Raw genomic sequence first — 123,325 nt, 5'->3', positions numbered from 1 at the left:
TCTGTGTATCTCGGTGTATCTCTGTGTATCTCGGTGTATCTCTGTGTATCTGTGTGTATCTGTGTGTATCTCTGTGTATCTCTGTGTATCTGTGTGTATCTTGGTGTATCTGTGTGTATCTCTGTGTATCTGTGTGTATCTCCGTGTATCTCTGTGTATCTTGGTGTGTCTCGGTGTATCTCGGTGTGTCTCGGTGTATCTCTGTGTATCTGTGTGTATCTCTGTGTATCTGTGTGTATCTCTGTGTATCTGTGTGTATCTCTGTGTATCTCTGTGTATCTCAGTGTATCTGTGTGTATCTTGGTGTGTCTCGGTGTATCTGTGTGTATCTCTGTGTACCTGTGTGTATCTTGGTGTACCTGTGTGTATCTTGGTGTACCTGTGTGTATCTTGGTGTACCTGTGTGTATCTTGGTGTATCTCTGTGTATCTTGGTGTGTCTCGGTGTAGCTGTGTGTATCTCGGTGTATCTCGGTGTATCTTGGTGTGTCTCTGTGTGTCTCTGTGTATCTGTGTGTATCTCTGTGTATCTGTGTGTATCTTGGTGTGTCTCGGTGTATCTCTGTGTATCTGTGTGTATCTCTGTGTATCTGTGTGTATCTCTGTGTATCTCTGTGTAGCTTGGTGTGTCTCGGTGTATCTTGGTGTATCTCGGTGTATCTCTGTGTATCTGTGTGTATCTTGGTGTATCTGTGTGTATCTGTGTGTATCTCGGTGTATCTGTGTGTATCTTGGTGTGTCTCGGTGTATCTTGGTGTGTCTCGGTGTATCTGTGTGTGTATCTCGGTGTATCTGTGTGTGTCTCGGTGTATCTGTGTGTGTCTCTGTGTATCTGTGTGTGTCTCTGTGTATCTGTGTGTGTCTCTGTGTATCTGTGTGTGTCTCTGTGTATCTTGGTGTATCTGTGTGTGTCTGTGTGTATCTGTGTCTGTGTCTCTGTGTGTGTGTGTCTGTGTGTGTCTCTCTGTGTCTGTGTGTGTGCCTGTGTGTGATCACTGATCGCCTGCTCTGAGGGGCTCCCTCAGGGAGCTCAGGGGTGCCCCCCGCTGTGATGGAAAGCAGCCCCCCACCACGTACAGCAACCACCTCCAAGGAGCTGAGGAAGCCAGATACCATTTGTAAATTAAGTGTTTTCTCTTTTTTATTTAAATTGATTGCTGGAAAGCATTTTTATTGTGGTGTGATGGGTAATGACTTCTGGCTCTTTTTACAATATAAAGAAGCTAATGTCCCACCAAGCCAGGCTGTAAGAAAACGGCAGCACGTGCAACGTGGAAACAAAATAAAAAGAGGGGTGGAGGGAGAGAAAGAGAAAAGTACCACATGTGATTGCTGTTCACAACTGTACAAGTCACAGGAGGTCACCCCCAGGAGTTACCATCATCTCATTCACAGTAGTAAAAACTCTACCCATTGTTTGTTTTTAACCTGAAGCCCCCAGCATCCCTCCCCCTCCTCTGGGAACGCACAGGTATCCGTCTCGTGGTCCACGGCAGGCCAGAATGTGCAACTACATCCACCTCTGTAACAAGGCTTGAGAAAGGAACAAGAACAAAGCTGACCCTATGAACAAAAAATACCCCCCCCACCCCAAATGTGTATCCATCAGTCTGTCGTACAGGGGAAGGAGGGAGCGAGGCCTGGGACCCTCCATCCCACCAAGGCGCACGCTGCTCCTCTTCTTCTCTTTATAAATCAAAACATCTAACGGGAAAAGAAACCCCCAAAAAGCACAAACCCCGACCAACCGAAGGACAAACCAACCTCTGCAGGGCTGGAGCACAGGCAGAGTCTGTTCTGGGGGTGTGCTCAAAGGGAAGAGGGCAGCCCCTGGCCGCCTGTGCCGTACCATCCACACTGACGTAAACAAGGACCGGAACTCACGTAGTTTCACTTAATATTTTTCTCTTTTTTTATCTTTTGTCTTTTTGTCTGTCTTTGGTATTGTTTTAAAAGTTGCTAGAGATGCATAGACACCTGAATGAGGAACTGAGTACAGTTTCCAGGGAGGAGGAGATACTGGGAAGGTTGTTGCTTTCGGTTTTGATGGGTTTTTGGGGGGGTGGGTTGGTTTTTTTTGCTCAGGGGTGCTGAGTACCATTTGGGGGAGCAGCGCCCGGTCCCCTTCGCTGCTGGGGGTCACTCCCAGAAGTTCCTGAAAGCCATGTTTCTTTGAAGGCAAAGAAGAGTGTTCATTCCCTGGCCACAGCTCCATCCTTCCTGGTGCCAAAGGGAATGGGAATGCTGCTGCCATCCTCCAGAACCATTTTCTTTCTCTTGTGTTGTCTCAGTACATCTTTGGATAGTTTTTCTTCCCTTTTTACAGTTTTTTTAGAACTTCCATGGGTTGATATTATTTTTTTTTCTTCTTTTTTTTTTAATTCTATTTTTTTAACCAAAAAAGCGCAAACGCATCCCAAAAAAATTTTAAAAACCCCCCTTTAACTCCCTCCTTTTCCTCACGCTGCTGAGGGAGGAGGCGCTCCTGGTGTCTCACAATGCATCACACACCTTCAGTCTTGTCCAACTGCCCCCTCAGGTCCAGAAGCAGTCCCCTGCAGTTAGGAGGGCGGTTTGGGGGTGTCGTTGAGCCCAGCGATGAGCGCGGGGTTCCCGTTCTCCTGCTTTGGTGAGACGCGGCTGGCGGAGGGGAGGCCGCTGCTGAAGGGAGAGGCCACGCTGCCCGTGGAGGACGGTCGCAGATCGGCCTGGGGCAGGTCCCGCTCCGGGGGCCGTAACCCAGGGGGCTGCAGGGGGAAGGCCATGGGGAAGCCTGCCATGTACAGCACTCTGCCCACGCGCTTGGCGACCTAGTGGAAAGGAGAAGAAAGGAGGGAATCAGTGTGGGGGGTGGAGGGGGGAAAGGGATGAGGATGGGCAGAGGCTGAAGGCCACAGACGCTGGGGTTTCATGCCCAGGTTTGGAATACCAAGGTGAACTGCAGAGCTACTGTTCCCAATCCACCAAAATCCCCACCCTAAATGGTTGGAGACTTACCCAAGGCACCCAGGGGAGGTTTCCTCCCGTCTCCTCTCCTAAAGGCCCCCCTTGTCCTGCAGCAGTGCTCCCCATCGCACTCAAACCGGGCAGTGGGGTGTGGCCCTGTGGTGCAGCTGGGGCTGGCAGGTCCAGCCCAGGTGAGGGCCTGGGGGGGGGGGTTTAGGTGTCCCTGGTTTTGGGCCAGATGGAGACCAGGGGGTTCTGGAAACCTGCAGTGAGGTGAGGCTGCAGGAACAGCTACGACAGCACTTGTCATCTGTCGTGCACCCTGGCTCATCCCCTTCCTGGGTGACACGTGGTGGTGAGGAGCAGGTCCCAGCTCATTGCTGCTCCATGAGGCTTTGGGCAGAGGACTCAGTCCCAGCTTTCAGGTGAAGAGGTTGACTGATCCCTGATGCTTCTGCTCATTACCAGGCTCTGCTGGACAGACAGTTGGACAGACCCTGTCTGCTAACCCAGCCCAGGGTCCATGCAGCAGGACAGCGTTCCATGTCTGCTTCCAAAGGGCAGGAATTGCTCTTGAAGGGGGGGGGACTGGCACAACACAGGGTGGGGGGAATAAATCTGGCTACGTGGTGACTGCTGTTAACTGCACAGGAAGCTCTACGCCTGCAGCGCCGAGGAACCCTCCCGCAGCCGGCCTGGCCTCCCAGGCAGGGCCCACAGCCCCACAGCCTCCCTGCACCTAGACAGCTGCTTCACATTTAAACTTAAACAAAAACACAGGCTGCCCTTCAGCTCAGACAACCAGGGCATTATGCAGTTAGCAGCATCGGGGCTTTGCTCCCCCCTTACCACCCCCCCAGCCTTATTAACGAGCTCTAAACACTACTGATTAAATGGAAGTGGGGCTGGGTGGGGTGTTTTTAACCTTTCAGCCCATCTCTCCCCTTTTCCCCACCGAAGCTGCTCTGAGACTGGCTCTGAGCTGCGCTGAGTTCTCTGGTTTGTAAGAAACGTCAGAGTTTTATTTCCTCCTGAATTGACCCGCGGGGAACAATTGCCCACAGAACCTTTTTATTAGACCCCTCGTAAACAGCGAGGGCTGTAGGGAAAGTAGTAAAGTTACTCATTGTTTTTAACGTTGTGTAACAAATGTGGAGCTTGTGGCTTAGGGAAACCACGCTGGAGTAGTGACTGCGTGTGCAACCCCTGTACCCACTGACTGGAAACCATCTAACTGGCCTCACCTGTTTACAGGTTTCCTTCTTTCCTGACTAGTACTTGTGAGATCAGCCCAACACGTCTTCTCTAGGAAGAGCTGGTCAGCTTGGGGTGTTTCCTCCTGCATCTCTCTTATTCCCTCCACCACTTTTCCAGAGCTATTGGCTTCTGCCCCTGGCCACTACATACTGTCTGTGTTTTCTTCCCAAAAGCCTTAGGTGACTCCTAAGGTACTTCAGATGAGGACATGGAATGTTTTGGAGGGCAGATCAAACTTGCTTCAAATAAATACACATAAACAAACCTTGCTTGATAAATTATCTTCCTGTCCTTACTCCAGCTGGGGACAACTTTAAGGTGTGCCACATAGGAATTTTCCTACCTGTGACCGTATCTTCAGAGCAGGTCCGAGTTTCAGCCCCATGTTGTTCAGTAAGTGCTCTTCTGTCAGGAGGGGCAGGGTCTCGCCGTCAATAGCCTGCTCACGGAATACCTGCAGAAACCAGAACAGGGGCTTAGCAACGGCGCGGCGCTCGCCTGGCTGCTGGAGGGAACCCAGACTCTACAAGCCCCCGTGGTGCAGCAGGTCCATAATGGCACATGAGTGGGTTCCCCTTGGATGTCACAGAATCACAGACTAGTCTGGGTTGGAAGGGACCCCAAGGGTCCCAGAGCTCCAACCCCCTGCCACAGGCAGGGACACCAACCTCCAGACCTGGAGCTACACAAGGTTGCCCAGGGCCCCATCCAACCTGGCCTTGAACACCCCCAGGGATGGGGCACCCACCCCCTCTCTGGGCAGCCCCTTCCAGCCCCTCACCACTCTCTCTGTAAAGAACTTCCCCCTAATATCTCCTCTAACCCTTCCCTCAAAGGCAGGTTTCCCTTACCACACCTCCACTCCACAGCATTTTTCACACCCTGGCTCGTGCCAGGTGCTCACCCCAGCACTGTCTGTGGGGCCTGATCCTGCTCTCCGTGCAGCAGCTCCCACACAGCGTTATTCCTACTAAACAGAGTGAGGGCTGGGGGTTCAACTCACCCTGACAGCTTCTTTCTCATCCCAGAGCCATCCCTCCGGAGAGCAGCAGTGGTGGCTGCTGGAGCCAAAGCAACTGAAGCTGCTGCAAGTGTTTTTCATTGCTGGACTCCATCAGCAGAGCAGCTCATGACTGCAGCATGTGTTTCTGCTCTCTGACCTAGCAAAACTTGCTATACTGATTTCTTTTCCTTCCTCTGAAGCCAGCGTGGCTGGGAGCCAGCAGCTTCCCTTCGCTCAGCACTAAAACCCTCCACAAAAAAGCCTTCACCAACTTGAGAAAAAGCATCTCCCTTGGGTGTCCCACAGGTCCTGATCCTCTGTGGGGACAGAGCTGAATGTTGCCAAGGCCTGGACTCAGGAATGGCAACTTTTGCCTTTGCTCAAGTTCTCTTGTTTGTCTGAACTGTGATTCTGAATGCACAGCATACCACCAAGCTCTAGCTGGGTTTTCCTGGCAGGAGAAGCCTGCAGCCCGGTGCCAGACCTCCCCAGCAGCTGTGGTTTTGGAGAAGAGAACACAAGACAGCTCTGCAGTGAGGAGCCGCCGAGCTGGGTCGCCCCTGAACGCTGGCATCCTCCCCTAGCAGAAAACCTGTTCAGCATGTAACCGCGGCGCGTAAAGCCGCAGCGTCCCTCACGCTACGCAGCCATCCCACCCCCCAGGAACACAGCACAGCAAGGCCAGGACAGGAGGCTGTTTACTGCAGCTCCCATTATCGTAAAACATTTTGTTTGCAGTGCAGTGAGAAGATTGCAGAACCTTTGTCTCCACCAGCTATTGATCCTTCCCCGCCGGCGGACCGGGCGCTGGCACGGGAAGGTGTAAATGGATGATCTTGTGGTAAAGATTTCTGTGCATTTCCTGCTGGCCTCATTCAGAAGCTTCCAGGCAGCTCCTGTCCTCGTTCCCTAACAGAGGAATGTGGACAACCAGCCATGCCACAAGCACAGGAGTCCAGTCTGGGGTGGGGGCAGCGATGGTGAGCAGCTGGGCATTTTGCTGCAGCCCACGTGTGTACACTCTGAACCCATCACCCACCTCACATCAGCCTCACAAACCCACCCCCAGAACTCCCCTCTGCACACACAGACCTGCTGCTTCCCCTCGGCAACACCCATCCAGCCCTCATCTCTTTAACCAGGGTCCTCTCCCTCCCTCTCCCTCAGCAGACACTTCTCCCCCCACACCCCCATCACCCTGATCCAGTCTCAAGCTCAGCCATTCCTCTCAGGAACGTCACACGCAGCCCATCGCCGTAACAAACATTCCCCTCCCTGCTCCCTGTGCAGCCACTTGCTCCAGAGCAGCTCTGGTGAGGGCTTTTTTTGGGTGGTTTTAACAAAGCAGGTTGGGATGGGATCAACATCACAGTCCAGGAGCAAGGACAGCCAGCCAGCCTTTGGATTGGAAGCACACACTGCTGTCCTAAGATGCTGCCCCAGTGGGAGTGGGGGGCTGAGCTCTACCCTTCCCAAACTGGCTGGGGACAGGCACAGGCTCTGGGAGAGGGCACTGCCTAACACGAGTGACAGAGGGAGAGGCAGCGGGGGCCACACAGAGGGAGGAGGCAGTTTTCAGCAGCCTGGATGTCAAAGCCCAGCTCAGCTCCTCTCTATCTGGAAAGCTTGGCCCCTGCTCTCCTTCCTCCCTTCAAGACCCGTTCTCAGCCTGGGATGTCTCCCTGCTGAAAGGCTGGATTGTCCTGAACTCTGGCCCTTTACCGCTCTATCTCTGCTGCCTTCAGTCCCTCCCATCCAGGCACACGGATTCCTCTTCACAAGGCTGCCCAGCCAGCTCAGGAATCTCTCTCTGCCTTCGCAGTTGGCGTGTTCTCTCAATGGGGCATTTATAATGGGCTCCAGCAGATGCAGAAGCCAAAAGCACAGGGCAGGTTTTTGTGTTGCACCTCACGACCTCACACTGAGCGGGCTTTAGGAAGCCCCAGTACTGATGGGTATTTCAACTCTGCTGGGATGAGCTTAAAAATCACAGCCACTGTCACCCAGAGCACGAGGAGGCTGCTCTAATGCTTGCACAGGCAGGTGGGTCACCCACAGCCCCGCTCTGCCCCCTCCAGTGCTCTGGGTGCACCTTTGGCCCGGCTGGCCGACACCGTGGGCTGCCCACGCTGACCCAGAGACCACACGACTGCCCATCCAATGGTACAGCTGCTCCACACAACCCACCGCTGAGGCCAGCTCCATGGCAGAGCACAGGGAAGCTTCTAGAAGCCCCAGCTGGGTGGTGAGAGCCAAGTGACACTAAGAGCTGCTATCCATGATCAACCCTGCAACGCTCCCTCCCAACCTCACCCCGGCTCCCATCCTCTCCCACTAGACTCTCCTTACTGCAACGTCCATCACACACACACCCCTTCCTGGGGTCTATTTAGCAATTTCAGTAGGAAAAAAACCCCCACAAAAGCTTTAGGCCCCGCAGGGCTGCGAGATACACCTTCTCCTGTGAGGGACAGCGCAGGTAAAACAGGCAAAGACCAGGGGAGAGAGTGGGGGGTGCTTGCAGGGAGGATGATTCCCCCCCTGTGACGTTCCTGAGGCTGTTTGTTCAGAGAGTTACCTGAGTGTACTCGGTGCAGCCAGACAAGTTGGACACGAAGCTGCACACATCCTCCACCGTCCATTTGCTGATGTCTTCCAGCGCAGGGCTTTCCTCGCCATCCAGAAACAGACCTCCCATGGTGCCTGGATTGTTTGCAGTTTGGGGGGGTAGGAAGGAGGGGAGGAGAAAGAAACATAAATCATTAAAATCCCACATGGACAACAACTAGCCTGCAATCTGAATATTTCTCTCTAGCCACACATTCATCTTTAATGACCTGTCAATTAAAGCGCTGGGCAGGGTCAATTCATAGGCCTCTTCCTCCTGGAGGTCCCCAGCTTAGAAAGGGGGGGGGGGGCAGGGGAAAGGAAAAATCCCAGCTAATGCATTTCATGTGTTTAATGTTCTTCAGCTGCAGGGGAAGAAACAGGGGGAGGGGAAAGAAAAGGAGAAAAAAAAAAAAACCCCAAGCCCTGAAGGAGTGTTTCTCCACACACGCTGCAAAGCGGAAAACTCCGGCTGCCCTGTGGGTTTCTCCCCCCCACCCCTCTCCTGGCTACGTGCTCCGCATGGTAACCGGCCCCGGCACCTCTCCCTCGTGGCCCGCTGCCTTGCTGGAGTGTGCAGCACCAGAGAACATCCTGCTCCTTCAAAGGGCTCCCTTTCCATCCCTCCCCAATCCGAAACATCCATGGGATCGGCCCTCCCTCCCCAGCACGCTGCCCTCCCGCCTCCACGCAGGAGCTGGGCATCCACGCCGGGCCAGCGGCTGACGGGTGACGGGGTGACCCCTGCCAGCCCCTGTGACACCCTGAAGACAGCACAGAGCAGGTCAAAGCCGATATGTCAATTCTCCGAAACGCAACAGCGCTTCAGGTCTCAGCCCTGTCAGCAGAGACGGAGCTGATGGGTTCCAAAAGGGTGGCAGCCACCCCCCCTCCCCGCCGGCGCCTGACAGCAAGGGACGTGCATGTGGGGAGGAAACCAGACTGGAGAGGAGCTGGAGGAGAGGCACAGAGCACAGGTATCTCCCACCTACTGCAGCGTGCGAAAGGAGAAACGCAGGGACAAGTGATGAAGCAGCCCAGTTCCAGGGAACACCACTTTGAGGAAAGGGGAAGAAAAGCCCTATTGACCTGTGGAACTCACTGCTGCACGACACCATTCAGGCCAAGAGACGTTCAGGGGTGTGAACATCCGTGATTACAGCAGGGAGAGAGCTGATGAGGGGTATAAACGGTTACACTTCAGGGCACGAAGCAACAAATTACCAGAAAACATCTTTTTCCCCTTTCTCCCAGGGGTCTATCGCGACAAAACGGTCCGTTCCTCAGGCTTAAGGTTTTTCCTGAGGCATCTGATCAGCACCAGGGAGATAACCCCTTGCTACTCCTCCTTCCTCCTGCCTGCAGCAGCACCTCTGCAAGTCCTGACCAGGTGAAGTGGTGGGGTGCAAGGAAATCACGGTGGGGAGCACGAGCCCAGAGGAGCGGCTGGTTCTTGGGAGAACACAGCAGGACAGAGGCAAGAGGCACGGAAAGAGGCGCAGACAGGGCACACGGCAAAGCCACACACTGAGTGTCCCCTCTGTGGGTGGCAAACCTGCAGCATGGTCCTAGGCAACGGGCAAGGGGCCGAATTTGCAGAGGAAGTTATCATGCCAGTACGATGCTTCAGAAACAACAGCCGTCTGCACAAGCAGCAGGCAGACACGATGTAATCGTTTCCCTGACATTTCCGCTCCCAGCTTCCTGCTCCCCTTCCCAGCACTGCTCCCCTCCCACCTCTCCTCAGGGAAGGACACACAAATGGCCTGCCTGTGGTGCTGGGAAGTCCAGGCGCATCTTCTCCACCCAGCAGCAGCCACACAAGGACCACCAGCCTCCCATGCAGGGGCCGGCTGTGACCTCCCTGCTCTCCTTACAGACACGGGCCAGCGTCAACAGCCGAGTGCCAGCTCCAGCGCCAGGAGGTCTTGGCAGGAGCCCTGCAAGGCTCACTCCTCTGCCAGCTCATCCTGTCCCTCTGGAGTGGGGATGGGGCTGTCCCTCTCTCCCCATGCCTTGGGGACACAGGCCTGTCTTTGCCCCAGGACCCTAAGGGTGCTCACTTTGGGCATCACCCAGACCTTTCACACCCCCTTCACCTCCGTACTCCCTACACCTCATCCCCGCTCCAGGCAGGCACAGAGCCCTCTCCTCTCTAAGCATCAGAGTTGCAAGATGCCGCTGTGCCACACTGAGCATGGACACCCCATCACCCCCCACCTCACCGGGGCACCATGCAGCCCCTGGCTCTCTTCACACCCCTTCTCCCCCCAGCTAGAAAAACCTCCCAACACTTCGTGGTGCCTGACAGAGCAGCTGCAGGGAGCGAGATCGGCGTCCCCACAAGCCAGGCGCCCGTCGGCACGGGAGGCGGAGGCAGAAGCCGCTGCCAAAGAGCCAGCGAGCGCTTCCCTTCCCCTCGCCACCCCCAGCTACCAGACAGACAGATGGACACGAGCCCTCATTCTCATTCCTGCTGCATTCCGCTTGCCAGGAGACAAACCCGCAGCTGCTGATGTTAAAATTCACCCAACACCCAAAGGGCTGAGGGCTTTCTTTTCCCTGATTTGTTTTGTTTTGGGGGTTGTTTTTTTTGCCCTTGCAGGGGAGGGATTTTTCTTCCTCAGGGGTGGGGTGGGGGGGGGGGGGAAATTCTCTTTCTCCTTTTTGGAAAGGCGGCTGCAGCTCAGTAACTAGAGGAAGTGAAACCCAACTCAATTATTCTAGGCACAGTCAATGCTCGGGCGAGACACCTCCATCTGCAGCCAGAGCGAGCGTCTCGGAGGGGATCTGGCTGTAACAGCCAACTGCTTTAAAATTAGGTACTTCCTTATTCCCAAAGCAAGCCAAGGATTGAATTGCAGCAACACAGGGCTTGGGAATGAATTCTCCAGTCACCAGCCAGCCAGACCCATCCTCAGGGTTTAACCTCAGCCTGGTCCATCCCTTCCAGCTACACACACTCGCCAGGTCCCCACCGGTGCGGGCAGAGATTTAGCCCAGATGTTGCACTCACAGCTGGCAGGGAGATGGGGGGGAAAGGTGTGAGGCTTCCCAGCTTCCCCACAGTCCCTCTCCTGCGCACGTGCTTGTGATCCTGGAATCGGACGGAACGCGGGATCACGTGCAGGGTTATGGACATCACCAGCAGAGCTGGGCTACCAGCTGCTTCTCCATCGGAAACCACTTGCTGTGGCTTTTCTTTCCTTTGTCTCTTTGTCCCCCTCCTCCCCCCCCCCCCCCAAAAACCAGGAAGGGAGAGGTCAATGCGCACACAGATGCACACACAGTGTGCCTGCTGTGTCCAAGAGCGAGGGCAAGACAGCCCCGCCGTACCAGGAGGAGAAATATTTTCCACATACCCACACACAGAGAAACAGAACTTGGCCAAAATATTTATCTCAGGGAGTTTGTTTTCCCCTTCCCATTTATTCCAGGGGAACAGGGACTGACTGGTGGAAATATCCTTAGGAGGGGGAAGGTCAATGCTGATACTCTGGGTTCTGGCCCATTTGCAGTTTCTGGAGGGCTGGAGGGTGGAAGCCTATCTCTGTGGAAGTTAGTGGCAAAGCACCCCCACTCCCTGCAGAAAAACCCTCTGAAAATCTCAGAGACCACAGAATTGCTCATCCCTCACAGCTCCCAACACACAGATGCTACCCTGTGTACCCAGCACCCCTGAAGCCAGGGCTGAGGACCCTGGTGTTTGGGTGTCCCCCTCTCCCTTCTGCTCCCAGCTCAGCAATATCGCCCGTCTTGAAGTCACCAGATGCAGGAATAACACCAACAATCACATAATCACAGAACTGTAGGGGTTGGAAGGGACCTCCAGAGCCCATCAGATCCAAGCCCCTGCCAAAGCAGGGTCCCCAGGACAGGGCACACAGGTCAGTGTCCAGATGGAGCTGGAATCTCTCCAGAGAAGGAGACTCCACACCCCCTGGGCAGCCTGTCCCAGGGCTCCCTCACCCTCACTGTGCAAAAGAACTTCTGCAGGAGGACACAGCAGCTGATTGCAGCAGTCCCTCTGCCCTCAGCATGCATCTAAATCTGCACCTGGCACAGGACCAGCCCTCAGCACACAGCATCCCAGTCACCATCTCTTTCTAATTCTGAAGTCCCTAGAGCAGGAGGACCCTCATCCTTCCCCCTGCTCCTCCTCAGGAAGATACCACAGCGTCTGCTCCACCGCCGTGCTCGGCTGCACCCCCTCCCCGCTGCTCTGGCAGTCTGGGGAATGATAACAAATAGGGGCCAAGCTGCTGGAGGGGACGCACCTTCTATTACAATAATGACATGTCACCGGATGCTGCCGGACCGCGCGGATGCGTAAAGGGCAGCATCTCTTCCCTGCCAGGCCCCCCCTGTCGTGCTCCATGATAAATGATGGGCCCAGAGACTGGGAATGGATTACAGAGCGTTTCACCAGATGGGGCCCAGCCTGCACGGACGGAGAAGAATCCATCGTCCCAGGCCAGCGTCTTGGGGACAGGTGTCCAGCTAACAGCCCTCACCACCCGTGCCACAATCCAGTTATAATTTCCCTCCCTCCTCCTGATATCCAGCTGCTTCAGAAGAGGAGCCAAAGGCTGAATGGGTCAGGGCGAGCATCCCTCCCAGCCACCCCAGTGAGGGGAACCTCTGCTGCATGGAGACACATAGGATTTTGGTCCTGGTGTCGCAGGAGACAATCCAGGTGCCAACTGGGAGACCAGAGCGCAAAGCAAACCCACTCAGAAGTCAGATTATGGGTTTAATCAGTTTTGCCACCACTCTCACCCCTCACCCATTCCTCCCCATACAGGCACCTCCTCCTTCCCACACACCGGAGCGGGCGCGGGTCACGGAGCGGCACTGGAAGGCTTGCGTTAATTGCTCTCCAGACTACAGATCGATAGAAGGATTTTAGCCTCCTGCACACTCCATCCTTCACCTTTTCCAAAGGACGGGGCTGGAGGGGGGTGGTGGGAGGAGGAGGGGAGCAAGGCTGCTGAAACCTTGACGAGATGAGGTCATCGAGCAGCCGCCACATCCCCAGAAGGCAGCTCAGGGAATCGACCCAGCTCTGGCTGCCTCATCGATATTCTTCCCAGTAGGGATAGAAAACAGCTCTCTGCCTCCAAAGGAGGAGCCTCCCCTTGCTGGAAGACCAGAGGAGCTGCCTGAACCTCGGTGGTTGTTCTCAGCTGGCCGCTTCTCTCCTCCCTCTGGCTCTTCCTCTCACCCTGACATGTTACCTGCCTTCTTTCAGTGCCCACTTTATAACACCAGCCTCCAGCACAACCTCACATCACAGCCAGCCAGGCTGAAAGAGCAGCAGTCGTGCAGGAAAGGATCACGGGAATTATCCGGTGCTGGGGGGAGAGGTGGGTACGCCTCTGTCTGTCTGCCTGTCTTCAGGTGGTTTGTACTCCCCAAGGGCCAAAGTGGCAGAGTTTCCAGTGACAGGTGTTACCCCAGCACACCCCAGGATCTCAGTCAGTGACCTCCCAGCCCTGCTGAGCTGTGCTGAAGAAGATGCTCTGCCTTCCCACGGCTGCTGCAGGTGAGAGCCCTCACTACTCTGGAGTTGCACAACAGGGGCTAAACCAGTGCCTGAAACTGGCAGCGTTAACAGGCACGTCAAGCTACCTGCAAGCCAAGGAGCCCTCAGGAAAAAGACCTGCAAGCTCTGGGAACAGGTTCCACAAATCAGCAGTGCCTGGAAAGTGGGCAGTGAAACACAGCCCCGGTCTTCGCCGGGGCCTCGAGACACACGGTCGTGATATAAATTCGAAGTGATGATAATAAATGGCCTATTACAGTAACTGGCGCGTTGCTGGGGGAGGGAGGGAAGCCATCCACAACCCCGGGCTCCCTGCAGAGCCTCACACAAGCCAGGAGCACCACACAGCCCTGCGCTTCCCTTTTGAATGGCGGGGAGAAAAAGGCTCCTGCGAGGAAGCCTCAGCAGCCCAAGGCAGCAGGAATATTTATCAAGTTGGCCACCTGCCTGTCACAGAAAAATCGCTTCCTCCTTCCTGGTTGGAGGGCAGCTCTAATGAGCGATGGGCAGCCGCCTTCACAACCACAGCACCTCTTTGCATAGAAAACAGGCAGCCTCAGCGACCCACATGCCATGCTCCCCACCCCCCTTTCCCTTTTCTCTCTCCTCTACGTGGCAGGAGGTCCTACCTCCTGCTAATTTCTCAGCCAAGTAATTAGCTGAGGCAGATTTTGCCTCTTGGCTAGGCTAGCAGGGCTGCCACCCTGCTCTACCCACAGCAGACCCCTGGGCAGAGCAGCTCCCAGGGTGGGAAACTGGCTTTGCACCACTGGTACCCTCTGCTCCCTTCTGGCTCCAGCACTGCCTGCCTCTGCTACCCCTCTCCACAGCCTGAGGGACTGTGCCTTGGGGACCAGAGAGCTGGCACCAACTTCCCTGCCCGCCTGTCCCATCCCACAGGCACTCATCCAGCTACACCAGTGCCTGGGAGACTGAGAAGCCTGCCACAGGCAGCAGGAAGAGCCCAGCTCCCTGTGCTGGAAAAGGAGCGGTGGTGATTTCAACACCTTCCAAGGACACAGGGCAGCCAAGGTGGGCAATTCGACGCTGAGGAACTCTGACATCCCACCACAGATACTGTCACACATGCTGTCCTGGGAATGGCCCAGCTATGGGACACAGCAGGGAGGGAAAGGCTGAAGATTCAGCCCTTCGTGTCCCTCTCCTCGAGCCATGGCAATGCACAGAGGGAGAATTGAGCACGTGGGAACCAGCCAGCCACGCTCCAGCTCTTCCCCAGGGCCATCTGCACCTCTCCCTGCAAACAGCCTGCAGCCTCCGCCCACGCAGGGCAGATCCAAGTCACCTTGGGGAGCACTTTGTGTCTGGGTGTCCCTTTGCAACCTGGCCCCTCCTATCCTCACCGCCTGGAAATCACACAAGCTCAAGAGACTTCAGAGCCTTTCAGGCCACCCTTCCAGATACAACAATATTCTTGGCCCTTTATTTTGTGGGGCAACACCTCGTTTCCCTAAAGCCCTTGATAGCTCACTGGCTCCTGTCCTGAACCACAGCTTCCAAAGAGGGCCCAAGCAATTGGGAGATCCCATAGTCCATCCCCTTGGGATGTCCTCCTGTGCTTGGGACTCGCTTTGTTCCTGCTGGCCCTCTCCATGAGCCTTGATTCACTCCATTGCAAATGGACTCCTCTGTACAATTAAAAGCAGCAGCTTGGTTCCCCGCAGAGGAAAAAGAACTACAAGGACACAGCGGGAGTGGGAAGACTCTGAGCACGCTGCAAAGCACGTTGCGGTGGCCGCCAGCGACAGCCCCTCACACACTCACCTGCATGGAAGTACGGGCTCATCGTGTACGGGAATCCGAAGGGCAGCGGCTGCGGTGGCGGGATGGAGGCCGGCGGGAGGTATTTCACCTCGCTCTTGTTGATGCCTGGGCCGAGCAAGTGGCTGGGGGACTCGGCGCTGGAGGAGCTGCAGGGGGCATTCTGGCCAGCGGCCGCTTCACCCAGCTCCTTGGCCCCTTCACAGACTTTGCCCGGCTCTTTGCACTCCTTGAGCTCGGCGGCCGAGCTGCTGCTCTCAGCCTTCAGGCTCTCCGGCTTCTCATCGCTCACGTCCGCGTCGCTCTCAGAGTCCTTCATCTCCTCATCGTTACAGTCTGGCACCCCATCCCGCGCCCGCGGCTCCGCCAGCTCCTTGGCCTCGCTCAGCCCCTGCGGCTCAGCGCGGTGGTGTGCCGATTTCCGGCTGCCCCGCCGCGGCTGCTCCTTGGGCGGCGTGGCACTGCTGGGGACGCTGGGGTTGAGGGACAGCAGGGGAGTGTTATTGTGCCGCAGCACCAGCATGGCGTTCCGCCGGGAGAGCTCCTCCCGCAGCGGGTGGCCCTCGGGGATGTCGTGCACGTTGCGCAGGGCCGGGTGGTCGGGGGGCAGGCCAGGATGCAGGCTCAGCGGGTCACCGGCCAGTAGCCGTTGCCTGTGGAGGTTCTCCAGCTCCTTCTGGCGGATGATCTCAGCTGACATCTCCAACCTAAATTGGGAGGGACAGAATGTTGGGGTGGGGGGTTCTGTGAGTAACTTGCACAATGACCCCTGGCCACGCTGAACCTGAGCTTGCAGGATCAAGCTGTCACCTCCACAACTGCACAGAATCACACAGAATCACAGAGCTGTAGGGGTTGGAAGGGACCTCCAGAGCCCATGGGGTCCAACCCCCTGCCAAAGCAGGGTCCCTAGGACAGGGCACACAGGTCGGTGTCCAGATGGGGCTGGAATCTCTCCAGAGAAGGAGACTCCAGAGCCCCTGGGCAGCCTGTCCCAGGGCTCCCTCACCCTCACTGGGAAGAAGTTCTGCTGCAAATTGGTGCAGAACTTCTTGTGCACCTTGTTTCCATTGGGGTCACTTGGACACCACTCTGTTGCCTGCACACAGGTCCCAGCACAGCCCCCAACATCTCCCTCCCCACTGCCAGGGAAGGGAAGGGAACCTCCAACCCCAGCCCAGGCAGGCTGACCCTCTGCATCCTTTACCTTGCCAGGTTTTGCTTTCGTAGCATCTCTTGCTGCCGCGCAAACATCTCTGCTTGTGCCGGCTGTAGGAACCCGTAACCTGGGGACAGGGAGAACAGTAACATGGGGTTATTAATCTCGGCGCTGCCTCTCTTCTAAGTCAGGGCCAGCTCTCCAGAGGGGTAACTGAGCAAGGAAGCACAGCCAAGAGCTGCCTTTCTCTTCTAGAGCCCATCCGTCCCCCCATTCCCTGATCTGGTGATGCCGAAACAGGGGATCAGGGAGGCTGGTGGGGATGAAAAGAGGAAGCAGCCAAGGCAACCTGCCCCTGTCACTGCAAAACAAGGGTGAAGCCAGCACAACCATAACAGAGAAACACAGAAAACATGTCTGGGCTGTTTGGCTCCCTGGCAGTTTGTCCCAGCCCACGTCTTTGCCCACTGACTGGAAGCGTTTCTTCTGCACTCACCTGGTGTCTGGCACAGAGCCGAAGGCACCCCAAGGAAAGGAGGTCTCAAGTGGGGCCCCAGGGCAATATGGGGCGCGTTCTGGGGTGAAAGCAGAGGCGGTGGGTGGGACATGTCCCTGCAGAGAGCAGAAAATAAATTCATGTTGACAATCTGGAGGCTCCATCCACAGTACCCAGAGGGTCCCAGGCACAGGGGAACATCCTTCCCACAGATGACCTGTGTTCTGCACCAGAGGCTGTTCTGAGACCAAAAGATGCCTGTTCACCCAGATGCAAAACCTTTAGAAGGGAGAGAAAAGGAGAAAAGAAGCAGAACTAGAAGGGGAAGAAAGTGGATGGGAATCCATAGGTCCCACATAATTCCCACCTTTCTAGGTTTGCTGCTGTGCCCTTTCAACTGGGATCTTCAGAGGGAGCCCAGGGCTGGCAGTGGCAAAGCTGAAGATGCTGCATTGGCCTGTCCTCTTCACAAGCCTGGGTTTCTATCTCTACTGCCTTCCAACTGAAAAGGTATTCTATGTTTTGGGAGCTGGAGAGTGGGCCTGGAACACTGGAAGGCATCACTGGCATGCCATGAGAAAAGTCACTGTCCTAACTGGGACAAGGGGTGATCTTTAATCCTGGAGAGAAAAGCTGGGAGTGAGGCAGGGAAAGACACGGGTGGGAGAGGCAGGGAGAGGGATGTGAGCAGCAAGTGCCACGGGGTCAGTGGAAAGGAGTACAAGTGGAAAATGGGTGGGAGATGCTGCCCAGAACAGGGAGAGCAGATGTAAGGTGGCCAGTGAGCTGGAAGTGGCAGGTCTGAGGGTGGGGAAGGGGACGATGCCTGGAAGCAAGGCAGGTAGTGCTTGCTTGTAGGGGGGAGAAGGGAATAAGAAACAAGAAAGAAGAGGTGGCAGGAAGGGAGTAAGAGCCAAGGTATCTTCCATTAGTCAAATCTGCCCCGGGAGCCTGCAAGCAAATCTCTGCTTTCCGGCTGCACGTCTCTTAATTCCTTTTGATGGCCACTTACAACATTATTACCTTCACCAGGGCATCCAGAGGCAGAGCCAAGTGCTGTGCCGTTTATTTTCATTTTACAGTATCTCCCTATAAAATCAGCTTCAGGAGAGACTGGGGGGCAGGAGAAAGGGGGTGAGAAAGTGCATGTGACTTTGCAACAAACGCACTATACTCAGAACCAGGCTCCCCCTCTCCGTGGGGGGATGATGTGAGAACCCCATTGAGAACCCCAGCCATCCCCATCCCAAAGAGTCAGGGAGGGATTACCACCATGGCTCAGGAAAAGCCAGATGAGGATTCTTTGGGGATGAGGTGGGCAAGGGCAAGGTTGCTGCCCTTTCTTCAATTCCTCCCAGTGTAGTTTTATCCTCATTCAACGCAACAGTCTACACAACACCACCACCATGCACCACCCCACGGCACAGACCCCCCTCCAAAACTCACCCTGCCCCTTACCCCATCTGCCCGTCTCTGCCTCCCATCCCCTCCCCGTCTGCCTCTGCTCCCCTTCCCCGTCTCTCCGCCTCCTCCTTCCTCCCCTAGCTCTCCTCTAAACTAATTGCACAGCTCGCTGTGTCTGGAGGAGAGCCACAGATCGATCCGTCGCTGTTGAAATGTTAATGCTAATCGTATAACCGCTCCGCCAGCACCTCGCACTTCAGTGGCAGCTCCAATTAATCTCAGGTAACGCAGCGCGTGACCTTCGGCTCAGAGCCGGGGCAGCAGCCAAGCGATGCTTATGTAATTACACCATGAAGTGTGTAATCACCTGCCCTAATCCCCGAGGCCTCACAATTAGCCGAGGCCTCGGTCGCTGGGCTGCCAAGTGCTTTGCCACCCCGGACAGCCTGCAGATGAATAACGGACAATTAAAGCGGCATGACGGGGGCTAGGAGGTGTCCGTTCGATCGTAATTAGCTGTAATCATGGGGAGACGAGCCTGGCAGACGTGCTGTTCGTTTTATAAGAAGCAATTTAGGAAGTCAAGTCGCTTTTAACCATTCCCTGGCCAGGCAGGCGGCGGCCATGCCCTCCCTGCCTCTTCCAAAGGCAGGAAGGGGGATGCTGTCCGAGCGGTAACAGTGCACACAAGTCCTGGGTGTGCGAAGTGGGCAAAGAGCTCAGAAAGAAACACTAAGAACAAAGAGAGAGCCTTGATATCAGCCAAGAAGCTGTGCCCAGGAAGCATGTGTTTGACAGGGATTTGGACTGGGCACTGGACAAGAAATTGTTCTCTCCCCCTCAGGTAGCCCAGAGACTATTTTACGCTTTGAGGTTGCACTGCAGGGCCCAACTTGGATCCCAGAGGAATTCACATCTGCTTGAGAGAGACCCTGCAGTTCATTCACTCTGTCCTCTCATCAGAGCTGTGCAGCATCCCTGCCTCTCAGGAACTGGGATCACTTGGGAATTCTCCTCGGGCTGGCTGGTGAGCCTTGGGGAGGGGGCACGGTGGGATGCGGCATGTGCTGCGGGACCCAATCTCACTGCCACGCACACGGCTGGGCCCAGCAGCCTGCTGTGGCTCTGAAGGGGCTGGAGGTAGCAGTAAGAAACACATCAAGAGTGACTTTGAGCCTAAGAGGCCAGTTGCTGCTTGATACACACACAACATACGCTGTGATGAGTCCACAGGTTTAGAAAATCCAGGGAGACACGTTCACACTTGCTGTCATCGTGCCTGCCTGGCACAGACCACACGTAACCCCAGAGCTGCTCTTGGTGACACTGGAGCTCTCCACCGAACACACACGTAGGGCAAAGCTGCTGGGTGAGGCCACAGGACCAGCCAAAGGTCCCACAACCTCCACAGGTACACCCACAGCTTCTGAAGTCAGAGAAGGATGCTGAACGTGAAGGAGTCATCACGCCCCTCCTGCCTGATGCTCAGCGTCAGTCCCCAGCAGTAAAGAACTTAGAAAGGAAGTGGGTATGCCCATAAATATTTGGGGGACAAGGGACTCCTCTCCCTGCAGGTAGATGGATGCTCCCCTGCCCATGCTGCAGAGCCCCTGAGGAGCAGTGCTTCAGACCACGAAGGACAGACACCTTCTCCCACCCCCTGGCCTGATCTGCTGGCTGTGGGGACACAGGGCCTGTCGTAGCCACTGTCACCTTCCAGCCCATCTGCCTGATCCTTGGCACAGAAACCTGGCACAGGAGGGGAGGAGTGTGACCTGATCTTGTCCTGGCACAGAGGTGGGAAGCCCTCCCAAGGCTGCCTAGGACAGATAGAGCCAATTGCTTCAAGCAAGCTTGGAAATGACCTGGAGTAAAAAGCCCCAGAGACCTCAAGAAAGGCTTTTAGATGGGGAGACACCAAAACACAAATCCATGCATCCTCTCTCAGGTACACATCAGCCTTCAGCCCTCCATTAATTTCCCTCTTCCCCCTCTCAGAGTAAGGGCTGAATTACAGTCCCACACTCCGAGAATGTGAGTTTAGCCCTTGGCAATTACATCTGATAAGCCTTGTCCTTACCTTGCAGAGAGCAATTCTGTGTTACTGCATATTCCTCCCCCCCCCAATATGCCAGCTGGAGGCTTGTGAGCAGGGTATTAGGGGATTTGCACTGCATGCTGCTAAATTTGATATGTCCTTTAACAGGAGACAAATGGTTCACAAGGCTTAAAAAGTATCGACTTTTCTTTAACAATAAGCACTAATGGCCTTCAAATAATCAATATTTAAAGTCATTATGGGGTTACACATTATACTGTTAAAACCAAGCCTTTCACTTTAACCCCATCCTATCCTCCCAAGCCCAGAGCTGTGTCCCCCCTTGACTGGCTCCACGCTCCAGAGGAAGGCTGGGAGCACAGGCTGTGACTGGAGATGTGAGAGGGTCAGGAAATGCAGATTGAAACCGGCAAGGCATGGAAATAAATTTAGAACGGATGGAAGAGGAGGGGGGGGAAAGGGAAAAGAATGCATGAAAGCTCTGCTTTCTTCTGCTCTGCATTTGATAGGAAGAGACACTTTAAACCTGAGGTAATAGGCAAGCGGCGCACAGCTCCTCGCTGGTTCCCCATCCACAGACACTGGCTGTGCCAGGAAGGGAAAAGAAAGAAAATGAAAGGGCTATCTGAAAACAGTGTTTGGGATCTCCAGGGAGACATGCATACTTCACTGTCCTTCTGGAGTAGCAGCTAGGCTTGGACACAGAGAGGGGCTGGTTTAGGCTGCCAGGGGAAATTGCTCCTTCAAAATCCACACTGGTGCTAAAACCAAATTAGTTAAATCAGGTCAAGCTCTTTGGCCTTTGCTCTGCACAACATTCAGCCAGCTGGGATCTGGAGAGGAATCTTCCCCATCAGAGAAAGAGGGATATGGCATTTGGAGCAGAGAAAGGGATGCCAGGCTGTGGTAGGTAAGAGTAGGAGATAGGAGATGCCCAGAGAGGACAGGAGAATGTGCCCAAGGAGCTAGGAGAGAACAGGAAATCCTCTGTGATGCTGGGGGGAGGAATTAGGTGCTGAAGGAAAATAATGGTAGCAAGAGCACATGGAAGGAAGCCAAACCAAAAATCCTTGCTGGGTATCTCAGGTACATCTCCACACAAAGGCCTCTGGCTGGGGCACAGTGTTTGCCAGCTTTCTGCAAGGGGAGGGCATCTTTGAGAGCTGGTGGTTCCCACTCCCAGAACACTCTAGCCAAAGGGCTTGGCCTCCCAGCTCCCCAGCACATGGGGATGCTGATGGCATCTCGCACAGGCAGTATTTCTTGATCCTTGGCGTTCCTCCTGTCCTCACCCCGTAACTGTCTATATGGTCCCAGAAGACAAATTGCACCCCTAATGCTTCTTATAGGCAGTACAAACGACAGCTGGATGCTACTGCCAAAGTATCTGCCTGTTCTTGCCCCTCCTCTGACTCTGATCTTCCTCCTCCATGCTCTGCAGCGTGTACGAGGAGATGAGCACCTTGGGTAAGCACATGCCAAGCTAAACGACCCCAGCAAAACCAAGCTTGCTGCCAACAAGTTCTGAAGACAAGCTCCAAGGAGTAGGATCCAAGCAGCTCTGCATGTCTGCAGGGCACAGCCACCTGCCATCCCTGCAAGAGACACAGCAGTTTGGAAATAGGAAGTACTCCAGGCTGGAGTAGTTACAATCACACCTTTTAGTCGTACCCTTTCCTCTTCCAAGTCTTTTTATAACACTGAACTTAATCTTTTCAAACAAACCACCAGGTCTGGGCACTCTATATCCAAGTCTGAATCGATCTAAAGAAGGATCTAGGAAACCAAAAGCTATGAAACCTAATGGATTCTCAAGCCTGCAGCTTGGTGGTGAGGAAACCGGAGCAAAGAGGTGAAGGGACCACTACTCTGCTGAAGGACCCTGGAAGCTGGTCCAAGACAATCCGTATCCAGTGTGTCTGTGGGCACACATGTGTGTATCGTCCCCTTCAGTATCAGTCAACCTACCAGCCTGTTCCTGCAAAGGTGGGTGTTAACTAGCTGACAAACACCTGAACAAGCTTCTCAAACGTTCAATACCCCCCTCTTCACAACTGGAAACCCAACAACTGTCTGCACACACTTCCCATGAGCAGGCAAAGGTCTCTGCATTCCCAGCTTTGCAAAACCAGCAGCACTGCCCTGGTAAATCAAAGTGGGTCACCAGTATGGGTTCTCCCCACTTGCTTTGCCAGATGTCCTGGCTGAAGTCTGGAGCAGCTAATTATCCCTGCCCACAAAGCCACCGCACTGTGGAGCTGACCCGATCCCTGCAGATCTCCCGATAGGAAGCTGAAATGGAATTTTAACACCATGCCAAACAGTCCACATCCCCCTGCATCACACATTATTACTTCTGCTCCTGGGAAAGGAGAGGTCATAAATCTACCTATGGTTTGCCTATGTATGTGGGGCAGCTTCCCCTTTACCTCTGTCGGTGCCTACCTGAGCCTTCTGAAATTCCTACACCTTCACAGTAAAGGTGCACAGGGGCTGCTGTGATTTACCCTGTTGACAAAGACTGTGGCAGCCAAGTACAAAACCCAAGGCTAACAGCACAGGGAGGACGGGAGGGAGAGGTTAACCCACGCAGTGCTGTGCTGCTTTACAACACACAGCCACAGCTTCTCCTCACATAACCAAAAATGCCTGAGGAGCTTTAGCAAAACAGCAAGGAACAGTTTGCACCTGACAGCTCCAACCAGGCCATTTCGGAGTGGGAGGAGAGTGATGGTGACCCTTAGTGACACTCAGGTGGCTGCAGACCTCTGGGGAGAAATAACCATCACGGGAGCTAATGACAAGCAGATTTAGGAAGTCGTGACTATGGGGCATAGCTGTAGCTTCCCCTTTCCCAGCAGGGCTCCCCAGCTCTGCTGGCTGAGGATTATCACACCTGAGAGCCTGGCCACAGAGGCAGGACACACAGGGCTTTCTCACAGCTTCCCTGTAGGAGTAGATGGCTGCAGAAAAAAAACAGGCAGCCTGGTCTGCTGTGCCTTGGTATGGTGGAAGGAGGCAGCATGGGGCGTGCTGAGCCAGGCCCACCACGGTGATGTTTCATGTGGTTCATCTCAAAGCTCCTCGGAAGACAACTCTGCCCAGGCACTCACAGCAGGTCCTGTACGTACAGTCCAAGGTGAGAGGAGTGTGGGAAAACAAAACCAGAGCTGGCAGCACACTATGAGCCTTGCTTCAGTCTGCAGACTTGGGGGGGGGGGGGGGGGATGGAACAAGACGACAGAGTACGTAGCCCAGAGAAAAATTTGCCAGCTTGTTTCATTCCCACCAACACAGCCACAGGCTGGTTGTGCTTACAGACAAATAACTAGACCTTTACAAGCAGGTGCAAATACCCTTACTCCATGCAACGTACCACGTTGTACTGCTCTGGCTTTCAAGATGAGAACCACTCTCACCGTGTGGCAAGGGAAACTGAGACTCAGAAACAACATCAAAGTCAGGCTGGGGCCCTACGTGTTCCCTTCCCCACCTCACCTTGGGGGGATTTCCCTCTCACTTGGGCCAACGTAACTGTTTGTTGGGCTAACTGGAGAACTGAATCAAGATGAAAAGCAGGGGTCTTTTCCACAGATAATTCCCTGATCTAGCAAGCATCTTCTCTCCCCCTCCCACAGCTGGGGAGGAACACCATCCCTAACTCCTGTCCTCTCCTTACACTGTTAGACAACACCCCCTTCCCAACGAACTTAACATTTCCTGGCTCCTGGAGCTACACCACCTGCCTGGCAGTAACGAGTACCTCTGGGTTTGATACAGATCTAATTCATTTTCAGCTTGCACCTCCCCACAAGCAACCTCCACCCTTCCGTACGTGCCTCCTCGCCTTTGCAGCCAGGCCCCCAGCTCCTGGCGCTTCTCCAGGCCACACAGAGACGGAGAAATTTTCCTGATGACTGGCTGCACTGAAACTCGTCTATCTCTGCATTCCTCACAGGTCTGCCTAACAATCCACACGGACTGGGCTGGATTTTATTAGTTGGGTTAGCCAAAGTACACCCTGTAAGGAGAGAGGTTCACCAGGCCTGCCCAGCCCCTGCGCTTTGCAAAGCCACCGGTCAGAAAGATGGGAAACCAGACGGGATCTCCAAGGCTGTACATGAGGAGGGGGCAACTAGGAACTCACCGTGGACATATGGATAGTACAGAATGAATATTGCAGCCTGCAGCCTGCCCCCACCCCAGACGAAAGCCCCCAACACCTAGATGCTCAGAGCCTTTCACGGCTTGTCCCGTGCTACCCAACGCTCCCGCGTCCCCGCGGCTGCCAGGCCCTCTCCCGCCTCTGTGGTGCTTGTCAGAAACGCACGCAGCTTTAATCTAATTTCCTTCTGAAGTTCTTGATTGCAGAGGGAATGGCTCATGGCGCAGAGCAAGATAAATGAGCTAGAATTTCCTGGGGTGGGAGCGGGGGGATCAGCTTTCCAGCACTTCTGTCAATGGCACAGGCAAGCCCCGTGCCTCCTTCCTCCTCAAGATAGAGAATTTCTTCTCTTTCTATTCTATTCTATTCTAGAGCATCTGTTCATTCATCCATTCTCACTCCTTACCCAGGGACACCTCAAAACAGAAACTTAAACACCTTAACTTGCTCTGTACTACAGAACAGACCAAACACTTGGATCTGCTCTGGAGACCCAAGGCAGGGTTGGGATTATTCAGTCACCAACCTGGCTGGGAATGTCCATATGCACAAGCAGAAATCACCCCTCCTTTCCCACGGACACCCCAGCGTGTGGCAGACACACACATACAACCACATTCGTGCCCCTGCGTAACACCCATGGGTGCCAATGCCTGGGGTAGAGGTGACTGCCTGCCCCATGCCACCCTCCCCTCACGCACCCCTCATCAGCCGTGCACAGGCCGCCCCACGCTGGGTCTGAGGGTGCACAACGGGCCGAGACCCCCCCTCCCGCCCCACCCCGCGCTGGGCAGGCTCGCGTGCCTCACCGCTCCCCCCAACCTCCCCTCCCCGTACCCCCCATGCGATGCTGGAGCAAACCCCGCCCCGGGGCGTGGGAGAGACGCGGCCGGCCCTTCCCCATCCCCCGGCGTAGCCGCCCCCGCGGTACCTCTCGGGGAAGTGGGTGTCCCTGTGCTGGGGGAGGCCCTGCTTCCTCCGCTGGCTGGAAGAGTTGCTGGCCGAGGGGATGTGCGCTTCCATCGCGCCGGGGTTGCGCGCCGCCGCCGCCACCTCTTGCCGCGCCCGGAGGAGATCTGGGGAGAGGGAAGGGATGAGCTGCTGCCCGGCACGGGCCCCGACGTTCCCCCCCACAATCCCCCCGCCAACACACCCCCCCCAGACCCACCGCCCGCCCTCCCTCCCTCCGCCGCGGGGCTGCTCCGGCTCCCCGCCTGCAGCCGCGCACCGCCGCAGCCCCCCGGGCGGCAGCGCTGCTCCGGGGCTGCTCCCGGCTCCCCGCGGGCGACAGGGCTGCCGCCGGGGTTGCAGCCGTCCCGTCCCGTCCCTCCCCGCAGCCCCCCGGGCGACAGCCTGCGCTTGTGCTCCTTACACACACACACACACATACCCTCTCCTTCCCACCCCTCGCCCCCCCGCCGCCCGTCTCCGCGGTGCGGGCAAGCTGTCAAGCGCCGGGGAGGCGGCAAAGGCGGGGGGGAAAGAGCGGCCGGTCCTGCGGCTCCCTGCCCCGGGCTGCCCCGGGTACTCACCCGGCTGAGCGGGCTCTTCGCGGGATCCGCCTCCGCCGCCAAGGGAGTTTGGCAGCGGAGGAAATTGTGCAACTACGGGAGGGGGTGGATTGCTGTTTAATTGCCTTCCTGTTGGAGGGAGGGAAGGAGGGAGGGAGGGAAAGAGGGAGGGAGGGAAGGAAGGATGGATGGGGGAAGACAAAAAGGAGAGGGGAGGCTTTCCCCGAGCCACCCGCCCGCTTCTGCTCTCCGCGGGCGCGCAGCCCGGCACCGCGCACCGGGGCCGGCGCCTCCGGCTGCCCGAGGGGAGTCGCGGCGGCACCTGCCCCGGCCCCGCCGTGCCCAGCGGGGCGGGGAGCTGAGCTGACCCGACCCGCTGCCGAGGAGCCAGCCGCGTCCTGCCGCCCGGCTGCTCAGCTCCCCGCCGAGGCGCACGGACAGCGATGCGCGGCGGCTCCGCGACCCGCGGGCCCCTCGCTGGGTACCGCCGAGTTCAGCCGGGCCGGTCCAGGGGGTCGCAAGGTTTGTCACGGGCTGCGCCCTGCACCCGAGACCCCAGGAACGACAAGGGTCCCCCCCGGAAAACCCCCAGCTGGAGAGGGCTGGTGAAAAGCGGGGAGAAGCCCTGCCTTCCCTCCCCCTGCACAGCCCGAATGGATGCAGGGGCTGGGGGGGCTGTTTCTCTGGGCAGCCCCTACCCCCATGGCCAGGGACCACTCCCCACTCACTAGGTCCAGCCCAGCAGTGGGGCCGCCCTGCTGCAGGGCACCACGGGCTGTGTTCCTAAGCACGCTGACACCCCAGGCAGCTGCCAGCACCTGGGACATGCTGCAGCCCTCAGGGGGCACGGGAGGAGAGCTGGCCCCAGCAGCTCTGCTGTATCCAAGTAACGGGCTGGGTCACAGCAATGATGAGGACGGGGTACAGAGAGGGGCCCCCTTCCAGCCTTAGGCACAGCCCTTCATCAGACCACAGGCTGCAGGGCAGAAAGAAATGCCCCCCACACACACCTTGTTGAACCTGCACTGCTGTGTTACCCCTGCAGAACCCTCTACCTGCCACCGTGGTGGGCTGTGCAATGACAGGTCACACACATTCATGGTCTTTCCAGGGTGGGTGCCAGTGTAGACAAGCTGCCCAGGTGAGTGCTGTGTGATGGACAATGCAGGGATTGCCAGATACACCACAAGCACACGTTAGTGGTGCTCACAACATACTCCAAGGAGCACTGTGCTCTCACAGTAAAGCATCAGGCATCTCTTAGTTCCTGTACCTGTTTGAAAACACCCTCTACACAACTTGCTTCTAACCTACCACAAAGCCTCTGCTGCCATCCACGTGACACACAGGAGATGCTAACACACTCAGGAAACCTCCTTCAGAGGCTCACTGTGTACCACTCCGTGAAAGGAAACCAAAGCACAGCTGGGGAGTGGAGGGGAGAAAGATTTCAAGATTTATCTTAATGAACACACCTTGGGCAGGCTCGACTTGCATATTTGAGATGTCAAAACACTCCACATCCAGCAGCACATCAGTCCTCTCCCCACAACTGATTCATAAAGCTAGGTTAAGATAAGAGCGTGGCATGACCCTGGTAATGACATGCATCCACCTCTCCTTGCCTTCCTTTATATCCCCATGCTGTTTCCCTTTGGTTCTGGAGATCCCAGCCACCCATATTCCTAAGGAAATCCCAGCCACCCATATTCCTATTAGCCACAAGATGTTCCTGGCTCAGCTTGAGCTTCACCAATCACTTCCTCAAATATTTTGGTGATGGCCAGGGCTGAAGCCTCATGGTGGGACTGCAATTTGAGGTGGAAATGCTCACATGGCTATTTTTGCTGGCAGTAGGGACAGCAGTACCTGAAGGTCTTGGCCACACTCATACACACACAATCCCTGTCCCCATGTCCCCATCTGAGGGGACAAACATTAAAATGACACAGAGTTTCAAGCAGCAGTAAGAACCAGCGAAACAACAAACCCCATCAGAGCCCATAAAAAGCCTGGAGAATTCTCTGAGCCCAGGCCCGTGCACCTTCAATGTTTATAAATTAATTATCTGAAAAACCCAGGTCACTCCTTATTGCCACAGCGCCTGTAATTTAGAAGTCTGGCATGCAGCCAGTTCCAGAAGCCGCATTGATCCTGAATGACCGCAACAACCCCCCCGCACACACCCCCTCTCCTCTCCTTTCTCTCCCTCCTTCCCTCCCCTGCGCCCCTACCCCCTCGCACAGCTCCCCCCACCCCCCCTGGAGGATCTGTTATTTACAATCCTGCACTCTGACAGTTGGGAAATCAGATTGATTGACAGTGGGACGCTGGCGGATGGAGGTTCCAGGCACGGAGACAGACTGAATTCAGAATGTGGGATGAATGCCACTGGGAGAATGGGGGTGGAGGAGGAGGAGGGGTGGGGAGGAGGGGGGGTTGAAAAGCAATTAAAAAAAAAGGATTTCTAAATTATTAACATTTTTTAAATTATTAATGTTATTGGTGCCTCCATGTGAGCCCGCAGATAAACTGCGCTTTGTACCGGCACTAATAATTTATAGCCCGACCAGAGCCTGTGGTGTGGAGACAATCCAAAATACACCCAGTGCTGTCTTGTCAACGTTACACGAGAGGCTCAGCCCCTGCAGACTCCTCTTCTCCCCCTGCCCACCCCAAAACCTCAGCGTGACCCCCTCAACCTAAGAAATGCTGATGGGACAATTCAATCCTAAGAACACGTCAGGCTGTGAAAGCAACGGGCTGTGTTGCTCATTACAGGGGGGAGTGGGGGGCGATACCCGCTGCTCTGCAGCACCATCTCCCCCTGGATGCACACGTTCCACATGTCCAGCAGCCATCCGGTGCCTGGGTTAAGTGGTCTGTGCTGATGGGCTGTTACAACACTGGTACATATAATTAGTAGTGTGCTGAGTACACACTGTTGTAGCCAACACGGTCTACGCAGACCTGGACACCAAGGCTGAGCATTCAGCACTTGCCCGTCTGCACGTGTGAGCCTTTTGTGCCTGATGCTAGATGAGGGGCCGTTACACACTGTCCTCTTGTGTTCTGCACTTGTGTTTCTCATGTGGGAACTCCAGCCCTATGGCATGTAATCACAGAATCATAGAATCACAGACTGGTCTGGGTTGTAAGGGACCCCAAGGGTCACAGAGCTCCAACCCCCTGCCACAGGCAGGGACACCAACCTCCAGGCCTGGAGCTACACAAGGTTGCCCAGGGCCCCATCCAACCTGGCCTTGAACACCCCCAGGGATGGGGCACCCACCCCCTCTCTGGGCAGCCTGTTCCAGCCCCTCACCACTCTCTCTGTAAAGAGCTTCCCCCTAATATCTCATCTAAACCTTCCCTCCTCCAGCTTCACTCCATCCCCCTTGTCCTGCCAGTCTCTGCCCTTTAACAAGCCAATTCCCCTCTTGTTTCTCTGCTCCCTTCAGGTACTGGAGGCTGCAATGAGGTCCCCCCACAGCCTTCTCTTCTCCAGGTTGACCCAGCCCAGCTCCCTCAGCCTCTCTCCATAGGAAAGTTGCTCCAGCCCTCTGATCATCTTTGTGGCTCCTCTGACCCCTCTCCAACAGTCCCACATCTTTCTTGTGTTGCGGGCCCCAGATCTGGACACAGGACTCCAGCTGGGGCCTCACAAGGGCAGAGTAGTGTAGCTTTGCCCCATCCCTAGGTACCAGGCTTGCAGGAGCTCTGCATCTCCCTAACACCACAAACAGAAGCATGTGCCATGTGCACTACGCTGTGCTGCAGCACAGGTTTATGCCATCCCTCTGCTGATAAGCAAATCCTTAACTCCACAGCAAAAGGAATCGCCTTCCTGCCCCCAGAGAAGCCAATCAAATCAAACAGAGTGGAAAAGACGACAGCTTCTTCATTAACCTAACAAGGAGCCCTGGGGATTTACACTCTAGACAGGAGATTCTCCTCCAGCTCTTGCTGGATGCTTCACCGGTGTCACTAGTGCTCCTTCCACAGATCACCAGGGCAGGTAGGTATGTGTCAGCCCTCTATGCCTGGGGTAGGGAGCAGCACAGAGACCACAAATTCTTGCTTAGTGCTGCTTTTCAGTGATGCTTCATCCCCTTGCTTCCAAGGCTGGAGCAGCATCAGCTCTTCCATCTCCCCAGCTTTGCCTGATCCAGAGAGACGAGTCACTTCCCGCACCCCTCGCTCCTGCAAGGGGGCTCGGGTACCACGCAAGGGGGCTCGGGTACCACGCAAGGGGGCTCGGGTACCACGCAAGGGGGCTCGGGTACCACGTACAGCTTTACTCCGGACGTGCCCATCCAGCGCCAGAGGCTTTGCTCGCCCCAGGGAAGGTGGAGGGTCCCCGCGGAGCCTTTGCCCTGCGGAGGGATGCTCGTGGCTCCTTCCTGCGCTCTGCCAAGCGTTCCCAAGGTGGAACCTGTAACTGCCGAGTGCCCCCTTTAGGCACGGCGCAGGATGCTGCAGCCGAGCTGGGTTTAGCCAGTTCCCCCCGCAGCCCTCGCAAATCCGGCCAGCAATCTCTCAGTTGGCGCAGGGACCACCAGATCCCGGTGCTGCAGGGGTGTTATCCCCCCACCTCGGCCACCGCTCCAGCCCCAGGACAAGGCAGCAGCGTTAGGCAATGGTATCTGATAATGAGGAGGCTGCTTCAGGACCACGTTTAGGATTTTCTCCTCCTTACAAGCGCCAGAGGAGCAGCCTGGCAGCACCTTCCCCTGAGCACAGAGAGATCCGTGCAGAACTAATCTCATGCTGCTAAAGCCTAGGAACAGCAGGCAGGCAGGTACAGGGGCACGACACACAGGGCACACAACAGCTCTTAAATAAAGGGGGGCTGAGGGGGTGTCCCTCAGCTATCCCTAGTGCCCATCTCAACCCCAGAGGAGCAGCCCATCCTGGGAAGGTCTGGGGACAATTTCTCAGCAACCTCCAGGGTCCCTGCAGCAATGCTCTGAGGAAGCCCTCACCAAGTGAGCACATGGTGGGCTGGAAGAAGTTCTCTGCCTTTCTGCATCCCTTCCCCTCACTTTTCCATGGCAGATCTGGTTTCAGCAGGTGAGGAACCAGAGCAGTCTTTGGTGATGTAAACCTAACTGCTTTCCATAGATGATACCATGGATGAAGCTGTCCCATGGACTTCAGCATTTGCCTGTTAAGCTGTCCTCACTGCAATGCAGCTTTATCTGCATATTTTAATTGTCTATAAAATTTGTAAGGCATCTAATTCTCATCAAGGTGAAAGGTCTTTAACACCAATTTATGTTATATCCATGTGCAGCAACTCCTCTACCACCTTTCTAAACCTCTCACTATCCATGCTAAACATCACCTTGCTGTTTAGGAACCCACTGCTGAATGGCAGGGGTACCTGGCACTGCCTGCATCTCACACTCCCCCCCGTGTTATCCCAGCACTCATTCCCCCAGCTCCACACTGTGACCCACACCCCACCACAGATTCTGAACACTCAAGACCAACACAAATTCTTGAAACAAAGGAAGAAAAGGACACCCCCCCCCCCCCCACTGACACTGCAAAACACACAGCAGAGATGCTGCAGCCAACCTGCTCCAGTAAACACACCCAGAGCACCCCAAGATAGCTACAGGAGGGAGCAGCATTCATCGATGGCTGAGGGTAGATGTTCCCTAACACAACACTGCAGCCCATAATTCACATCTTACAAGACCTGCACTGCCCAGCACAGCCAGCCCCTTCCTTCCCCCACTCGTACCTCCATGGCTGGGCACTGCCATGCTGTTGGCCAGCTGGTAGAGACGTTGTTGCTGTTGCTCTTCAAACGTGCCATGCTCATTCAGTGCTGACATCATGCGTCTGTAGTGCTCTTCTGGGGTCATCTGAGTCACCGAGTCCTCAAGCAGAGGCGTGTGGGAGTTTTCTGAGGAGCAGAAAGGTTTGGTCTGTTTTTTACCAAGAGAAATATCACACACGTAGGGCAAGGGGGGCAGAGGGATATTCGTAGCCTTTCCCACAGCTCTGTAGTGCACCCGCTGACCCTGAGGTACCAGCCTGCCAAATGCAGCTGTCCTTGTGCTCCAAGAGGGACCATTAAATGTGGTCAAGACACACCTACAATTTGCTAAACCTCCACACACAGGCACGGTTATACACAGAAAAGTCTGCAGCTTCAACTGCCACAGCATCCCAAAAAACCTCATGAACACATCTCCCCCACAGCTAAAAAAGCATTTTAAATTATAACAACACAAAATTACCAGCAAGGTCCCTACCCCCAAGGTGGCAAAGAGGTCAGGCAGGATGAAAGAGTTCACTGAGTTCTCACCCCTTCATCTTAGGGGACTTGAGTTCTTTATTTCAATTAACATATGATCAGACATGCATCCCTCTCCCCTCCCACCTTTCTGAACACCTGCAAGGCCACCATAACGTGAGAGATCACAGAATCATTAAGGTTGGAAAAGACCTCCCAGATCATCCGGTCCAACCACCCCCCTACCACCTATATCACTAGCACACATCCCTAAGTACCTCATCCAACCTCTCCTTGAACACCCCAAGGGACAGTGACTCCACCACCTCCCTGGGCAACCCGTTCTGATGCCCAACTGCTCTTTCTGAGAATAAACTTCTCCTAATTTCTAACTTTAACCTCCCCAGCACAACTTACAGCCATTCCCTCTTGTCCTGTCGCTGGTTATTTGCGAGAAGAGGCTGACCCCCAGCTCACCACAACCTCTGTTCAGGCAGTTGGAGAGAGCAATAAGGTCTTCCCTGAGCCTCCTCTTCTCCAGGCTAAGCAGCCCCAGTTCCTTCAGCTGCTCCTCATCAGACTGGTGCTCCAAAAACCAAGAAAAGATGTCCAAGCACCCAGTCCAGGCGATGCCGACGGCCACATAACAGACAGTGGTGACAGTGTGGTGACCTGCCCAGGTCATGGGGGGCAGTCACAAGAGCTGCTTGTGTCAGGTCTGTATGCACAGCAGCACCCGAGGCTGTTGTAACTGCACCCAACATGCCAACCCCTCCGCACAGCCCAGGAGGCAGATGCCCTGAGGAAGGGCTTGCCTGCTCCCTGGGCAGCCGAGATCCGGGTCTAACACCAGGGAGATGAAACCACAGAGGTTTTGTGTTTACTGTAAGCACAGCTCAGAGTAATTACCGTCCTCGCCTTGGTGGTGGCTGCTCTAACACTCCTTTATCTTGCATCTTCCCCACAGGCAAAACCTTTTCATTACTGAGAGAGGAACTCCCAGTAACAACCTGAACAGGCAGAAGGGAAGGGAGGGAGAGGGAAGGGCTCCCCCCATGCTGCAATCACAAGACCACCGCTGCGTTCAGTGAATGACAAGACCACCCTACCGTGCGCCCCAGACTGGGGCTCCTTCATCCACCTCATCCTGAAGGCAGAGTCAGTCCCTCGGGGGCTCGTGGCAGGGGGACTCTGCTGCCAGAGCAGCTTTAGAGCCAGGGTGGTGGCTCTGAGCACAGCCCGTTTACTTGATGACGGTGTCAGCGCCGTAATGAACGCGCAGGCACCGGACACCTTGCTGTGGATCTCTCTCAGGTGAAAGGCCCTGAGCTGTCAGAGAACACAGCCTGTGGCAAGCAAACGCAGTCCAAGAAACAGAGCAGCTGTACATGGTGATGCTGCCACAGGGCCTTGCCCAGAATCAGAGGCCATTAGCAGCAAGCACTGTCTGCCACCCAACGCCAGCATACAGGGGCTCAGACACTGGGGATGCAACATTCCCCTGTTGTAATGAGAGCACCTCGTCCTCCTAACATCAGAGAGGGGAATAACAATGAGCCTGAGCTGCCCAAAGTTTCACTGAAGGAGGGCTGCACCACTGGCTCCCAAAGCTCTCTTCCTCTGCAAAAGGGAAACGACCTCAGTCCCCTCCAACCCAGGTCAGTCATCCAGCTCAGCAAGGAGTCACAACCAGCACAGCAATTTGTGGCCGTATCTGCAACCACCGATCTCTACCCCAGTGCTGTGTATCTGCATCTCAGGGACCACAGGCTTCCCGTGTCAATCACAGGTTCATGGCCTGTTTCAAGCTAGCTTAGTATCAGGAGCTGGGTCCCCACCCCACACTGCGTGCATCACGCTTAGAAACTACACCCAAAAGGAGAAGGCTGCATAAAACAACAGCCGTACCACGTCTGCTCCCTCCCACTCCCTGCCACCGGTACCCAAACCTGCAAGACACCAGTGGAAGGAGCAGGAGAGCTGGGGGAAGAATTCCCTTCCACAGACCTTCCTGCCAGATCACTCCTCAAACGGATTCCCACATCCTCTTCTGCTCTCTTGCCGCTCCTGCCACCGCCCCCAGGAATGAAGAAGCTCACCAACTGTTTTCAGTTCCCTTCTGATGCTCTTAACCAGAGGTCTAAGGAGGAAAGCCACATGCCACAGACCTGATTTAGAAAAACACCGAATTTTTTTTCCACAGCTGTGTCATTAGAAAAAAAAGGGGGGGGGGGGAGGGAGGAGGAGGGAGGAGGGGATTTAATAACACTTAATTACCATAAACTCTATCCAATCAGCCACAGAGCAGATTTCAGGTGCAAGGGTGGAGTGGGGGGGACAGTGGGGGTGGCAAGGAGCAGCTCAGAGGAGGGAGTCGTCCAGGGAAAGGCTGGATTTCCACACTTAAAACTTGGAAGATTTCACATGACTGAGCCAGTGATAATTCCAGCTCTGCTGAAGCTTTGCTGTCTGCTTTTGTCATTACCGGGGTAATGCGGGAGGCTGATCGCGCCAAATCTCTTCCAGCTGCCAGGTGTGAAATGGACTCTGGCACGGTCACCAGGAAGGCGCCTGCTGGGTCTGCACGCTCTCTGGTATGGCCCCCTCTTCGCCCGAGCCAAGGGGAGCCCACCTCTCCCACCCACCACCCACATGACAGGGTCCTGATGGCAGCAGCCTCGGGGAATTCAGGCTTTTAGAGGACGCAGGTTTTCTGCCCAGCCTGGAGGACACGTCATCACCACACCACCTTTCCACCACACTGTATACAGCTCACCCTCCCCAGGCAATCCCAGAGAACATAGCAGCACCCAGCCTCTCTCCTCTCCTTCACCACAACAACCCCCTGTCAGGCTGGGGCTCCCTGCACTGACCCACAGGCAAAGCTCAAGGACTCTGCAGAAGCACCTCAGCCCAAGTTCAAGGCCAGTCTCAGGCAGGAGCTGTAGGGTCTTCGCTGCCCAAGCTGTCATTTGCCAGGGTAGAGAGGGCCTGTGCCCACTCCCCCCACATTCAGCAGTGTGAGGTTGGGGGGGGGAATGAAGCTGTCTGCAAGATTGGGGCCAAACATCACTTCTTCATTTGGCCTAACTGGACAGCCACCAACCAATGGGCACAGGAATATCTCCCCTCAGAGCAGAGGGACAAATGGACAGAGGCTGGATCTGAATTGCTCAGCTGTGGTCCAGCTCTGGTTCCAGTCTCCTTCATTAACCAAAGATGCAATATAATTTTTTGTTTTAAATGATCCACAACAGCAAAGAAAAGAGAATGGCAGAAGGAGCAGCATATGAGCTCATCAGCCCACCCCAGGGGGGTGAGTGCAATATTGTTCCCTACGTGTGTTTTCCAGCACTTAGTCCAGCCTAAGTTCAACCCCTCCCAAATAATGAGGCTTCTACCAGCTTCTTTTTTTCCCCAGCAGTTCAAACAGGAACCAAAATCTCACCGATTCTCCCTTTTTTTGCAGTCGTTGGGTTTTATTTCACGTCTCCAGGTATGGGAGGAGCAGATCTCCAGCCACGCTGTTGCCACAGGAGCCAGGGTTTTGTGGGGTTTTTTTTTTTCACTTGGGGAATTGTCTCCCAGGGAGAAAGCTTCCTCCCTGACCTGCCAGCACAGCCCTCGCTCCCAGCCTCTGATACGCCTGCATTTCCATATTAGACGCGAGAATGTTCTGCTCTGTTTGACAGCAGTGCCGGCGCGGCCCTGTTCCCAGCCAGATAGGGCTCTCTTTTGATCTCTGGTGCGCACGCTGCCAGCCTTGGGAAGGGGGAAGGGAAGGTTACTGCTTCCCTGCTGGAAGGGTTTCCAGCCCTACAGGTGTTTATTCACTCAGTCAGAGAGAGGGAGTGATTTACTCGGCTGCCTCTGTTCTCCCTGTCTTGTCAGGCGCAGCCACAGCAGCACGAGATGTGCCACGGGCACGGGGTCACTTCTCCTCTTCAAAAGGCTGTTGCAGAGACAATGCAGCTGTGCCCCGAGCGAGAGCGGCATCGTCCAAGGCTGCCGTGCAACGGGGAGGAGAGTCCCCACCTTGAGCTGCAGACCACCTCAGGAGAGCCAAAGGCGGAGGAGCAGCACCCACACAAGGCACGGCATCGGGCTGGAGGGAAGGGAACGGTGCATCCCAGGGAGATGCTGCAGACCTGGCTCCTACCAGGGGGCTACAAACCTCCAGTCAGTCCTTGCTTCCCTTCCCACTCCTAAATCGCACACTGCACTCACAGTGCCTGGGTGGCAGCCATGCTTGGGGCTCCAGAGCAACCTCCTGCTTTACAACCCTCCTCTGCAGCAGCAGTCCCCAAATTCCAGGTAACTACCCACCGGGGTCCACTGTGTTTGAAAACGGCTCATCACACAACACAGATCCTCCTGTTCCCAACCAGCTCCTCAGTGCAGAGCTGGGAACGCGTGGGGATCGTTTCCCTCCTGGCTCTCTGTGGTAGCCGTGCCACAGGAACGCTGCTGGACCTCGGGATGGGCAGTGTCCTGGGTGCTCTCAATCACAAGGTTGCTCCCACTGTTTGGGACACCAAAAGACTGGCTACAACCCCTCCTTTGACCCCCTTTTCATAGCAGAGGGTGGGTAGATAACTGCCCTAAAAGCACAAAGGTCTCTGCCCCTATGCAGCCCCACACTATTCTGATGGTGTATTAGCAGCAGCACCATTTTTAAGCCTGGGCTTAAAACACCTGCTGCAGTGTTGGGGAGCACAGGGGTCCCCCAGGGACCTAGCACAATAAAAACCAGGTAATACAGGAGATTAGTAAAGGTCCAGCTCAGAATTTCCATTCCATCTCGCTCTCTTAAAGGGCAGGGAAGGCTTCCTGAGAAAAAAGTGGGAGGAGAAAATGAAAGCCTGCTTTTATTCAGGGCTTCCTAGAACCCCCTCTCTTAATGAGCTGGGGGAACCCACAAGGCATTCCGGGTTCAGGAGCAGGATTCAGATCCTGAGTGCAGACTGCAAAGCCAAGGGCTGCTGTTCTGCCTCACACTGTGCTCGGGCACTCGGTAAACAAAAATGGTGGGAAGGCCAGAGGAAAGAAATGGGATGGGATCATTTGACCCTGCTGCTCCCATGGCAAACGCATCGGTTTGGGCAAGGGCAGCCACTTTAGTAGGGTGCATCAGTCTGCAGCCACTTTAGTAGGGTGCATCCAAAGGCACTGCCTTGGTTTCAGATGGCTTGATTGGTGTTTAGCCCATTCTTCACCAGGCCAAATCGGTTGCTGTTACCTGGATTCAGCTCCTAGGCATGCCCTGCCTTGGAATTACAACGGATACAGACTAAGGAGAAGCAGCAAAGATGACAGCAGGCGTATCAGGTGTGCTACAGGAGTCTTATGCCCCTGTGTAACAAACATGTTTCAGAGTCTATGCAAGCATCCTCCTAGAACTTATCTGCACACATCTACCAGGAACATTCCAAGGATAACAGGGCAGGTGAACGGAAAAAATCCAGACAGCCAGGTAAGGAGTAGCAGCGCTTAGCTCTGCTCTGGACAGCTTTCAGAAAAGCCCAGTAAAAAGCTAAAGGGTTTTTACCTGCATTGAAGAGTTAACAGGCAGGAGAGGATTACAGGAAAGAAAATACTTGGTAGGTACTGTTAGCAATATTAAGTGACACTGGCATTCAACACCTCAGAGCACGCTGCCTTTCGGATCTTATTTGGGAAAGAAGGGTCAAGAAGAGACAATACAGAGGAATATCATGTGAAATGAGGGTGCAGTACAGATCCCTACAATCTATCTTCACACAGCATAATGCAAGGTATGGAGTTTAAAGAAGGTTTTGAGACAAACTGCAGCAAAAAGTCCCCTTTGAGATTCCCCAGACCGGTTATTCAGAATATACACCTCCAGCCTCAGCTACTGAACTCCAAACCCAGAAACAGGATCTAGCTTCAGCCAGGCTGCTTTTATTAATTTATTTTAGTGGCCAAAGAGTGCAGGTTAAGCATAGTGATGGAGATAGGTATTACTGACAGCTAATTAGTTCCAACTTCACAACAAAGCCTTTAAGAGAACGGCCTGCAAAACCTCATTTACACGACCTGGAGACAAACTCATTAACTGCAGGCTCCATGCCCTGCTCCACTTCCCCAGCCATAAAGAAAAGTTTAAAAATCACGTTTATAGGAAAGAACTGTAAGATAAATGAGGAGATTTAATAATAAAAATTAAAAATAAAAATAAAAAAATCCGGAAAAACAGAAGCCTTCTGCAGATTCCATCTCTATAGGAACAGTGCCATAAATGCATAAGAAAGAACCAGGCAGCCCTATTCTCCCTGCTAGGCTTCTTTTTTTCCCTTTAAAGGAACAGATGCCAGCATGATAAACCCCTGTCTATCTTTCCTATTAAACACGTAATCAAGACATTCTGCCTGAAAAGTAGAAACACCCCTAAAATCCACCTCAAAAGCTGCGGCTGGCTTTTTTAATCATAAAGCAATTATTCTAATTAAGAGGTAATCCCTCTCTCGCACTGCAAGCTTCCCTCCGATTAGATAAAGAAAGCACTGGTAGCCTCCTTCATGCACCCTCAGAGCCGGATACTCACAGCTCCCACACCACTGCCTCTTGAAACCCTCCCTTCCCTCCCTCCTTAATTTCAATTAAGTTCCACTCTTAAGAAAGGAGAAGAAAAGGGGAAGGGGATGGGGGAGAGAGAAGCAGCACTTACCCTTTGGGGACTCACTTCTGGCTTTCTTGCTTTCTAAAGGACACTCACTGCTGCTGTTGGGAGAACATACTCTTCTCTTGCCTAAAATTTCATCTAGAAGAGAGGTGAGAAACCTGAGTATCAGATAAGGTTGTACTTTCCTCTTTGCAGAAGCAACCAGAGAGACTTTGGTATTTTGCTCCTCTCTCCTGCACACACACAGACACACACACACACATATATTACAGGCAGAGGAGGAAAAAAAAAATGAAAGTAAGAAAAATCATCATCTTGAGAGCCTTGATCTGCTTTCCTAATCACGCAGTCCGAAAGCACGTAATGACTATTCACACACTGATCAATGCACCGTTTCCAAGCTATGAATTCTGAAATCCAGTTGATTTCCTTACTGAGTTTCATCATTTGTTCTGTTGCCTTTTGTCCCCCCGGTGTTTCCACTCCTTTCATGCCCTGATGCAAAGCAACTGGGGGAGAGAAAGGGGAGGAAAAAAACAACACACACACACACAAAAAAAAAGCACAACAGATCTCTGAATCTTCCTACCACAGTATCTCTCTCTCTCTCTCTCAATCTCTCTCTTCCCCCCCCCCTCCTTCCTTCTCCCCCCCTCCTCCTCCTCCTTCAAAACCTCAAGGTCCTTAGCAATCTTCCCCCTCTAGATTGTACGGAAACACTCAAGCCTTTTGCATTACTGCAGCCCTACAAACCAACACAAAATACCTAATATACAATTACAGCGTCCCCGAACAGATTTAAAATCAATATCCTCCCATAATAATGCTGGGGAAACTGAAAGCATGATGTTGCATATGGGCAGGAAGGAAGAGACTGTTTGTCACTGCAAGCATCAAATTCCCATCTATCAAGGGCTTGTTAAAGATGCAGCATCTTAAAATAAAATAGAGGGGGGGAAGAAAATCTCTCTCACAAACAAGCACCATATTTGAGCGGGTATACATTGCATCTGCCTGTGAGCCAACACGCAGGCAAAGCTGCTGCAGTTTGCCCAAAGTGTGTTGGTTAAGAAAGGTTACAAACCCCCTTGGTGCTATTTGTAAGAACAACAAAATTATTTATGTTCCAGGGGACATTTTAAGCCAAGCAACTGTCCCCCGTACTCAGAGTTGCTCCACATTACTTGGAATTCAGCTAAGCAAGCCCAGGTTGCTGCCTCTGTGATGCTTTTATCAAGAGATGCAGAGCCCAGGTCTGTGGCTGCCACGGGGGCAGGCGCTCAGCGTGCCCAGGGCACAGCCTGCCAGGCTCTACCTCCATCCAAAGAGCAAGTCTGGAACTCTGCGAAGTTACAAGTGGCATTTCAAGATTTTAAAGAGCACAAGCTGGCTCTGATCTTGCCTTGCCACGACCCTGTCACCCAGCCCGTTAAGGAAACTGGAGCTCAGAAACAATTGCGGAGGCTGCAACCATCCATAACCTAAAGCAAAGCAAATACAACAGAGCAGTGGCAACTGGAAAGCAGATGGGAAGGGGCAGAGTCAGCCAGTGGCAACACTGAAGTTTTCTCAGGACTTTACATTCCAGGGGTTAAGTCAGCCTTTCAATGCAACTTGAATTTTATCAACCCTCCTTGCCTCAGTTTACCCTCTAAATAACTTCTCCAAAGCCACGGACAGCATCAGCTTGCCAAGGCAGCACCAAAAGCTGGGAAGTACCTGGCCACACAGCACAGACAGAGGCACAAGCACCCTCCCCATGGAACTCTTCATTCTTCATGTTGATTTTCCTGGAAATGTTAGTCTGACGCTGCAAACCCTCAGTGCTGGAGGCCAAGATCATATATCCTCCTCAGAAGTGTTCTCATCCGGGATTTGCGGCTTTGAAACAACAAAGTCCCATTGCTCAGCTCACCCCTCCCAGCCCAGGCAGAGAAACCCAGCCGGGCTCATTCCCATGTACTTCAGGCAGAAGAGACTCCATGGAAGAACTGGTGACAGAAGCCCCGGTTACATGTGACAGCAGTTAGAATATGAGCAGTGAAGATTCCTTGGTTTCACAGCTCTGCCAAGGCACTTCATTACCCTCCTATCACTTCTCCTCTCTCGCTGTTCCACTCCCACCCCCACGCGCCCATCTGCCAGCAGACATTCGCTCCGACTAGCACCGTGCCCTGCTATTCCCAGGCACGTCAGCAGGACAGGTTGCAGAGTCCCATCTCGCTCCCAACCGGCTGCATTCAGGCAGGGGAAGGACCAAGATCACACAGCAACTGAAGAGGCACCAGCTCCATCAGACCCACGCCCCACCAAGCCTCCGAAACACCCAGCACACACACCAGCAAGCCCACAGCCTGCCACCAGAGAGGTCCCTGACGTCTCACAGTCAAGATTTGAACTTGGCCCTCTGGAGATCCCACATGAGCCCATTAATCTCCAGGATGATCTGATCTGCAGCGTTTTCCTTTCCAGCACCTCAGGTTCACATCGTACGGAAGCACCGAATCCCACACACAGCTCTGTGCTGCCGGTGATGCTCAGCAGTTTTTTATGGTGCTGAGATCACTGAATTAAAATTTCCTTGGGGTTTGGGTTCCCCCCCCCCCCCTTCATTTAAGCAAAGCCCTGGGATGCGTCAGTCTGCCTCTGCCCCAAGAAGTGCAGGGACTAAATCAACCAGATAAAGAGCAAGCAAGGAAAAGGGAATAATTATCATCAGTAGCCAGTACTGAGACACAAAGATCTAACAATCTGCCCCGAATTCACCAAGTCAGTAGGAGAGCACGAGAGTGAATGCCAATCTTCTGAATCCCAGCCCAGTATTGTAAGAAGTCATACCCCCCCTTGGCTTTCTTAGCAGCGAAGCAGCAAAGAGGCAGGTCACTCCTCATACTTATTTAGGAAACTCTCAGATTCTGGGGGTACAACCTAAACAGCAACATATTTATACCACAGCACCAATCCTTTTCTCTCTCCAACCTAAACCACACGCAGAGCTTTGGCACAGTGCTTACAATGGCTGAACAGGTGCCCTTTTACAGGACCCTATACTCCAAACTCATCCCTCTACATCCCCGTGCCATCCATCCCACCCATCTCTGCACTGACACACAAGGAGCCAGGTGGGTGGTCGAAGGTGTTGGGATGGGAGGGACCCCAGTCCTTCTCCTCCTGACTTCACAGCAGCAGCAAAACAGAGCACGAGTTGCAAACGAGCTGGCAGTGGAGTTTCTGGGTGTCTCACCACCCTCAGAGAGGGTTTGTGCATTCAGAATACAGTGCTACTCACTGACCAGAAAGCCAGAAGGTAACTGACTGTTTGCTCAGCCCAGGCACCTGCCACAGGCAGCACTCCACCGCAGACAGAGGATGGGGAGGAATAGCTGGGGGGGCCTTTTCCTTTTTCTTATTTTCTCCCCGTAGATCCTTGCTTTTGCCTCCCCTCTCTGCCTGCCACTGAGTGTTTCAGTTGAAAGGAAGCCAAATCAGGGTGGTTTTTAATATTAAAGCTGAAAATGAAAGACATTATCAGTGGAACTGCACTGTTATGAAGCGGGGCCAGGCGATAACACAAGGAAGGAGTGCTGGAGGGAGCCCCAAGCATACTGATCACTTACTGCCACCAAAGAAGCACAGCCCTGACCACACATCCCCTCCCCGACCCTGGGTTCCCCACACAGGTCCTACATTACATTCAAGGCTCCTGCTAGCCTCACAAGGCAGCACAGGAAGTGATTCAGAGACGTTTTTTGGCAACAAAGTCAAGTATTTTCTCCAAAGATTTAGAAATCAAAGTGGATTTCTCCCTCCTCTTTCCCAGGAAGAGAAAGTCCAGCACTCACCTGCTGCACTTCTACAGCAACAAGTACCAATGTCTTTGCAACCACAAAGAGAAAAGGATGCGGGTTTGACACCATAAAACAAGCTTGTTCAAAAGCCAGGGCAATGTTGGCTTTATCTAGTCACAGAGCTCCTTGGACTTGAGACGGTGATCAGAGCCCACAGGTGGAATGTCACCTGGAAGTATCAGTGCCCAGTACTCCTGCACTGCCTCTAATCCTCAGCCCCTCGCAGCCAGGTGACTTAACAGTCATGTTCACCAACACAACTAAGGATCCCAAGCTTCATTAGCAGCTTTGAAGGGAGGACTTCGGAGCCTAAGTCAGCTGGGAAGATTAGAACACCTAACTCTCTGTTTCCCCAAAGGAGGAGGGACTCTATCTCCACTCCCTGCAGCAGAGAGGATGCACCAAGGATACAATTCGAATCAACAGCAGGGTGAGAGCTGAGCCCACATCCCTGTGACCAAGCACAGGGATTCACCTCACAAGGGGAAATGGAAAGTATCAGGTGTCCCAAAAGTTGTGTGTCCCCCCCCCCCAATCTTGTTAAATGTGTGGACTATAGAGAGTGTCCCAGTTACAGCTGAGGTACTGCACTGAGTTCTTCTGCACTGGGCTATGCTACAGACACAAGGGAAGAGATCAAAACCTATCTCACGCTCCCTATCCATATCACTGGTTTTGCTCTGAAAGCTTCTTGGACCCAGAAGTCCTGAGTAAACAGAGAACTGAGCCAACTTACATGGGAAAGCACCCAGGCTCAGATAGCCAACATCTCACAAGAGGAGAGTCCTTTTTTCACCTCCTTTCACATTATTTTAAGAGGAGGAAAACATCCTCCCTTGCTCTTAACTCCCCCATCCAACTGAAACCCTGGAGATGACAATTCCCACCGACCAGCCTGAAACATCTTGGCAGCATCTCAGTTTATTCAGCTCTCCCCTTTCCTTTGGCACAAACAGGCTGCCACAGGAGGAGCTGCTCTGCCCAAACAACGCTGGTGCTCCAGCCTCCCTGCTCAGCCCATTCCCGTGCTGAATGTGACAGGTTTGCTGGGACCCTGGAGACTTCCTTCCCCAGCCATGGGCCTTTGTGAGAAGCTGCACCAGCTTGCAGAGTCCCAGCAGGCCCAGAGCTGCTCTCAACAAAGGCTGGCGTACGAGGGGCCACGCAGTAGGCTGCACACAGCAGCGTGGAATCTGGCTGCACATCGGCCCCATCCCTTGCCAGCAGGAATCAATGGAACAAAGGGAGAGTGATGCACAAGGTCATGGGAATAACGGGCCATAATTTAACTGAGGGCAACGAGAATGGAAAAAGGGGAAAAAAAATTATTGGAGAGAAGCTGGGGGAAGGGAAGCAGTGGGCTTGTGGGACTTGGGATGTTAGAACAATACAAGTGCAAGCCAGCTCATGAGGCAGGGTTAGTCCTAGCAAGGGAGGGGGAAATACCACTGTATCTCCATAAAGGGGATGTTGAAACAACAGCAAAATAAAGGTAGCATCCTCCTCCCAGCAGGTCAGCTTAATGGCTTGAGGGACACGGCAGGCAGCAGGCTTCAAGCCTTGGCTGCTGCACTGGGTTATGCCATTGTTCTTTTATGTCTCCACATCTATATCTATTTGTTGGTTGTCATTTAGATTTAGATTGTGAGCACTCCAGGGCAGGAAGCATCCCTTCCCTGGCTGCTGTACCAGCCTTAACAGTACAAATAGTAAAACCAGCAGAGCAAGCTGGGCACTCCTGGCTCAGGGCCATCCCTAGCCTAGACCAGGTAGCTGCACATGCTTCCTAAGCATCATGCTTCAAGTTCCCTGAGACAAGCAGCTCTTGGAAAACAGGAAGAAAAACAAAGGGGGAGGGAAGAATGGGACACACTGCTGGTCTCTTACTACAAAGCAAGGAGGATGCAATATTGAGTAATCAAAGGGTTTGCTCTTTCCTGCTCACTTCCTGTGCAGTCACCCAACAGCAGATAAGGGCACCAGGAGGCAACTCAGCACCCATCGCTCACTGAGCTGACCTCACCACACTGCAGTGAGAGCAGCACCCCAAAGACAGGTCTAGTGTGCTGACCCCTTCCCAAACCCCAGTTAACTGCAGCATACACAAAAGCTGTGTGAGCACGCACCAGGACAGCAGCTGAGTGTAAGAATTCCCAATGTATATCACATCAACCATCCCTTCCCCAGGCTTCAGGAGGAGCCTGTATCCCCTTTCTCAGCTCTAACCACTTGGCCATCTGCCTTTCCTCCTACCATGCAAACAGTACCCTGCTCCTTCCCACCTCCTTGCACACACTCCTAGCTGGAGCTAAGCTCCTGAAAGGACCAGCTGATATTTCAAGCTCCCAAGGGGTGAAACAGAGGGAGGTGCTGGTCATGCTGGAGTCGTCATCCTGTCTGTCTGTCTATCATGAGGCTGTTTATTAGGGAAGGTGCACCAACATCCTCTTGTATCCCAGATTCTCACAGAATTCATTTTTACAGCATGCAGCAAGCCACGGAAAGGTGGTAAATATTCATAGTATGAAAAACACTCATGGAGAGGATATACTGCACTTAAGAGAGAGATCTGAATTAATTTTATGTGCTGCAGAGAGGCTTTTTAGCAATTGCAAAATTGTGAATCCCCACTCTCTTCCAGAAAAGATTTAAAGAATGAGGCTGGCAGGGGGGGCTGGAAGTCCAGGTCTTTTGGAGACTCACCCTCCAGCTCTAGGGAGGAACGAGTTGTAGTAGGGAAGAGAGGAGAAGGGGCAGCTTGTGCAAGCAGAACACTTGAGGCAGTTCCAGTGAGGATCAGGCTTTTCTTGAGCGACCACAAATCTCTTGTGCAAAGGTCGCTTGGCCTCGATTTATAGGCCTGTGATAGAGAGCTATGAAAACTGGCATCATTCCTTGGACACAGAGACCTGCCTCAGCCCTGGGGAATGCCACAGGACACCCAGCCTCACCAAAGGGAGGGAAAGGCCCCGCAGCAGGGACAGCATCCCTGACTCCCCACGGGCTCTCAGCGCCGCATCTTCTGTGTGTGGTCCACGCCAGCACCCCGGCATCCCCTCCGACACCCAGCTACACCACCTGCCCTGGCTGTTCCTTCTACACACCTCCCAGCATCTCTCCAGGAGAGCGAGTTCTGAAGGCAGTGATTTCCAGGGGAGCTGCTGGTGGTGCTGCACCCTTAGCACCATTTAAATGTCCGATTGCACTCATCCAGCCCCTGAAAAAACCAGCGCTCCTCCAGCCCGTGACAGCTTTGACAGCCAGACTCCTTAATTCCTTTTTCTTATTCCCTTAATCTGTCATCTTTATCAGGCTGGGGAAGTGCCAGGCAGCATGCAGGAGCCCCGGCCCCGATCAATCTCCACATTACAGCTGACAGAATGGTGCTAATAACTTATTGATCTAATGTTTGCCAAGCCCCACTGGGGCTGAAAGGCTGCCATTGATTGGCTTGAGGGAAGGAGCCTCTCAGCTGAGAGCCGAGCGGAAAGCCTTCAAATTGTCTTCTTCCCGAGGAGCCCAGAGATGGAGGGAGGGTGGGGAAGGGAGAACAGGGAGGAGGACGAGGGGACTGAAGAGAGGAAGTGAAATGGAAAGGAAGAAGGGCACAGGTATTAGATTAAGAATGGAGGAAAGAAGGGTTTGAGAACCAAAGAAACACAAGGAGGGAGGAAAAGAGCAGGAAAGAGAAAAGCAAAGACCAGCAAAGGAATTGTGAACCAAAAGATTGTGCAGAGCTAAAAAAGTCCATGGAATAGGCAGTTGACCCTCTTCTTGCCCACAGCAAGTCATTCATTGCTTCTTTCCAAGCCCCAGCCCTCCATCCTAGGGCAGCTCCTCCCAAATCTCTTCATGTCCAACGTAAAGCATGTGGCACCTCTAGCTCCCTGACCAGGTCTGAGAACACAAGCTTGTGTCTGGGGAGAGGGCATCATCAGGACAGGTTCCAGTTTAGTGCATGGGTCTGTTCCCTAGGGTGATACACATGGAACTTCACCCTTGAGAACCCCTCCCCATCTTCTTGATTTACACTGACATGGCTAATAACTGCACAAAGTCATCAGAGGTGCTTAGCAGAGGGAAAGGAGTGCTGGAGCAGTGCTGTTAGGCACGGCTGAGCTGGCAGGGCTGCAGGAGCAGCAGTGGGTCTCATGCTGCCCTGGCAGATTTGCCTGACCCATGGCCATCACTGCACAGGGCTCGTTGTGCTCAGCTCTGATTTCCTGGTGGGTTCCTCCCAAGTCTGTCAATCCAAAAGGCTGGGTCAACATTTCTACCTATTATCTCCAACACCTCTCTCCCACGCTCACAGCCTGCAGCCCTTTCTCCTCAGCAGGACTTCTCCCTCACTTTGACCAGAGATGTCTCAAAGCCATGAGCTGGAAAGCAGCACCCTGCTGATGGCTTGGAAGGAACGAGGAGCAGAGCAGCAGCTCAACACCTGCTACCTGGGCAGCTAGTCACACCACCAGCTCTCCAGACACCCAGCTGGGGAACAGTTTACCCCCTCTGCACAGCACGAGCCAAAGGCTTTTAGGGACTGAATCTGCAGCATCCAAACCTGATGACACCAACATAAACACATGCACCAGCGCAGGAACAGCGTCAAGACCCTGGGTGCAAAGCATCAGCTGGGCTGTGGCAGGGTCAGGGGCTCACTGCCTCCCACCCCTGTGCTCCTGCCTGGCAGCAAGCAAGAGTGGACACGTCAGGCGCCCCGTTAGGATCCGTGCTGGGTTTCTATATATAACATCAGTGAGATGTCACCGCTCCGATGATTTGTTTTCAGCTCTTTACTAGCTGCCTGTAAGGCACCTGGGAAAGGAGGTGGAAGCAGGGGGTGGAGAGGAGGTTATTTTTGGAAGCAGGATAATCTTGCTCTTCCCAGAGCTGCAAGGAAAGGAAGAAAGAGTCGGTGTTTATTTCGGTTTCAGAGCCGTGACATACACTGGCCACGAGCTCAGAGGCTCATCCAGCTGCCAGAGAGTGGAGGACTCATTGTCCTGACTATGGCCAGCCTGCCCTCTCCATGCCAGGCACAGAGGAAGCTGAGCTCCTGAAGCTGCCATGCTGAGCACCACCTTTCCTACAAGTGAGGGCACATCCCAAAGGGGCTTGCAGAGCCATCCTACAAGAACCTTCCTGCCAGGAGCAGGCTTCACCTCCCTGCCAAGAGCAAGGCTTCCTGAACTCCAAGAACAGGGCACTAAGCTGCCTTGGTTCCTTCTCCTCCTGCAGTGACAAAGCCAAGAATACAACCTGAACGCTCTAACCTACACTGCAAGCTCAGCTGCAGCACAGCACAAGGAATTGCTTCCACATTGGATTTTCCCATCCTTCCTTCAACTCCAAGACCTCAGTTTGCATTATGAAAGGGTGCTGGTTACCTCCCACTCCAGCAAGGCTTCAGAAGAAATTAAAATGAACTTAAACAGAGCACAAAGAAAGGACAGTGCTCCAGATCTGAGCCATGAAGATGAACAGCACCTGACAGAGCCTGGACCCTCGTGTTGGCAAGGTAAACAACTGTCCTTCATGGTAAAACCCACAAACAAAGGTGGCTGGGCTTACAACTCCTAGATGCCCATGTGGCGCTGATTTTCTGCTCAATTTAAGAGACAGCAGTTCAATAAAGGCTGCTGCTTTTTTTTGTTGTTGTTGTTTGGCTTTGTTAAATGAAAACATGTCTGCATCCCAGCTCATTATCACACGCTCAGGAAACAGCCGTTCGCTGTGATTCTGTCTCTCAGCATTAGCTAGAGCATCCCTGATCCCAATTGTTTTTCACCCCCAATATTAACTCCTTAGTGGATGAAAGCTCAAGGTCTCAGGGCACAGCCAAAGCAAGTGTCCTCCATGGCAGGCACACTGAGTTCAAGGACAGGCCCAAAGAAAATGAGCCAACCAGTCTGCTCAGCTGCAGATCCACACGTGTGAGTGACAAGTGTTGCCTTGTCAATAAAAACTCCAAGACCAATTTTTAAACACAAATCTCAGTTCACTCCTGAGATTTCTCCTTCTCCCTTCCTAAGTCAACAGAGCATCAAGTAGAAAGATGAGACAGGAGCAGTGATACAGAAGAACAAGTAAGCTTGCTGAGAGAAAATAAAGATCTCTCTTTCAGGATGTTTTTGAGACTTGTAGATGAACACTGATCTTCCAGGACTGCAAAAGCACCAAGCATACGTGGCCTCCTCTGAGGCCAAAGCTCTCAGGGTTTGTCCTCTCCATCACATTGACCAACAACAACTAGAAAAAAAAAGCCAGGCTCTCTGGGAGCTCTGCAAGACTGGAAAGCTGGCCTGCTGCTGCTTCCCACACCACAGCCAGAGAAGCCTCTCACTGCTGGGGGAGGGATCTTTAATATGTGCAGTCCCAAATACTCTATGCAGAACCATAGCAAACTGCTTGCAGGGAGACCTGATCATCCACCCTGTCCCCATCAGGTGCCCTTTCTCAGACAGTGTTCAGCCACCAAGCCAACTCCCTCTAATCACAAAGGGCAGAAGGAAGAGAGAGAAGATCTACCAACCTTCAGCTAGCACCAGTGAGCCCGATCCCTCCACTTCTACCCATGCAAACAGCCATGAAACCTGGCACTGCAGAACAGAGGGTGTTTGAGGAGAGAAAGAGGAGAAATTAACAGGAATTTTGGAGGAGGGAAATTACTTAGGGCCTGGGACAAGGACTCTACTGCAAAGGGCTTTTTCAAACTCCAAAGCACACGTGCACGAGGGAGAAGGGACCTGTACTTTCCCTGTGAGCCCCAGAGCAAAGGCCTCCTCTGTCCCCCCTTGTGTGCCCTGGCAGACTGCATTAGCCAAACTGGATAGAGGGGATTGGAGTTGTTTACAGACACACCACTAGCTGCTTAAAGGGGCTCTAAATCCGTGTTTGATGTGCAAACCAGCAGCTTTGCTACTGTGCATTTTGTCAAGCAGCCCTGGCTCTGCTCATCCCTGTGTGTGTGTGTGTGTGTGTGTCTCAATTAAGATTAAAAGCGCCTTGTGCCATCATCCTCTCTCAAGGTAAGCCCCTCTGTAGTGCCAGTGCTGTACCCTGTCTGCTGCTTTGCCTTTATCTGATCCATTTGGAAACGACTTTTATATTCTCATTAGGCTCATCGCCTCCCCTCCCACACGCACGCTCCCCCCAGGCATCTCAGCAGACTTGCTCTACCTTTGCAGATGTTGTTAAGCCTCTTACTGAATCTCACCCAGGCAGGCTGCCTCTGTGTGCTCCTAAGGAAGTACAGAGCCCATTACATGTACTTTGCCTTTCTTCCTCCATTTGGCATATTATATCCCCATCGTGACCGCAATTTAATTATCACCAAGGACAGCATTCTCCAGCATTTTCCACTGCAGAATACCACCAGAAGGGAAGGAGGCAGTGAAAAACTCAGGTCCACAGCATCAGGAGAGGAGAGATCACTCATGTCTCTGAGCTAACCTGGCCTGGGAGCTCTGCACATCACCGAAGCCAGGTAGTGTCTACATGTGTTCCCCCCAGCTGTAGTCCTGAGGAGCGTCAGCACACAGGTGAAGCAGCACACCTCCCAGCACCTCTCTGCCCAAAATCCAGCCTTACCTCTCAGCACATGGATTAGCTAGCTCCTGGGTGAAAGAAAAATCAAAATAATGGTCCAACACTGGCCAAAAATATAGGAAGAGATTAAACCTAGCAGCTGCATATAACCCCTTCACAGACATAACCCAGCTTTCAAAAGAGGAGCTGGGTATCATATTGATCAACGAAGAGCAACAGAGCTGGTAGAGACAAGTGCCCTCCCTTCACACAACATGCTCTGGTTCTCCATGAGAATTTACTGCTCTTTCCATCTGTTGGAAACAACTGCCCCTTGCACACTTGAAGTTGGCACAACCATTTCCTGAACAGACATTACCCAGGGACAGCAGAAACCAGTGTGCTCTGGTTCACCAACGCTTCCACCCCCAGTCAGAGAGAGGTGGAGAACACAGAAGTGGCAGGTTACTATTTTTAAAAGTCTGAGGGCACGATACTGTCAACAGTCAACCCAGACAAGAAGGAAGGAAGGAAGAAGAGGGTGAGAGGGTGCAGATGGGTGCAATCCTAACCCAGTGAGGTGGGTTCCTCAGCCTGCTCACAGATCAGAGTTACAAACAGGGCAGCTCCTCCTGCAACCCAGGACCCCCCCGGGACCTCAGGAAATCCAAGCGCATCATCGAGTGGTAATTGTAATAAATCTGGAGTGCTGCAGAGCAGACCCAACACATGCAAGTTTGCTCTGTGATTAAGAGATCTCTGTAATACCTTCAGGTCCCCAGTGGGCCCGGGGCAGCGTGGTACAGCTAACATGCATCAAACACATAAGAATATCTCAATCATTCCCACAGCTGACGGTGGCTCCGAAGCCAATCGATTGGGCAATTAGATTTTATCAGCACACGCCTCTCAGCCACCTACTTCTGCTGTCGTTGCAAAAGCCTGAGTTACCCCGCAGCTCTGGGTCTCCAGATGCCTTATGGAGAGGAGAAGCACTGGCTGGAGCAGGTTTTTGCTTCATTTGGTAGATTTTCTGCTGTTGGTATTCTCTATTTCCTTTAAAGGCCCAGCATCAGGGCACGCTTCAAACACGAGTTAAGCTGTCAGCTGGCCTTACCCAGGTGTCTTGCATCAGTACACATGCTAGCAGGGGGTATGCCATCTCCAGCCCAAATCTCTCACATGCCAAATCTCAGAGGTAGCCCATAATCCACATCTATCCCTTACTGTCAGCGTGGGGCAGCGACATAGAGCTCTAGCAGAGAAGTTCAGCAGGACAAGAACAAGAGCTGAGCTCTGGGGTTCAGACAGCATTTGCTTTATTATCTTGGGCAAATTCGACTTTCTGGGTCTTTCTGGTTGCCTTGTGCACCTCTTCAGTGTACTCAAAAAACAGTGGAAGGCATTATGCATCTTGTCCAATATTTCTGATGGAATCTTTTGCTTGCTAACAACATAACTACATCCCTGTCTCCTTTACCACCACAGACCAGCAGTAATAGTCCTTCCATAAGTCTGTTTCCAAAGGACTGTAGCTCTCAGATTCACTAGCCCAGACTTCTGTGATGCCAAACCTCCCAGTACCTCACAGTCACTACACTGGTCTTCATCACACTTAACAATGTGGAAGATAGCGTATGTGCTTGCTCTTGATGACTCCAGACTCTTCCTAGCTCTTTGGGCCTCTCAAGATCCAAAATATGGCAGCCCCAGAACCTCAAACATACATTCTAACTAAGTATGAGGACTCCACATCTAACCTTGTCTCTCACTTAACACTGATGCGTTTCTGGAACGCTGTAGATCTCAGAGCATCCCAGCAAAACTCATCAAGCCCAGCAGTTGTCCTGTAATCATGTAATATTTGAAACTATTTTAACATAGGGGACACCCAAGACACAAACACAAGCAAGGTCATACAGACAAACATGTATCTTTGGCCAGTCTGGCTTGTAGAACTGTGTAGGAAAAGGGGCTGTGGAGGTTGGATCATGAAGAGAATGTGGAGATTCAGCTGTGAAAGCAAAGACTGAGAGCTGCCCATGGCTGCTCTGCAGACACACCACAAATCCCCCCGCTCAGCACAACTCATGGGACTGAAAACTTCCCTGCAAGAGAAGCCACACCAGGACAAATTCACACCAGAAGCCACACCAGTACAAATTTCACCACAGGCAGGAGGCACCTTGCTGGAATGGGATCAGGCCTCATGCAAAAGGCAAACCAGGTACCTGGCACATGACTGAACATCTTCCACAGACATTCCCAACGTGTATTAGATGTGGTGCTCCCTTCAGATCCAAGCTTAAGTTACACACTCAATAGTATGACTGACAAGAAAATACAACCAAAACCACAAAGCCACGAGTTTTCAGAAAAGGCCTGTGCTAACATGCACAGAGAGAGCCAATTCTGACTTGGGAAGAGAGGGGTCACCCAATACAAAGACTAGCATTACTCCCAGGTTTTTTGTCCCCTCAGCATTTAAAAGCAAATCCTAGATTCTGCAATCAACAAGGAGATGTCTAGTTTCTTACCAGTGCTTCACTCACTGACTGATGCCTATCTATCCCCAGAGCATCCCCACCAGCAGCTCCCTCACTGAGATCCGGAGAGGCACCGTGCAGGAGCCAAGAGGAGCATTTCTGGTTTCGCCACGTTAAGTTGAAACCAGGTGAACTTCCAAAAACAAAGGAAAAAGGAAGGAAAAAAAAGCCAGGTAGCACTACAACACCGAACAAACATGCTCGTAAAGGAGCTGGCAGGCACACAGGCAGCATGGGGAACCTCTGATTAATGAAATTACAAATCAAACCATGCTCTCTGCAAGGGCTTTCTGCTTCGCTTGACACTGACCCTGGGGACATTGCACTTCTTTGCTGGTGCAAGCTCCTTTGCCAACAGTTCAACACAGACCACTAGATTTGAGAACAACACCAGGCTGAGATCTCCAAAAGGACTTTAACATCACCACGAAATCCTTTCCACGTTCATCTTGAGCCAGAATTTAAAAAGCTCATTCCAAAACGTTAACACAAACAGCTGCTCAAGAAAACATAATGAGAGACAGGAGGGAAGTCAACAAACCCAAACTAGCAGGACCTGCTCCAGCTGCTTACCTGCTGCTCCTAAGCCAACGTCGATGCTGTTTCTCTTGAATTCGCAGCGGCTCTGGGTCTCTGGCATAACGAGTTGACGACTCTGATGCAGGTTGGAGATGATAGTGGAAAGGTCGTTATCACGGCTGCAACAGAGCAGAAAAGCACCAAGTTAAGGAAATCCTATTTGCCACCAGGTAATTGATTTCGGTGTGTGTCTGAGCGTGTGTGTGTGCGTGCACACGAGGTGCTTTTGTTTGCCCCTGACATAGCTGCGCTGCAAGAAAGCTGCTCCCTGCCCTCCCCTGCCAGGCTCCTAGGTAACCTCCTCCGGTTTCGGGGAGCGGAGACGGAGCGCAAAGCACTTCCCAAACAGCACTCTCATTTCCCATAAAGGATTCTGCAGCTGCCAGAGCTCCTGATTTCAGTTTTGCCAGATATAACTTGCGTGGGCCAGAACTTACATCTCAGATGGAAAAACTCGAAGTGTAGGAATTGGCAGATCTATTCCAGAATTAATGGGAAACTTGAACTGAAATAACTGATAGTTTTCTATCAGTTGCCACCCTCTTATTCTTAAAGTAAGCTTTTCCATTCCATCACTGTTGGAACATAAGACTATTTTATTTATTTGAATAATACTTTTTTCTTTTTTAGAGAGAAAGGCACTGTGAGCCCAGCCATCAGCATTACTCAGAGCTGAGGGTAAAGATTTCTTTAACAAAACTAATTTTCAACTCTTCATTCTAACAGATCCTGAAACAATGCTCTCTTCCTTTCTGGACAACAGAATGCATTAGAGCAGTTCAGCATTATTTTGCCTGTTATCCTTGCATCAGATCACTGTTAAGTAGGCTAGTTTAGTCTTTTTTTTTCCTCTCTCCCCCTTCTAAGGAGAGGGAGAAGCAAACACAAAAAGACATCCCCTGTAGCAGATACTGCAGTTCAGCTGGCAAACGCTTTCTGCTTGCAAACCATTACCACTTGCAAAATATTTTTGAAGAAATGATACACAAACACCAAAGAGGAAGAACAGGCTAAAACACATCCATGATGCTAAATGGAAATGCTGGAATGTCTCCCTTTTGTTTGTTTGCAGAAGATGTTAAATCACCCACAGCCTTCTAGTGCAAGGTGCTCACCCCAAGCTAAATGTGGCTTTTTCCTCCTCTCCTCTTTCTAAATGGGAGGTGACAGCCAGAAGAACCAGAGAGACACAAAGAAATTAGACATATTACAAATATTGCCCTCCCTCCCACGTCCACAGCTCCCTCCCAACCTCTACTCACATGACAAGGGCACCCACTCTGTGCTGCTGTGACACACAGCACATGACCACCAGCTCACTGGTGCAGAGGAGACTGTCCTCACCTGGGACCAGCAGGGCAACACGGAGGGTGCATTATCTGCAGAATTACCTAGCAATGATCTTCCTTTAAATATCCCCCCTCTGATCCCCCCCTTTCCTCCTCCCCACCTGCTGCACCCCCACCTACAGGCTATCAGCACCAGATCTGCTCAGATGCTCCAGCGCGCCCATCCCTAGTGCAGAAGCAGGGGCTAATCTGTCGTCTAGCTCTCTGCTAATCAGATAAGTTTATGACAGAAAGTCTTTAGACAGAGGTACTTTCAGCGGGCGTCTGGCTCCAGATTTTCGCAAGATGTAGCAGACAAAAACAGACTCTCATTTCAGCAGCCGCTGTCATGTTCCCTGCTGCTCCCCCCCACCCTTCCCCTGCATGCTCTCCCCACCCCCAGTCTCAGCAACCAGATAGGATGCTCGGATCTCAAAGCCTTTGAGCACCCATTGCATCTTCCTCCGCTAAACCAGTTCGGATTCCTCCTTATGCAAGCAGAAGGCTAATTTCTTAAGCAAGCCCACAGGTGAGTGGGAAGCCCATTTCTCCTGTGCCAAGCAGTTTTGGGTCTTATCCTCTTTTAGCTGCCACCTTTAAGATGCATTATGCAAATATTTTGGTGTCTTAAGTCATTTATGGGATTAATGTGAAGTGATTATCAGTTCTTTTTAATCATGCCAATCAATAACTGGATGTCAGGGACAGAGGACAAATGCAGATAAACGCTGCCATCAGCACAATGCTCAGGAAAGGGCGGAGGAGATGAGCCAGAAGAGCAGAGGGAGAAAGGCAGGCAGTAGGAAGAGAAAAATGGGATAATTACATCTTTGCACTTACAGAGCGTCTCGCATCCCAATCGAGCCCAAAGCACCTCTGATATGTAAACACGGTGAGAGAGCTGCAAGAAGGAATTGTTTTATCCACCACTAAAACACAACCGCCTCTCCCTGTCTCTGGGAATGAGCACAGCAACTCCTTAACACGACTCAATTCTCCAAAGCACGAGTGTGGAACACCACAGTACTGCCATGGAAAGCTACACCCAGGAGAGCCACACAGGAGGAAACACTGCCACACCACAAGTGGTGTTTTTCTTCCTCTAAAGTCTTACAAGAGATTTTCCACGGTCTCAGAACTTGTGGTGGTATGCAAAGGTGTGTTAGCAAGTCCTAACTCCACATGTGAGCAGACACCACAGGGCTGGCTGGTACACTCTGAGCTCAGCTCAGTCTACCCACACCATCAGGCAGGAGCCCAGGAAAACACAACTCTGCTGGAATACCTTTGCAGAAGGCAAAGCGAACACCAAGGTGACATTGAGAGGAAAGGGAAGAAAGCCTAGAGAGGAGGCTGAGGCAGCTTTTAACACATCAGAGCGTCCCCAGGAGCCGTTCCTTTTGCCTTCCTGCATGGGAGGGCTGAAGCAGAGGCTGCCTATTAGTCCTGGGCTTGTTCTACACCTGGCACAGCAAGAGGTCACTTACAGCTGGGGCTCTCTCTGAGGATGAGATGAGGGCAAATGGTGACCAGAGCTTCTTACCAGAAGCTGAGACACCTTTCTGTGCAGGCAGCAGCTTTAAGCATTGCTTTTAAATGCTGCAAGCCAAGCTGGCCCCAGCAAACACAACTCCCCACGCCTGCCATCAGAGCCCAGTGACTGGGTGGGCCCTCTAATCAGGGGCTTACTTGCTAAGGAGCTGCTTAGTCCACAGAGGACTTTCTACCACCCTGTTGGATCAACACAATGAAGCACCAGCTTTGGCTCTGCCGCCTCCACCTTACATAACCACGACCACACAAGACAGCAAACACACCTCATTGTCACCAGAAACCCTCCGAACCAACACACAGCAAAGTTCAAGTAACTGCTCTCAGCCCAAGGCCATTTAATGAAGCTCTTTGGGTACTCCACCAGCTGCTCCATGCCTTAGCCAGAACAAAGGGCTTTCCCAGCTACCAGCCATCTTCAGAAATCACCCTGCTTTTTGTATGTGCACTACCTGGGGCTGGGGCACTGCAACTGCACCCCCAGCCCTGAAAGCCCCTGGCTCCTTAGCCCAAAAGACACAGCAGTACCACAAGCATTGGGAGAGCTGCTCAGCCCACATACCAAAAGTTGCAAAAACACAAGTTGTAACTCCAGCCCAGCCAAATTCCCTCACAGCTCAGCCCTGAACAGACCCTCCTCAACCCCAAGGGAAACACCTCAGCCAAATCTCCATCACTAACACAAAACAAGCAAGCACCTACCTCAGCCCCACCTCATCCATTTGCCATAAAAATCCTAGAAACAACTTAACATGTTCCTTCGTGGTTAAAAAACTCAAGCAACCACTCACCTTCCTCTGGAGACAAGCCGCATGCTGCCCTCCACACTGGCCTCAGCACCCAGCCTCGGCAAAACAGGGAACACCTGTGCCCACTCAGTGCTCACACCTGTGCAGGCAGCCCAGGGGCTGGCCCTCCCCCTGCTTCCATCCCCTTACACTAACTGATTCCCCCTATTTCTCACTCCTGACTCGTCAGCTCTGGATTTTCTGTGCCCACACCCTGTGCAGGAGGCCCAGCCCAGCCCCTCCGGAGTGGAGCCCACCTCGCAGGCAGACACAGCTCTCGCAGCACCCAGCCCAGCAGGGCAAAGCATCACCTGAACCGGTGGCACAGCGCAGGAACAAGACCCCCAGCCCAGGAGACAGGGTGCTCTCTGTGCATTCAACTTCCTCACAGTACAGGAGGGTGTTTCCAAAAGACGGCAGGTCTCTTGGGGAAAAGGCTATTTGCTCCTCTGGGTTTACGCACCACCAAACCTGCTCGTAGTAACCCTGTGGTAGACAGGACCAGCAAACAGTTCATGGGCTCAGGGCTCCATCAGGCAGGACCAGTGCAGGATTAAAGATTCTTCCCTTGGGGATACAACAGGCAAAAGAATACCCAGCATGCAGGACCTCAGGTGAAGATCCAGAGCATGTGCTTTGGGGATCCCAACTTAGATGCCTGAGATGTAGCTGCTTGGTCGGCACAGTGAGTAAGGCAAGTGCAGGCAGGGACCCAGGCTCACCAAAGGGAAACTGCAATCGGTGTGGTACCAACCCCTCCGAAGTCCTCACAACTCTTGCATGACCTCAGTGGGAAGGAGCAGCCCTCTCCAATCCCCTCATGTGGAGGATTCCCCATCTGCGTGCTGAAGGCAGTAATCCCACCCCGTGCTCAGAGCCACACTCTGCTCTTCCTTTGTCTTGCCTGGAAGGCGCTGCGGGGTGCCGGTTACCGCGGGCGCTGCCCGGCCATGCACTGACACACGCACACACAATCAGATTACAGGTCTGATCCCTTCCAGTACCATAATATTATATTTTAAAAACCGGATTAGAGAAGGGGGCTTGAGCAAGATACAGATCTCCTGAAAGGTCAAGGAGGAGACAAATAGCCTTCTGTAGGGCTTGCAGGTTGCCATGGCAACGTTCAGTTTGCATGGGTTTTGGTAATTAATGGTTTGGGGACCCGTGGTAATACAGGTATGTTTCCAAGCAGCAGGGGAACATGTTCTGAGGCACGACTGTCTGGGCACTTCCATCTCCTAGCAGCAAGTTCTGCTCTTGCAGTAAAACACAGGGTAGGAAGCTGAGCAGGGATCCCAGAGGGCACGTGGCTTGTTGGCCACATCCTGACCTGCTGTCAAACTGGGCAGTGACTCGCTGCTACAGACAGTCTCATAAGACCTTTCTTCTGATACGTGGCTCCAGATGATTGAAGCTCTGATCACAAGGCATGTTTTTTTCAGGTATTTCTGCTATTTTGGTGGGCAGTTTTACAGAAGAACTTGCAGCACTAGAAGGTATTTTCATCTGAACTTCGATACACATTTAACTTCAATCCAGAACGCAAAAATTCACCCTGTCCTATTATCTGAACAGTGAATCTAAACACGTCTAGTAAAGATAAACTCCTGTTGCTGCCTTCAATTACAGCTGATACGCTGCTGCTCATTCTCAGTGTGACTCCACCGCCCTGGTTTTGCCACATCGTACTTGGCGGCTGTGGAGTGAGACGTTGAAAAAAGATCTCGTGTGACAAAGAAATGTACAATGAAGGCTGATGGAAGAGTGAGATCCCATCTTCATAAAGACATCCCTCCTGCTAAGAAATAAGGGAAAGGCAGCAGCTACCCAACAACACCATAGGCTTCACTCAAGGCCAACTCCACAGCTCTGAGAACGGTTCCAAATGGCACGAACCTTGTCATGAACCTGGCCTCATAATGCACACACGTTACCAAGGAGTAAAGCTGGCAGTGATGTCTAAGGCCCTGCTTATAATTGAGCTCCTTGTAGCATGGAGAAGTAACCATCCCACTGAACGTGGCATATCTCTACCCTGCCTCTGCCTTGCCCATTTACCCACTGACAAGAACGCCCCAGGCCTCAGCGAGCTGCTTGCACCCGATGGGATTCCCATTCTGCCACTGTCTGGCTGCCAAAAGCAACACTGGGAGAAGTGGCTAGGTGCTAGGGATGGAGCAACTTTCAAATCCTAATGAAGAGAGGGCACAGGAGCAACAGATCCACTTACCAGGAATACAGGAAAGGTGTGATAAGGGTTTGTCTAAGCCACAGGCAACCGAGAGCTCACTGAGTGTTGCAACTCAGCATGGTGCAAGCAGCAACTGCAAAGCTTTAAGGGCCAAGACCAAATGGCTCCTTTACCTGAGTGTAGTATGAAAGGAAAGCTGCCTTGGAGGGCACTTCTGACAACACTGTACACTGGCAACAAGGGAGAGCCGCAGGGGAGCACAGCACAGGAGGCACGTGCCACAGGTTCTGCTGCAGGTTCCATGCTAGGGCTGGAAAACAACCCAAAAAGTCATCCTCATCCCCAAACCTCACCCCCAAACCCAGTGAACGCCAGTGCAGGACTCTGGGAGCACAGTCAGGACATCAGAGCTGTCAGTCTGAAGTTCCCAGTCACATTCCAGTGCTCTGATACAGGGAGCTGGCTCTGCAAAGCAGCAGGGAGAGGTACGAGTAACTAATGGCTCCAAAAATTACCACTGGAGGAAGAAACCCAAATGCTGCTGATGTTCTCTACAAACGCTCATTGCTGCTCTGGCTTTTACTGGTTTAATGGAACCAGCTGGTTGTGTCTTTCAGGTGATTCTGATGAGCCTTCCTGCAATGGCAGCCTAAGGGTCCAGCAGTGGTCAGTGGATAGCTGCATCACTTACAGGAAAAGGCAGTGCAGGAGAGAGACAGCCACCAGCTGCTGGGAACGTCACCCAGACAGAAGGTGCCTGTGTGGGACAAGATGCCACCATGATCCGTTGATTCACCTGTGGAGCCTGCAGAGGAGCAGCTGCAGGACCACAGCTGAGGCAGCAGTGCTGGCGTTCCTGGCATCCACTGCACGAGCAACGTCAGCTAGTCTAGGTAATGAGCCACAACCTGTGCTCAGGGAGGGAGAAGTCTATCACTGGGACTGGCACTGAGCAGCTTGCTACATGTGGCCATCTCTTGGGACATATAAATGAATTAGGAGCAAGCCCTTTCAGGGAGGCTGTGGCAACCAGACATGCAGCAATCCTGCGTGACTGACTTCTGGGAACAATGATCTTCTTTAGAGCAACATCTGCTCTGTCAGCCTCCAACTGTCAGTGTTCGATGCCAGCAGCAATTGCTCCAAGACCCCTTCTGGTCCTGTCTTGTCCCCTGGTCCTCAAGCTGACCAGCATCCAGACACTTCTCTTCAAACTCAAATGGCCCCGGCAAACTAGTCCCTTACCCCTGCTAAAAGGCATCTTCCTAGCCTGGATCTGGAGCCAGCCCTGCCAGCACACTCAGCGTGGGCTGACCTACAGAGGGGACAAGGCAAATGGGACAGACAGACACCCCTGTTCCTGTAAGCAGAGAGGTGCTGACACATGCCTGGGCTATCCCTGACCCCATAGGGAACAGGAGTGGAGACAACCCACCCCTGAGATCCTCTCCAGCTTCAAGCTTCAACCCAAGTCCGATTCAGACCGGGAGCAATGCCTTTTAAATGTGTTTCATTTACAGACATTAGCAGCAACTGCATCTTTAACAAGGAGAAGGATGAGGAGACTAATGGATGGAGACAATTAACCAAAATATAAATCAGTGTCAGAGTCTCTGCATCTAGCAGAGGCAGCCAGGCGCCCGCAGGGTCTGGTGATTCTCGCAACACGCTGCTCCAAGTGACTGCAAAGAGTGATTGCAAAGAGGGGGTGGGAGAAGGGAAGGAGAAAAATCGGTCAAAATTTAAATAATCTTCAATAGCAGCTGCCTGCCTCTTTGCTGCAGCCCTCCCCAAAATAAGGGGGCAGCAGTAGCAGTAGCCTCACTACAAATGCCATGCCCCCATCTCCTCACAGGGTGAGCCAGAATGAGCCCTCTGTGCCTCTTTGGGTCTGTCCATCCTGCTGGCAGACAGGGTTTGCTCTGACCTGCAAGACCACACACAGTAGTATTTCCAAGCTTGATACTCTACGAAGACACACTGAGACAGCTGGGGTTGTTCAGCCTGGAGAAGGCTCTGAGGGGACCTTATAGCAGCCTTCCAGTACCTGAAAGGTGCCTGTAAGAAAGCTGGGGAAGAACTGTTCATGAGGGCACGTAGCAGTAGGATGCAGGGTGATGGTTTAAACTAGAAAAGGGGAGATTTAGGTTGGATATTAGGAAATAGCTCTTCAATGTGAGGGTGGTGGATCACTGGAACAGGTTGCCCAGAGAGGTGGTGGAGGCCCCTTCCCTGGAAATACCCAAGGTCAGGCTTGATTGGGCTCTGAGTGAAGATGTCCCTGCTCACTGTAGGGGTTGGAATAGATGACCTAGAGGCCCTTTCCAACCTAACACATTCTCTATCTACAGTATCAGGCACAAAAAGTGCAGGTCACTCTGCAGAAGAGGTCTTTCACTCCTACAGCACCACTTGGCAGTGCCCAAAACAGGCTGCTCCAGGGGTTAGGACATTCAGCATAAGTTTGCAACTCAAGCTGTCATTTTTCTGCTCCATTTTCCTGCCCAGACTTTGCAAGTATGTGAGTTAACCCTTTGCACCACTGTTCTCATGGTGATGTACAGGGGCACTGTGTGAGTGGGAGGCATCAGACACCAAGAAGCAACCTGGTGCTTCAGCAACAGGAATTCCAGATATATCTGAGCTGAAAAAAAGGAGTGTTATTTTCAGTAGACACAGAACTGCATAGCTCCAGAAACTGCAAGGCAGCTGGCTGGGGAAATAGGGAATGAATCTAGCACTGGACCAGACTGGGGAAGTCTTTTCCTAATGATCAAATCAAAGGCAACCTGTGAAAACCCAGTCAAAAATGCACAGCTGCCTTTGAAGGGATGCAAAGCAGGAGATTGATGCAAGGTTTGGAATAGAAGAGAGAGACTCAGGAAAGTAGCATGGGAGGAAATAAACCTGAAAAATATTTCTTTTTAAATATGTTTCACCAGCTTTCCATCCCCTTAACGATCACACAGCAAGTGCAGGGATTATATTAAATTTTACTGATCGATACAGTTGCCATAAAACTGTCCCGACCCTCTGCCCCTCCCTACAATAAAGCAAGAAAATCATCCAGTATGCAAAAGGAGGGATGTCAGGGCTTGCAGGGGCAGAGGTGCATGGACACCGACGGGGGCAGGGGAAGTGGTGACCAGCACAGCTCTGTGCCCCACGCATCCTCCACACAACCCCCAGCAGCATGCAGAGGGGTTTCTCTTCCTCATTCCCAGCCTGACCGGATGCAAGTCCGGTTCAGGAGAGGATTTCACTGGTACCCCTGGCTCAGGTAGCAGAGACACAGACACTGTTTACTCTGCAGTGACTTCCTTCTACACGCCGTGTGCACCCACGCCAGCCAGGCCAAGTGCCTTGCCCGGCCAGGTCGATACGTCAGGGCTGACAGACACTTTGCAGCTCTAAGGAGATGACAATATTGCCAGAGCCAGCAGAAACACAAGGGATTTTTTTCAATTCTTCTTCTCCATCGACCTCCTCTCCTCACCCTCTCCCCAAAAGACAAGCTCCTGGTGTAAGGATCGGGCCGGTGTCACAGCCAGGCTGTTGTCAGAGTCATTTAGCAGCAAGCAGACAGTGTGAGTGTGTCGCTCAGGGCTACCCAAACTGGAGCATACGCCCAGGGACAGGACAGGCATGTAAATCACTCAGTGGCTGTGCAAAGGGAATAATGAGCTTTTTATGGAAGCCATTAAAAGGAAAACCCAGATTGGTCTATAAATACTGTTGCATCATTATAGCTCTGAGAAACCACCTTATGTAACAGCACGGCTACGTACTGTCAGGACTGGTGTAAAATAACCACGCAAAGGCTCTCCTGGTTTTCAGGCAGCCCTTTTTTAAACCCAAAACAAAACCAATAACCAATTTCCAATGTAACATACACACTCCAGCCCAGCACTTCAAATAATACCACCACCTTCTGTCTCCCTACTACACATAGGTTAATCTGGGGCTTGTTGAAAGGACCAAGGCAGACAGACAGAAACGACCTGGGAAGACAGACAGGACCTGGGAAGACAGACAGGACCCGGGGATTGCTGGCTGTTGTGTTGCTGCAAGAGAAATACCTGACTGCTGCTTCTGCATAAAATGCCACCAATACCCCTCCTTTTCCCTGAACCCACAATGTCCAGCCTCTGTGGGACATTTAATCACGGATTCATTGATTTGCAGCCCCAGAAGGGACTGTTATATCTACCTCGTCTGACCTCCTGTGCAGAACCTGTCAGAGCATCGCCCTGTCGTGCTCCCAGTTAATGGTGGCAGCTCAGAGGGGAAACCCCCCCAAAAAAAGGTGTGACCCCGTGTCTCTGCCCACCAGGAAGCAAATAGAGACACCCCCCCCATCTCAGAACGGCGGCCACACTGGACTGAGTGCTCTGGGAAGAAAATCATCTGTTTATTCCCAAGACCTGATGAATCCCCTCCAGCTGCTGCCGCAGCAGGATGCAAACCTTCCTACCCAGACAAACCAACCCATTTCTCCAGCCTGCTCTGACTCCCTGCCACACACACCACACCAAACCAGCGTGGGATTAACCCTCTTCCAGCCCAGCAGAGCTGAGAGGCACCTTGGGATAAGAAATTCTGCAAAATAACTTTCTCCTCAGCATGTCTTGGGTTGCCCGGGCACGGCCTCCCAGTGCCACAGGTCCTTGAGCAGACAGGCAAGGTCACCATCTCAGGCAGTAAAACCAGGGTCACTGAGTCAGCAGAAAGAGAGAAGGGATGTGGATCAGGGAAAGCTGGCAGCTCAGACCGATCAAGGGCTCTTCCCCTCCTCCCTCAGTGCTGCTTATCACCTTGCACACAGCTCAAAACATCCAGCAGCATCTCCCTAATCACCCAGCACACAGCTGATACCTTTCCTCTCAGGTCGACGGTGGACAGAACAGCCAGAGCAGGATAAGACCTAAAGCTGGGCACAGGAGGATTTGGGTCAAGGATTTGAAGGCTCTGATCAGGTGACTGATGAAGATGTGGATGGGGCTAGGAGGGGGTTGGGGGATGCATGGGGGGAGCAGCAGGGTTTGTTTCCCCATTAAACAATAGGCAGCATGACCCGCTGACAGGCCGTGTCACTTCTCCATCAGAGACAGGCAGATAAGCCCCAGGCAAAGAAGCTGGATGCCAGTGAGCATGTGATGTGCAGCTCGGAGGAGCAGAGGGGCTGCCTCCCTCCTCCAGACCTCGCTGTGCCTTACTGCCTCTCCCCATCCCACATCCCACCCTCCAGGACCTCTCTGGCATGAGCTGGGCAGGCTCAGCTCCTCTCAGCTCCCTCTGACCAGCCACTTCATGAACCACAGCATGGCAAGCTGCTGGGGGGCAAGTCATCTCCCCACCCACCTTTGCACTCCAGACACAAGGCAGAAGCATGGTTTCCAGCAGGCAAAGCCCAGGACACACTGTCCTCTCATTCCTTGGCCTCTCCAGTTATATTTGTATTGCTTAAGTCTTTAGGTTGCCTTTTAAAACTTCATCATCAATTACAAAAATACCTCTTGGTCACTCACTGTCCTTCTTAGACATGAGTCTTGATAGACCTTGACACCAACAATTTACCAGCACCCCACTTCTGCCTCTTGGGAATCTCCACTTGCTGATGAGACATCACCCATCAGACATGGGCAAAAAGGGCAGCAAGGGGGAAAGGTGAGGGAAGGGAAAAGAGGGACAAAAGTTAAACAAGTTTTACCAACTGGAGGGAGCTGAGAGGCCTGAAAATCCCAACCCCAACCATGGGTAATACAGCCCTCATTCTCCCTGAAGACTTATCTTGGGGGAAAAAAAATAATCCTCCTGCAATGTCCCAAGCAAAATGCTCATAAAATTTCATTAATGTTCATGACAGTTCATAAAAATGATCAGTAGAGCTGGCAACTCCAAAATTAGGTGGAAATAAGTATAAAGATGTTTTTATTGTAATCCTGCTTAGTCATTCAGCTCTCTGCAAGCCCATAAATAAAAATAAGATGGAACTACAGCACATTGATGTTGGATGGGAGATGGAGAAGAGATAAAGCACTGAGATGAAGCACAAACCCAGTCTTATTACTACCAGCACCTTATTCTGATAGATGGTTTTGACATGTGTCCATCTGCTAAGGTGCCACAAAAGCATCTGGCAAGGGGGATGCCCACGCTAGGCACTTCAGCCTCAGATTTCCCCTCCTGCCTGCAGTAATGCAGACAGGGCTCCTGAGTTTGAAAATCTATCAGACAGGCCTAATGCATCTTCAATCACACCCTTCCACCACAGTTGTAATCTTGGAGCCAAAAAGCTTACTGAGCAGCAGGGTGAAGGAGCACGGTGACTGCTGAGAAAAGGAGAAGGGTGAAAAGCCTTAGAAATGGGAGTCTGGATCCAAACAAGGTGGGGAAACCTCCAACAGTCACTCTGCTACTCCTGCATCACCAGGATATGCTGGCCCTCCAGATGAGCCACCTAACCCAGACTTGTAAAGAGTACTGAAGAACCACAGAGTCCCCTGGGTTGGAAGAGACCCTTCAGATCATCAGTCCAACCCCAGCCTAACCCTGCCCAGCCCACCTCTAGATCCTGTCCTTAAGGACTCCATCCACAGGCCTTTTAAACCCCTCCAGGGATGGGGACCCCCCCACCTCCCTGGGCAGCCTGTGCCAACGCCTGACAGCCCTTTTGGTGAAGACATTCAGTGAAGTCTGTGGATTACAAAACCGTGGTGCCAGCACCGTGCAAGATGGTCACTGGCAAGGAGCAGCTCCTGGGAAGCACCGTTTGATGCTTGGCAGTCTCCTGCTCCTTCTGCCAGCCTCGCTGCCCCTGGCTCTCTCCTGGGGCTGGGAACACAAAGACCTTGTGCTATTTCCCTCTGATCAGGACACAGAAACCAGCACCCCCAAAAGCTGGTGAGCAGCCTGAAGGTTAATTACAGACTCTTTTCTCCTGCCTGCCATTGTTTCTTAGTGCAGGTGTGCATCCAGGTACACACATGATGAGTCTCTTAAAACCATCTCTGACTTCCACCCTCTACACAGGCCCTTGCTGGGCACCAACCCAGCACAGATTCACCAGAGTTCAGAAGGATTTTTCCATAATGGTCCATCTTCATCAGCTCATCTGCCACAACCACTACAAGTGTCTGTACATTTTTCCTCTGAACATCCATCAAGCCCGTGCTATTGATCACCCCCTCCCCTCCTCAAGCACCGGCTGCAGCTCACCTTGGCCACTCATAATAAAAGTTTCATTAAGAGAATAACGAAGGCAACAGCAGCAAGCAGAAGCACAGCCTGTGACACCCCCTTATTGTCAGTCAAGTGCATTTCATCAATTCCTAAACCCGCTTTCTGCTCTTCTCCTGCCTCCTCACCACACAGACCTCACCAGCCAAGCTCCAGCACTCCCTGCTTCGCTGACTCCTGCAGCTCACAATGGATTCCTCCCTCACTCCAGAGCTTCAGCATGTCTTTGTTTGCCTTTCCCAGGGGCTTAGTGTGCTCCCACACAGATTTCTAAACCCTTCTTTCAGTTCCCCAGTTTGTCATCAACACCAATCTAATCCTCCCTGCTTACCCTAAATCTCCCCAAGTTCTTCCATCTCCCATGCTGGATCTCCAAACTCATCCCTTAAAAAATACTTCTGAAACTCCCTTACTTGTCAGAACCCAAATCAGACCCAGCCTCACCCCCTAAGCCAAGCAGCTGCTCCTCCTGCATGCATCCAAGCACAGGGAAGGGCCCAACAATTCCTCTGCCTGCAGCACCAGGCAGCTCCTGATTTTTCTCCTGACAGGTTCTCTGGCACATCTGATGTGCACCAAAACCCAGGGGCCCATCCTGCTGACAGGTAAAGGTTCCCTGAAGTTCTGGACTTGCCTAGATGCTGCATTCCAGTGTTCCTCTGTATGAGACACACAGAAATGTTTTGCTCAGCTGATAAAAAGGACGTGTTGCTGGCAGGCAGCTGGTGTGCCTAATGGGTATAAGGTCTCTTTAAATATCCCCAATTCTCCTCATTTTCTCAATTCATTAAGCTGCCTGCTTTGAACTGATGAAATATTAAAACACTGAGATGAGCAGTTTGAAATGGGTGACAGGGTGTAAGTTTAGACCATGAGCAGTGGGAACTGAAGATCTACAGGATTCACTCCCATATCCATAGTATTAAGGACAAAACAGACTTACATTTGAATCCCTGACATCTGAATTGTTTCAGTTTCACAGCAGGGTGTGAAGGGAGAGGTCAGAGAACCTCCTAAGGCAGAAACACACCCTTGAAGTTTTGATCCAACACACAATCCAAACTCAGGAGGACACGATTCTCTTTCCCATCGCTGTACACAACTGAAACACCCCAGCAATGCTTCCCCAAAGCTGCACCCAGGCTCACGTGTATCTCAACAAAACACCAAGGTCTTCAGATGCCTTCACATGCTCAGTTCATCCAGAATCCTTTCAGGTGCCCTAGAAAAGGTCCATTATACACACAACCCCACCACAGATGAAAATGTACTGGGGATAAAGATGGAGTATTACTCTCCATTAAACATTCCCTCTTGCCTTGTAGGTATCTAAGAGCTTTTCTCACCTACCTTATTTGAAATCTAATTGTACTCTTCTAGCTTTCAAATGCAAGCTGAAAGTAGTTTATCAGCTACCTATTCACCTTTAGTATTTCTCTGAGTCTCTGCTAGTACATAAACAGTCTCCTTCCCCTAACCCATCCCATAGCCAAATGAGGCTTCTTGGAAATGAGTATGAGCAAGAAGTTCTGCTAATGAAATAATCATGAACTCATTATTTCAGGCAGAATAATACTTTTCAGGAAACCAACAGGCACTGATTTTCTCCTCCCTGTTCATCTAGTCTTCTCTGCACAAACAAGGCCAGAGATACAGCCTTGTTTGGCCTTATCCCTACAGGAAAGGGAGAAGTAAAGGTGTCTCTGGTATCTCTGCTCTACATGACTCCTTGAATCCCAACCCTAATTTACCCACTCACATGGACTTGGGGAATGTCCTTCCAGAAGCCTCTGAGGAAAATGAGAACTCCAGCAGCATCTAGAACTAAACATCATCAGTGCCTTCCAGCAAGATGGGGTCAAGAACGACCTTCTGTGTTTTTTGCCAGTACCAGTCCTTTGGGGGCTTTAGCCCCACAGATAAAAGGAAACCATATAGCCCACAGCATAGAGCCAAAAGTCCATCCTCTTGCCACCTGAAGTCCCCAAAATGCAGCTGCTGGAACATGAAGACCATACATCACAGGTCAGTATCTACACTTTCCAACTTCACGTGGATGCTTTGTGGGTGATCAAACACAAGAAAAGCAAAGGTTATTCATAGCTTCTTCTAAAGAACTAGAGGCTTAGCTCCTTGGCTGAACCTTCCCAAGTGCTCCTCATTTTGACACAGAAGGTTCTTGTTAATGTCTGTCAGCTATGTGGGTTTGGTGTGGATTTACTTTACTTCTCCTCTTCCAGTTAAACAAAAGAACACATCCATTTACTTGTTGGGCAGCTATTGTCTAAAGTCAAACAGGTATGTCACTGTTTGATGAACAAACTGAGTTCACCCATCTGGAAAGTCTTTGCCTCCCAACATATTGTCTCTGCATAGCCATGCCTTGACTGCCAACATCAGTGGCATTAGCCAGGAGCTTCCTTGTGTTTATTGGCTTTGCCTTCAGGAAGCATGTCCTGGTTCACAGCTTTAGCTTCAACAGTTACAAAGGTGAGAGTTCTTTGTATATTCCGCCAAGATGAGGATTAAAACTTTTCCTTGAGCAGTCTACGTCCCAAAGCCACAGCAGAAATAATCTGCAAGGGATGATCGAGCCTCATGTTAAGTAAGTGTGCTTCCCACACCAAGTCCCAGTTAATACACTCTGCAGCCTTTCCCTGGCATCCTGTTAAGCTTTCTTAACAGCTTCACAGTTCTCCTCCAGTGTCACCACGAGTCACGGAAACAGGTCTGCAGGTCTACAGAGGGTTGGTGTCCCATCAGGCTTCTCTGCCCTGACTGAAATCAGGTGGGCAAAATCTCACTCATCCTCTTTAGTTCAGCTCACTGTCAGCTTTTACAACTGGGGCTCCTGCTTCAGCCCTGCTGCCCGTTGGTGTCCAGGCAGAAATCAGTGACCAACATGGAAGGGTGAAGGCAGGTCCCCCCGATCTGAAAGCACTCCTGTCCCTCTGCCACTGCCTGGTTCTTCTGATTCTTTGTAACTCAAAGACACTTATCTGACAAATACCAGCTCTTTAGCAGCAGATGATCAGGACTGCAAGGTGTTATGGAGTGACATTTAGCTTCTGCCTGCTAAAAACTTCTTGAGACCTTTCAGTACCTACTTCAGGTCTTGTAGATTAAAAGGCAAAAGATTACTAGGGAAAATAAATAAATAAAAAGCTACCCCAGAAGCCATCCTATATCAATCCTTAAAGGGCAGAGCAGCAGCGTGCTCTGGCAATTGGTAACACTGCCTGATACTTCCTGCTGAGTCAGGATCAGCCTTGACATGTTCAGAACCTTCTACTTTTCAATTCTCCTCTCCTGCTTTCTTTATCTCTCCATGCACCTTCCAAAGGAATAAGCTAAATCAGTGAATTTCCCTTTACTATTCTTCCTCTGTCCTGTTTCCCATTTATTTTTCATCTGCTTCTTCCACCTGGCCTGACCTATTTAATGTCTTTTTCCTTCTTGATGAACCTGTTTCATTCCTCCTTAGATACAGCGTTCTAAGAAGCGTGCAGCCACCCCCCACACCCCAGATATCCACAAGTAGCATTCCAGTTTAAGCTCTGCTGTTTAAACTCAGTTCTGGTCGAGTAAGCATTTATGCTGGGGTTAAGTCAATGTGGAAAGACCCACTAGGTATGTTATAGACAGATTTAAACATCCATATCCACACGCACATGGATACACAGGCTCATGGCCAGATGTCTGTCTGTCTAAAACACATTGTGATATGGTTTGTGCCCATCCAGGAAGGCTGGTTACACACCACTGTAATCTCTGTTTAAACTGTGGTTGTTAAGAGAGATTCTCTTGCACGCTCCTGTCCCTCTATCACTGTTTTATCCCTGGGCCAGCGCAGGACTTTGAAGTCCAGAGTTTGCTCACCGTGCATCCCGAAGCTAAAACATGGGGCTGAACATCCTGGCACCAAGCTTCAGCTATCTGCTGTGCTCCTCATCTTTCTACACAGCTTTTAAACAAATTTCCTACCAGTCAGACCAACACTAAACAAGTCCTGACTTCCCTGGAAACAGGGATGGCTTAATTGTGCTGCCTGCCTTGAAATTCTCAGGTGGGCAAAATGTTTATTCCACCCTGAGCTCCATCACTGCGTGGTATTAACATGCATGGCCTCTTATCTATTTCTCACTCACCTCCCTGCAGTTCCCTCAAGACATCAAGTGGCAACAAACAGAAGGAAAATCCTTTTCCTCCCTGGAACTCCTTTTTATTCCACAATTTATTTTCATGAGATGCCTCAGCCTGGGACAGGTAATCCTGCCCGTGGTGCTGAGCAACTGTGACTCGTGCTGGAATCACCGGGAGCAGAGAGTAGGCATCTGGTGGAGACCAGGCTTTAACCTTGTCCTTCCCATTTCAAAATCTGACTGGCTTGTTTTGAAATAAAAGAAGTGCATTATTTACTGAGCAACTTTAACACATTGCAGCAGATTATTCCAGGAACAGTGTGTCCATACAGGGGACTTGAGCTTAGAGGGGCAATTTTGAAGGGAGGACTAGCTGTAAACAAAACCTCAAAATGGTATTAACTTCAAAGCTTCAAAGGGCAGGGAGAAAAGCACCTGGCAAGACAGAGAGAGATCCTAATCGGCCCTTTCAGGACAATTCCCCTATCGCTTGGGTATTTTTACAGATTGAATGATTTGTACACAATTAAATGTCTTTTCATCCAGGGTAACACAGACAGCAGGTCTAAGGTGGCTAAACCCACTGAATCCAGGTATCCACTGACAACTTGGAACAGAAGATCAAAGACAAACTTAGGACAAAGGGGCAGTAAATGAAGATGTCAGTTCTCAGCCCTGCTCGATTTACAGTAGCGTGGTGACTGCATCTATTCACCCACCGTGATGACTTCCTGGCGTGGGTTTGGGGTGACCTGGGGAACTCCCCATGTCCTGAATCACACAGGTCACTGCACACAGAGGCCAGCTAAACCCTTCTGCCACCCCATGATGTATTTTACATATGCCAGATGTTTTACAGAACCTCGTGGCAATTTAGGTCACATAAAACATACAACCTTGTTCCCTAATGACACATAAACACCCAGGTTACTTTCCTACAGGGTGTAACAGCATTGTTCTCCTCTGAGCTAGCAGGGTGGGTACAACTTTTCATAGCTGGACTAACTGTTCAGTCTGAAAAGGAAAACTTCTGTTCCCAGGAGAAGCCACCAAGAGACAGAGAGACAAACTGAAGGGAGCAAACACCTAAGCTGAGGAAGCCCAAGAAATGGACTTGTAGACATAAAAATCAGACCATTATTTCATTCTATGCATTGCACATTCAGAATGTGCACATATCTATGTATATATACATATATATTTAAGGTAGGGATTGTAATTTCCAAGGTGTTTGCACCCCTAGCTGCCATTGTGCAGGATCGCTGTTCACGTGGCTATTAATTAAGGCCAGCGCCAGCACTTCCATTACAAACCCCTGCCTTTTAGGAGTTTATAACTCAGCCATAAAACTTTGCTCTAGGCTGAAATTTATCATAAAAGGGTCTGCCTGGAAGGAATCCATTCTTTTGTATTTTAGAGTCCCAAAAGCTTTTAGGAACAACCCAGGGATTTTGTTCTAAAGGCTGCCCTGCAAACAACTTCAGCTGTTTCTTTATAGGAGTGCTGGGTGAGATGTGCTTTCTGGACTGGCTTCTGCATGCTTGCTGATCAGGGTGGGGGGTTGTATTCTTAACGTTGTAAATTTTAGGAATTACAGGGTTTTTAAGAGTCTAAGGACAACACTGCAGCTCCTGAGCAATTCAGGAGCATAAGTGAGTCTGTCCTTCAATGGGCCTTCTGTGCAAAGCATCCCTTCTGCAAATGAGATGCACACTCCCATGTTTCATGTCAGGAAACAGATCTGTGCCACCCCAACCTTGCATTCCTCCAGAAAGAGACCAGAGGACACATATCAAAACCAATAATGGGCTTTCCTTACAAGCCTGATTAATTCTCTTTTCCAACATAAAAGAGACCCTTCCCCCCCCACCCCCGACAACTTTCACCCAAAATAAAAGCAAAAGAAAGAATAGGTGGTGAGTGGACAAAGAGAAACAAAGGAGGAAGAAAAAAACCCCACAGCACTGACAGTCAGAAATGTTCATTTACATCTCAGAGCATCCATATGCCAGTAACAGATCATAAACTCTTAGCCTACCATACAAAGGGGGTGCCCCAAAATGGTACCTGCAAGAGGTCTCTCGGAAGGAGATGTTTAAATCCCAGTGGGTGTGTATCCTGTTAACAAACAAACAGAGAGGTCAATGGCACACGCTGAACACCGCATCTCTTGCCACTTCAAAAGATCTGCTCCATCATGACCACCCACCCGTGCTCCTCTCAAAACGCCCTCAACCACAAGCACTGCCTTCTTCTGAGCTGTGGGATGCTGTGACAGGCCCTGCCGTGCCCAGAGCCGCCCTGAGCATCCGCAGCAGGACTCACAGGGCTCTAAGTGACAGACCAGTGGTGACAGAACTTCTCTTTGCTACGTGCAATCTCCCTACTAGGTGTAGGGACTGTAGGATGATGTCTCAACTAACAGGACATAGAATCATAGACTGGTCTGGGTTGGAAGGGACCCCAAGGATCACACAGTTCCACCCCCCCCTGCCACTGGCAGGGCTACCAACCTCCAGGCCTGGATCTACACAAGGTTGCCCAGGGCCCCATCCAACCTGGCCATGCTCAGAAGCAGCAGAAAGAGTTAAGCATTGACATTTTACAGAGAAAACCCAAATACAGCTGCACTGTGCTCCCTCCTCTGCGCCCGCCCCAGCGGTAAATAAATTATTAGCAATTTCCCACCTCGGAAATTAATTTCACATATTCTGTCACTCTGCCTGCTGACAAGCAGGAATAGCAGATTCTAGATGAAAAATATCCTAAATGAAGACAGAGCAGTCAAGGGAGTTGGGGTTTTTTGTTGCTGGGGTTTGGGGTGGGGTTTTTTCCCCCCCCTTGCTGTTAATCAGCTTCAAGACCAACCCAGAGGGCGAAGGCAGATGCCTGACCTTCTGTGGTCTGGTGTCTCCACTCAGTTCCAGGGAGCATTGATATCCCCCCACCATCCAGAGGAGGTCTGTGACCACCACTGTTTCTCCATGTCAGTGTGATTGATGAGAAGCCTGGCCATCTGAGACCAAACTGGCAAGCAAGCCCCTACCCTTGCACAAACCCACTCCTGCGTCCCTCAGCATCTGCTGGTGAACACGCTGGTTCCCAGCTGAGCGTATAAATCAGCTCCTGCAGATGTAGGTTCCCAAAAGCATTAAGCAGAAGTGGCTGCAAATAGCACAAGTACCAGAGGGCAAATGCACTTCTACATGTTCTGTGTACCCCTGCCACACTCCTGCCTTGTTCCTCAACTAGAAAAAGCAACAGTGTGGGGCTGAACACCGCCTGAGTGTGGAGAAAGCTTCATCTAAAACCTGATGAGGTAAAAAAAAGCCTTTCCTCCCGTTTGAATTGAGCCAGAAGACACTTAAGCATGACCAGTGAAGTCAATGGGACTTAAGCAGGCACTCAAACCTCAGTTAAGTGCTTTCCTGAATGGGTGCCCCCACCTCAGCCCAGTTCAGAAATCAACGGAAAGCAGCTCTTAGCACGGAAATAATTTCACAGCCAAGACGTGCTGCTGCTGCAGGTTTTACTAACGTGGCAGCATAGCTTTTGTGCTCCCTTTTTCCCATTCTTCTTCTTCCTTGTATGTAACAGTTATGAAAAACCTATCCCAGCTTTTCATCTTCCCAAATTTTTAATTACAAACAGAAATGAGTAGGTACTTCCCAACTACTGAGCTTATAGTAGTAACAGTTGCTCTTCAGAGTTAAAATTCAAAGCTTTCTTGAAAGGACAGGCCAAACTGGGGCATTGAGCAAAATTTCCACGAGCTAAAGTTTGGTCAAACTCTGGGATACGTTTGCACTTTCCAGGTAAACTGAGCTGAATCCAAAGTTCAAAGCACACGTGAGCCAGCCCAAGCCCTTATGGCATTAACAGGCCAGTGAGGGACCAGTCTGCTCACAAAAGAGTGGAGCTGGTGAGGATGGTAAGCCTGATTTTGCACTGCTCCCTCGAATACAAGATTTCCTACATACACAAAACCTTCACAAATCCCTGTTAATTCCAGCTCAGCACTTTGCACTGTGCAAATCTGATCCTGCAGCCGCACGGTGGGATGTGTGCAGATCCAAACGCTGCACCGCAGTGAGCTCTGTGGGACCAGCTGGAAACTGAACTGCAAGTCTGAGAAGGAACCTTGTGCTTCTCCTGTTTCTCTGTCCATAAAACATTCTCCAATGACCTCAAAAAACATGGAAGGTTTTGGCCTTGAGCTATAAGGAGATTAAATGCCAACTTTGTCTGATTAAAATACTATGGTCCCTTTGCTGATGAAAAAATTTCAATTCAGAAGACCTGTGTTGAAGGTAACCTGCCCCAGGCGCCTCTGAAGGCAACCTGCATTTCCTCCAAGCAGTGTCTGGAGCCCAACAGTGGGCCACAGTCCACCCTGGAGCGTGTATGTGGCCACATTACACCCCCATGCGTGCCCCCAGGAGCCTCGCAGAGCCTGGCACACAAAGGTGCAGAGCAGCAGAGCATCCCACTAACTGTCCTGCCTCACCCTGAACCTCAGCTGACTACACACCTCTCCCTCCCACAGCTGCTCAGCTCTGGAGCTCACACCGCAGAGTGGACACCCATCGGTTGGAGCACTCCCTGGCAGGTGAGAGATGCTCTTCACCGCCTCCTGTGAGCCGCTCAGCTCATATACCTCATTCCATCCACAGAGGGGTCTGTCATCACTCCTGACTCTCGGCTTGGGGTTCAGTCTCTACATTACACTCTCAGCCCTCCATAAAACCCTAACTTCTCATGATCTGCTGCAGCTGCTGACACGGGTAGACTGCAGATAGCGATCCTCAGCGTCAGGCTCATAATGAGCCTCAGCACAGCCAGACTTCAAAGTGTCAGAGAGTTCTAAGTAGGGGGGAGGGAAAACCTCACACCAAAGGAATAGCTCCGATCCACACAGAGGCAGAGACATCTATCTGCCGAGATGGATAATTAAACACCCATATTTAGACAAATGAATAGGTGAGAATGAAATTAAATCCTAATTATCTTTTTTTGGGGGGGAGGGAGAGGAGAGGGACAGGGAGCAGAACCAAGCACTCACTCCACATCTCTATGCCGTTATCACCAATTAGATTTCTGAGGCTAATGTACGTCTTGCTTTAACGGGTTATTCATCCAATTGAAATCAAATTACTAATAATTTTCAAACTATCAGCTACACAAGCCCATCCTTGGGTTGTATAAAGAGTGGTGAGCAGGAGCCGGGCCCTTAGAAATTAATAACAGAAAAGGGGGGGGAATAACAACCCCAGCCAGGCAAGCAAAGGTGCTACGAGCTGCTACTGTCCCTCCCACCTCCTCACCCACCCCAGGCCTCAGACAGCGTGATCAGTCAGACAGCAGTCGATAGGAATGACCAGATGGGCCCCGCGGCACCGGCAGGAGACAGGCTCTTGCACCACATTGTAAGTGGGGAGGGAGCCCGAGGGGTAATAATGAACCACTGTGTCAGGCACCTCAGCAAGGAGGGACAGGTGACATCAGGGTTTGTGCAGAGACTAAAACTGCTTATATATGGATGGGAACCCCCCCCCAAAAAAGAACAGGAAGGGCTGAGGCTGTTCCAGGCGTTTCTGGAGCCTGCACTGGAATGAGAATCCAGCCCAGCGCAGCGATGGAGCTGGCAGCATCACTGAGAGCAGCTGGGACAGCTTTTAATTTTCAAGTTGGGATTTTTCCCTTTCCTGCCGTTTCTTTTTTGCCCTGGCAGCCCCTGCAAGCTTTCAGCACCAGAGTGGCAGCCATGGAAGAGGCCAACGGGGTGAGTCAGATGTTGCCCTGACTTTGTCACTCCAGGGACAGAAACACCCTGGCTCTGCAGTGAGCATCAGCACTGTGTCCAACTCGCTGGCCGGGGCTCGCTGTGCTGTCCCGGGTGCAGGCTGCAGCAACCAAACACATGTGTAAGTGTGGAGGATACTGGGCAGCATCCAGCTACAGCTAGAGGTCATTACTGCCATCAGGACCCAACTCCTACCCACTGCTGTCCCCTCCTCCTCCCATGTAATGATAAGACCGACACCTCCTTTGGATGGAGTCTGTCTGCACCTTGCCATTTTCTAGCACGGGACACAGGGAAGAGAAAAATACTGACAAGGATTCCCCATGTCCTCTGGTTTAGAAGACCACAGTGAAGGGACAGTGCTGTCAAAAGGCTGAGCTATGGACTTCTCCTGGCACAGACCACAGCCACCACCCTCCTTGGGAGTCCAGTGTCCCCCAGGTCAGGCATCACATGCCACCTCCTTGCATGGAAACCTGGAGCACTCAGGCACACAGTGAGGACTGGGCAATGCCAATCTCAATGCTGCAGTTTGGGAGGATGTATTTGGAGGGTCTTTGGTTGGCTGGTCAGAGCTGGCTCCTCTCCTTCCTGCCCTTCACATGTATCGCTGTCTCAGCTTCCCTATATCCATGTCATCCTATTTTCAGGCAGCCAGTGTTAAGAAGCTGGTGTGGGCTCTATGTAGGTTCCTCCAGGAATCCTCACACGTGAGGGTTGGAAGAACAGCCTAAGGATTATGGCAAGACAGAGACTTGGACTTGGGGCATACGGGTTATTCTCTGCCATAGAATTGATGTTGCAGGGGTCAGCTACAAGGAGATACAGAGAGCAGCCAAGAGCACCCACAGGTCAAGATTTCCTTTGCTTTTATTTTCACACTTCACCTTTCTTTCTGGTCTCATATCTCCTTCCTGGGCAAGAAGGGATTTCTGGCTCTTTATTATAGTTTATCCTGCAACATCACTGAGAAGTAGCCATTCTCTCTCCCCCTCTCTCTCTCTCCCCCCTCCCTCACCCCCCCATCAAATATACGTCCTCATTAGGTCAATGACATGCTTCCTGGCACTCTGGACCAAGTCCAGCCTTTGCTTCCCAGAGGAATCTTTAATATATTTATTGAATATGGTGACTGCTATTAAGCAGTGCATGGCTCAGACAAAAAAGGGGAAGGAGGGAGGCAAGAGAAAGGAGAAGAGAAAATACAGACTTGTGAGGGAAGGAAGAAGGGACTGACAGAAAATAACCAGTAGAAGCTGTGAAAGAAAAGTGTCATAAAGCAGCAAAATATGTCTCCAGCCCCCAGAGGGGCCCTGCCTCCCTCCTCCTCTCGAGTCACAGCAATTAGGAAGGGCTGTCGAATCTAATCTGAGAGCCTGATTCACGGCTGGAGCCCAGAGTTCTGCTCTGACATGTGTCTGGTCCCTCTTTGCTTGATGCTGCCCGGAAAAGCCTCGCCAGCCCAGCCCAGACCCCAGCCATGCTCCAGCTCTGTTGGAGTGCAGTGTTGGGTGGCTTACCCTGCCACGAAACAGCTCTGCCAGGAGCAGGGATGTCACACAGCGCTCATCCCAGGGCAGAACTGTTTGGGAGCCTTGCAGGAGGAGGCTAAGCAGGGAAGGAAGGCAAAGGCAGTGTTGTGTCCACTGCAATGTCAGCTGAGAAGGCACAGAGACCTCGTGGCTCTGAATTACAAGCAGGTGCATGTGACAAATATAATGGGGGGTGCTTGGGTTTGATCTTCAATCAATTAGGGAGTCAAAGAGCAGCGGCCTTATGGGATGTAAGAAATAGCTTTCCACTTAGAAAGGCAGGCAGTGGAAAGGCTGACAGCCACTGGCCATTAAGGCTTAGTGGAGGGCAGTCATTTCGCTATTAGGAAGTGGATGCTGAGCGAGGAGAGCGCTGTAAAAGCTGCTCTGCAACGTGAGGGAGGCTGGGGACAGGGGACAGCAACCCGCCCCTGTCTGTGCTCTACCCATGCTCATGTGTGAGCAGGGGCAAGGAGAGAGTATCCCACCACTCCCTGAGCAAGCTGCTTCATTCCAAGCACTCTCCTCTGGTTTGGAACAACACTAATCCCACACCTTGACACCGGGGCCATCCTGCTGACACAGCCAGCAAAGCCTTGGGGGTGTGGGGGCAGTGACATACAAAAGGGAGTAAAGACTCAAGGGCAGCGTGAGGTTCCCCAGGAATCAGCTCAGTGCAGAGACACCCTGTTACAGGACAACTTTTGTTAGTGTTCCTCAAAACAGCGTTCATTGCAGAGCAGGACTGGGCAAGGAACCCAGCCTGTTGTGTGCTCTCCTGTCATCTGCTCCTACTTTTGCTCCCAGTTTTCTTCTACAACAAAACGATTTCAGAGGCCTTTTAGCCATGTATGTCCACCTGCACCTATCCTGGACGTTACTCAGTCCACACCACACATTTACTGATACCCCACATAGGTTCCTTCAGAGACAGGTCAGGTCAAAAACTTTCACCATTTCAAAGAGGTGCTTAAGTATTACTGGGTGTAATTACTGGCCAAGCCAACCCATTTTGCTGGGGACTCAGACAAAGCTGTGCGTGAGCAGCTCCTAACCTGCCCTGTTAAATCCCAGACGCTGTCATTACATTTCTCCTCTCCTCTCTCTCTCCCCTCCCATACTAATGAAAAAGGCCAGTCTTTAAAACAGAAATTAAATTCATGCCCACAAGACAATCCTGGGCTGAAATCCAACAGCGTGTGAGGATCTTAGTGGCAAAGCTGAACCTTACTCCCTGCCTACAATGGTTTTCCTCTGCTTGGAGGCTCTTTGGATAATGCAATGGAGATCCTCTATGGAGGGGACAGTGTGAACCTCACAGACTGCTCCTGAGGGAATGCATTTAATCCATGTCAGCTGGGATCTCCCAAAGAAGGTAAGGAAGTTAATGCTCCCCAAACTACTGGCATTCCTAGTCTCAAACTTGCTCTGCATTGCTACTTTTGCATCCAGGACCAACCAGAGAGTGGTAAGGAAGAACCAGGCTGGTGTAATTTCTAGTTTAGCTTGCTGGGGAGAGGCAGTTTGTCTGTGAGTTTTAACTCACCAAGGTTTCTAACTGAAGTCTGCTCTACACAGTCCCTGTACCAGCTCAGCTGTGCCAGTAGTATTATGAGTAAAATAACAGTACAGGTGACATTGGTGGGTCAGTATAGAAATGCCCTATATTGGTATCATCCTTCTCCCCAAATAGAGAAGACTCTTTTCACAGCCAGACAAGCAATGACAAGGAGTCTGATGCCTCCAAAAGCTACATCTCTTAAGCTACATCCACATCAATCTACTCAGCATTATTCCATTTCATTGAATCAGTCAGTAGGACTTAACCAAGCCACACTAATTAAGGCAACGCAACTGCCGCGTGTAGGCAGCGCTGTGAGAGAGCAAGATCTCCAGGAACCCCAAATCTGATCATAAGAAAAAGGATTTTCCTCTGCTATGCTGCCCCAGTAATCTTCAGAGCTGAGTGCTTACAGTCTGGGTATCAACCTACGGTATCAAGCTCAGCAGATGCCTCTGGTTATATGAGACAAGACTTTAAGCCTTTTGTCTTCCAGACAGGAGGCATAACACCCATAACACCAAGGCTACTTAGCACACCCTGCAAAGCAGGCTAAAGGGGTCTCACTGCAAGATGAAAACATTCCCCTTTAAGCTTGGGTCACCTGGATTTCCCAGCAGATGAGACGAGCTCCCTTCAGTGTCAGGCGTGGTTCCCTTAACTTAATTACCTATGTGCAAGACAGCAAAGTGATGTGGTTTTGCAAGGACTTGGTTCTGCAGTTGGCATGCACTGAAATGCACTAACTTCAGTGGTGGTTACAGGTCTCTGCTCCCTTCTAGGACTGCAAGAACATCAGCCAGGTTTTCTCTGCCCCAGACCTCCTCTGAAGGCCATCACCATGGGCAACTGCCTCAGATCACAGAGGAAATCACTGTCAAAGGCTAAGGTGAGGGACTAGCCAAGAAACTAAGCTTCCAACTCCTATTCTAATCCCTAGAGTCCTTTCTTTATCAATGGCCAGAGCTCAAAGTAGCAGGAAGCATCCCCATGTGCCAACACTGGAAGGAAACAGCCAATATAAATTGGGAATAGGAGATAAAAGAAAAGGCAACAGTGTTTAAAAGCAACAACTGGAGTGTTTGCAGTGTAAGTGCATGCAGATGCACACGAGGGCCATCCAGGGGTACGGGAGGAAAGCACAGGTTTGCTCAAGGCCCTGACCTTGTTTTCCTACTATCACAGTTTAACCTATTTCTTCCTCTCAGTGGGAGACAATAAAACCTCAGCCCAATCCATCACCAATCGGGGAGGATCCAACAGGTGAATTAGAACCAGGAAGCAGATGGGGCCCCGTCCCTGCCGGGCCCCAGCTGTCATGTCTGCAGGCTGTCTAGCCGCGCTGCTGCTGAAGCTGCCGTGTCTGGAGCCAGCCCCACCGCACCTCCAGCCCGGTCCCTGGCTGCTAATGACACTGGGAGCAGAGCCAGAGCCTGGATCAGGTCGTGTTCCCTTCACTGAGCTGGTGGAGATGGCCAACCCCCTGCCTCTCTGGGACAGGAGGGCTGGCAGACCCATTTTCAAAGGACAAACTGCTTGGGAATGCTGAGGGGTTGGAGCAGTGGATGTTCCCTGCCTGGGCACCAAGCACTGAATTACGGGCTCTTTTTTCCTGTTATTTCTGCACTTATCCAGAGTGCTGCCTGGCCCCTTTCTCCCAGCTATTCCAGCTTCCCTCCCACTCCCCTGTATCTGAGCTCCCGGAAAATGAACAGAACAACCACACGAAAGCAATGAGAGTCTAACCCACCCAGTAAGCATCATGCACTCCTCTAAGGAATTAAAGCTTAAATGAGAGAACTTCAGACAAACTGACTGAAAAGTACTGAAATGGTAAGCTGGGGGAGCCAGGGGCTAATAACTATTAAGTATTTTTTCTTCATTTCCTAATAAACAAGGCAAAGCAATTACAGTAATTAAAGATCTAAGATAAGAGCACTTTATATTTGGGGGGCCCAACGTATCAATTATATAGTTATCATGTTGTTCTCCTTCCTAATGAGACAACCTAGCACTATAATTTTGCAAAATTAGAAGCATAATTAAAGGGGGCAGGAGAAGAAGGGCAGTTTACCAAAACTGATTAGGAGGGTTCCCTCTCCTCTGTGGGCTCCTGTGCATGTGCACAGTGCAGATGTGTTCCCCAAACACCTTTTCATTTCCAAGTGATAACCCTTGAACGCAGCTGTCGGGCAGCTGCAATGATAAACCCAGACTTTAATTACAGGAGGGTTTTATGAGAAGAGCTGGTTAGTGTTTTGTCTCCCTACTTGCAAGCTCTGGGTTGCTGAAGGTACCAGCATCTGTTGGAAGGCAAGGAGGGGAAGGGGGGGTGGGAAATAGCTTATCTGCTCAGGAGCAAGGAACACATAAAACATAAGAAAAGCAATTACATGCCTTCGGTTTCCACTCCTCTGTTTTTATAGGGCTTGTCTTAGAATCTGAATGATTTTATGCATCAGAGGAAGGTGACAATCAAGATGAGTTGCACTGATATGCATGGAAGGCTGAGACACCGCGCCTTTAGGTATTTATTTTCCTGTAGTTACAGGTCTTCTAAACATCATATTTTTTTCAGAGCGACAAGAGAACCCAACGTTTTGCAGCTGAATATTATGGGCACTGAGACCACACAGGGGAGGCCAAGTGACAGTTCCCAGAATATAACTCAAGACAGTCCCTTCTCCTCTCCCTGTAACCCTGCGTGATTCCAGGATGAATGGAGAGGGTACTGAGAAAGACATGATCAAAGTACCTTAGCCCTGGGGTAAGCCCCAGTATCCGAGCGACTCTGCCCCTACTGCAACTCCACCACTTCTACTTTCAGACTACAGAGGCACTCAGGACCAGAGAGACACTGCTACACTCTTTGATGCTTGTAACCAAGAACATGTAACAACAACCACTGCTGCTACCTCCTTCCCAAACTCTGCTCCCCAACATCACATTATCTAGTTTCTCTTACATGCAGATTTGGGGCGATTGAAAGCAAAAGGTGTATTTGGACCCGTACACCTCTGGGTACCTTCAGACAGCTGTGGAAAAGGCCCACAGATGACTACTTGGTCATGCAATTCACCAGCCTCACCTGGCACAAAGACACAGAATACTGGACAGAGGGTGAAACACAGTTTAGTCTGCAAATCCAGGCACCTTAGTGCAAACACAGGGCCCATGGTGTAAGGCCCTGTAGAGCCCCACTCAGCCCAAACAGGACTAAGAGGAAAAGAGGTCCCAGAGACTCTCTGAACTTTAGTGTGACATTTGCACTTTAATTTCAGGCCCTGGAGGTGACTCTGCTGGGCAGCACGGGCAGAACTGGCCCACAAAGGTTGGTCACCTGCTGCCCAGTATTCCCTGTCTTTGCTCCTGCAAGGCAGCACTCCCTGGCAGGTAAGTACCTTCTTTTCATGATACTGATATGGAGATCCTCCTCCTGCTTTACTTCAGGGTGTTGACCATTGCTCTTATCACTCTCTTCGCTGTCGTCACTATGCGAGAAAATTGAGGTCAGCTCTTTCTTCGGGATCCTGGTGGGAGGTAAGGGGATCGTCCTCTTCTCTGCCAGGCGACCCCGGTTCTGGCACAGGGTGGAACCAGTTGGAATAGGGAAGGGCAGGAGGAAAAGAGAAGAAAACAAGAATTTGGTTAAGCAACCCAGAACCAAGCAGCTCCTCTCCAACGCTGCCCTGCAAAGGCAATGCTGTTAGTCACTGTGGGTACGCTGGGGGGGCAAAGGCTACGTTCACTTTGCAAAGACTTTCAGCAGAGATATACCTCTACCTACATCCTCCAGCTCTAATATTCAAGTCCACCTTTCCAAATAAACCCAGCAAAAGGCAAATGCCCTGGGAAAGCCAGTCAGGCTCTCTGCAAGGAAGAACGGAGCAAGACCAAGTGCTTGAACAGCCCATGTCTTTTTAATTAAACAAATTAAGAACTTCCCACAAATACAAACCAAAAAACTTCTTGTTTACCTCTGTCAATAAATTCCAGTTGTGGTCATTAAAGGGAGTCCTAATTGTTGTGTTAATTAGCTACATCCATCTGGAAGGCATCACCCCAAGGAGGCACACTAGCTTTCCCATTCTGATGCGCTTCCATGAGAAGAACACAGCTGCCTGCACAGCAGGGACCCAAGGGAGAGAAGAGCAGTGGCCCAAACTGGCTTCAGAATGGGAAAAAGCATGTATACAAGGAAAAAAACCTGCACTGTTCTTGATAGAGGTGTAACGAAAACACACCCTTGGACAGCAACAAGGTGAATGCTCCTCCATCTCTGAGTGTCCCAGGTACAAAGTGTGGACCAAGGTGCAGCAGGCTTTGTAGTGAGTGAAGCACCCAGACTCAGACACAGCAGAACATCCTTACAGGGACGTTGCTGGGCACTCGCAGAGACCCACCTGCACAAGGTGAGGTGCTGTGATGTGAGGGACCAACAGCTTCTAAATGCTCACATGGCCCTTTGCAAAGAGGTTTCTCACTGTCTGCTCCCTGGAGGAACACACAATATAAACCATGCCTCTCCCACCCTTCAGTACTCTCCCATGCGAGGTGTGTTCCACCCCTGTCCCTTTCCTGCTCCAGTACAGACAGAGAACACACACAGGGCTCATTCTAAAGCCACTGCAGTGGCTCTAACTTCCCCAGCATCCAAAGGATGGGAGAGAAAAGAGGGGAGAAGGGAAGAGTGAGGGAAAGGAAGGGAAATGCAAGGAGGGCAGTGTTTGCACCAGATTTCTGTCCTGCTGAAAAGCCAGGACTTGCTATCAGCATGAGCTTTATCATGCCAAAGCTTGATATATTTTTCTGAAGTTGCAATTTATCATAACAATTAAGGGGGGAGGGGAGGGAGGGTGCAAATTTCCGCTTCGAAATAATTGCAATTCCCTCTCTGCTGTGACTTCCCAGGCTAAAGAGAACTGCACCGATCAGATACTAAAAATCATTTTATGGCCATTATGGTACCTTCCAGCAGTTACCAGGTCTCAGTGACTGCCCAGGGACTCATCAGCCCTAACAAGAGTGAGAGTGCAGCAAAAAGGGAGGCACTAAACCTTGAGAGGCAGCCCACCAGACCAGGAACACAGGTTGCCCCTTCCCCTCCACCCCAGGGTGCTTATTCTTTGCCTTTCTATAAACTGCATCCTCACACCTAAAGCTGCTGCACACACATGTACATACACATATACACACATATATACACCTCTAAATGTAATATACAAACAGGTATATACGTGTCTATATAGATACCACCTAGCACACAGCTTCTGCCCTTAAAAGACAAATGAATGAACATGAAAGGAAAGAGAATCTGCATCTGCAGCAGCCTGTGGTCACAGTGACCCATCCTGCTCTGGTCCTGACCAGGGCCAGACGCTGACATCAGATGTAGGGTCACAGGTCCCAGCCCCTGTGAAACCCCACGTTCCAGCACTGGCAGTGAGGGGGGTGAAGCTGTGTTTGCTCTGTACTTTGGATTTTTGTGATTAGGTTTGGGACATTTTATTTGTTTGTTTAATTCATTTCTCCATTCCCAGAAAATTAAAACAGACTGAGCCAATCAATTCTGCTCTTTTATGTCCATCCATAGTTGGTTCTGGATCAATTGCACTTTCTTAATCTGTTTAGAGGCATTGACCAGCAGATCCACATTACTCTTAAATTAAGCACAAAAGTAGCCAGAAGCCTGGTCCAGAACCTGCTACAATCAATTGTTTTTCCATTGACTAGAAAGGGCCCTGGTCCAAGCTGCAAATAAAGCCCACTCCCTGGTGAGCAGCACTCCATCCAAGGAGTCATCCCTATGACTGTCCTTTGCCCGCTGTATGGACAGCTTACAGGACAGGAACATGCCTCAGAGCTGAGCTATCATGATACCTACAGGTACCCAGGCACAGGGGTATCAACTACCACTTGGCACACAGCAGCAGGTAGTAAAGTCTGCCCTTTGCAGAGCGCTGTTACAGGCAAGATACACCCAGAGACTGCAGTACACTGGGGAGCTGCATTAGGATTTACTGGTATTTGATGTAAGCCTCATAACCTCACATTAATGTAGCTGTGTGACAGTGACTTTACAGAGTGACCTCCTACATTAGCAGGATGCTGGTGTTAAACCATGAGCCCTATCAGGTTGGAATATTTTTAAAAGAAAACCTCCTCCCAATTTGTTGATACTCATCAGGTGTCTGATGCTTGGGGAAACAACCCAAATAATCCTCACCTACTGTCAGAGAGCCGGGGCTGCAGCTCTCCCCCTGTCAGATCACTCCATTTCCACACACGTGGAGAGAAGGGGAAGGTTTGCTGTGCCAGCTGGCTTGCTCCAACTAGCAGGACTGTTTGGCCAATGGGTCAGGAGAAGCATTTTCTATAGCTGCAGAGCAGCAGCTGTTCCTACAGGTGCAGCACCCCCAGCTAAAGGATGAAGCCTACATAGCGGTAAATACGTCGTAGAGCTCAGTCCAGCCAAGCCAGGCTGCCTGCCTGCCAGACCCTGCCCCAGGAGGCACCCACAGGAGCTGGCACAGGGAACAGATCCTACCCCTCAGAGCAGGGGGCACGCAGGGGGCACGCAGGGTCCTCTCTGAGGACCTGATCTCAGCACACACATCTGTGGGTGAGATCTAGCAGCCAGCCAAAACACTGCCATGGTTACTGCCCAGGTACTCTCCCCTTCCCCACCACAAACCCCCAAAACCTCTTCAGTGCCCAAGAGAAGGCAGCACCTGTTTGCTTTCAGCACACTGACTGAGCTCAGAGGAAAGCCCTTGGGAGCTTACACCTCTCTGTCACATCACAAGGATTTCCCCCACCCCTTGGACAGAGGGTGGGGGGGGCTGAGAACAGCATTATCCATTATCTTCTCCTTAATTAGTGTAACTGGAAAGTAAAACATTTCTGCAACAGACAAAGCTTTTGCAAGGGTGAGTGCTGAGGGTGGTGCAGAACTGGCTCATACAATAGGACTTCCCTTTATACATTAATTTGGTGGGTTATGGTACCAGCTAAGGACCCAGGGCTGGAGTTTGAGTCAGCAACCCTCTGCTCCCCAGACACCTTCAACTACCCACCCAGCCCTTCCTGCATCAGTCCAGCCCTCAGACACTCACCACTTCACCCTCCTAGGGTCTTCTGACACCATTAATTGCTTTCATCACCTCTCAAAGCATTGTCTGGGTCGGGGGTCGCTTTGTGTTTAAGAATCACAGGCAGGCATATTTCCTGTCCCCGGGAAGAATCAGATGGGTACCAACACATCATTTAAAGTCACCGATAATCCAAGGCTAAAGATGCAGCTACAAGTTAAAAAAAAAACCCAACCACTTGGCCACAGTGATGTGTTACCTGAGCAGAGGAGCTGGGAAGCCTGATGGTTCCATCGTGAAAGCAAGGGACCATCAGAAAGATGGAAAAGAAAACAGTGGTGGTATTTCTTCCCTTCCAGAGAGCAGGGGGAAAATTCCACTCTGTGTGGCTAAGCAAGGTCAGTGGAGTTACAAAATAAAATCTGCCTTCCCCCCTCCCCACCCAACCTCCTTGTAGCTCTCCCCTGGAGCCCAGTTCTCCCAGCCAAGAATACCACAAACTGAGCTGTTGCATAAGAGCCCTGGGAGAGCCTGCAGATGGAAGGACGAGCACAGGACTTGGGGAGAGACAGGAAAGGGAGGGTTAGGAACGGTTTCCTGCCCTGGGAGCTACTGCAACAAGGTCAAAACAGCTGAACGCCCTGGTGTGACATTCAAAGTCAGCCAGAAAGGGAAAGATTCCTCGCAGAGAGAGTCCCTGGTGAGCATTTAATTGATCCCAGCAATGGAAAGGCCTCTGCTAGGAGAGCTGCGAGGCAAAAACCTCCATGGAAAAAAATAGGGGGAAAAAAACCAAAACACATAAAAGCAAAGCCTTTGCCAGTCCACATTAACTGCCAGCCAAACTCTGGACATCTGATCCCATTGGGAATTGACCCAAGAAGGTGAGCAGGTGTAGTCCCTGTGGACACCACTCCTTCAGCATCCAAATCAGCACCAGGAAAAACGAGGAGAAATGCAAACACACTCCGTATGCACGCTGATAAAAATACCAACCCCCTTTGCAAGATGATTCACGTGCCTGTGATTCAGCTCTCCAAAATAATTTCTATCAGATTAATAAAAAAACCAACCCCCAAACCCAACCCAAAACCTGCAGGAGCAACAGCTCGTTGCATTCCTTCTGTATCCGTGGATGTGGGAAGTACAGGGAGCAGACAGGGAATGCTGGGGGGAGGTTTGTGCTCTGCCAATGCTGGGAGCTGAAGAATGCTAAATCTTTTCCATATGTGAAGGAAATCCTCAAGTCCAGACAGCGTTTTCTCTCTCTTTTTGCTGATAATAAAGATAGGGAAAAGGAAAGGGGGAGGTTCTGAGAGCCTGGAATATTTTTTCTTTTACTTTTTCAAATAATAAACCCAGTCAAATGGCTTTAATTAGGGAAATTACCCAGCAATGGAGCCCACACATCCCCCTTAGGATAACTGACAGAGTTTGCATTTACCTTCAGCTGTGATTAGTGGAAACACCTAAGAAAGGGTCAGTTGCCTTCCAAGATAATCCTCTGCTCTCCCCAGGGCCTTCATTAGGTGTTGCAGGCAAACATGCTACCAGACCCACTGTTTCAGTAGCAAAGCTGGTACAAGCACAGCTCTGCTGCCCTGTGCTTCCCAGCTTCTCCATCAGAGCTGCAGTCCCAGGCAGAAGCAGCTGTCCAGCCTCTCATCGTACCTCCTGCTCCAGTGGCAAGGAACAATGAATAAAACACCACTGGTTTCTTCAGCAGCCTTCACTGCATCTATCTTTCTGCCTCCCAGTGAGCTGAGGTCCAGCCCTTTAACCTGACCACTAACAGGTTTATTATTTATCATCTTCCAGTGACACCAGTGTGACTGCTGGAAGTTGTCCCAGCACAGGCTCAAAGGACAGAAGGAGCAGAAGGGACCAGTCAGCGATGGATACCCAAGAGTAAGGGGGTACAGATCACAAAGACTTCCAGGGTTTGGGGACTGTGTCATGCTCTTCATGGGTCTCATGAAAGGGGTTTATCATTTCTGGAGATGGCTAGAGGCAAGCTGAGGTGGGAATTTGGCAGAGCCAGGCAGGTCTGCACCCAGGGGGACCACAGATTCGGGGAATAACAGCACCTTGGCTGGCTCTCTAGGTCTGCACGTGGTGTAGAGGGAAGGAAGGAAGATCAAAGAGGAAAATGAACCACAACTTCCCTGGGTGATCCTAGGCAACTCACTTGACCTCACTGTGCTCAGCTTCCCTGCTATAAAAAGCCTTTAGTAACACTTTCTCCCCCTTGTACCTGCTTCTCTACCCTGTTTATACTGTAAGCAGAGAGGGATGAGCTATTCTCAGGCTGTGCAGAGAGAGAGGGCTGTACCTACTATTAAAATTGGAGAAAATATCTATGTTTTAAACCAAAAGAAGGTTACCCAGAAGGGAAGCTGCAGCTCTTCCCATCAATATTAACAACATTATTTTCTGAAGCCTTAAGGAAACAGATGAACAAGATCTGTGAACAGAAGGGAACGTTTCCCATTTATTACCTCTGAGTGAGTTATAAAGCCTAAAGGATAATTTGTTAATGGGGTGAAAGCTATGCTTTTTTGGAAAAGCCAACTGGAATTTCGAGTCTTAGAAGGGAGGTAACTCTAAGATAGAAAATCTGTCAGTCCTTTGGAGCTACATGTTTTCCAAAACTCTTTGGAAGGAGGATGAATAGTTGCCTAGTCTTTGTTTTCTGTGTCTGCTCCACATCAAATAGCTCTGTCCATTCAGTCTGAGGTTGCAAAGAAGGAAGCAGAGATGTGAAGCCAGGTCCTCAGGCAATGCAGGTCAGTATTAATGGAGTAAAAGTCAACTTACACCAGCTGAGGACGTGGTACACTGATTCTATCTCCTAAATAAAAGAAAAACTTAGAGATTTTTCTCTTTTTTCCTTCCCTTTCCTGCTCCTCCTCTTCAGTGACGAGACAAGGAGCAAAAGGGCAGGGATGCTTTCAGACACCTTCCCTTCTCTGCACACCTCACTGCTGTACCTTACACATAACAGGAAGACAAGAGCACAAAAAAATCTGTCCATCATTCCCCCAGGTATTCATGTTTCACTCCAGAGTTTCATTACATCAGGTCCAAGTGAGTCTGAAATATTTCATCAAGAGGAATTTGACTGGGGTTTATACTTTTATTTTGCTCTGGAGACACATGCTTAAAGCATTTCTCTGAGATCCTTGAGATTTCCAAGTGTGGCATAGAGCCTGCTCAGTCAAAAGGAGACAGACCCAAGCTTTGCTCAAGTCCTGCAAGAATGAGGACCATCCACCACAGCTTTACACTGGGTAGAGTGCAATCACTGCACTTAATCACTCCCTTAAGTTCTGTTTTGAGCTATTTCTTTCTTATTTTTTGATAATTCTTCACTGTCTAAATCACAACTGCCACAGAGATCAAACAGAAACTTAAAACAGGCTTTATCTGAGCAGAATTCAGTAACTGTTATCTCCACTTAATGGGATAGACACACCTGAGCCTCAGTTCCTGCTTTTCTGTAGCTGTCCACATGGAAGAAGATTTGGCTGCTGCTGTAGTTACTGAGAGCTACAGCTGATTCCTTTGGAAAGAAACAGGTCCAACACCATCCTAAAAGATGGGCTTTGAAAATACCAAAGTGCCCCTTGATCACTGGTGACTCTGGAAACATGAGCTCCTAGAGGCACCAGTGGAACCCCCACCCAGGCTGTCTGTCCCTCACCCCAGCCACACTCACCTCAAACGCTCTGGTGTTAGACTGAGCCAAGCTTCCCATCCATCCCCAGACCTGGACCACTCTTGTCATGGGCAGAACGAGATGGACACTAACCAGAGGGCAAATTTTCTCAGCTTTAAAAGATTTGATTTCCCAGTACTTACTGGTGACAGCAGAGAAACAGCAGCTCCACACAGCGCAGGCAGAGTAACCAGAGCTTTGCATCACATCCTAGGACTCCCCAGGGAACCTGGTGCCAAAAACCAGCCACATCTGCCTCCCTAAGAGGACCACCCAGCAGCACAGCACCATCCTCCCTGGATGGTAGACATGCCTCTTCAAGAACCTTGAGCCCAAGCCTTTGGTTAACACCTGCACAGAGATCATTCAGGCTAATAAAGATGCAGGAAGATCCACATAGTGTTTCAAGGCTGATCCAGCACCAAGAGGGAGTGAAACTGGAGCCAATAAGCCTGTCGCCTGCTACAGTGATCCTGCCCTCATGCAACCCTTCTCATTTGGAAAGCACACCATGGTTTATAAGCTTTTGTCATTTCAAGGCTTTTAACACATCTGGGAGGCCAGTGAGGAGCAGTAGATCCCTTTCACAGCCATGCAAAGCGTGATGAAGGTATGCAAGCCGATGAACCCAGTCATCCAGAGAGGCCACTGCAGAGCCAGGAGCAGTGTGTTGCGCTTCCAAAGCCAAAGGGACAATATATTCACACCCAGAAAGGCTCTGTGGACCCTTTTCAACTATCACAGGAACTGGAACCACAATACCTTAGCAATGCATCCTACTGCTGTGGTCATAAATACATCCTTTCAAGTAAAAACCAGCTGAAGGTGCTGCCCCTCTCCCTCCTTCCCAATCTCATTGCCTTCTTATGTGCACAGACTTGCAGCCTCCACTTAAGGAAGCACAAAAGACCTGGTAGAGATGGTTGGAAGAGCCTGACAAGCTGATCCTTACCTTTTTTAACATGACTGGTGTCAATGTGCAGCTGTGACAAACAGCTGTCAGGCACAGAGTGCCCGTCACTAGACTCAGGTGTCACTGTCTGCACTGAGCCTGCCAATGGCATTTACTGCTGACATGAGACTCACAGAACCACCTTAAAGTCATTTTGGGGTGATTATCTGATTTTACCCCACACACACATAGCCCACAGAACAGAAATGACTTGCCCAAGACTTGCTGGGCAGATGACAAAGCGAGGGAGAACGGAGAAGGGCTGTGTGTCTGTCACTGCCCTGCTCAGGCTGCTAGATGCCACGTGCTGCTAGGGCACTTCCCAATCTGCTAACCCCTTCCAGGGAGCATCTCCCTTGCCACCACACCCTGCAGGGTGGCCCCGTTCCCCCTTCCCACCACCCTCTGCGATATAAAACCAAGAAAAAGACCATTTCTCCTTCTCCTCTCACTAGCACCTCTCCCCTCACCTGCCTGCACAGCCGAAGGTGCCCTTTTCCATAGCTTTATTCACCTCCTTAAGCTTTGTCTCCCTTCCCCACATCCCTCCCACCCCCAAACCACCCCAGCCTACCTCGAAACTCGCCGCTTCCATTTCCGCTTCACCATTTGCCTGCCACACCTGGGGGATTTCCCAGCAAATTGTATTACTTTATTTGGTCAATTGGCCCACAAATTGATTTTCCTGTACAAATAATGAACATTTATGGTTATTTTCCCCATAGACTGCTCTATTTTCCATGTAACAAAGACTGATTTCCTGCAGTTTTTTTGAGCTCCCAGCGTATGATCTGCAGTTAGTGTGACCCCTGGTTGATGGATGGCAAGGACTCCAAGCACAAAAGGAGGGTTGGGGGTTCCCCCCCACACACACTCTAAAAGTATTACAGACAGAGACAACAGCTGGAAGAAAACACTGGTACCAGACCAAGCAATTCTGCAGCATGTTTACCATGGGAATAAATTGTATTGGTTTAAGAGGTTCCATCCTGGGACTGACCAGCCACAAAGCCAAGCTAAAGCTGATGAAGCAACTGGGGGCAGCGGGAGGACAGCCCGTCCCAGGCAGGGATGGCAGGAGGCTGTGAGCCATCACGGGTGCCCAAAGCATTTGAAACAGCAGCCCCTGCTCATTGCAACCTTTGGGGAAAGGCTGCAAGGCCCTTCTTTAATCTTAATTGCATTATCCTGGAGAGAAAGGGAGGAGGAGGAGTCAGGGCAGAGGGGTTTCTAGAAAGCCAACCGGGAGCACGGCAGCCTGGCGTGATTTGTGGGCAGGGACTAGAAGTGTTGTTCTACACTCGCCTCCCCAGAGATGCAGAGAAAGAGCAATAGCTCCACAATACATTTTATTTCCACTAATGAGAAAACAACTTTTGAGACAGAGCCTGGAGCAAGTTTTGAAGGTCACTCCCGCAGGTGTGGGGATGAATTGGACTAGATCAGGGTCCAAACATAAGTTATTCCACTTAGACCACGAAGGATTATTTGTGTGCATGGGGGGTTAACAGCCTCAGGGCTGTGATGTGTGTGTATGTTTAATTTAATACATCTTGATGGCTGAGGCTGCTGGGGACAAAGGCCTCAGCACTGCAGAGAAGCAGAGACAGGGAGGTTTCTGAGGTGAACCTGAGCATGAGGGTGGACACAGAAAAGAGAGTCAATTACCCGCAGTAAGTCCCGCCTGCCTGCAATTCCCCATCCCTGGTCCTCTAGGGATGGGTTTGGCCCATGAAGTCTGACTTCCAATAAAAAATTAACTGATTCTGAACAACTACTAGACATGCCTCCTTAGAGTTTTAATACGTGCTCTTCAGCTGCAGCACAGAGTGGAATTAATGAAAGGAAAGCGAGTTGGAAAGTATCAGCCATGAGGCTAAAAGCATGCCAGATTCCTCCTCAGCTTCTCTGACTCAGGGGAATCCCTCCCTTCTTCCTGGCACTGCTAGGGACTGACATGCCCTCAGTCCATCACAACGCTGCATGGCTGAGAGCACCAGAAAGAGGGATGTCACAACTGAGGATGAAACTCATCCTTAACATAAGCAAGTCAGGGTGAGGATGCATCTCCCACAACCTTCTGGAATAGCACACAGGCATTTCACTCTGTGGGGTGCTTTTATGGGCACCCACCAGAAGAGACTGCAAAGTCCCACCTCGACAGGGAGGTCAGTGCTACAAGATGGAGCTGCTCTCGTACCCCACTGCTACTCTGAAACCAGGTTACACGTGCTGATTAACTGTGCCAGGAGAGAGGGAACCTAATCCAGAGACAGTCCAGGGGACTTCCGAGCGCTGGTGCTTTGGATGAAGGGCTGGGGAGTCAGGCAGATGATTTACTGTGGGTGCTGCAACAGCTCTGACAAGGACAACGCAAAGGAACTGATTATCAGCTTCACAAGGTGCAGACCCTGGAATCACAATGTGAAACTCACTCTCCTCACTCAACAGATGCGATGCACAAACACTGAAGCCCAACTCCAGCGTATCACTAACAGTAAAGTCCAGAGGCAATGACCCCAGCCCTCCACAGCCTGCCACTTCAAGACCTGCAGCTTTTGCTTCTTGCTATGAAGTATTTTTATGGCCAGTGAGACCAAGGGGAAGTATGGTGGGACAACCTGCTCATCATCACACAGTGAAATGATAGAGGATCCAAGACTGGAACATAATGGTCCTGTCGCCAGACCTGGTGGTCCAACCACTCAGTAACCAGTGCACCCCTCACAAAGAAACGCAGCTGAGGTCTACCTGTGAGTATCAAAGGAAGATCCAGTACAGCTCCTTGTCTAGCTGACTGCCTCATACACATGTCCTGCATGCACTGGGAGTAGTGCTCATCCCTCACCGTGACTGCAGCACCTACAACCACAGGTTCCACTTAGACTGTGTGTACTAACAAAACCAAAGGAGAAGCCAAAACTGCTCATAGAAATATGCAACTAGTTGGCTCCACGCACGACAAGCAACACGAGATGGTCCTGCAGGATGTATAATACATCTGTATATATAAATATAACACTAGGAAATAAATGGCCAACAAATACAGTGGCTTTCTGGTGAGTATTGAATGGAAGTGGGGGGAGTGTTGGGAGTTGTATGTTTTGAAGATAAACACAAAGAGAATATAAAAAAATGAAAACCCAAGAGAGGTAAATAATTCATCAAAAGAATAAAAACAAGAAGCTGAAAGGGGGGAAAAAAAAGAAATACCAAAGGGAAGTTTTCTGAGCAGGTGAAAAAAACTTTGTCTCTCCTGGGAGAGAAAATCAGAACCAAAGTTGATTGTAACAGGAATGGGAGGGATGGACGGGTGCAATGACATGTTTTTACAGGTGAAACATTTTGTCTGGAAACCAAAACCAGTATCCTCTTAGGCATTTAAGCATTTCTGAATGGGAAAGGAAGTCTGCAGCTAAGCTGCTGCCAGAGACAGCATCTTCAGTGGCTTCCAGCAAAGCTTCAACCATGGACAGAGACTTCAGGACAGTCACACGAACAAACCAAGCTCCTCACACAACACTTTGAAGCAAGTCTAGTAGTTTCTTTCACCAAAATCATCACACAGTCTGATGTACATAAAGCTGTACTAACCTGTAGGTTCTCTTCAGGTTTTTTAAACAAAGAATGTGCTCCAGACAGGGTCTGTGTCTGGCCACTTGCTGATGGCACCTGCCACAACTGTCACTCAGTTTAAATCACCACACATCCACAGAAATCTAAACTAACCCCCACTTTTTTAAGTGTGTGCACTTTTGCTTCCTTTTGCCTGAGTACAGCACCCAGGCTGTGGCCCCTTCCCAAGGCCTGGAGGACACTGAGCTGTGCTAGGAAATAACCTGGATGGGACAGACACTCCTGCACCTACACCGAGCCTTCGGCAGGAGGGGAAACCTGTGACTCAATAGATGGCACTCTTCCTTCTTGAATAAACCTCCTTGGGTGTACTTTGCCGTCAGAGGTGCTGGAGAGCAAATTTAAGGTCCTGACTTCTTATTTACTTGGTGATTTTCTGGGCCTGTTGAAATGAAACCCCAGCCAAAGACGAGCTTTACCAATTACACCCTGCCAATCCTAATTCCCCCCCCGCCGCTCCGAGGAGTCACAGGCTCCCCTGCGGTCCCTGATCCTCTTGCGTGCTGTTAAGCAGCTCTGTTTTACCCAGCGAGCATCTGCATTTGAGAAGTCCCTGAAAATGAAAGTGAAATCCCACCCTAGGCATGTTTCCATCACGTCTTCCCTCCCGCAGCAATCACCAGTTCCAATTAACAGCTTTGGTCTTTCCTGCAGACACGCAGGGATACGGTTCCAGCGCCTTGCAAGAAGGGTGCATATGCCTCCTCCTGAGGGTGCCAGGGAGAAAACCTGCTGGAGAAAACCCTGTCTGCAGCTCAAGGATAAGTCTATCTACAGGAGCTTCTCTTCTCATTAGCCAAATTCAGGAAAAAAGACATAATGTTTTGTGCCCTGAAGCGACAGGGGACTTGTTTCCTAAACCTCTTTAGGGACCCTCCACAGGGAATTACTCATGGAGGGGAGTAGTATCTCCCATTTGCCAAAGCCTGGAGGAGTGAGTAGGCATTTGACAGGTTAAGAGGAGCACGGAGCAGCTGCTGTATTTAGGTGCCACTAACACACACACATCTTCACCCGTTTCCACAGGCACACCTATGCTCCTGTACATCCAGAAGACATGGGGAGGGGGCAGTTAAAGCCTGAAACTTCTCCACATTTCCTAGAGGGGGTAAGAAATTAGGGGATTCTCTTCTCCCTGTCTTATCCCTACCCAAGTTTAGAGCTATTTAAATCCTGAAGGCAGACCTGACTTTTCTCCATGATCACCACCTCCAGAGGCAGATAGGGTCAGTTCCATTCCAGTCTGGGGAACATTATGAAGACATAGAGCACACTTGCTCCAGGTCTTCTGCTTGTGTGGACCTTGCCCCAGAAAGTAGCCCAGGTGATGTAAAAATCTCAACAAGTTGAGCTACCAGGTTTTAATTGCTTCTAATTTGCTGAACCTTAAATACTTTCAGCTAAGAGCTCGACCCTTACAGCACAAACTTAAACTTCCCAGTAACAGGCTTGATTTCCCTGATTATTTCCCAGTGACTTAGAGTCCATGCACCAGCTAGGATCAACAGCCCACAGGATGAAGAGCAGCGCTCTAGGCTGTGACACTGACTCTTCAAAACTGAGCTCAGAAGAGAGCAACGAAGGAGCAGCTGGAGCAGTGGCTGATCTCCAGGCCAGGAACACACCTCTGGTACTGCTCCTGCCTTCTCGGAGCAGGAGGGACACAGCACGGGGGGGGTGTGGATGTCAGTACCTGCCAGCTCCATGCGATACCTGCAGCGGTACTGAAGATGTCCCGTGGCATTAGCTGGCCCTGATGGTACCTGCTACAGAAGGTGCATCATGCATTCATTCCTGCTTCCCTCCTCCCTTCAGTGCCCCTCTCCCCCCACTTCCCAAAGCCGACTGAAAACCCTCTCCCCTGCACCCTGTGAGTCCCTGTGCTTTCAGCTGTGTAAAAAGAGAAGCAAACCCAGCGGCAGCCACCACCCCCGGCCGCCTGACAGCCTGACTGCCTTGCTCAGGGGCCTTTCACTTCCCCGCCAGCAGCCCCAGGATTCAGCCAGTGAGTCACCTTGCCCAGCTGGGTCTCTCCCGGGGTTGGGTGTGGGGGTGGAAGGGTTGGGGCTCACGGCAGGAATTTCCACACAACCCTTTCCTTACCACAGGCAGCGAAGATGATGGCAAACAGCAACATTCACCAGGGAGAGGGAGAAACAGGGGCCAGAAGGATGAATCCAGGCCTGGAGGTTGGTGTCCCTGCCTGTGGCAGGGGGGTTGGAACTCTGTGATCCTTGGGGTCCCTTCCAACCCAGACCAGTCTACGATTCTATGAAGGGAAGATGAGCAGGGATGCAGGACCCAGTTGCAGTCTATCTACTGTGCTGGGATGGTACTGGGATCCCCAACGAAACGCAGCTCAACAGCAGGGAAAGGCCCTGCGTGAGGAGGGGAAGGCAGTCCCTTACCGATGAAATCAAACTGTTTCTCTGAATTTCCCTCACTCCAGCCCAACAGACAACCAGAATACAAACACCAAAGTACAGCCAACACCACCTGAAGTCACAGTGAAGCCTCTGCACAGGCAAAACCAAACCAAAACCAAAACCCAGCACCACCACAAACTCTGACAGACACACAGAGGAACAGCCAGAATAAGAGTTAATCAAATTAGAGCCAAAATCCATGAGTTCTGGAGACCCATGGTCAAGCCTGAGAGACTGCTCTTGAGACCTAAATGCCCTATCAAAATAAACAGGGATCAGATGGACAAATCCCTCCAGACAAATTCTGAAGGGCTCAGCTGACTCTCCCTTTGCACTGTGCTCAGGCGGGTGAGCCGCTCCCCAACAGAAAAGGGTAAGAGTGAAGCAATCCCTGGCACTCCTACAGACAGGGTTGGCTTTGTTTAGATGCTGGATGCCAGAGGAACTCTAGAAAAATCCCCTCTGAAATCACATTTAAAGTTGAGATGGTAAAAGAAAGACAAGGAATGGTATTTAGAAATACAGGTTAAAGGAATAATCGTGGATTCTTTAGCAAAGACTGCAAAGGTGGAATTTAGGTGGAAAGAAATTCTAATCCTTGGGAGGCTGCTCATTGTTCACTGATTCCTGCAGCCCCTGAAATGTTATTTACCAAGCCCAGGAGGTCAGCTGGAAGAGGGATAAGGGGAAGGAGATTAGAAGAGCTCCACCTCCCCTGGAGCAGGGATACTGCACAAGAGCGCCTTATTTTCAGGTAGATCTGTTGTGTTGGCATCACTGCTGCTGCCTTTCTGACCTTGGAACAACTAGGCAAGCAGTGAATATGGTTTTTAAATCAGGAACACGTAGCAGGAGTTCCTGAGCTGTTGCTTCTCACCAGTTATCTCTTCCTCAGAGCCACCATCTAGTTTTTATTCCTATCTTCCCTCACCTGCCAATCTGCAGTTGGAGCCCAGCTTAGTTTTTCTCAAAGATAAAGTTATGGGCAGTCTTCTCTTCAAGGAAGCAAAGCGTAAGACCAAAACGTTTGTTAAGTCCTGTCCAAGGGGCTGCTGCCCTTCCATCTGCAGGGAAAACAGGGCACAGGTGACAGGGAAACATGGCAAGGAGGTAGAGGCAGCTCTCCTGATTGTAACACATCCTTGGATTCTCCAGCACCTGCACTGAACTGCTTCTTCTGGCTCATCTCCAGCTGATCTTCTCCAGTCAAACACTAATCCTGGCTGAAACTCAAATGCCCCATTAGTCCTCAGAAGAGGTCTCCCAGTCTTCTATAGATCGTATCCCACCTCTCTTGCCCACTAACACATCTACTTGTACCCTTCAGTGTTGCCAGACATGGGCTTTTTCCAGCCCCTTTTACACAGGTACACATCATCCTTAGCACTGCACCTTCCAACATACAAGGGGGCACTGAGACATCTCCACTGCTGCAGCACAAACTCCTGTCTAGATCTTCATTATGTAATTTTTGGCTGCAAAGCTCCACAGTGCTGGGTGCTGTATGAGCAGGACAAAGGAATGGACCCAACCCCAAGATCTCTGCTGCTTGAGTAACACCACCACTTGTGAAAGTACCTGAGGGCTACTTAACCCCGGATTTTCCTGGCATTTTCATTCCTTGCTGATTTTATTGCAAATGCAACAGTGGCTCAGCCTGGAGAAGAGAAGGCTGCTTCTGGGGAGAGCTCTGAGCCTCTTCCAGCCCCTTGAGGGGCTCCAGGAGAGCTGGAGAGGAGCTGGTGCTGAGGACAGGGAGGGCCAGGCTCAGTGGAATGTCCTTCAGCTGCAGGAGGGGGATGGAGAGGGGCTGGGAGGCAGAAATCCTTCCTGGGGAGGGGGGAGACCCTGGCACAGGGTGCCCAGAGAAGCTGGGGCTGCCCCTGGATCCCTGGCAGGGTTCAAGACCAGGTTGGATGGGGCCTGGGGCACCCTGGGCTGGATGGCAGGGATGGGATGAGTGGACTTTGAGGTGCCTTCTAACCCAAACCATTCTATAAATTGCTTTGCTCTTTCCTTCTGCATTTCAGTCAGCATTTCTGGTACCACAAAGAGATACATATGTATTTTTTAAACTAATTACTCAGAACAGCCATGCACAGAAAGGAGCTCCACTTGACCTTTAGCCAACAAGAAGGGAGCCCCCACTGCACTCAGCATCAGCAGCTCTCTGCAGCCCATTAAGAGGCAATTCAGCAATAACAAGGGAAAGGGAATTATCTCAAATACATTTCAGGCTGCTTTGGTCAAGAGTGCTTCACACAAGTTGGGTAAACTCTCTCAGTGGGCTTTCTGGCTTCCACCTATAAGAGCTAAACTTTCTACATATGCAGAACTTTGGGAAGGGCTGCAAGTTCTGATGGAGTACCTGGGCCAGACATGCCAGAAAGTAATAACCAGGATAACGTTGTTTCTATAATCCTACTGATAACCATGGTCTGGTGGGCAGTGGGGACAAGCCAGGCAGTCAGGAGAAACAAGGTGGCAACAAATACTTTGTGTCCCACTATCCCTGTCCTGAAAGTCCCCAGCAGACCCTCAAACTGTTTCTCAACAGTTCTTTGCTGACAGTGAAGCTGAAGTGGGGGAAGCCAAGCCATGCTAATGCACGTTCCCTTCCAACCCTTGCCTCTATCCCAGGGGGAGTTAACGCACCATTAACTCCCACACCCTTAGGGCTTTAGCACACAGCGAGAAGGAAAGGGGTTTTTAGGGCCCCCTGAAGGAAACGTCACTTACAGCAGCTCACAAAGAGGGGCAACTCTGTAAGCAAAGGCTCTTCCATATCAGTTGCTTTACCTCCTCCATCCTGTTCCCTCCAGGTTTTTCGCCTCGGCTGCCTGTTCCCTCACCTCTTCTCCTCCTTCCTCCCAAACTTGGGTACAACTGAAGCCCAGGAAAGCTTCACTTAGAGGCATCGTAATGGTTTCAGCTCTGGAGGGTTCTTTCCTCACCCAATTTTCCATCTAGAATGACAAGCACACAGGGTGGAGAAGCTGCCATAGGGGAGCTGCTCCAGCCCTCTGATCATCTTCGTAGCCTCCTCTGACCCCTCTGAATCCACATGAAGGGTTCTCAACGCTTTGTGTCCCTGCAAGCACACCACTGGAAGGCCCAGCTCCCTGCCCTCCCCACGCTTATCCCAAATTAGCCCAAACAAGTTCCTGCTGCTGGAAGAGACCAGGTTAGGACAAGGAGGGAGTGATCAAGAGAGAGGGATGATCCGGATGGGCTGGAAAGGTGGGTTGGAATTTCTGACTCTATTTTTAATCAATTGCATGGCACTCAGGAGCCAATGACAGGTGTTCCATAAATCTAAAATAATTAAATTAAAAAAGCCTATAGCTAAATCACAGTTTTGTGTGTGCTGTGCATATTTGAATATTCAAATCATGAGTGCGATATTAATAAGATATATCAAAGTTCACATTGATATAAAGCAGATTTATTGTGCTATATATAGTCTAGCTGGGCCTTACAGCATCACCGAGGTGGCAAAAGCAATAAAAATTAATCTGTTTGCAGGCAAGCAGCCACACTCCTGTTTGATGGGTTCCCACAGCCAGCTGCAAAGCCGCCTTTATTTCCTCATTTCCAAAGGCCTGTAATGAGCAGCTATGGCTGGCTTCCTGCACCTGACACCTCCAGCTCCTTCCCCACACGCCTGACGTGGCTGGTACGTAACCCACTCCACCTGTGTATTGTCTTTGGGGCAGCCTTCACCCCAGCACAGCACAACCCAGCCCGTTCCCTGCACGTTCAAGGCTTCCGCCAGCCCCAAGCTGCTCTAATTGCTCTAATTTATGCCACAGAACAAAAATGCTCTCAATCTACCCCAAAAGACCTCCACAAAAGGATCTTCCTTCCCCACCTTCTTCCCATTGAGCTCTGCTCAGCTGAATCCCTTGGACACGATTTCACTCCAAATAAACGAGTTAATTACACAGATTCCAAACTCCAGGAGAGATGGGGACATCAGTGAAAGAGAGGGGAAACCACTCACATCCACCTCAGTATCTGCAGCCAAACCCAGTGTGGTGATGCTGTCAGGGTAACTGATGAGTAGGTGTGTAGTAGCCTGTGTGTTGTGGTGGGTTGGACTTGATGTACTTGCTCAGTCCCAGCTGACAGGTAAAGACTGAGCGAGCTGTGGAGACAGAGCATCCCTTCTGCTCCCCAGGAATAATGCCTTCTGGACAGAGAAGCAGAGGAGGGAGTTTGGGGGCTGGCACAAGAGAGGGCTGAGGATAAACAGGGCATCTATTAAAAGGGACTGGAGCCTCGGGGACCTTGACGTGGGGGCTGAACTTCATTCCCAGCTCTTTTCTTGGACGATTACAAGGGGTCATTTCCTCTCCTCATCCCCACTTCTCCCTCCTGTCTCCCATTTTTAAAATGGGGGTTTTCACATTAAGGGAAAACAACGCAGCACCTAATATTGGTCACTTCTTGGCAGTAATAGCACAGCCTTCCTTCAAAATCACAGCCTGGCTAACACTCCATCACAAGAGCAGCCAAAAACAGCCCCAAGAAACACACACACAGAAACGCCAGCATGTTTCAGAGTACTCTGTGGAGCAGACTGAGTGATGTCACACATCTTTTTCAGCTCTAATTACCAGGATTCTCTGATCAAGGTAGAATTATTTGCTGATCAAGGATATTATTGATTCTAACTCACTGGCCTACTGGGATCAGTCTGAATGACATAGCAGACCCCGACAGATTAAATACTGTCAGAACATCCCAGGGAAGCTTTGAGGGAAGATTCTCTTCCTGTTACTGCCTTAGCATATGTCAAGTTTCACAGCTCGTAGGATATCAAGATGTTTCATGCCAGCCCAGGCTAACAGCACAGCATCTCAGTGCAAGCCAACGTCGGGGACGTTTCTCTGTGCAGATGAATACAAGTCTTGGGGAGAAGGAGGTGGACAACAGGGTATTTCCTAACGGTTACTGTAGTAAGCAGTGATGTTGAGGGTTCTACCATCTCCACCTCTTCTCTTCCATGTATAACCCTGTACTGACACCTTTCCAAGATCATTACAAATAGGGGAGATGAGGTGCTCAGGGATATGGTTTAGCTTAGGATGGGAATGGTTGGACTTGATGATCTTAAAGGTCTTTTTCCAACCTTGTGATTCTGTGTGATTCTGTGAAAACAAGCATCGCAGGCAGGCAGATGTGACTGCTTAAGGAGCTGCAACTTTGATAGAACACAGAGTGATCACTTCTTCAGGGAATTCAAATCCCACACTGCTCCCTAGTTTGGCAGCCAAACAGCAAGACCTGACTGAAAGACCAGGAGAAAACAAGAGCAAGCAGACACAGAGTGGAAGCTAGGGTAGCATCGAGGCAGGGGAGAAGGCTTGGCTTTCCTCAGAAAGCCACAGAGGTTGGTTTTTTCTTGAAGCCCAACACATCTATTCATTACCCCAGCCCGCAAGCCGTAAACACTCACTCTGGCAAGCAGCACATACCACTGATGAAGAGAAAGCATCGTTCTCTTCAGAGAGGTCTAATGCTCCAGCAGCTGACCCACACGCCAGGCTTCCGATTAAACCCGGGCTTAAACAGGCAGAAATCCCACTGGAGACAGAAAGGTAACACTGAGGAGTAACAGGCTGTAAGACAGTTGGACATTTCATCAGCCTAATACGTGGTGAAGGGCCTTTGTAGTGGTGAGGGCCTCCCCTTCCCCCCCCATTATAAAGATCTTAATCTTAAATAATTGCACGTGTAATTATAACAACACCTTCATTCACTGCACAACTCCAAACTGGTTTGTAAACACTGGCTTATTAAGGACAGGGTAACAATGGTTTCAGCCCAGTACTAGATGGGAACGGAGTCATGGTCAGAAAGACTGAAAGAATAAGAATATTCAATAAACATTTTGTTTGTGCACTGGGTTAAAAAACCAGCTCTAACACGGCGTGAAAATGAAATGCTTCTGATCCCAGTGGTGAGTAAGAAGGTTCCCAAACAGAAGCTTCTCAAGTTTTCTAGCTTTAAATCAGCAGCCTTAGCTGATGTGCTCCTAGAATGTTTCAGGATAGTTAGCCAGAGACGTTCTTTAGACACGTTACTTAGAGTTTTAATGAGCCTCAGAACAATGAGGAAATACAAGGTAAATGGGAAAACAGAGCACCGTGCCTGTGTTTTAAAAAGCATAACCAGGATAATCCAAGTAATTTTATAACCCCCAGGAGAAATAATGAAAGAGGAAACTGGACAAGTAATAATAAATTAAAGGAGAGTGATATAATTTATGCAAATTGCAGCTTGTTAATGAAAAAGAGTTAAAGTAATATATCTTTTTTGCTTAGACAATAGTGCCAGGGTAATGTGCTTAGATTTCTGCAAGTTATTTGATCTCACACCACACAACTTCTTGAATGAGTATTACATATCAACACAGCACAAATTAAATGGATTAAAAGGTGATTAAAAGATCTCAGAATATAAGCATGTAACAAATTCTCCCTAATATTTTTATCAATGAGCTGGAAGCAAACAAAAGAGTCGCTGCTGATGGTTAACACACAGTTAAAGGCAAGTCAGGAAATCCCAAGGTCACAGACACAAACCAGCATGAACTAGGGGGTGAAGTTGGCGTTTTAAAAGCAGGGAGTATTTTTTCCCAGCAAAAAGTGACTTTAAAAAGGGAGCAAGGGTCAGGGTGGGAATCAGGTGCAGAGGTTTATCATGGGCAATGCCCTGTCCATACCAATAACATGGACATAAATGCCAGAGCAGTAATCAGAGCAGGATGTGTGCTTGTGTGTGTGTGTGTATAAATATACATATATAAAACCCCATGCTTTGCTTTACTCAAATACAGTGCCAGCAGTTCCAGATGGATGCTGATACACAGTGTGGGGGGTTGCAGAAGAGTCACACAGATGATTAGAGGTTTGGGATTGCATCATTGTGTGGAGGGGGGAAGGACCTCACTATTTCACTCACTATGGAGAAGGCTAAAAGCCTTCTTGATGCTGGCCTGTGGAGATCCAAGGGGTGACAAGCAAAGCTGGAAGAGCCCAAATGGCAGGAATGTGACACCAAACAAATTAAAATTAGCAATATCCTCATCATTCCCTAAAAAGTGAGAGGAGTTACCCACTGAAGCAATTCACTAGGATCAGTGCAGGACAGGACCAGGACATTTAGTCAAGATTGGATGCTCTTCTTAAAAAGAAAAGTACAAAGAGAAGCCACAGAGGAACTAGTTTGGGGAAGTCCTGTTGCTTATTGCAGCCCAAGAACTCGGTTTTGATGCTAACAGCAGCCTCTTGCCCTTTTAACCCATAAATCTAAATATTTCAATTTCCATATGCAATACCAGAGGTGCTGTCCCAGCCTGTACATGGGGAAGCTGAATCATGGAAAGGTTAGTGCCTGTTTCCAAAACCACACAAGGGTGCCAAACACTGCCCAGATCCCTGATGTGAAAGGGAATAAAAGGCACAAGGGCCCTGAGAAAGTTTCTGGCTAAATCAAGTTTAACATCCCCAATAAGAGGCTGCATTTGAAAACAAAGGCTGGAGAAAGCAGTGTGGGTTGGGTTATCCTCAGCAGGGAAAAGGGCAGAGGCCCAGACACCTGATCACCAGCCCACAGCCTTCACCACTCCACGAGTGAACAGAGCTGGTACATGCACAACAGGTACCCTGAAGTGCAGGTTATGGGTCTGATTCTGAAGTTACAAATCAGGTTTTCTTAACAGAACACTGAGTTTGCATAGTTTTGTCTTTAGATGCCTCTCTGTCCCTAGGAACACGCAGCAGGACTGCTGCCAACTGACCTCAAAATCTCAGGTCTATTACATGGGGTGGTATGTTCACTGGTAATAAAGAGCAACCAGCCAAACCAAATCTGTCTCTCCAAATGCCCAGTGCTTTGCCTCTGAAGTGTGTGGTTAGCCACCATCCAATATGATCCCCAACACCAATCCAAAGAGCCCCAAGTACCCGAGTTCATTATGCTGTCCAGTGTCAGCCAACTCCATCCATCCAGACAACAAGCCTTTAGGAAAAGAATGATGCACTGAGATGACATTAAAGAGTTCCAACAAATTAAGGGCAACTTCTCTGGAGTACAGTTTTAAACAGTCAAGCAACTTAAAGCTGGAGTGCAATCCTCACCACAAAGAATTCTGCACTGTGTATGTTTCCAAGAGATTTTCCTTGTCAGTGCCAGGAGATTTCCCTGGGTGGAGGGTAGTCTCCAAACATGGGAAATCACTGAAGCAACTGATACCCAGACTTTAATACATACTGAACCCATGTGTGGTCTTTTCTATACTGCTACTAAAGTTATGAGGTCAGATTCTAGCCTGTCTTGTATCTTGGATTCCTCCCAAAACTGGACAGGGATCATGCAGAGCAGGTCTCTGGGCAGCACAGCATGATCATCCCAGCCAAAGCTGCCCCCTGCAACAACCATGAGTGAGTGGGTCTGTTCCTTTCATACAGGATTTCAACTTTCCCAGTAGCTACACTGGGTGTGACACAGACTTTGCTTTACCCACTCTGGGTATACTCAGAGCCTCGTTTCCCAAAGCAGCCTGAGCCAGTGAACAGCAGGACAGAGGAGAAACCTGACTGCAAGGTGGAATCATCCTGCTTCTGTTGTGGGATAAAGATCTGAATCCCAGCTTTTGCTGGATTTTGGAGTAGTCCTGGCTTTGGTTCCTGGTGGGATTTGACACTTCATCACTCAACTCCTCTTTCCAATGTGCCTGAATGCTGGGTAGAGGTGAGAGTGGGAATTCAGACTGCCTGTGTCCTTATGTACCCAGCAAACACTCTACCACCAACATGCCCATTAAGGGGGGAAACCACACATGGTACAGATCAAGGTAAGAGTCTGGTCTTAAGATACAGTACTCAAACAGATTCCTCTGTTCTCCCCTCTCTTACTTTGCTGCATGTAAGCATTTCCCTATGATTCAGGGGGAGGGAATTAGTTTTTGCTCTTGTTTCTAGCCCCTGGTGTGATAAGCAGTCCAAGGTATTATTAAGAGTCCCACCACACCAACAAAATTCCTCTCAAGATGTAAGTTTTTTGACATCTCACTGCTGAAGGAAAAAGCACAGTAACTTGTAGAGCACATAATTTCAAATATCCTTTAAACATCCTTTTTTTTAGATTCTATAGTGGTTTAAAGACAATAGCAGAGACATCAATGGAAGAACTAAATCCTCCCAAGGCAAGGATGATTTTTGCCCTCTGCACACACCAGGGGAGAGAAGTGCTCTCCAGCCTTATAGAATTACTTTTACTGAACTTCTATCTGAGAAATCCATCGCAGGAAGGTGAGGCTTCAAAAAACCAGACCCACATCACTGATGCAAACAAGTGAAGATCCACAGACTTCCAGCCCTGAATTAACAGCTCATGAATTTCAAGTCAAATATGTTTCAAGGAATCACATTGTTAATTTGGGGAATAAAAAAAACCCAAACCCAGACCAAAGGTGTTGTGTAAGGAGTAAACAGGCTGCTCATCTCATTCTAGATGGGCTGTTTCTGGACTACTTTGAGACCATATACCATCCACTATGCCTGCAAGACCTCAGCAGTGGTATTTGGAGCTGCAGCTGAAGGACAGCTCCACCACCAAAGGAAGAAATAAATAAATAAATCACCCCTCTGCTCTGGAAGAGACAATGTAGCTTGAGAAGAAACAAAACTGCTCGAGGGCCAGAACACCCCAGATTTTCCATGCTCTGCTAGGTGTCCTCTGATGCACACTAAATGTTGATGCAAGCCATGCCAGTCTGAAGATGAAAAAGAAAGTCAACAGAGTTAAACTGATGCACAACTGGGCTGATTGTGATCAAAGTCCAACCCTACCGTGCTTATTTTAACCCACATTTACCTCAGACCAGAATATGATGTTATCAATTCTATCACAGCAAAGCAGCAACATGCCAGGCATGGATGAGGTCCCAACGGTTTCAAGCACTGAACACACAAGGAGCAATAAAAACCCCACCCAACCATAAGTACACAACTTATTTTCCCTTTTTTTAACTGCCCCTAAATCACTATAATACTTCAGACTGAGAGGGTACAATTTTTAACTCACACTACTGTTGTAAACTCTAGTTCATTGAACCATCACTGGAGAACCTTGTAGTGCCTCCCTCTGTAAGTGGACTTTACGGTTAAGTGGGTGAATCACAAGGGGGAAATAAAAGAGGAATTGATATCATAGGTCCCTCTGGGGAGAAAAAAAAAAAGGAAATAGAAAAAAGGTATGTTTGTGTGGTTCACCCCATGTCACAAAAAAGATCTCAAGAATCACAGCTGTGACAAATGGTGGGAAAAGTTATTGATCTAAAAGAATTCATTTTTACTATAAGGGCTGGTACTTTTACTTATTTAATAAAGGTCTGGCACCAAATCACTGTGAATTTCAGGATTATCTAATTCTATCTAATCTCATTCAATCACTGATGCTCCAGACTGTGGCAGAAAGGAATGCTTGCCCTTTCCTGTCTTCAGGGGCTATCTCCGGTTACCCTAGCAACACGGCAAAAGCAGCTTCAACAGAGCTGAGTACCACCTATCACATTCATCTCCGGATGAAAAGAAAGGATGGGGTTACAAGGGAGTTTTTGCAATTTGATGGGTAGAGATAGGCAGAACAGCAGCTACCAAGAGTGGGATCTAGTCCTAACTTGGAATTAGCAAGGCTCCAGAGACTGGATGATAAATACAAGCTCCCAGAGGTGAGGTACTCACAGGCTGCAAAATGTGCCAGTACAGGGGTCTGCTTTGCTTTGGAAAAAGAGAAAAGTTTTATACCAAGAAGCCACGGTGCCAAGAGGCCCAAGGTAACTGAAGCTGTTTAGAATCCCAGAGCTGCTTTTTAAATTACCTGAAGCAGTCGTACCTCCCAGCACTGATGTGGGGATCAACTGCAAGCAAACACAAACTTCACTGCAGTGTCATCACCAGAAACAGTTTGGAAGTCTTATTTCCAGACCAAAAGGCTGTCACAGCATCTGCCACCAAAGCTCTCGAGTGCTGCCTTCCTAATTGTCTAGCACCATGCCAGAAATAACAGGTACTGCCCATCACCTTACATCTCTAAGCCCGAAGACGCTGTTACTCTTTGAAACCTTGATTAAACCTCACTGAGAAGTCTATTTTTAATTTTTTTCCACTTTACAAAGTGATAAACAACAGGCCACATCAAGGTTTGGGGTTTTCTGTGAGGGGCCATCCGCACACGACTCGCTCGCTGACAACTGCCTGCGATGTGCACCCAGGCTCTGCCCCTACGTCCCTCTCACAGAGCTGAGCTGGCTGTGTGCTGGCACACACAGCGACTGCAGCCCAGCACACAGGGCAGCAGCACACACACAGATGAACATCACCTTTATCTGGCAAGCACCCCATGAAAAGAGCAGCGTCTGATGTCTCATGTCACAGGACAGCAAGCATGGGGGCAGCACGTGTGGCACCCAGGTGAGACCACCTTGGGTGACCTGGCTTGTTGGTGAATGCTGGTGCAAGTTTCTTTCTAGCTCAAGATAGAAAAGATTTTTAAAAGCCTACTTTGCATACTGATTGCTGCTACCCTGACATCTTCAAAGTGATGGATTTGATGTGAGGGAATATTTTTGTGCAGGTAAGCAAGAACAAGGCACACTTGGGCCTGATGGTATTCCCAGATTCCCCAACTTTACAAAATAAAGTGAGATCCGTAAAAGCAAAAAGTTCTATATTTACTAGAGGTAAAATAAATGAGCAAGAACCTTGACTAGAGGTAAAAATAAATGAGCAAGAACCTTTCTTTCCAAGCTTGGGAATTCCCCCACCCTTCTCTCCGCGTCCTCAGACACATTACAAGAAAATCCCATATCAGATTATATTTATGACCCAGGGGAATGTGCAATTTCCCCTCCGTTCTCCCTGGTTTTGTTAAAATAACAGAGTCAAAAATAAAAGAAACACATTGCTCCAACAATAGAGGGGGTACCTATGGAAGATTTACCTTCACACATAAGAATAAGGTAGAGGTGCTAACAGTGTTCTCAGTTTTATTTACAAAACCACACATGATTCCTGCAAGAAGGAACTCTTCAGGGGATGCCTTTCATTGTCCTCAACTGAAAAACAGAACTTTGGGACACACAGCCCTATAATGAGGTTTTTCACTGGCATCTACAAGAAGTGAGGAAGGTGAGCATCTCCTAACAGAAAAATAAACCTGAAATGGTGAGAATGGTGATTCTTCAGCAGCTGGGTAAGTGAAGATGATGTGTTTCAGTGTGGAGAAGGAGCAAGGAAGAGGAGAGGACATAAATGCCTCCTGTGTAGCAAGACATTTTTCAGATAAAGGAAACAAACTGTAAGAAAAACAGCCTAGGACAATGCAGAGGGGAAAAAAGATCAAAAACCCAACCAAACAAAAGCTAAACAAGAACACAAAACCCAAAGATAGAATAAGGGGGGGAAAAAGACAAAACGAAGTGATTTTGCGTGCATACAATTCTGCCCAAGCATTACTTCATGACAAACAGAGTGGATCTCGTTTGCAAAGTCTAGAGCAAATAGGAAACCACTTCTCTGCTCTCCCCATCCTATAACCAAACCAGGAGAAGCAATCTGAGAAGTTCATCATCTCTGCAAACTCAAACTAGTTGATAGTTTTAAACCTCAGGAAAAGAAAAATGGACCAAGTTTATGAGGGAGTTAATCCTGATCCTTTAGTCACCTCTGCCATTTAGATCCCGTGTTCACTAAAGGCATTTGCCACCAGGCTCCAAATTAGCACTGATCCCTTTGAGTGAGGCCAGCAAGTTTGGACGTAGACCACTGCAAATTAAAACCAGGCGTCTGTGCCCCGAAGCAGCACAGACAGCCCTAAGCAGTTTAATGACATCTCTAAATAATTTTGACAGCAAAATTACTTATCCTGTGTCACCTTTACGCTGCCCTTGACACACCACTAACAAGATGATGTTGGTTTCCCTACTTCTATATATTTATTTCTCTGTCTTTCTTCCCCTGCTTCACTTTTCCTCAGCCCAGTAGGTTTTCCAGACCCGATGGAGCACAGTGCAACACACCAGGCAGGCAGCACGAGCTTCAGAGCTCATCCTGCATCTGCTGACTGAGCGTGTAAAACCTGCTCCCAAAGGGGCTGAGGGCTCAGAAACTGCCTCTCCCTACAGCAGAACCCACAGGAGAACACACAGCCACGGTGCCAGGAATGACATGCTGCCTCAGCTCTTCCAGGGAAGCAGCCTGTGGGACAAGGAAACCCCCTCTGCAGTCTTTAGGGAATCCCAGCAGGAGGAAACGTGTTCACGCCAAGCAGAATCCCTCACGCACGCCAACCTCAGCATAAATACCCTTTCACCCCTTTCAGAGAGGGTTAGCTTGGCCCTTACTCACAAACACTGAACTCACAGATGATCTTCCTCTGTCCTTCCACTGTGCAGAGCCTTTTGCATGAGTTTTCTCATCACTGCTCACTGGAACAGCAGAAATCTTCACCCCAGCTACAGCAAACCTCCCCCACCAGGAACTCCTTAAAACCCACTCTGAGATAAAATTATTTTCCTAAGCCACAGCTGCTTATACATCTCTGCTGTTCACTCACAAGACTGCAATCCAATTAATATTTTCCTTTCCAGAGGGTATTTAATAATCCACAAAATTAAATCCTTCAGTGTTGTGCTGGCACTCTCAGCACCATTGATCTGGGTTCATTTTGCCTCTGCATAAAATAATAACCGGTCATTTGACTGGAGCAGGACCCTTCTTCCACACCTCTGGCAGCGGACATCAGGCAATCACCACACTCCCCTGCCCGTGAGCAGAGGTTGAGGGCCCTTAGGAGTAACTTCCAGTACAGAATACATTGAGGAGCAGCACCTCTTGTATCCGCACCAATTCCCATTTCACACTGACAGTTGGGTGCTGTATGACCCAAGAGCAGTTGATGCTCCCGCTGCCCTCAGAGCTGAGGCTGAGGACACCAGCTCAGCACCTCTCCCCAGCACTGGATGGGACGTGTGAGTGTCTCACCCCATGTATGAACACAGCAGACCGTAGCTCCAGTCTCTCTCTGGAAGTGATGTAGGGCAGGTTTTGAATAAACGTTTGTTAAGCACTCAACTTGAACGTACAAGCTCTCAGTGCAACACACACACTCACTCTTAAGATCACCAGAGCGAAGGCCAATAAAAAAAACAACAAAAAAACCCCCCAACCCATGAACAAACAAAAACCCCCATCCAACCCAAAACCCTCCAACAAACGCTAACCTCAACTAAAATGTGCTGGATTAAAAGCAACAATCCAAATCAGCATGAAACCACAAATAAAAATCAACAGACTGTGCCAAATACCTTGGGGGGATGAAAAGGTTTATAAGTCTGCTTTACTGAGGGGCTTTTTCCACATTCATAAGGCAGCCCCCTGAGACACAAAGGCAGAGTTATGAAAACAGTCCCCTTCTCATAAACCCCAAGATTCTCCAGCTCCGAGCCGTAAGTTCACAGCAGCTCAGAAAGGAACCTAAATCTCATCTAGTCAGTTAAAAGTAAAATTTCAGATTTAAATCTGCCTCTACAGGCAGCCAACTAAATTATCCAGCACGCAAAGTCCTCCTCTCATTGGAAAGTTCTCTTCAAAGACCCACGTCCAGTGTGGGAGGCCCACCCTCATTTAGGGCCAGCTGCTGAATTTGGATCCCACAACACAGGGACCTACTTGGTAGCCCAGGGATCTCCTGATTCTCCCTGTTCTGGCTGTTCCTGGCCCAGGGATCTCCTGATTCCCACTGTTCATGGTTTTCCAGGCAAACTGCAGAGCAGCTGGGTGGCATCACTGGGAAGGGCAGTGAATGCCCCGCAGCCAGAACCCAACAGCACAAGCCACACAAAGGCACAGAGCAGGGACACAGAGCTGCCTTCCACCACTGCATCTCCAGAACAGGGAGACAGGAAAATGCTCAGAAATCTTAGGCTAAATAAAAGGGACTCTGCTGATTACTGGGGTTTTAAGTAAGCAGATATAGTTACTTTTTCCATCCTTGAGAAAGTCTTGGACTTAACCTCAGGGGCATCAAAGGAAAACAACAACGATGACAACGAAAAGCAATGAGCAGCAAATAAAAACAATCACATGTAAATCAAATCAAGAACAAAATACAGCCCCCAGTAAGCAAATTAATTACCATTGTTATTGACCAAGTTATGCACAATTACCATGTGCCCTGACATGCAACAAAGGAGACCGGATTAGGAAAAAACCAGCTATTCCATCATGATTTTTGTTGTTTGAATACAGCCATATCACGACAGCTTTTTAAAAGCTTGTTTTTCCCTCTTTACTTGTGACCTGAGCCTCAAACTCCAACACAGGTCTACCTTTCAAACAGACACCCTGTCCAGGAAAAGATGAGAAAAGAGGATGAAGGAGCAGCCAGTGTCCAGCCCCAACACGCTGTCAGAAGCAGCACGGCTACTATGACAAACACAGCGAGGGTCACACTCTCTCTGATAAGGGAAACAAAGTATATCTACTATAAGGAAAATGCCTGTGTTACATGGGATATGTGATGCTAGACTTTGAAAATCCAAGATATTTTGGTTTAGCAGTGAAGATGTTCCCACTCTTCTCAAGACCATTAAGCTTCCCCCTCCCTCTGCCTAAAAAGACCGCTGCCAGTGAGCACACTGTCAAGACCAGCCCTGGCTGTGGGTTTGAAAGTGGAGATGGAGAGAATGCTTGGGTGGTATTTGGAGCACAGAGGGAAGTTTGACAGGGACAGAGGGAACGCCATAGTGAATGGGTTCCACCAGAATAGACTGGAATCCACACAGGGCTCCCAACAACATGAACGGTGCCCAGAACTGACAAGTTTAAATGTGGGGTAAGATCCCTGTTCACATCTGACAACTTACTTTGTGAACACTTGGCATCCTGTGCCTCTGAAACCTTGAAGGCGCTGAGACCTGTGTCATTACTCCCCTCCAGATCTGAGAAACCTCGGGTGTAAAGGCCAGGGTACAAAGAAAAGGGGGCAGGAAAATCAGAGGCACGGCCACTCTCCAGAAGGACACGGGGTCTGGGGGACACGCAGCGCCCCGTTCCCCATCTCTGAGGGGCTGGGATGAAAAGCAGACAGCGCTGTGCCATGCAGGCACCGCTTCCCCGCCAAAGCCTGTGCTATGCTGCCTGCACACCCGACCTGCGAAGGATGCCTCTCCCCTTCCAGCCCCAAAGTGGCACCGGGGGTGCTTTCCCCAGCCCCCCCAGGAAGCCTCCTGCGCTCCTCCATTCCCGGGGGTCCGTCCTGTATCCCCTCCCCAAGCTCGGAGCGGCCCAGAGGGGCCCTCCTGCATCCCCCTGCCTTCCCCCCGGGGCCGGCAACGGGTTCCCCCCCCCCATCGCCCCCCGGCCCGCTCCGCTCCCCGGCGGCCCCGCCGCTGATTGATGGATGCCGGCGCGGGGGCGGCCGCGGCCCGGGGGAGGAGGCGCCAGGGCGGCCGGCGCGACGCGGCTGCTCCCCCTCCGCCTCGCAGGAAACCGGCGGTCGGTGGCGGAGCTGGCCCCGGCGCCGGCCGCTGTCTGCAGCTGCAGCAAACGAGCTGCGACGGGGCGGCGGGGGGCGGCGGAGCCGGGCGCGGCGGGGGCCGGGCGCCGCTTTCCCCGGCCGCCGCGGGGGCGCCCCCGGCACTGCCGGCACCGCGGCCGGGGGGAGCGGGCGGGCGGGAGCGGCGCGACGCCAGCCCCGGAGGGCCGGGGGCGGCTGCCCGGCTGCTTCGGTGCTCGCTGCGGTGGGGAGAAGGGGGGGCTGGGAAGGGGGGCGGGAGGGGGGTCGCGTCCCGCCCGCCGGGCTCGGTTTACTGCGGGACCCGGCCCGGCTGGACGCGGAGCGGACGCGGGGAGTTTGTGCGAGCCTCGGCTCTGGCTCCTCGGAGCTTTTCCAAGCCGGGTCTGAGGCACGATGCAATTTCCTCTCCAGATCAATCCCTCTTCTCCCCAACCCCGCAAGAGACCCAGGCTGGGCCTCGGAACAGTCGCTGCTGTTGATTAAAGCCCCTGACACGACCAGCTGCCCGGGCAGGGGTGGCTGGGCTGGATAAATTGGATGCAACCTTTCCCGAAGGAAGAGCTGGGCTGGGTCCTTGGGAGCACTTCCTTTTCTCCCTGCAGTTAACAGACAGGGAAGATGCAGATGCCTACAGGCTCCTGACTTGTCCTTTTACAAATTCCCGCTGTCCAAGGACTGATTTTGGATGGGAAGAACCAGCTCCCCATCTCCATAACCCCCTCCGGTGATGATGCAGTAGCACAAGGGCCCTGGTGCTGCAAGTCTAGAGACATACCTACACTGGAATAAAAAGCATCTCTACACTGGAGGGGAGACAGCCCTTTGATCTCAGCAGCGCTTAAATTAATGATCACTAAATAGGGAAAGATAAACTGTGGCCATTTTTTCATCCTGCTCCTCGTGTAACTGTTCTGGATGTGCAGTGTATGTAGCTATGACAAGGCACCACCAAGAGATCTCAGGTTCAAGATGGGAAATGGCTGTTTGGTCAGGTGTCGGCTCTAAAAGCACAGAAAATGCAGTAAGCACCAAGAGACAGTTCTGGTAACAGCTCTCCTTGGGGTTCCTCCTTGCCATGCAATTTCTGACATGCAAACCCCTAACACCTGGGGAAGCGGCAGGAGGCAAGTCCAGAAGGATCTATTTCTCCTTTCCCAAACCCAAACTCTCTTTTCCTCTATCTGAACTCCTCAAATTCCATTCTATGTTGAAAGATACTTGTTTCACACAGAGCTGCCTTCCCACCTGGACACCCATAGCATCCCTGTGCAACTCCTACAAACGTTGGTGCTTGGAAGTGCAGCGTGTCACCCTGGCTACCACCTAAAGCAACTTGGTACCCAGAAAGTGACCAGCAGACAGTGTCACCTGGTCAGACACTTCTCAACACCACCAGCAACTGTGGCATTTCACTTCGGTCTGCAGATCACTGCTTTGTTGACCTCCAATCCACGTGATCAGTAACTAAACCATATGCAAACCCCAAAACTGGAGAAAGCTTATTCCACCACATCACACATTGCCCTGTAAACCCAGAGGAACAACACCAGGGTCGGAAAAGCCAGGTTTGCTGGGTCTAAAATACCACAGTGATGCTGCAATGTAACTAGCACTGGTAACCTCGATGGGCAGTTACTCCTTTGGTATGGACTGCTGCTACACAGACAGACACAAGAGACTCCTATCCCTGAGACAGCATCTTCACACTAATTTATGGCACTGTTGATTATTGCTCTAAGCCCCTTGTGAACGTGTATATTTGTATACATAAGCACACAGGCATACATCTAGAGATAAACACTACCCAGGAAACAAATGAAATTCACAATTCAGTTTGTCATGCAGGATCACAAAGATACTGCCTGTGAAAAGGGACTGTCCACTGGATCTCATATAAACAATACAAGAAAAAAAGGTTGATTTCAGTGGATAAAAGTACATAAATTTCCAGCTGCATCTGTTTCCACAGTGCTGCTGGCAATGTTTTAAGTCTTGATGCTTTTTTCAGACCGAGACCTTCTTTAGTTCCACAAACCAACAGCTTTGCCATCCCGTTTAGATGTTTTGGTATTTTATGGGTATTTTTACACACAGTGAACTGTTTCTAATGCCTTGGTTTAGTACCATTTCTGTAGCTTTTTATTTATAGCATCAACATTTTTCTCATGAAAATGTTGATGTCACATAGATTGTGCAAGTCTCGGAATAAAGGCAGGCAGCAGAAAACACAAGGAACTCAAAAGCTGGGCAGATCTATAAAAGCTCTAACTGTGATCTATGACATGAATGTCATAAAAGTTGTAAGCATTAAGATGAACTTGTTCCTCCTTCAGTTTACCTGAGAAAAATCACTACTGGTTTGTAAACTGTGGCTGCTCTGACTCTAACACGGGGGTACAATTATAATTCCCTTTTCCTTTATTTACCCACTTTACACCTCTGCATAACAGGGAAAAATGAAGGGGTGAGGACAGGGAAGAGGCTGCTGAACGATTTGCTGTTTGCATATAGACAGGTCTCCCTGAAAGCCATGCAGTCACACCGTATGTAGCATCCTTTAGGTCAAACACTGCTCTTCCCATCTGCTCTGTTTGCAAACTCCTCTCCTGCAAGCTTTTAACTGGACTGCAGGTACACTCTCAGTGCTCTGGCAAAAACTCAGTGCCTGACAGTTCCTAGCCCTCACAGATCATGGTTTTATAATCAGAGAAGCTAAGGGGTCTTTTTCAAGGGAAGGAGGCGGAGGACAGGGGAGATGTCTTAACTAAAGCACATAGTTTAACAATAATCTTACCACTGGAGACGAAATTCGACACCCAGGGCAATCACAGATTGGAGGATGTACCTGTAAGATTCCTTTGGACATAAGAGTCTTCAAACTTTTCCCTGGATGCAGAGGAGAATAAAAAGAAGAAGGAGAAGAAGAAAAAGGATCAGCACCTTTATAAAAGGAAAGTATTTAGGGAAGGGGTGGGGGGTGAGGCACGCGTCTCCTTCCATACCAACAGCCCTCCCCTTGCCTGCCTGCCTACCAGCACCCACCCCCCACCCCCGCCTGCCCCTTCATCGAACTTCCTCCCCTGCAGACAGCCGTGGGAAGGAGCACCGGCGCAGCTCTCGCTAGCCCCTGCCTACCCTCGGTACCACCGTTCCCGCAGCCTGGAGAGAGCCGAGGCAGAAGGCGCGCCCGGGCGCAGCGGCCAACCCGCGCAACCTGCGCGCATCCCCGCGCGGGGTTCCGCGCCGCCCACGCCGCCCGCGCAGCCAGCCCCAAGCCGGGGGACGGCCGTGAGAGCGGGGCAGCCCGCTCGGCGCTTCTCCCCCCCTGCTCCTCCGTCCCTTGCACCTCGGTCCTCCTGACTCACCCCAGAGGAATTGAGATTTCCTGAAGGCAGCCAGGAGCCCGGTAATAAAAGAAACAGAAGAGATGAGTGGAGTAATGACAATTAGCGCGGCCCCCGAAGTTATTCCCCTTTTCTCTGGTGATCAATAAACAAGGCGAGGTGTCAGTCACCTCCTAATAGCTCCTCAGACCCCCGGGCTGACACCTCCGGCTCTCAGCTAATTACGTGCCGCATCGGCTCTCCTCCTCCCCCGCTCCCCCCCCTCCCCGCTGCCCCCGGCCCCTGCTCCTCCAGCCCGCAGGGCCAGCCCGGGTCCCCGTCCCCCCCCCCGCTCTCCACCTGCCGCCCGCACCAGCAGCTCCGCCGCGCCAGCCCCGGTGCCGGGACTGCGGCGCTGGCTCGGGCTGCACCGCGGGCGGGAGGGGAGGGGATGGAGGCAGGGCAGGCTCCCGTCAGCAGCCGCCAGCGCCGCGGAGGTCCCGCGCCACCCAGCTGCGAGAGGAACACCCCCCCACACTCCCCCCCGCACCCCCCCCCCCCCTCCGCCCCGCCCGCCGCCCCGCCGGTGCCTGTCCTCACCCGGCGCGACGGGGCTGCGCACTGCCGCTCCCCGCGGCGCCGCGGCTCTGCCCGCCGCCGCCGGCTCCGCGGCTGGCCGCCCCCCGCGGAGCACAGTCGCGGAGGAAAGGGGGGGGGGCGGGGAGAGGGGGAGATTAGGGGTGCGCTAACCCCGCACCCCGCAATTCGCCTGGTGTTCAAACCTCCGCCCGCGCGAAATGAAACTTCTCTCCAGAAGACAGGCGCCCCCCCCGCCTCTTCCTCTCTCCCATCCCCCCCGCCCCCCATTCCCACCCACCCCAAAGCAACTGTTCCCAAATCGCTCGGAAAAACTTCGCCATTCTCTGGAAAAACCGGTATCGGGGCGCTCGGTGAGGGGATCCGGTAGAGAGGGACCGGGGGTGAGCGGGGGAGGGGGGGACACGGCCACAGGAGATCAGGTCCTGAGCTCTCCCCCGGTAGAATGCTAATAGGCAGTAAGCCCCCCCCTCGGATCCTGCTCCCAAAGCATGGGGGCGAGCGGGAGGATGCGAAGGAAGAGCAGAGCAGCGTGGGGACCCCGGCACAAGCCGGCACAGCGCCTTTACCTTTGTGCCTGATGCTGCGCTTCCAGTCCTTGGCCGTCTCCCTGCCGCTGACAAACTGGAACTCGTTGGGGGTGAGCCACTCTCCCCGGTACCGGATAGAGGGTCCTTTGCTCCCCTGGCACAACTTATTGATGTAGAGCAGCGCCTTGTTCTCCCCGCACTCCACCTCGATGCAAGGCTCTCCGTTGTCAAAGAAGGGCTGGAAATCCGGGATGGAGGAAAACCTCTCCAGCATCAGGTCCTCGGGGAGGTGGTGGGGGTGGTGAGGGTGGTGGGGGTGGGGGTGGTGGGTCTCGTGGAAGCCCAGGTACGCGCGGTGGGCAAAGATCTGGTCGTAAGCCGGAGGGTGCGGGGTTACCACCGGAATGGCAGCGGCGGCCAGAGGGGCGAGATAGTCAGGTAAGGTTTCCATGGGCTGGTTAAAGGCTGCCAGGGCCATCTCTTCCCTGTCAAGTCGCTCCTTCTTGATAGCAGGCATGGTGCTGCTGCGCTCCCCGTGCGCCCTCGTCTCTCCAAAGCACAGTGGCTCTAATGTCTCCGGTTCAACTTGCCCCCGCTCTGGCTGGAGTTTGGATGAAATGCGCCAGCAGCAGCAGCAGCAGCAACACAAGCACCTTTGGCGCTCGGGTGCCGGAGGTGGCTGGTATCCCCCGGAGCAGCCCGCTAACAAATCTCCTGGGCTGGCTCCCCAGCAGAGCTGTCTGGGATCCCTCTCCCACGGAGAAGCTAATGTACCGTAGACCCGGGAGCTGCTGTGTGGCTCGCAGATCTGCCCCTCCGGACTAATACCTGACATCTCGGAGAGGTCTCTGCTGCCGTAGACATTATTTTGGTTTAAAAAAAAAAAAAAAAAGAGGAAAAAAAAAGCAAAAAAAAAAAAGCTTATTGATTCCCCTAGATCGACCCACCTTCTCACCAGGCTGGAGGGTTCCCCGCCGCCCACCCAGCCCCCTTTCACCCTCCCTCCCCCCCCCCCCTTCCTTTAAACTGACACCTGGTTTATTTATTTATATGCAATAATTAAAATTAAACGCTGCGCCCCCGCCGCCGCTCCGTCAACCCCTCCCCTCCGCCGCCGGGCGCAGGGAGGACGGAACCCCCGGCCGGTTGCCGGCTCTGCCTTCCCTGCTCTACCCGCGGGGCTCCCGGCACCCGGGCGGAGAAGTTTCCCGGGGGCCGCCCACCTTCACCTGCAAAGTGCAGACTCGCCCCGCTCCCACCGCAGGCTTTACGATCACCGCGCGCTGGGATTTAATTTCCACTCCTGCACGAGATTTTAAAAAACAGGGTGTTACGTTACATACATCTACGCGCGTGTATCTCTCTCTCTATCTGTCTATAAATATACACACACAGAGACACGCACAGAGACACGCAGACACGAGTCACAGCCCCCCGGCACCACATGCGCTCCCTGCGCCAGTGCCCCCAGCCCCTCGCTACGTGGGGGCTACTGGGATGGGTTCCCCTCCGAGCCGGGACAGACACATATCGATCTGTGCTCAGAAGTCACAGTGTAGTTCAGAGACTCTGACCAAACAAGATTTCCCTCCGCCGCCACCGCCGCCGCCGCTTCTCTAACTTGGCCCATTTAAACAGCAGAGGCGCTTTGCGAGCGCCGCGCCGGCGGCGGCGGGGAGAGGGGGTGAGCGACGGACGGCGGGGCCAGCGCCGCGGCCGCGCCAGGAGCTGGCGGGGCGGCCCGGGGGGCTGCAGCGGGGAGGGGGACCCGGGGGGCTGCAGCGGGGGGGGACCCGGGGGGGCTGGGTGCCCGTCCCGCCGGATCCCTGGTGCGCTCCCCTGCAGGAACACTTAGCGAGAGTCTGCTTGGCGAGACTCCGGTTGGGAGCAGCTACACCTGGAGAAGGCAGGTTGGATGGAGCCTTCTCTTTTCCCATGCAGGGATGTAGCAAGACTTAGGAGACCCCGTATAAATTCGTTTTCCATTACGAGTTGTGGCAGACATGGCTGAAGGTCCATGTCATACTGTCCCAAGAGGACAACACAGCCCAAAATTAAGGTGTATAGATTTTTCACATCAAGATGGAGTTCCCTACCTTTGGATGCTAAGTAGGATCAGCTGTGCAGGAAGAATCCTACCTAGAAAAGAAATAAAAATACATTATCCCCACAAACATAGTACAAGAAATGTATCCCACAGTTGGGATATCCACAGTTCTGCCAAGGTGGCAGAACAGAGTTCTGCAGGAGTTTTGTCTCAGAGTTCCCAGAACAACCACCAGAAGTTCTTAGCTTTGTCCCAAGGTGTGCCTCATGCTTTCTCACAGAGGGAGGTGGGGGAAAGTTGGACTTATCTTCCAGACAGTAGGAAATGGATTTGGTGGTGTGGCAATCAGCCATTGGCAGAGTTGGCTCAGAGTTTCTGAGCAGTGATAGCCCCTGCCACTTCAGCATCATCCCTCAGATCACCTCAGACCTTTTCCAGAGATGGAGAAAGAAGTTGCTAGCACCTTATTTTTTTTTTTTTTTTTTTGAGGAAGCTGCTTCTAGCTTCATTTACTGGTGGAGAAACTGAAGCATAAAAAGGCTGAGATCCAGAACATGAGCACTGTACCCACGCTGGGGCTGTGCAGCTGCTCGGTCCCGCTATGAGTAAATATAGGCTCATGAGTTCCCATTTGTGCACCAAGTGATTTGCCTGAGATCTTACAGGTGTTATTTTCTGCCCCCTTTAGCTCTCAGCTGAGAGGTACCCCCCCTCTACGAACTGTCCACTGATGGACAACTGTGGAACAAGCTATTGCTTCATACCAGTAATGGGGAAGGAAACTGCCTCTTTGGGGTTCAGCAGATCTGGGAATGGAATCTAAGCCCCAAACCTGTTTTCTCTTAGCACTACTTGACCATGATCCTTGGTTCTTGCCTATTTAGTCTCAAGACATGCAAGCTCTGGGAGCCATCCCTGCTTCTTGCTCTAATGAAGGAGGCAGATATACATACCCATCAAACCCTCTCATTTAGGCTTTCAGGCTTAGGCTCTTATTCTTAATGCTTCTGATTGCTCAAGATGACAGGGGGAAAATCACTTTCTATTATCACCTAATGAACCAAGGAAAATGCTTGGAAGAGGCTCTGGGAGACACAGGCTTTCTCTGTGAAAGCATCTAAGAGAATCCTGGATGGAGGTCAGGTGAGAAGACCATACAGTGGGAACTGCTCACTCTTGCACACACACAGAAAACCTTCGTGCCTGGTACACCTAGAACAGCACTGAGCTCTCAGCAACAGCTTGAGAACTACTTCCAACTTCCTTTGACCCCATCTGCTTTGTAACTTGGCTTCATGGGACTGATTTCACTTTTTAAAGGGAGGGAGTATTTTTTTCAAAACCTTATTTCTTTTTTATAACCATAAAGGTCACTATTCTTCTTCCACCTCTGTTCCTAATGGCAACTTTTTCTCCAAGTGTAAAGAGAGTTTGGCCGCAGTCTTCTCCAAAGACAAGTCTCCATGCTTCCTCCAGGAGGGGTCACAGGAGAGCAGAACAAGAATGGCCTTCATCCTCTAGCACCAAATCCTCCTGTAGACTTCTCAGATCTTCTCAGATCTCTGGTTTGGATGCCCCCTCAAACAGCTGTAATTAAATCTTTCCTAACCTTTTTATCTTCTATTTTAAAGGTGACTTGCCCCTGCACGCCAGCCTAGTTCTCTTTACCTCTAAAGAGACTGGTCCAAGCTCATAAATGAAGTGAATATGCTGAGTCTTCATTCTAGAGGGGCAGCATCTACCTGGCTGTGTTTCATTCCTGGAAAAACCAGGCACTCTGTGACAGTCATGGTACAGGTGCATCAGCCAAGCTGTGTAGAGGTCCAGCACTGGAAGATTAGGACTTCATGATGGTGGCTCATCATGAGGTTCATGACTTGGACCAGGCAGGGTTTCCCCCCCACACACACAAAGCCTTCTGGCAGAACTCAATGAAGCCTGGGGAGATGCAAGAGGCAGTGATTCCAGCTGACCCTACTCCATCACGAGCACTGAATGTTACTAACAAGTCCTCCCTACCCCTCCCCGCTGTAATAAAGAACAAGAGCTCTGTCTGGATGTCCAAGTTCAACAGCAGGAGTCTGAAGCTGTCCAGCTCCAGTCTCTTAACAGCAGAGCTTTCAGGATTAGTGTAAACAGATTCACCACTGGAGAGCAGATCAGAGAGATCTAAGCAAATCCACACACATGTGATTAGAGAAGCAGGTACACTTCCCTACCTCCACACTGAGGAGCTGGAACACGTTTTCAGGTCTGGGGACACGAATCATGGTGTCATTTTGTTGAGCATTTCCACAGCACCTGGCAAAGTGAGAGCATGTTTCTTAATTTGCTCACAGAGACACTACCCCAGTAAGCACAGTAAATAGCCATCATTTTCCAGCATTTAGTTCTCCACCTCTGGAATACATCATGTTGAATTGAAACAAGACCTGGATCTTTTATTTCTCTTAGGTCAAATGCATCAACAACCACAAAGAGCAGCTGTGCTGGAAAGGGATGGTGGTTCACACACAGGTCTGAAAGTGAAGAGACAAGGATTTTTGTTCTTATTCTATCACCAATTTCATGGACAGATTAGTTATCCCAGACATGCCTCCACTATTCTACCCACACACTTGTTATTTACCTGTGTGACAGTAAACCTCTGAATTTCTGACTGAGATCAAAGGTCCTTTGTGCTAAGTGTTTTCAAGCTCGTTGCAGATGCAGGCCCTGCCCCTTTACAGGACAGACAGGTTGAGGCTGTGAGGAAATACACCCAGGCACACATAAAATGACCAGCTTGAGTTCACAGACTAATCCAGAGCTTCTGTCTCTGCTGGCATAGTCAGTTTTGGACGATGAGAAACTCATGCTATGGACCTGGCTGCTGGAATCTGCAAAGTTCTGTCCTGTGCACTGGAAGAGTTTCAGTAATAAAACAGGTCTTTCAACAGCTGGCACAGTAT

At 51.0% G+C, this 123,325-nt stretch overlaps 1 protein-coding gene across 1 annotated transcript; it reads right to left on the bottom strand.

The window, feature by feature from the left end:
- Positions 1-1,640: 1,640 nt before the first annotated feature.
- Positions 1,641-119,162, bottom strand: SAMD11 (sterile alpha motif domain containing 11; the record flags this gene model as incomplete). Its single annotated transcript, XM_084274723.1, has 14 exons — positions 1,641-2,809; positions 4,546-4,656; positions 7,784-7,908; positions 15,143-15,846; positions 16,347-16,425; positions 16,795-16,910; positions 25,354-25,498; positions 31,686-31,850; positions 38,872-38,964; positions 53,321-53,445; positions 72,636-72,686; positions 82,866-83,044; positions 116,672-116,763; positions 118,367-119,162. The coding sequence occupies 14 exons, from the start codon at positions 119,160-119,162 to the stop codon at positions 2,561-2,563; spliced, it is 3,030 nt and encodes a 1,009-aa protein (XP_084130849.1). The 3' UTR covers positions 1,641-2,560.
- Positions 119,163-123,325: the final 4,163 nt, after the last annotated feature.

This window comes from Gallinula chloropus, assembly GCF_964237585.1.
Source record: "Gallinula chloropus genome assembly, chromosome: 23".
In the NCBI taxonomy this organism is placed as follows: Eukaryota; Metazoa; Chordata; class Aves; order Gruiformes; family Rallidae; genus Gallinula; species Gallinula chloropus.
Note: the sequence above shows the minus strand (reverse complement) of the source record. Positions and strands in the feature narration are given on the sequence as shown.